We start from the raw sequence: 111,610 nt of genomic DNA on the forward strand, positions 1-111,610 counted from the left end.
ACACCTGGAGTATTGTGCTGCAGTTTTGGTCCCCTAATCTGAGGAAAGACATCCTTGCCATAGAGGGAGTACAAAGAAGGTTCACCAGACTGATTCCTGGGATGGCAGGACTTTCATATGTAGAAAGACTGGATGAACTGGGCTTGTACTGGTTGGAATTTAGAAGATTGAGGGGGGATCTTATTGAAACGGAGAAAATCCTAAAGGGATTGGACAGGCTAGATGCAGGAAGATTGTTCCCGATGTTGGGGAAGTCCAGAACAAGGGGTCACAGTTTGAGGATAAAGGGGAAGCCTTTTAGGACCGAGATGAGGGAAAACTTCTTCACACAGAGAGTGGTGAATCTGTGGAATTCTCTGCCACAGGAAACCAGTTGAGGCCAGTTCATTGGCTATATTTAAGAGGGGGTTAGATATGGCCCTTGTGGCTAAAGGGATCGGGGGTGTGGAGAGAAGGCAGGTACAGGGTTCTGAGTTGGATGATCAGCCATGATCATACTGAAAGGCAGTGCTGGCTCGAAGGGCTGAATGGCCTACTCCTGCACCTATTTTCTATGTTCCTATAAGACTACCAAACGATGCAGCAGGTAGTAGATCATTTGTAGAAACGGCAGATGGGGTCATTAATCCGGCCAAGTTTGTGGTTGCATTTTGGTAGGTGAATAGTGAAAGGATAGTGCCCTCTTAACAGTGTTGATGTACAGGGGAAACTCGCTGGTCCCTGTCTACAGGTCCCTGGAGGAGGCTGCATGAGGTGATATGGTGGCACTGAAGGCTTATTCACATTTGGATGTAATTATCACATGTATATTGAAACCTAAAGTGAAATGCGTTATTTGCATTCACAACCATGTCAGCCAAGAGCGTGCTGGGGAGAGCCCGCAAGTAGAACATAGAAAACCCACACCACAATACAGGCCCTTCGGCCCGCAAAGCTGTGCTGCACATGTCCTTACCTTAGAACTACGGGCGTCACCACATGTTCTGGTGCTGCCGTGACTGTCGAGGAAGTCAGCAGAGGGACGCAGCTGGTAGACAGCTGTTGGAGTCACTAGAGAGAAAGAGAGACTCCCCGATCCAACATTACTGTATATTTTTTATATGTTAATTAATTAAGGTAACAGGACAATTTCTATAGTTCCAACACCCTCGTAATGCTTCTTTCGAGTTACATAATTTTTTTAAATGCCCACCAACTCACCCAAAATGAGTGTTGATTACAGTGCTCTTTGAGTCGTATTTGCAATGGTGTGTTGATTGCATTCATATCTATGCAGACATCTGAAGTCTTTTAGGTGTCTCAATAGACAATAGGTGCAGGAGTAGGCCATTTGGCCCTTCGAGCCAGCACCGCCATTCACTGTGACCATGGCTGATCATCCACGATCAGTATCCCGTTCTTGCCATCTCCCCATATCCCTTGACTCCGCTATCTTTAAGAGCTCCATCTAACTCTTTCTTGAAAGCATCCAGAGAATTGACCCCCACTGCCTTCTGAGACAGAGCGTTCCATGGATCCACAACTCTCTGGGTGAAAAAGTTTTTCCTCAACTCCGTTCTAAATGGCCTACCCCTTATTCTCAAACTGTGACCTCTGGTTCTGGACTCCCCCAATATCAGGAACATGTTTCCTGGCCTACAATTTACTGTAACATGCTGCTTCAGGAAGAACATTGTTCCAAGCTGCATTTTAAACCTAACCTACAATCCATATTCAGATCTGAAGCTGGTTGCTGTTGAAATTAATATATGCTATATTGCATCTCAAAAATACGCCCTACTAGTGCCAACATAGCATGCCCACAGTGCTCTACACAACACAGCAAACACAACATGCAGCAAAACAAGCCCTGTTCCCACCTTCATCCTACCCACTCCCACAATCAGTTTTCCAACTCCAAGACTGGCTTCCACTTTCAGCTTCAACTTCTGGATTGCTGATTGACCTTCAGGCTCCGGTTTTCAGTATCAGCACCTGGAGCAGCTGATGACGGGAGCCCAAACTCCGAAAGCTCGCAAGCCTTTATTGGTCAAAGCTTTTGACTTCAAGAATCAGGAAGCTATGTTGCAGATTTTCTAAAGCTGGTGACACTGCATCTGGAGTATTGCATTGAGTTTGGATCACCTTGTTATAGGAAGGATGTGGAGGTTTTGGAGAGGGCGGAGAAGAGGTTCATAGAACATAGAATAGTACAGCACAGTACAGGCCCTTCGGCCCACAATGTTGTGCCGACCCTCAAACCCTGCCTCCCATACAAGCCCCCACCTTAGATTCCTCCATATACCTGTCTAGTAGTCTGTTAAACTTCACTAGTGTATCTGCCTCCACCACTGACTCAGGCAGTGTATTCCACGCACCAACCACTCTCTGAGTAAAAAACCTTCCTCTAATATCCCCCTTGAACTTCCCACCCCTTACCTTAAAGCCATGTCCTCTTGTATTGAGCAGTGGTGCCCTGGGGAAGAGGCGCTGGCTATCCACTCTATCTATTCCTCTTATTATCTTATTATCACAACATATGGCGGTGAAATTAACCCTGATTCTGAATTCCCACCGCTTTCTGTAGGGGAGTCTGTACATTCTCCCCATGACAGTACTAATCCTAACCTGTAGTGCAGAATTCCACCAGATGTCTCTGGTTTCCCCCCACTTTCCAAAGACGTGCAGGATAGGATTAGTACGATGCCCTTCTCTGTATTTGACAATGTGCATTTGACAAATAAACGTTTCGCTAGGAACACAAATATGCAGAGAGGGGCGTGACATAGACACGGGGTTCAGTTAGGCATTTATTTAATATTTTAATTAGTTAGACACAACATCGAAGAGCCTGTTCCTGTGCTGTAGCATTCGATGGAACTTCAACAGGTCGGGCAGCGTCTGTGGAGAGAGAAAAACAGTTGGTGTTTCGGGTCAGAGGAACCCTTCCTCGGGGGCAGCCCTTCCCCTCTTTGAAGCAGGACCGTGTGATCGTCGACATTCGGGAACAGAAGGACTTCCAGAAGCCGCTGGATAGATTACCTCACAACAGCTTGTTGGCAAAATTAAAGCCCGTGAGATTTAAGAGGCATTGGGTACAAAGTGCAGTGCAGGGGAGGAAGCACGGTGCCAGTGAGGTTGTTTGTAGGAAAGTGAACACTGGCTGTCCCTGGAGGCAGGTATTGGCACCTCTCGCCTTCTTTTTCCAGATATTTATGATCTAATCCTCGTGGAATACTCCTTCCAGTCTGAGTAATGCCCTTTAACCCCACACTTGCAGCTCCCTTTCATGCAACTTGCTATCTTTAACTCAATCTTGCCGTAAGGTTAATCTTTCTCGCTGTGACAGCCTGTGCTGTCTGCCAGTAAATCAGCCACTTCTTCCTTCCTCTCCTCCCACCGGGCAGAAGATACAAGTGATTAAGAACATGTACTAATAGTCACTGAAAAGTACAGCACAGAAACAGGCCCTTTGGCCCTTCTAGTCTGTGCTGAAACCGTTTAAACTGCCTACTCCCGTCGACCAGGTCCATATCCTTCCATACCCCTCCCATCCACGTACCTATCCAAATTTTCCTTTAGCATTGAAATCGAGCTCACATCCACTGCTTTCACTGCAGCTCGTTCCACACTCTCACCACCCTCTGAGTGAAGAAGTTTCCCCTCGTGCTCCCCTTAAACTTTCACCTTTCACCCTTAACCCATGACCTCTGGTTGTCATCTCACCCAACCTCAGTGGAAAAAGCCTGCTTGCATTTACCCTATCTATACCCCTCATAATTTTGTATACCTCTATCAAATCTCCTCTCAATCGTCTATGTTCCAAGGAATAAAGTCCTAACCTAGTCAATCTTTCCTTATAACTCAGGTCCTCCAGACCCAGCAACATCCTTGTAAATTCTCTCTGTATTCTTTCAACCTTATTTACGTCTTTCCTGCAGGTAGGTGACCAAAAATGCACACAATACTCCAAATTAGGCCTCACCAATGTCTTATATGGTGGAAATTGAGTGCAATCAAGTTGGACTTCACCCGAACGCTAAAAAGACAGAGTACATGGCGTTTAACTGCGACGAAGGTACTCTCAAGACTGTAGAGAATGATACCATTAAGAAAGTCTTTGACTACAAGTACCTCGGGTCAAGAATGATGAGTTCGGAGAAGGACATAAAGATACGGAAGGCGCTGGCGTGGAGGGCTATGAACGACATGAAGGAAATCTGGAAGTCGAACCTGACTGGGGGGCTTAAAAAGAGGATCTTCATAGCAGTCATAGAGTCCATTCTCATGTACGGATGCGAGACGTGGACACTCACCAAGACTATGCGAAAGTTTCTAGATGGTTGCTATACACGAATGCTCCGGATGGCTCTTGACGTGAGTTGGCAACAGCACATGACGAACGTCGAGCTCTATAACAGCCTACCGACGCTCACCACTAAAATCGGGGCGAGAAGACTGCAACTAGCAGGGCACTGTCTACACCACCCCGAGCTACCTGCCAGCCTAGTCATCATGTGGGAGCCCAAGCACGGGAGGATGGACCCTGGGCGCCCTCCCAACGCTATGGTCAACACGCTCCTAGAAGACAGCGGCGCGGCTAATGTAGATGAACTGAACACACTGGTGAGGGAGAGGGAGAAGTGGGGAGTCTGTCATCGTGCCTGACACCAGCCCCCTAGGCCTGAGTCGATGTTGTAGTAATGTCTCATACAACTTCAAGATAATGTCCCCTCTCCTGTATTTAATACACCGATTTATAAAGGCCGATGTGTCAAAAGCTTTCATTACGACCCTACCTTCCTCTGATATCACTTTCAATGAATTATGGATCTGCATTCCCAGATACCTCCGTTCTACCGCACTCCTCAGTGCCCTACCGTTCACTGAGGAAGACCTGCCTCAAAGACAAATACCATCCTGCTGCTTTAAGACGATTATGCGGACCTCTAGTACAACCAGCTGGATTCTTGCCCTCGGAATCTTCCTCATCAGGGCCTTGGACCACGTTCTCTGACTGCACTGCCTCAGGGGATGGGACGCTCTTCACCCAGAGGGTCGTGAGAGTGTGGAACGAGCGGCCAGTGCAAGCGGTGCATGCGAGCTCCATTTCAAAGTTTAGGAGAAGTTTGGACAGGTACATGGATGGGAAGGGTATGGAGGGGGCTGTGGTCCCGGTGCAGGTCGACGGGAGTCGGCAGTTTAAATGCTTTAGCACGGATTAGATGGGCCGAAGGGCCTGTTCCTGTGCTGGACTTTTCCACGGCTCATCCGGGAGAAGCCTGTACAGTAACAGGGAGAACATCCATGCTGACGGACAGGGGACGGCACCGTAGCGCAGCTGTGGGGGTCTGCGTGACTCTATTACGGCGCCCGTGACCCGGGTCTGATTCCTCCGGTGCCCGTAAGAAGTTGGGCACGCTCTCCCCCCGCGGCCGCGCGGGCGTCCCTCGGGTGCTCGGGTTTCGCCTCCCGCATCCCGTCCCAGAAGACAGGCGGACCCGAAGGTCAGCCAGCCACACGGGGAGTAATCGGGCAGCGCGGGCTGGTTGGGACGGAAGTGCCTGTCACCGCGCTGTCTCTCAAAATGAATAAAAAGACAGCACCCGAGGCTGGGATCGAACCAGCTTCACTTGGGCTGTAGTTAATACCACCAACAAGCTGCAGGGCAATATCAGCAGAGGCCTACTGTACTCAGATCCATCCTAACAAGCAGCGTCACTGCATGGTACAAAACCTGCACTAACACAGACAGCAAAACACATCAAAGTTGCTGGTGAACGCAGCAGGCCAGGCAGCATCTCTAGGAAGAGGTACAGTCGACGTTTCGGGCCGAGCCCCTTCGTCAGGACTAACTGAAGGAAGAGCTAGTAAGAGATTTGAAAGTGGGAGTGGGAGGGGGAGATCCGAAATGATAGGAGAAGACAGGAGGGGGAGGGATGGAGCCAAGAGCTGGACAGGTGATTGGCAAAAGGGATATGAGAGGATCATGGGACAGGAGGCCTAGGGCGAAAGAAAGGGGGGAGGAGGGAAGCCCAGAGGATGGGCAAGGGGTATAGTGAGAGGGACAGAGGAAGAAAAAGGAGAGAGAGAAAAAGAATGTGTGTATATAAATAAATAACGGATGGGGTACGAGGGGGAGGTGGAAGTTGGAGAAGTCGATGTTCATACCATCAGGTTGGAGGCAGACAGGACAGCTCTACAATGGGTGGTCAAGACTGCCCCAGCACATCACCGGCAGCAGCCTACCCACCATCAAAGACATATCTTCAGAAAAGGGCCAGGAACATCATGAGGGATCCCACCCACCCTGCTCACGGGCTCTTTGTCCCACTCCCGTCAGGGAGGAGGCTACCTAGCACCCACACCAGGATCCACCAGACTCAAAAACAACACACATCAAAGTTGCTGGTGAACGCAGCAGGCCAGGCAGCATCTCTAGGAAGAGATGCAGTCGACGTTTCAGGCCGAGACCCTTCGTCAGGACTAACTGAAGGAAGAGTGAGTAAGGGATTTGAAAGTTGGAGGGGGAGGGGGAGATCCAAAATGATAGGAGAAGACAGGAGGGGGAGGGATGGAGCCAAGAGCTGGACGGGTGATTGGCAAAGGGGATACGAGAGGATCATGGGACAGGAGGTCCGGGGAGAAGGACAAGGGGGGGAGGGGACCCAGAGGATGGGCAGGGGGTATATTCAGAGGGACAGAGGGAGAAAAAGGAGAGTGAGAGAAAGAATGTGTACATAAAAATAAATAACAGATGGGGTACGAGGGGGAGGTGGGGCCTTAGCAGAAGTTAGAGAAGTCGATGTTCATGCCATCAGGTTGGAGGCTACCCAGACGGAATATAAGGTGTTGTTCCTCCAACCTGAGTGTGGCTTCATCTTAACTCAAAAACAGTGACTTTCCCCAAGCAGTGAGGCTGATCGACACCTCCATCCGCCAACCCACCCCTCCACACCCCCCAACCACCACTACTTTATCATTTCCTGTCAGAGTCACCTTGTGTGCGGACGCTCCTGTGCCCAGCGTCACTTTATGGACATACAATCAAACCATCTGTTTCACGTGTCATGGTTTTAATACTGTGTTCATTATCTCACCGAGTTTTTCTTTGTGCCAAACGTCGGATGTTGAGTAACAGTTTCCTCAGTTCCCCTTTACACTTCCCTGAGCGGTGTCACAACAGCAACCTCTCACTCAATGTCGGCAAGACCAAGGAACCGATAGTAGACTTCAGGAGCAGGGGAACCAGAGGGCCACTCATCGGCGGGCGGGGTGGAGTCAGAGATGGAGAGGGTCAGTAACTTTAAATTCCTGCGTGTCCACTATATCAGAGGACCCATCATATACACGTAGCTGCACAGAAGTGGTTTGCCATTGCACTCTTCTGGGCGGTGTCTTTACAAGACAGGTGATCCCCAGCCATTATCAAAACTCTTCAGAGATTGTCTGCCTGGCCTCAGTGACTTGTGACGTACATCGGCTGCTGATATGACAACCTGCCCCCATAGCTTCCCACAACCCTGCTCTGATCAGGTTGGTGGGGGGTGGTGGTGCTAACCTTGCCCAAGGGGGACCTGCAGGCTAGCGGAGGGAAGGAGCGCCTTACACCTCCTTTGGTGGAGACGTATCTCCACCCTGTCTCCCTATTTTGAAAATACCTGAAGTAAAAATTTAAGCTAACTCCTCTATATCGACAGTGGTGCCAACCTATGCCAAAGAGATCAGCTTTATTCGGTCACACGTGCACCGAACGTACAGAGAAATGCATTGTTTGTGCCAACAATCAACGCGGGCCAAATATGTGCTGGGGGCCACGCTTCTGGCACCAACGTAGCACGCCCACAGCTTACTAACCTTAATCTGTATATATTTTTGGACTGTGGGAGGAAACCAGAGCACCCGGAGGAAACCCACACGGTCACGGGGAGAATGTACAGACCTCTTACAGACAGCGATGGGAATTGAACCCTGATCGCTGCTAATCCCATTTCCCTACATTAGGCACGTACTTCCCCCCCCCCACACACCACCCTTTTCCTGTTCATCAGTAGCTTGTCAAAATCTTAATGATGATTACCTCGTCTATTATTTCACTCCAGGTAGTCACCACACTCTGTGCAGAAAATAGTTCCTCCCCTCCCATCTTAAATCCAAAGACACTGGCAAGTTTCTACAGATGTACAGTGGAGAGCATTCTGACTGGCTGCATCACCGTCTGGCATGGGGAGAGGGGGCCACTGCGCAGGATCGAAATAAGCTGCAGAGAGTTGTAAACTCAGTCAGCTCCATCATGGGCACCGGCCTCCGTAGTATCCAGGACAAAGCCCTGGTGAGACCCCACCTGGAGTACTGTGCGCAATTTTGGGCTCCAAATTTGAGGAAGGACATTCTTGCTATTGAGGGAGTGCAGCGTAGGTTCACGAGGTTAATTCCCAGGATGGCGGGACTGTCATATGTCGAAAGATTGGAGCGACTGGGCTTGTATACACTGGAATTTAGAAGGATGAGAGGGGATCTGATTGAAACATATAAGATTATTAAGGGATTGGACATGCTAGAGGCAGGAAACATGTCCCCGATGTTGGGGGAGTCCAGAACCAGAGGCCACAGTTTAAGAATAAGGGGTAGACAATTTAGAACGGAGTTGAGGAAAAACTTTTTCACACAGAGGATTGTGGTTCTGTGGAACGCTCTGCCTCAGAAGGCTGTGGAGGCCAATTCTCTGGATCCTTTCAAGAAAGAGTTAGATAGAGCTCTTAAAGATAGCGGAGTCAAGGGATATGGGGAGAAGGCAGGAAAAGGGTACTGATTGAGGATGATCAGCCACGATCACAGTGAGTGGCGGTGCTGGCTCGAAGGGCCGAATGGCCTACTCCTGCACCTATTGTCTATTGACATCTTCAAGGAGCGATGCCTCAGAAAGGCAGCGTCCATCATTACGGACCCCCATCACCCAGGACATGCCCCCTTCTCATTGCTACCATCAGGGAGGAGGTACAGGAGCCTGAAGACACACACTCAACGATTCAGGAACAGCTTCTTCCCCTCTGCCGTCCGATTTCTGAATGGACATTGGTCTACTTTTTTAGCTCCATGTATATATATAAAAAATGTGAAATAGTAAGTACAAAGAGGGTACTTGTTATAGTTCACAGGTTTTATTATTCTGTATTGCAATGTACTGCTGCCACATAACAACAAATTTCATGACATATGCTGGCGATATTAAACCTGATTCTCACCTCTCAGTTTAATAATGATCCTGCAGCTGACCTAAGGACACTATTGGAGGTGTGACAGAGAAATGCCAAGCAGGGAACGATGTCTTCCTGTAAATCTCATTCCGACTCCTCCACTTGAGGGAAAAAAAGCACTGTTCTATCTATACCCCTCATGATTCTATAAACGTCTATAAAGTCGGCCCCCACCCAGCCTCCCACGTCCCAGTGAGAATAACCTCCTTCAGAACCATTAAGGCATTAGTGTGGGAGTAGTCATCCAGTCCTTTGAGCTTAATTTGCCACTCAGAAAGATCATGACTTAAAAAGTTCTCTCTCAGTACCACACACACACAAGACGCTGGAGGAACTCAGCAGGTCAGACAGCATCTACGGAAGTGGATAAGCAGTTGACATTTCGGACTGAGAAGGAAGGGAGGGGGTGGGAGACGCCAGAGTAAAAAAGGTGGGGGCGTGGGGGGGGGGGAAGGAAGATAGATGGAAGGTATCAGGTGAAGCCAGGTGGGTGGGAAAGGTCAAGGGCTGGAGAGGAAGGAATTGGGCTCGAGTGGACCAGAGGAGAAAGAGAAGGAGGAGGGGACCCAGGGGGGAGGTAGAAGGCCAGAGTGGGGAAGAGAAGAAGAGGGGATGGGGAGGGAAAAGGTTTATTTACTGTAAGATAAAATCAATATTCATCCCACGGGGTTGGAAGCCATAAGAGGAGGCCATGGACCCACATTTTGGAACAGTATTGGGAATGGATTCCGACTGGATAGCCTCCAACCTGATGGCATGAGTATCAACTTCTCCCAGTAAAACAAATCTTGCCCCCCCCCACCCTTCCTCTGTTCCCATCTCCGACCTTTTGCCTGCCTATTACTTCCCCTCTTACTAGCTCTTCCTTCAGTTAGTCCTGACGAAGGGTCCCGGCCCGAAACGTCGACTGAACCTCTTCCTACAGATGCTGCCCGGCCTGCTGTGTTCACCAGCGACTTTGACGTGTGTTGCTTGAATTTCCAGCATCTGCAGAATTCCTCGTGTTTACGTTCCTCGGAGTTTTCTTTTGTTGATGATAGACGGCTTGAAGCCGAACAGAAGTATAGTTTCAGGCCACAGGAATTTGGAGAAACAAGAAATGCAACTTTTATTGAATACAATGCAATGTGCTGACACTTCGCAATAGTTCAACCAAGGAAACGCCAATACCTTTGAGTGGAAAATCCGACAAAGGGTAGTGGTTTGGGCCCAGGACATCACGGGTAAAGTCCTCCCGGCCATTGAGCACATCTACATGAAACACTGTTGTAGGAAAACATCATTCACTCACCACCCAGGCCATGCTCTCTTCTCGCTGCTGCCATCAGGTAGAAGGTACAAGAGCCTCAGGACTCACACCACCAGGTTCAGGAATAGTTACTACCCCTCAATTATCAGGCTCTAAAAATCTAATGGAAGAAAGCAAATTCTATAGAATATAAGTCCTTAGATAAAAAAGTTAAAAGCTTATGTCAAAAAGCCAAAGAAGAATGGTTAAACCAGGAATGTGAGCAAATAGAAAGAATCCCTATAACTGATCCAAAAAGGATACATCAACAAATCAAGAATATCGCTGGTAAAAAGCTCTTCTGTTCTTCAGGTGGATGTTTGAAAGCAAAGGACGGTACCATTATCATGAAAAAAAGATGAGTTTATGAAAAGATGGACTGAGTATATTCAGGAATTATTTGAAGACAATCAAGACGTAAAACCAGAAATTAAGAAAAACATTTAAGGTCCAAGTATTTTAAAATCTGAAGTTCGTAATGCAATAAATAAGATGAAGAAAGGAAAGGCAGCAGGTCCTGATGAATTAGCAATAGAACAAATTATTGTCCTTGAAGATTATGGAATTGAAAAACTTACTGATCTAATCAGTGACATTTATGAGACTGGAATAATACCAGAAGAGATGAAAACAACAGTATTTATCACTCTTCCTAAGAAAGCTGGAGCAATAGAATGTGAATTACAGTTTAATGAGTCATATCAGCAAGATACTTCTAAGAATTTTGATGACAAGAGCTAAAAATAAGATACAAGCTGAAATAGGCAAAGAACAATGTGGTTTTGTGAAAGACAAAGGTACAAGAAACGCAATATTGATGTTAAGGATACTATCAGAATGAGCTATTCAAATGCAAAAAGATTTGTTTGTTTGTTTTATCGACGACACAAAAGCATTTGATAAAGTGAACCACAATAAGTTATTTGAAATATTACAGAAAACTCTAGATCTACTGTTTGTAGATTGGAAAGACCTCCGCCTAATCAGAAATCTGTACTGGGAACAAACTGCCGCTGTAAGAATAGATGGAGAATTGAGTCAGTTTATGAAAATCAAGAGAGACGTTAGACAAGGATGTGTTTTCTCCCCTGATTTATTTAATGTGTACAGTGAAACAATAAAACAAAAAATAAGAGACCTCTTGGGAATCAAAGTTGGCGGTGAAAACATTAATAATTTCAGATATGCAGATGACACTGTGTTAATTGCAAGTACGGAGGAAGAACTACAAAACTTAATTGATATAATTGTTGAAGAAAGTGCAAAAATGGGCCTATCTATCAATTGCAAAAAGACAGAACGTATGGTGATATCCAAAAAGAAGGAGAATCCTATCTGCAGGCTGAGAATAAACAGGGAAGACATAAAACAAGTAAAGAACTTTTGCTACTTAGGAAGCTGGCAGATGGCAGATGCGATTTGGACATCAAAAGAAGAATAGGGATGACAAAAGACACCTTTACGAGAATGAAGCGTATACTGAGCAATACTAAACTAGGCATGGCAACCCGCCTCAAAGTACTGAAATGTTACGTTTATCCAGTTATGTTACTTGGCTCAGAATGTTGGTCGTTAACATGAGGAAATGAATTGTAGCAGCAGAGATGTGTTTTTTGAGGAGGATGCAAAGAATATCATGGACAAAACGAATATCTAACGAGGATGTCATGAACAGAGCAAACACAAATAGAGAAATAATGTATGAGATCGTGAAAAGGCAACGTATCTTCATTGGACATGTGATTAGGAAAGAGGAGTTTGAATGCACAGTAATTATGGGAAAGATTGAAGGGAAGAAAGCAAGAGGAAGACAAAGACAAATGATGATGGGGACAGCAGCCAGAGAACTGGAAATGAATACCAATGAACTGATCCACTTGACCCGAAACAGGAGTGAGTGGGCCATGGTGGTCAAAGCTCAAACTGGGCACAGCACCCGATGATGATGATGATGATAAGGCTCCTGAACGAAAGGGGTTAACGACACTCACTTGCCCATCCATTGAGATGATCTCACTTTAAGGACTCTTTATCTCGTTATTTATTTATATTTGCATTTGCCACATTTGTTTTTCTTCTGCACTCTGGTTGACCCTTCACTGATCCTGTTTACAGTTACTATTCTATAGATTTGCTGAGTCTGCCCACAGGAAAGTGAATCTCAGGGTTGTACGTGGTGACATGTGCAATAAAGTATATAAGGTTCCTAATGTTGTTATGGCTGGGGGGTGGTAGTGGAGATAAGCTCCAAATGGCTTACAACTTCAACAAGCCTCTGACAACCAAGTCCAACTCTTGGCCTTCACGTGAGGCTTAGTTACTAGGCCCGGCGGAACCATTCCTACTGACAAGACAAGGGGCAAAGGTGGACCACTGGGGCCTCAAAACCAGTTGCTTCAGGCAGTTGGGGCTCGTCAGCCTTCCCAGCCTGCCTAGGAGAAGGAAGACTCTGATTTTAAACTTCCGCTGCCTTGCAGCCATACCCACCCATGGGAAAGGCTTCAAGAAAGGCTCAGAAAGGGAGATGGGGCTGAGTACAGGGCTACGGTAGGAAACTTTGTCACATGGTGTGAGCAGAATTACCTGCAGCTTAATGTGAAAAAGACTAAGGAGCTGGTGGTAGACCTGAGGAGAGCTAAGGTACCGGTGACCCCTGTTTCCATCCAGGGGGTCAGGGTGGACATGGTGGAGGATTACAAATACCTGGGGATACGAATTGACAATACACTGGACTGGTCAAAGAACACTGAGGCTGTCTACAAGAAGGGTCAGAGCCATCTCTATTTCCTGAGGAGACTGAGGTCCTTTAACATCTGCCGGACGATGCTGAGGATGTTCTACGAGTCTGTGGTGGCCAGTGCTATCATGTTTGCTGTTGTGTGCTGGGGCAGCGGGCTGAGGGTAGCAGACACCAACAGAACCAACAAACTCATTCGTAAGGCCAGTGATGCTGTGGGGATGGAACTGGACTCTCTGACGGTGGTATCTGAAAAGAGGATGCTGTCCAAGTTGCATGCCATCTTGGACAATGTCTCCCATCCACTACATAATGTACTGGGTGGGCACAGGAGTACATTCAGCCAGAGACTCATTTCCCCGAGATGCAACACAGAGCGTCATAGGAAGTCATTCCTGCCTGTGGCCATCAAACTTTACAACTCCTCCCTTGGAGTGTCAGACACCCTGAGCCAATAGGCTGGTCCTGGGCTTATTTCATAATTTCCTGGCATAATTTACATATTACTATTTAACTATTTATGGTTCTATTACTATTTATTATTTATGGTGCAACTGTAACGAAAACCAATTTTCCCCTGGGATCAATAAAATAAGACTATGACTATTATGACTAAGAATAAACTCCGAGGAAGAAATCTGGAGCCGGGGTCCCTAAGGCAGTTTGATCTTGTTTACAACTTCACTCTGGCAACCTCTGTGATGACACTGGTGCCAAGCTGTATCGTCGCTTGCCCATCCCTCAGATACGTCAGTGACGTGGAGAGGGGGAAACCACTGCATGGGCAAGAGCCAGTTCTTCAAATCTTCCCGCCCTGGCTTGCATCCTGGAGAGGACACAGCCCACCAGAGGCACAAACCCACGATCCCTTGGGATTGACGGCTGCCTACTGTACAGTATGTGCTCTGATAATGAACTTTACCCTCAGCTTTGAAGCAAAAAGTGTCCTGTTGATAATTTTCCTTTGTACTCAGTGTCTGAGGCTTCTCACTCTACGGTCGAACAATAATCAGCCAGCGTCGATGGATTCCAGTTGCCCTGATACCACTCCTCCGTGACCGCAACGTCCTGGTGAAATCTTTCACCGTGCTCGTCGCTGACAGCGCCAAGATTTGCAGGGAAGAATTCCAAATGGGAATTCAGGAAATGAATCTTTAGTGACATGATGCACTTCAAAGTTTTGTCTGCTTGAAGCATGTTGTCAACCAGCTGCATATAATTTGGTGCTCTGAAGTTGCCAAGGAAACTTTCAACGTCTTTGAATGCCTTCCATGCGATTTTTTTTCTGGTCCCACTAGAATGTTTCAAATTGCCTGTCATCCATGATCTTTTTCATTTGTGGACCAACAAAAATGCCTTCCTTAATCTTATCATCAATTATTCTGACTTGAAAAATAACGAATATAAGCAATTTCCAAAACATGGTGTGTGAGAGGGAAATTTCATGGTGATTTTCATCATCAGCAGCCCAAAATCCATAAGATATACCCAGAGGTATTCAGGAAGTAAAATCTTTGTTGTCCAGTGTTACCAATTAAATTCTGTTAGAATATTAGAGACATTTATCTACTGACAAATGTAACATCCCGAAAAACAATCTGGCAAAGTTCTGCTGGACGCCCTCCATGGTTGCTAACATATTGCAAGATGGCGCCGAGCCAGGACCTCCCTTGAGTTTCAGTCATTTTTTTCAGATTCATAAGGATGGTTTTGGGAGTTAGGTCAGGATTTAGGGACAGGGACGTGGGGGAATTAGAGTCAAAGTTTCTGTTTGATGTTCGACGCAGTCGTGGGACGTCTGCGGTTAGGTATTGGACGGGTAGAGAGTGGACAAGGGCCTTCCTAGGTCAGCAAGCTGTTGGTGGTTTCTGGTCTTGTAGTTCCTTGTGGGCAGGAAGAATGCCTTCCCACAAGCCTCCTGAGTTTGCAGGTTGGCGAGACCGGAGTTCGAGGGTCCTGTCATCCGCGAGCCCGGACTTCCAGGCCTGGCGTCGGGTGATTGGCACGTCCTGCGATCGATGCCGAGGGTGGAATCAGAAGGCTGGATGTCGAGGCCGGTTGTCTATAGCTGAGTCTGTTAGACCGTTGCGGTGGTCAGAGCCCAGTGTCTACAGGCCTAAGCCTGGGTCCGCTGGAAGCCTGTCCTGGGGTTAGAGGAGTGGGTATGTGGGTGGGGGTGGGAGGGAGGAACGGGGCTTGTTTTGCTCTTGTTGTTTTGTTACTTGTTGTGAGCACGATGGGCATCATGTGTTGACGCTGGAAATGTCTGGTGACTGCCTGCCAGCACACACTCGGGTGTGTTGCTCGTTGGCACAAACAACACATCCCACCGTACGTTTCGATCTGCCATTCGTTACGTGCCATGCTGTATGACGTGGTCTCGTGACCATGATTGTTCTTGGCAAATTTTTCCACAGAAGTGATTTGCCATCGCCTTCTTCTGGGCAGTGTCTTCACAAGATGGGTGACCCCCAGCAACTATCAATACTCTGAAGAGATTGTAAGCCTGGCGTCAGTGGTCGCACAACCAGGACTTGTGATCTGCACCGGCTGCTCATACGACCATCCACCACCTGCCCCCCTGGCTTCACGTGATCCTGATCGGGGGGGGGCTAAGTAGGTGCTACACCTCATCCAAGGGTGACCTGCAGGCTAGCGGAGGGAAGGAGTGCCTCACACCTCCCTTTGGTAGAGATCCTCGACACGCCGTGACAAATAAACTTGAATCTCAAGTCCTTCCCTAAATAATGACACCAAAACTGCATTGAGTATTTAGGTTCACAGCTGCAATTGGACTTCCTAACTCAAATCATCTCTGAATAAAAACTGATTTTCTCTGAAAATCAAGAACCCCAAACTCTGAGCAGGCCAAAGTAGCATCTCAAAGTTCAAAGTTCAAAGAAAAATTTATGATCAAAATACGTTCATGTCACCACATACAAGCCTGAGATTCTTTTTCCTGCGGGCATACTCAGCAAACCTATAGAACAGTCACTGTAAACAGGATCAACAAACTGCAAATGCAGATATAAATAAATAGCAATAAATAACGAATAAGAAATAACAAGATAAAGAATCCTTAAAGTGAGATCATTGGTTGTGGGAACATCTCAATGGATGAGTGTAGTTCTCCCCTTTTGTTCAAGAGCCTGATGGTTGAGGGTAATAACTGCTCTTGAACCTGGTGGTGCGAGTCCTGAAGCTCTTGTACCTTCTACCTGATGGCAGCAGCAAGAAGAGAGCATGTCCTTGGTGGTGGGGGTCCCGAACAATGGATGCTGCTTTCCTGTGACAACGTTTCATGTAGATGTGCTCAACAGGTGGGACTTTACCTGTGATGGAGGCCGAACCCCCTAACTTTTGTGGGATTTTCCATTCAAAGGCGTTGGTGTTTCCACCAGGCCAAATAGACAGGTTTTTTTTTAAGGCGTATGGTGTGTCGGCCTTCATTAGTCAGGGGGTTGAACTTGAGAGCTGCGAGATAATGATGCAGCTCTATAAAACCCTGGTCAGACCACACATGGAGTATTGTGTTCGGTTCTGGTCGCCTCATTATAGGAAGGATGTGGAAGCTTTAGAGAGGGTGCAGAGGAGATTTACCGGGGTTGCTGCCTGGATTAGAGAGCATGTCTTATCAGGATCCTCCAAAAGGACCACAACCTTGTGGTAGGGTTTGGAGGCTTGCGTGCCTCAGTGACCCGGGGAGCCGTGTTGGCTGGAGGCAGGGCTTTATGCTTTGACCCATGCCAAATAGGTCAAAGGTTAGAGGCCAAAAAGTGGTCTGCTGGGGTGCAGCTCAGGGCCAACAATCTTAACTGGTTAAAAAAAATTGTTACGGAAACAGCGATGAAGAATCCTTCTACATCCGAGTGCGACAGTATTCCTGAGTCTCCACCCGGGGCTTGCATGACTGACAGTCGTGAAAACCGAGAGGAAGCTATTGACGCGATGAAGCCCTGAACACCCCTCTCCCAGAGATGGAGGACCTTCGTTGCTGCCCCGAACGCCAGCGGCGTAACAGGGAGTAACACGCAAGATGAGGCACAGATCAGGTGGAGAGCCAGGGACTTTCTCCCAGGGCGGAAATGGCTAATACAAGGGGGCATAACTTTAAGGTGATTGGAGGAAAGGATAGGGAGGGGGTAGGTTCTTTACACAGAGACTGGTGGGTGTGTGTGGAACACCCTGCCAGGGGTTGGCGGTAGAGGCAGATACATTTAATAGCATTTAGTATTAATACTTTATTGTCACCAAACAATTGATACTAGAACATACAATCATCACAGCGATATTTGATTCTGCGCTTCCTGCTCCCTGGATTACAAATCGATAGTAAATATTAAAAATTTAAATTATAAATCATAAATAGAAAATAGGAAAATGGAAAGTAAAGTAGTGCAAAAAAAACCGAGAGGCAGGTCTGGATATTTGGAGGGTACGGCCCAGATCTGGGTCAGGATCCGTTCAGCAGTCTTATCACAGTTGGAAAGAAGCTGTTCCCAGATCTGGCCATACGAGTCTTCAAGTTCCTGAGCCTTCTCCCGGAGGGAAGAGGGACGAAAAGTGTGTTGGCTGGGTGGGTCGTGTCCTTGATTATCCTGGCAGCACTGCTCCGACAGCGTGCGGCGTAAAGTGAGTCCACGGACGGAAGACTGGTTTGTGTGAGGTGCTGGGCTGTGTTCACGATCTTCTGCAGCTTCTTCCGGTCTTGGACAGGACAACTTCCATACCAGGTTGTGATGCACCCTAGAAGAATACTTTCTATGGTGTATCTATAAAAATTAGTGAGGGTTTTAGGGGACAGGCTCCTAGGAAGGCACTTGGATGACAGGAAAATGGAGGGCTCTGTGAGGAGGAAGGGCTAGATTGATCTTAGAGTAGATTAAAAGATTGGCACAACATTGTGGGCGGAAAGGCCCGTACTGTGCCGTACTAAATCACTCAGGGACCCTTCGTCAGAATGGGGAAAGAGTGGGAAAAAAATTATCTTATCGCCAGAAGCCCAGTGCCCTGGTGGGGCAGAGCAATTTGACTGGCCAGAGGGGACAAGGTTACAGGGGTTCCCCGCTGTGCGAGGGAGTAGGACTTGAGGGAATGCAGCCGACGGGACAGAGGAGACGCCAGACTGTGTGTGCGAGCCGGCCCGATTTACTGCCCTGTGCCGGACCTGGTGCTCTGACTTCCAAAGTCAATCTCCATCATATGACCCAGCGTCCCAGAGGCAAGGGTATTGCCCGAGGAACAACGTCCCCTCTAACTTGTGCACAAAAATCTTGTGCCGTGCAATTCTTTTGCCTAGTGACAGCAACGTGTGCGCACTGAATTTTTCGGTGGGAGTAAACCTGAAGCTGTTCTAAGGATAAAAAACTACCAGGTCCAGTTTGTTCTTCATCGTTTCAAAAAAACAAAATAATGCTCCGTAAGAACTTTGATCTCCTCTGGCTTTGATTGTTTTCGCTCTCGTTCACCTGCACTCTCACGAAACATACGCAGCAGGCCTGTAGCGGGTAATGAAGGATTTTTTTTTCCCACCAGAGCCTTTGCACACCGTCCACATATGATTTACTTGCTACGTTACGCTTTAAAAAGCCAAGTTTCCAAATATCACTCCACTTCTCCCTGCTTGCAAATTCTCCAGCAACTTTGGCATTGTGACAGTACACGCAGGGAACACCAGTTTCTGTATTGTACATAAATATTTCTCGTAGCTGCACGTTCCTGACCTCATGAGCTTTCAGTGTGGCAGTTTCTACTGTTTCGTTAAGCCACTCCTCTTTAAATTAACTAGCAGTCCTTTTGCGCTTCACGCCCTTTGCTCCTTTGGAATTCGATGTAGTGAATCAGTAATTTCCTCAATAAAAACAGTATAAATAAGCCAGTTCTAAAATCTGCAGATGAATAATCGCAAACTCCACGTTCTTGGTACCCTCCGCATCAAAAACTGGAAAAGGAAACGCGACTGTGTACGGTCGTGAAATATACTGAGCAGGCCGACGAGGGAGAGGGTGACAACCTTGTGCGTGCAGCTTAAATTCCTTTGGGTACCAGTAGAAAAAGATAACTGTGCATACCTTAGAGGGAACTTGCTCCATCCAACATTGAGTTAAGCTCACGAGTTAAGTGCTGTGACTAAGAAGTAACACATTAACTGACGTCGTAGTTGTCGGATCTGATATGGCACAAGCCTGTGTTTGTGCCAAATTAGCTCCACTGAAAGGGCAGTGTGGATTCAGAGAGGGCTGTAAATAGAGGTGATAAATAAATTCCGTCGCTTCCTCGCCTGCCTATTTTAGAATAAACAATAGCAGAGGCTGAATGGAGTGATCCATTTTTGGGTTCTGTGACTCACAGTCCCACCTCTGCTCTTTGAACAGTCATAATAAAGATTAATGCATTTTACTCCACCTACTGAGGTGAAAACCTACACAGAAGGAAGGCTACTTAGCCCACTGTACCTCTTCAAAGGACCCTCCGATTAGTTCCCACTCTCCCTGTCCCTCCGCTGAAGCTGTTTATCCAATTCCCAAGGCCCTTCCTAAATTCCAAGGCGAGCAAGATAATTGCAGAGGAGATGAAAAATCAGCTCCCCTTTATCGGCTTCTGGTTCAAGATGGCGCTGGTTAACCCCGGCGTCCAGTCAATTTAAAGGCCGGCCCAGGTATACTGCAAGGACAGGGCGTCGGGATCCCGGGCGGGAGCCGGTTTCGCTCGATGGTCACTCCTCTCTCCCTGGTGCGCAGGCTAGGAAGACAGCCCCGGCTGCTGCGCTCTGTGCCTGCTAATGCGATGAACTGATAAGCCAGGCTTTGGGCCTACTCCGGGCTGCTCCAGGGTCCGGATCCAGTTAGAATGTTGTCGTTCGCTTTAGTTGTTTGCATGATTAGTTTTTTTTCTTTCTTGTGCTTGTCAGGTGTTGGTCCTCTAATTTTTATTCTTTTGTTTCCTGTAATTGGGTTCTGTCAGGTTTCTTACTTCATGGCTAGCTCCAAACAAGCACATCTCAAGGCTGTATAATTTATACATTCTTTAATAATAAATTAATCTTAAATACTTCGCTAATCACTCTTTATCTGCAAACAATCATCACAATAGTCTGTGACACCCCCCCCCCCCCCCGGACGTATCTGTACTGGTGGTGCACAGGGCGAGAGGTGCTGGGTTCGAATCTGGCCGGCACCTTGCACGAGTCCCACCCGTGCTGGGGTAGAGAGCGCCAAGTGAGCAGCTCGTCCTCGTAAAGCAGAGGCCGTAGAGAAGGGGACAGCTTGCCGCCCGACGCGCCTGCCTGAAGGCGCGGGGAGGAAACTCGGAGGCGATTCGATGCGGCAGACCGGGGCGAGGCAGCGGGGCTTGGCCGAGAGCGAGCGGCCGATCAATTTACGTGCTGGGCCGGATCAGAGAAGTCGGCGCTGGCAGAATCGTGGCGGCCAGGGGTCCGGGGGAGCGTAGCGTAGCAACTGAACCAGATGTTTGGACGGTGGGAGCATCCAGTGTGATCGAAAAGGTCAGGGTGCTACTGCTCCGCTCTGCACTGAAGTAAACGTATGTCAGTTCAGAACGCTGTTTGCTCGCAGTAATTGTTTGCATGATTTGTTTTTTTTTCCCCTCTCTCTGCACGTTGGGTCTTTTTTCAAAAATGTTTTTTTTTAAGGGTTTCCCTGTTTCTTGGCTGCCTGTCAGGAGACGAGTCTCCAGGCGGTATAATGTATACGTGCTTCGAACTTTGCAACGAGCGGTGGAACGCGTCATTTGCAGCCAAGGCCAACGCAGTCCGAGGGTCAAGCTGGGGGCAGCCCGCGAGGGTCGCCGTGATTCCGGCGCCAGCGTAGCGCACCTGCAACTCATTATCCCTTACCCCAGCACTTTTGGACTGTGGGAGGAAACCAGAGCACCAGGAGGAAACCCACAGGGTCACGGGGAGAGCGTACAAACCCCTCACGGGCAGCGACGGGAACTGAACGTGGATTGCTGGCGCTCTGTCGAAGGCAGGCAAAACCGTAGAAAGGTTAGATTATGAAGGCACGCAGTTCTCTTTTATTGTCATTTAGTAATGCATGCATTAAGAAATGATACAATATTCCTCCAGTGTGATATCACAAAACACAGGACAGACCAAGACTGAAAAAACTGACAAAACCACATAATTATAACGTATAGTTACAACAGTGCAACAATACCATAACTTGATGAAGAACAGTCCATGAGCACAGTAAAAAGTTCAAAGTCTCTAGAATGTCCCACATTATCACACAGAGGGAGAAGGAAGAAAAACTCTCCCTGCCATGCCCGACCACAGTCCGACTCTGAGTTGTCCAAAAACTTCGTGCCTCCGACCAGCCCTCCAACACCGAGTACCAAGCACCATCTCTGCCGAATGCTTCAACCTCAGCCTCGGTCACCAGCAGCAGGCAAAGCCGGGGATTTTGAGGCCTTCCCTCCAGAAGATTCTGGATCGCGCAGTAACAACCGCAGCCAACCGGGCCTTTCAGAAATTTCTCCAGATGTTCCTCTGTGCTTTCACACCCGTCTCCACCAAATCAGAATTGTCCACGGCCCCTATTTAATGGATACGTTATCATTTTCACTGGAGGGCTGCTCTCTCTCCTCCCGCCACCTCAGTATTATAGCTTATACAGTATTAATGTTCAATTAGTCTCAGAAAGTATCCAAAGACAAATAAGAAATGTTGTTTTAGCTGAGGACAAGGACATTAGAACCACATCCTATAATTGAATTGAATTGACTTTGTTACTTACATCCTTCATATACATGAGGAGTAAAAATCTCTTTCTAACCGTACAATGTGCAATTTATGGTCATTTATAATAAATAGTTTGTTCAACAGGACAGTCAATATAACACAGAAATACAGTTGTGTCAGTGTGAATTAATCAGTCTGATGGCCTGGTGGAAGAAGCTGTCCCGGAGCCTGTTGGTCCTGGCTGTTATGCTGAGGTACCGTTTCCCAGATGGAACAGTTTGTGGTTGGGGTGACTCGGGTCCCCAATGATCCTTCGGGCCCTTTTTACACGCCTGTCATTGTAAACGTCCTGAGTAGTGGGAAGTTCACACCTACAGATGCGCCGGGCTGTCCGCACCACTCTCTGCAGAGTCCTGCGATTGAGGGAAGTACAGTTCCCGTACCAGGCCGTGATGCAGCCAGTCAGGATGCTCTCAATGCCCCCGTAGGAAGTCTGAGGTGAAAGAGGCGCTGTGGTGCTTTGTTCACCACACAGCCAGTGAGATCCTCGGTGATGTATATAAGTGGTTCACCCTCTCAACCCCACATCCATCAACAGGGGTTAACCTACCAACCAGTGGGCCTTTGGACTGCTGGTGGAAACCCACGCAGTCACAAAGGGGACGCACAAACACCTCACAGGCAGCGGTGGGAATCGAACCCGGGCCGCCTGCACTTCAAACCGTTGTGCTGACCACTGCACCACCGTCACCGTGCCTCATTGATTCCCCCTGTGCTTCTTTGTACGTACTGTGAATGCCCGCGAGAAAAACGAATCTCAGGGCCGTGACGGCTCTGCACTTCGATAATAAATTTCCTTTTGAAGAGTGACCTTTGAAACACTCCTGCAGCTGGCATCACTTCTGTCCGTGCAGTTGGTAAGCACACACAAGCTGATGTTACATGTGTATGGCCGGACTTAACACTTACTTCTACGTCATGCCTTCTAGGATTGTTTTTATATTGAGACCACCCTCAGGAGCAGCAACATCTTATGTTCCATCTGGGCAGCCTCCAACCTGACGGCGCGAATGTCCCTTCCTCCACCATCAACTCTGCTCTCAAACACATCTCCCCCATTTCACGTACATCTGCTCTCACTCCATCCTCCCGCCACTCCACTAGGAATAGGGTTCCCCTGGTCCTCACCTACCACCCCACCAGCCTCCGGGTCCAACATATAATTCTCCGTAACTTCCGCCACCTCCAACGGGATCCCACCACTAAGCACATCTTTCCCTCCCCCCCCCCCGCTTTCCGCAGGGATCGCTCCCTACGCGACTCCCTTGTCCATTCGTCCCCCCCATCCCTCCCCACTGATCTCTCTCCTGGCACTTATCCGTGTAAGCAGAACAAGTGCTACACATGCCCTTACACTTCCTCCCTTACCACCATTCAGGGCCCCAGACAGTCCTTCCAGGTGAGGCAACACTTCACCTGTGTCAAATTTGGACCAAGTTTGGAGTATTGTGTACAGTTCTGGTCACCGAATTATAGGAAAGATGTCAACAAAATAGAGAGCGTACCTGGGTTTCATCTCCTAAGTTACAGAGAAAGGTTGAACAAGTTAGGTCATTATTCTTTGGAGCGTAGAAGGTTGAGGGGGGACTTGATAGAGGTGTTTAAAACTATGAGGGAGATAGATAGAGTTGATGTGCATAGGCTTTTTCCATTGAGAGTGGGGGAGATTCGAACAAGAGGACATGAGTTGAGAGTTAAAGGGCAAAAGTTTAGGGGTAACATGAGGGGGAACTTCTTTACTCAGAGAGTGGTAGCTGTGTGGAACGAGCTTCCAGCAGAAGTGGTTGAGGCAGGTTCGATGTTGTCATTTAAAGTTAAATTGGATCGATATATGGACAGGAAAGGAATGGAGGGTTATGGGCTGAGTGCAGGTCAGTGCGACTAGGTGAGAGTAAGCGATCAGCAATGACTAGAAGGGCTGAGATGGCCTGTTTCCATGCTGTAATTGTTATATGGTTATAAGAAGCTGTTCCTGAATCATTGAATGTGTGTCTTCAGGCTCCTGTACCTCCTCCCTGATGGTAGCAGTAAGAAGAGGGCACGTCCTGGGTGGTGGGGGTCCTGAATGATGGAAGTCATTTTTCTGAGGTGTTGCTTCTTGAAGATGTCCTGGATACCCCAAAGGCCAGTGCCCATGATGGAGCTGACTGAGTTTACAATCTTTGCAGCTTATTTCGATCCTGTGCAGTAGCCTCACTCCCCCCCCCCCCATACTAGATGGTGATGCAGCCAGTCAGAACCCTAGAGTGTAGTAATCAGTGCACTGGCTGTCAGACCGGGGTTCGATTCCTGCCGTGCCTACGAGGAGTTTGTAGGTTCTCCCCGTGACCGCGTGGGTTTCCTCCGGGTGCTCCGGTTTCCCCCCACAGTCCAAAGGCGTACGATTGGGGCCCGTAAGCTGCGGGCGTGCCAAACTGGCATCGGAAAGGGCGGCCACACTTGTGGGCTGCCCCCAGCACCTCCCGGCCTGTGTTGCTCGTTGACGCCAAACGCCGCCTTTCGCTGTGGTGTTGCGGCGTTGGCCCGTTCACTGCGACGCGGGCGATCGTGGCCTTTTCGTGACCATGGTTGTTCTTGGCACATTTTGCTACGCAAGTAGCTTGCCATCGCCTCTTTCCGGGCAGTGTCCTCACAAGACGGGTGACCCCAGCCACGATCAATACTCTCCGGAGATTGTCCGCCTGGCGTCGGCGGTTGCATAACCAGGACTTGTGATGCGCCCCTGCTTCCATGGCTCTACGTGACCCTGATTGGGGGCTAAGCAGGTGCTACACCTTGCCCGAGGGTGACCTGCGGGCTAGCGGAGGGAAGGAGCGCTTCACACCTCTTTTGGTAGACGCGTATCTCCGCCCCGCCATTTGGCTTGGGTGTATATGTGACAAACAAAGCTCATCTTTATCGAGGTGGACGAGAGAAAAGGAATTATAGAATGCAGAATAAAGCGTTTCAACGACAGGACAGGCAGACAATAAGATGCAAGGACCACGATGAAGCCGATCATGAGGCCTTTAACGTAGGATAAATCCATCCAGGAGTCTTTTTACAGCGGGATAGAAGCTGCTCTTGAATCTAGCGGGACATTCCTTCAGGCTTTCGTACCTTCTGCCCGATGGGAGAGGGAGGAAGAGAGAGTGCCCGGGACGAGTGGGGGGTCTTTGATTACGATCTACCGAGGCTGCGAGAAGTGCAGACGGAGACCACGTTGGGGAGGCCGAGTCGCGCGTGGGTTACGGCCGAAAGGGAAAAAACGGCTGGATTTGCTTAACGCTGTCAGGCAAGGGCGTTCGCTAGGAGCGACAAAAAAATCAAAGTTATAATAATCGGTGAAAATAGTGAAAAGAAAACTGCCAGTGTTTACAAAAACCTATTTATTGATCGATTGAGATACAGTGCGAAGCAGGCCCTGCCAGCTCCTTCGAGCCACGCCGCCCACAAGCTTCGATTTAATCCAGGCCTAATCACAGGACAATTTACAATGACCAGTTAACCTGCCAACGTATAAGTCTTTGGAGTGTGGGAGGAAACCCGGCCGCCAGTTGCTCTAAAGTGCTGTGTTAACCCACTACGCTACTGTGCTGCCCTCTACCAGAAAACACCATAACAGCTCCAACTTCGTCCTGTGTGAACTTATGGCAGCCCCGCTCTCTCTCCCCCTACCGAGAGCGACGAGTCCCGTTTATTAAGCACCAGGACGCACCATCTTTAATTACCAACAGAGTTAACTTCAGACCACACGCGAATCAGAATCTGATGCACCCCACAGTTAGTTACTATCATATTACAAAACAAACAGAACTATCTATTTTAAATACAGTGTGCAATCAGGATATACTCATTTACACATTCCCGTCACTAAGTTAAATTAAAGGCCTCCGTTAGTCTTGCGAGGCCATGGATCTGCGCCTGGAAAGTCTTCACTCTCCAGGGCGCAGGCCTGGGCAAGGTTGTATGGAAGACCGGCAGTTGCCCATGCTGCAAGTCTCCCCTCTCCACGACACCGATGTTGTCCAAGGGAAGGGCATTAGGACCCATACAGCTTGGCACCGGTGTCGTCGCAGAGCAATGTGTGGTTAAGTGCCTTGCTCAAGGACACAACACGCTGCCTCGGCTGGGGCTCGAACTCACGACCTTCAGGTCGCTAGTCCAATGCCTTAACCACTTGGCCATGTGCCCTCAAAAGAAATGCAATATTCTGCCGCGTGTGGCGGGAAAGGCGACATACAGCCAACACAAACGCGTCAGCTCAGTTCAGGGCCCATTATGAGAATATGCCGGGGGGAAGACATTCAAGTGCGCACACGACGGCAGCAGAGTGACAGGGCGATGTGTGTGCGCGTGTGTGTGTAAGGGGAGCGTTTACCGAGCACAATCTCTCGCACACTCCCACGGAGGGGAGGCTGGTTTCCGTGCTGTGCTGAGCCGTTTCTGCTACTCCCCGCGGTTTCCTGCGGCCCAGGCGTATCCGGGCAGAATGCACCTGTAAAAACTGGCGAGGGTCAATAAGGACGTACTGAATTTGCGTAACACATTCAAAATGGTGGGAGAATCCGGCAGGTCAGGCAGCGTCTGTGGAGGAGAATAGACAGTCGAACGTTACAGACCAGGGCCCTTCCCGAAATATCAATTGTTTACTTCCCTGCTGCTGGACTTTGGATCATCAAAGCATGGATAAATTATACAAACTTGAGATTTGGCTGCTGACAGGCGGCCACAAAGCAAGAAACCTGAAAGAACCCAACCTCCAATGCGCAGAGAGAGAATAAAAACACGAGTCCTGACCCGTAAATCATTCAAACAATAGAAACAGCAACAGCATTCTGAGCCAAATTGAGCCCCCGGACTCGGATCCCCGCAGTAGCCTGAGTAGGCCCAAAGCCTGGGCCTCAGTTCTTCATATAGCGGGTCAAATTGCCGCCAAGCTGGCTGACAGGAAGCATGTAGCAGCCCTGTCTCACGGCCCCAGCACCGCAGAGAGAGGAGTGCGCGTCGCGGGACAGCGCGCAGAACTCAGCCCGACCCTCGCCTCCGGCCCCGACACCCCGCCCTCCCGGCCTATCTGGGCCGGCGTTCAAATCGTCCGAACCCCGGGTCGCGGCCGCACTGGGAGTCGGGGCCCCACCGCTGAGCCGCGCTCTGGGCCTCGACCTCCCCGAATCGGCTCGGCGCCTGGGGCGATCCCACACCGCTCCCGCGTTCTGTGTGTGCTGCTCCACCGTTTCCAACACCTGCGGAATCTCTTGAGTCGTTCGGTAGTCGGCAACCGCAGTCAGCACTCGAGCTTCAGACTGTTTTTGGACATGGCCTTCTTCAGAATGACTTGCATTTTTCTCCCCTTCAGTAACCATACACTCAACCCCACCCACACTCCAATCAATAAAAACAATGATTGTAAATACTGTTTATTCCCGTCTCCTACCTTGCCTCATGATATGACCGCACCCAAACTCAAATTGGCCCAGTAGCGGTAACCTCACAGGGGCACCAAATTCCCCAGTGTTGCTCTTGGAGCCGAGCTGGCCACAGGGTTCCAGCTGGAACCCAACCCGGTGATTCAAGAAAGGTTGGCCTTGAGGAAATGGCCTGGGAAATGAGCAAGCTCTCTCCAGCAACAAAACAATCTTAAACACAAGGGATTCTGCAGATGCTGGAAATCCAGAGCAACAGACACACAAATACAAAACACTGGAGGGACTCAAACACAAGGAATTCTGCAGATGCTGGAAATTCAAGCAGCACACATCAAAGTCGCTGGTGAACGCAGCAGGCCAGGCAGCATCTCTGGGAAGAGGTACAGTCGACGTTTCAGGCCGAGACCCTTCGTCCGGACTAACTGAAAGAAGAGATAGTAAGAGATTTGAAAGTTGGTCCTGACAAAGGGTCTCGGCCCGAAATATCGACTGTACCTCTTCCTAGAGATGCTGCCTGGCCTGCTGCGTTCACCAGCAACTTTGATGGGTGTTACTGGAGGGACGCAACAGGTCCAGCAGCACCTGCGGAGGGGAATATAACGGCCGATGTTTCGGGCTGGGACCCTTCATCGGGACCGGAGAGGAAGGGGGAAGAGGCCAGAGTAAGAAGGTGGGGAAGAGGGGGGGAGCAGTACGAGATAGAAGGTGATAGATGTGGGGGAGGGAAATGAAGTAAGAAGCTGGGAGGTGATAGGTGGAAAAGGCAAAGGGCTGAAGAAGGAGGAATCTGATTGGAGGGCAGAAAGGACTCAGGATCAGCTTTAGTATCACCGACATGTGACGTGAAATTTGTTTAATTTAGCAGCAGCAGCTCAATGCAATACATAATCTAGCAGAGAAAAAAATAATAAATAAAATAAAACATAATAAATAAATAAACAAGTAAATCAATTACATATATTGAATAGATTTGAAAAAAATGAGCAAAAACAGAAATACTATGTATTAGAAAAGTGAGGTAGTGTCCAAAGCTTCAATGTCCATTCAGGAATCGAACGGCAGAGGGGAAGAAGCTGTTCCTGAATCGCTGAGTGTGTGCCTTCCGACTTCTGTACCTCCTCAAACACGAGGAAATCTGCAGATGCAGGAATTTTCAAGCAACACACATAAAAATTGCTGGCGAACGCAGTCCGGACGAAGGGTCTCGGCCCGAAACGTCGACTGTACCTCTTCCTAGAGATGCTGCCTGGTCTGCTGCGTTCTACCAGCAACTTTTATGCATGTTTCTGTACCTCCTGCCTGATGGTAACAGTGAGAAAAGGGCATGCCCTGGGTGCTGGAGATCCTTAATAATAGACACTGAAGGAAGGGCACCAGAGGGAGTTGATGGACAGGAGAGGAGAGGAGGGGAGCCAGAGTGGGGAATGGAAGAGGATGGAATTGGGAGAGGGAGAAGAAGACGGGAAGTTATAGAGATCAATGTTTTCCCATCACTTCCTGGTTCTCCATAATCCTGCCCTATTGTTGATGCAACAACTCCACCAACTGGCCTTGTTATATGCTTTGCCATTCCTGTATCTCTGATGCTGACGTATCGTGAAATGTGTGGCTTCGTGGCAGCGGTGCAGTGCGTTACATCAAACGGACTTTTAATTACGATGAGACGCCCGTACCCCTAACCCGGGATCGCCCGGAGCTCCGAGCTGCTTTGGAGAGGTCGAGAACGGCTTCGGGCTGGGCGGCGAGGTCTGGGCCCGGAGCGTAGCACTGCGGCCTAGAGCGAGGCATCCCCAGTGTTTGGAGAGTTTGAACTGAAAAGGCAGGGCGCCGGGACTGGGGGCGAGGGTGGGGCCGATTCAACTCGCCCTCCCGCGATGTTCACACTCTCTCCGCGGCGCCGAGGCTGAGAAACTGCCCCCCACCCCCACCCCGGCTGCTGTGCTTAGTGGCGATCTGCCCCACTGTATGATGAAATGACACCGAGGCTCTGGGCCTACTAAGGGGCCTGTGGTGTTTTGTGTCTGCGAGTTTTGAGGTGATTTGTCCTGCTGTATGATGAAACGAGACCAAGGTTTTGGGCTTACTCCAAGGCCTGTTCTGCTTTGTGTCTGCAAGCTTTGAGGCGATTTGCCCTGCTGTACGATGAAACGAGACCAAGGCTCTGGGCCTACTCCGGGGCCTGCTGTGCTTTGTGTCTGTGAGCTTTGAGGCGATTTGCCCTGCTGTTTGATGAAACGAGACCAAGGCTCTGGGCCTTACCAGGCTGCTCCCACTCTCAAGGATTAGGGTCAATGGAGTCAATTTGGTTCAGAATTTGCTTCTATTATTCCCATGATTTGTGTTTGTCCCAGGATCCGGATGATTTTTCCTCTTTCTCTGTGTATTGGGATCTTTTGGGTTTCTTGCTCTGCGACTGCCCGTAAGCAGACTAATCTCAAAGTTGTATAATTCACACATTCTTTTATAATAAATGCACTTTGAATCGTTGAATCCTTGAAGAAACCTTCTCAAACCCATGTTCTCATGAGACTAATGGATGCCTATATATAAATAAATTACTTGTTGCAAACAAGAGAAAATCTGCAGATGATGAAAATCCAAGCAACACACGCAAAATGCTGGAGGAACTCAGCAGGCCAGGTAGTGCCTATGGAAAAGAGTCAACAGTCGACGTTTTGGGCCAAGACCCTTCGTCAGGACATTATTCCTTAATTTATTTGTGGTAGTATTACTTTATGTGTTGTGTGCGACTTGGACTATAGACATTTTTTCCCGGTCTTATAGTTTTTTTTTCATATTCTGCATTTTTTGCCCAATCTCGCTTGCTTTTTGTGGGGGTGGGGGCGGGGAGGAGATTTGAGAATGGATGTTCCTGTTCTGTTTTTGTTTTTATTTTGAGTGGGGAGGGGGGATTTGGGGGGGTGGATGATCGTGCTGCCAGTCTTCTCTTTCTTGGTTTCGCAGCTATCTGGAGAAGAAAAGTTTCAGAGTTGTATACTTTGATAATAAATGAGACTTTGATTTGGACTGTCCGGAAAAACTTTCTCTTATTTGAACTTGAGCATGCCCCACCATCTGAACACTGGTGCGGTATGAGGGGGGGAGGGGTGTGTCCCCCAGTCCTATTTTCTCCCTCCTCAGAGAATCGTCGCCTTGTCGTGGTTGACAGGCTTGTGGGTTCCTGAGATCCCCAGGGCAATGCTGCCTGGAGTTTCGCCCCTGGTGGGGCAACCCATGGTGGTAGGGTCAAGGGGAAAGTTCCCGACAAGGAGCGATCCAGCCAAGACCTCATTGGTGGAGCCAGTGGCAGACGACGGCACATCGCAGCGGTAGTGAAAGCTCCACCCAGTCATCTTGTGCTCCAGGCCACTGGGCCCTAACCCCAATCCGTCAAGGACCATGCAGCGACTGCCCCTCCATCAGCCTCCCCACGTTAAGCAAAGTCATGCACAGGTGTTCGCCATTGCGGGAATCCACACCCTAACGCACCAGAGTACGTGGAGGGGGACGTTTCCTCCGGTGGGAGAGTCCAGGACCAGAGGACACAGTCTCAGAATAGAGTGACGTCCTTTGAAAACGGAGATAGGGAGGAATTTCTTAAGCTAGAGGGTTGTGAATCTGTGGAATTCTTTGCCACAGGTGGCTGATTAACCAGCAAAACCACGCCACCCCCTCTGCCTACCTCCCTATCCCTCCGATATAGTGCATGACCTTGGACATTCAGCTCCCAACTACAACCATCCTTCAGCCACGATTCAGTGATGGCCACAACGTCATACCTGACAATCTGTAACAAGATCACCCATCTTATTTCTTAAACTCTGTGCATTGAGATATCACACTTTGAGTACTGTATTTGCGACCCTTTTTGATTCTGCATCCGTAGTGCAAAAAACTTGGGCGGGAGGAGAAGATGGCGGTGCGCCTGCGTGTGCACAGCCCTCCGGTGAAAAATGATGTCGTATCTGTTAAATAGAGGCCGTGGACAATTCTGATTTGATGGAGAATGGACGTGAAAGCACAGAGGAACATCTGGAGAAATTTCTGAAACGCCCGTTCGCTGCTGTCGTTACTGTATGGTCAGGAATCTCTCGGAGGGTAGGCCTCAAAATCCCCGGCCTTGCCTGCTGTTGGTGACCGAGATTGAGGTCGAATCATTCGGACAGAGATGGCGCTCAGTACTCAGTGTCAGAGGGCTGATCAGAGCTTGAAGTTTTCGGATGACTCAGAGTCGGTTTGTGGTCGGCGTGGCAGGGAGAGTTTTTCTTCCTTCTCCCGTCTGCGTGAGATGTGGGACATTTGAGAAACTTTGAACTTTACTGTGCTCACGAACTTCTTCATCAAGTTATGGTATTGTTGAACTGTTGTAACTATATGTTATAATTATGTGGTTTTGTCAGTTTTTTTCAGTCTTGGTCTGTCCTGTGTTTTGTGATATCACACCGGAGGAAATATTGTATCATTTCTTAATGCATGCATTACTAAATAACAATAAAAGAGGACTGTGCATCTTTATAATCTAATGCAGTGATACTCACCCTGCTGGCTGCAATTTTGTCCTGTCATCTGCCTGTCCATCCTGAAAGTCTGACTGTATGATATCTTTGCTTTTTTACCATCCGTCCTATCCTGAGTCCCTTCACTCCGGTTCCCACCCCCCCCGCCAAATTAGTTTAAACCTTCCCCCATAGCCTCTAGCAAACCTGCCCGCGAGAATATTGGTCCCCCTCGGGTTCAGGTGCAACCCGTCACTTTTGAACAGGTCAGACCTCCCCCCAGAAGAGATCCCAGTGATCCAGGAACCTGAAGCCCTGCCCCCTGCACCAGCTACTCAGCCACACATTCATCTGCCAAATCATCCTGTTTCTACCCTCACTGGCGCGTGGCACAGGCACCAATCCAGAAATTACCACCTGGGAGGTGCTGCTTCTCAGCTTTCTGCCTCGGTCTGTAAATTCTGTCTTCAGGACCTCATTGCTTTTCCTTCCTATGTCATTGGTACCAATATGTACCAAGACACCTGGCTGCTCTCCCTCCTGCTCCAGAATATTGCGGATGACATCCAGATGTGATCTGGGAGGTAACGTACCATTCACATCCCATGGGATCTCCTGCCTGGTCCCCCTGACCGTTGAGTCCCCTACCACTACCGCTCCCCTCCCCTCCCTCTTCCCCTTCCACACTATGGACCCGCGCTCAGTGGCAGTGACGCGGTCCGTGGCCTTCTCCCGGGAGGTCACCCCCACCCCCCACAACAGTATCCAAAACAAATAGGAGGGTTTTGGGCAGCACGGCTCAACGGGTTGGAAGGGCCTGTTCTGTGTGGCTGGACGGACAGATAGAATTTGAAATGAATTTACTACTCGTCTAAATGGGTAGTCAATAGTTGCTAGATCAATGTACCCGTTTCCTGCTGTACTTACTGATTATTCTACAAAAATTGCAGGAAAAAACTTGAATCTGTTTCAAATTGTTGAGAAACGGGGGGGGGAGGGGAGGAACATACATCGATCTGATTGAATATCTGACTGTACATTAATCATTGAAGGTAGTGGATAGAGGCTCCATATATCACTACTACAGGGCGTGACGACCCTGCCTTACTCAAGTCCCAGGTTCAGCTGGCTCCGGCTGACCGTACCCGGTACGGGCCCCTATCTAGGGTTACGGACCCCACTGCCTTGTGGGCATCTTCCGGAGAAAAGAAGACTGAGGAGTAATCCCTACACAAATCCGGAGTGGAGCCCCTGAAGCGGTTGGATGACGTATCACGTCACCTCCCGGCAGCTCCTGCGGCCGAGCTGATGCCAACTGTACTGCTCCGCATTCCTTTGGACCACATCCGCCAGGCCGAGAGGGGCATCAGCCCAGGATCTCCATATTCATCGCCCAGGTCTGCGTCCCGAGTGGGTGCATCTATTGTCTACTCAGACAGACGGAGGCATGAAGACATTGATCTAATTGTGTTTCTGACTGTACAATTATGTTTACTTTAGCGTTGTAAGCCCTTCCCCTCTTCATTGCTTGTAAATAGCGATGGAGGCCGCAACATAAAGATTTTTGCTCCCTTGGATGTAAGAACTGAAATAAATGCAAATGCAAATAACAAGCAAACAAGGAACGATATGTAAGACAAGTTTTTCCCTGTTTCCCAGTACATATAAAGCTGTATTTATGGCGGGAGCAAAGGTGCTGGGAATGGTGAGGGTGGAGCGCTGCGGGGGGTGTTGGGATTGGTGACAGGGAGGAGTACCAGGGATCGGTGGGGGGGGGGGGATGAGGTGCAGGCACCCCCAGCCCTGAGACACCAGGCAAGGTCATTTGATTCCAAACAATTGGTTTATTGATCATTACAGAATGTCTCTCTGGTGCTTCCCTCACCCTTCCCCTTTTCCCAACCACGATTCCCCTCTCCCTGCCCCCTTCCCACTCTCAACCAACAATAGATTTCCATAAAAGCACGTAGCGCACTGTTCTACTCTCTATGTACCCATGACTGTGCAGCTAGGCATAGCTCAAATGCCATCTACAAGTTTGTTGATGATACAACCATTGTTGGTAGAATCTTAGATGGAGGTGAGAGGGCGTACAGGAGTGAGATATGCCAACTAGTGGAGTGGTATTGCACCAGCAAACTGGCACTCAACGTCAGTAAGACGAAAGAGCTGATTGTGGACTTCAGGAAGGGTGAGATGAGGGAACACATACCAAACCTCATAGAGGGATCAGAAGTGGAGAGAGTGAGCAGTTTGAAGTTCCTGGGTGTCAAGATCTCTGAGGATCTAACCTGGACCCAACATACAAAGAAGGCAAGACAGCTGGCTATATTTCATCTAGAGTTTGATGAGATTTGGTTTGTCAACTAAACCACACTTCAAAACTTCTACCAATGTACCCAGGAGAGCATTCTGATTGGCTGGTATGGTGGGGGGGGGGGTTGCACTACTCATTTTAACTATTTAAGACACATATATAATTACTGTAATAATGTTTCCTTTCTATATTTATCATGTATTGCATTTTACTGCTGCCGCACATAAGCCGGTGATAATAAAACCAAAATCGGATTCCTAACGGATAAGGCTCTGCGTTGCGCGCCAAAAAAAAAACAAGTAACCGGAAGTGATAAATTTTAAAATCGCCTGCAGAAATTTTTTCAGGGTGAAGAAGTATTTTTCATTGCCATCACTGCCGGTGGTTGACAAAAAGATGTTCTAAAGGTGCGATATTTAAAAAAAAATAAAATATATCCCCCCCCCAGCGCGGGAAGGGCGGTTACCCGGAATGCACAGCGGCGGGGTATAAAAGGCCTGACGGGCGGCCCGTCGCCCATTTTGTTGCGGTCGATGGAGGTGAGTGGAGCTGGCGGCCGGAGCGGGGCCTGCGGGCCATCCGCCGCCATCCGCCCCTCTCCCCGTCCCGTTTCTGGCCATCCGTCCCTAAACAGCGTGGCCTACCTTCTAACTCCCATCCGGTGGGTTTAATTTCTCCCCCTCCTCCCCGATGCGCGCGTTTTCTCTCTCCATGATGAGCACCATTTCACAGACCTGTACTGAAGGCCGTGATTACGATCATTATGTTTCTGAGACGAGAGTTTGAAAAGTTCGCTGCGGGCTCCTGCGTGCGGGGTCGTGGTGGTGGGGGGGGGGTTGGAATGCTATTTAAAGTTGGGTCTTGCAGCCTCTCCGGCGGTTAGAGGCAAAGCAGACTGAATTGGGCGGCTTGCCTTGTTTCGATGTGCACCCACGCAGGAGCAAGTTTTATTTTTGCAAAGGTACACGGATGGTACTTAAATAGTCCCAAGTTGAGAAATTGGAGCTCAGCCACGTGACCAAAACTTCTGCTCTGACAACTTGCTGGAAAAGACTTGGCAGATCATTTGGACTCTTGTTTTCTTCATTATATATAACGTGTACCTGTGCATTTTTGTTTGGGGATAGGATATGATCTCTGCAGTATGATTTGCATGAACTGACTTCTGGTTTATTTTCAGTTTTAGGCGCAGCCAGTAAGGAGAATGTTGCAGCAGGTGAGATCTCCAGTGCACAGTCTCTTTGTTCTTATGTATCTTGTACTTGGTCATTTAATCGATGAATTAAAATTCCAGTGAGAGGTTATTGGGTTGAGCCTTTAATATGGGCGTCCCCACCCTTTGTTATGCTATGGAAAAATGCTATTAAATAAGGAATCTTTGAGACCATGCTTCAGACCACAGCTCTTAATGTACTCAAATGATAACTAAGTTTAGTTGTGAGGATATTTGGTCTTATCAATTGAGATGGGGGTGGGCAAACTCTTCTCCCAGCATTTATTAGGAGGTTCTCATCTTTTGTTCTGCCATGGACCAATGCTGTTACAGTGAGTGATCCCTGCACCCCAGGGTGGGCTGTCCCTGCTCCTGTTCATCTGCATGTCAAAGTGGTGATTAGGTTTAGTGTGGTACAGGGCACTGAGAATTACTAGTTCATAAATCATCAACTATTGATGACAGGAGTTGGGGTGTTATGTTGGGATGCTGTGGGTGCAGTGCTGATCATCCATTGGAAAAGTATACCGCAGAATTGTTTGGACCGTGTGGATGGGGAAAGGGTTTAGAGAACTATGGTGAAAGGGACCGGCCCCTTGGTTAATGGTAGAGGTCTGTGGCATTAAAAAAAGGAACTCCGGGACTAGGCAGTAGTCCAGCACAGATGAGATTGAAGATTGATATTTTCAGTACACAAGGGGATGTGATTGCTACTCCAGATTTGATGGCAGCACAAAAATGCACAAGAGGATAAAGAATGAATTTATAAACAGTAATTACAAATAAAATCATATCTTCTATGTATTAATACTTACAGAGAATCCTGTCACCTTGTTGAAGTACTAATACATAGAAGATATCTGATTTATTTGTAATTACTGTTTTTATAAATTCATTCTTCATCCTTTCGTGCTGGTCAAGGATCAAGGTGCAGAGCCAGGCCCATTGGCCCATCCAGTCTGTGCTGAACCATTTAGCCTGCCTGCTCACATTGACCTTCGTCTGGACCATAGCCCTCCATACCATCAAAATTACCGTCGAAATGGAGCTTGCACTGGTGTCATGTTCCCCTTAAGCTTCACCTTTCACCCTTAACCCATGACCTCTGGTTGTTGTCCCACCCAACCTTGCATTTACCCTATCTATATCCCTCATTAGTCTGTATACCTCTCAAACCTCCCTTCAATCTTCTACATACCAAGGAATAAAGTCCTAACCTAATCAATCTTTCCTTATAACTCGGGTCCTCCAGACCTATCAACATTCTTGAAAATTTTCTCTAAACCCTTTCAGCTTAACTTGCATCTTTCCTGTAGGTAGGTGACCAAAACTGCACACAATTCTCCAAATTAGGCCTCTCATGTCTTTTACAATTTTAACATTTCTCAGGAAAGGCTAAGGTTCCAGAATGCTCACAGTACAACAGTTTGTAATGCAGTATTACTAAGGGAATGGGGACTGTACTCAGCTGACCAGTGCTACAAAGATGACCAGCATGAATTCTCTCTTGCTGCAACTCTTGCAGAAACCTTCTTACTGAGTAGCACTAAATGAGGGAAGTGATGTCCTAACAAAAGAAAAATGGTGCTTGCTCTTTTTTTTACCAGTTGTGTTAAGTATGATTTTATTTTTTTTACAGGTCTCCTTGCTCCATTCCTGTTTTCCAGAGGTGAGTACCGCCTAGTAAATACCAATACAGTGTATAATTTGTTTGAATAAATTCTCTGCCTTGTGAATCTCTTTAATTGGGCCACAGAATCATGCTCCAAAGTACTGCAGTTTGTTGTCAATGCCTGCTGAATTTGGCTCAACCCTGCCCTTGTGAGGAAAAGGGGACATGTGGGTTCCTTGGGTTCTCTCTCCCCCCACCCCAAAAGGAATGTACTTCACTGCACCCATTTCCCTGCTCGCTGTTCACATGATGATCGATCATAGACAAGCATAAGTCTGAATAGATTTGATTGATAACTGGTGCTGAGAACAGCAGTGGGCACTGGGTTTTGCAGTTCGCTGATTGCTGGCCACCTCGCGATTTAACGCTTCCATTTCTCCCCCCGTCAGGTTCTGTACCCAGATGTGGCCTCTGTGCTCCGATTCTTACAAGGTAGGATATTGTCAAAGATGGGTAGGGGTAGGGTTAAATGTTATTTTGAGGTACTACACAGGTACTATATCTTTGCTAGAAATCCGTGTAGGAATTGAGAGCATCAGGGAGCATCCACAACAAGACCACAGGTTTGAAAGACCAGAAGGGCTGTTCTGTGTTGCACCTCAAAAGTAGATAACCACATTGCACAACGGCAAATGGGATGGCCCTACAAAGCAGCCCAGCACATCACTGGCAAGAACATGTATGCAGTAAGGTAACACCAGGAAGGATCCCGCCCACCGTTGATAGACTGTTTGTCCTACTCCCATGAGGGAGAAGACTGTAGCAACCACCAGACTCTCAACAACACAAGCAGCAACACCTTCACCTACTGACTAGCCCCTCCATAACCACCACCACCACATGCATTCAATCAGTGTATATAATTGTCAGTAACAAATGAAGATTTTAGACTTGCATGAATTGTCTTCCCTTGCTTGAATCAACCAGATGTCTCTCTCCTCCCCCCCCATTCTAATAACTGCAACCACTTGAATACACACTGAGCAATTAAGCGTAGTTATACAAGGACACAAACAAGCATTTGGACAATTAGACTAGCCCACAGCTATATTAAGTATGTCCTGGTGCTCAGTACTGAAGTGCTTTTTATTGCTTCAGATGATCCCAAAATAGTCTAGTCTGACTGTCAGTGCTGAACAAATCACGATATGTTATGGATCTACTAATTGACCTTCAAAGCCTCTTGTGGTCAGTCACTTGGTACTAAGTGTCCCGTCTTTTGTAGGGTGCCTTGCCTGCAAGAGCTTGTGATGAAGCTGGAAATACCAGTGAGTAAAGACTACATTTACCACCTGTTCTCAGAATCCTGGAGTAACTATTTTGGAGATGGGGTGGGGGGGGGAAGCACAGTAAAATTGATTTGAGATTTTTAGTGAATGTAAAATGTCCATTTGGTACCTCGCTCTCCATGCCATTTGTTTCAAGGGTCGTCGTATTTTGAGATGAGGGAGTGGGTCAGAACAAACCCCATTGTTTTATTGTCAAATGAGTGCTGGATCAGAGCCAGCAAAGTAACTACTGCTATGATGGGGCCACTCTCAGGCTGAAGGAACACCTCACATTCCATCTGGCTAGCCTCCCAACTGGATGGCATGAACTTCACAAATTTTCACCTTCCCTCCCTTTGCTCTTCCAATACCTCACGTTGCCCTCTACCTTATTCTCATGCCTGTCAACTCCCACCCTTCTCATCTCTACTGTCACATCCCTTTACCTTTTCCACCCAACACCTCCCGGCTTCTTACTTCACCCCCCCTCCCCACCTTGCAGTGGTTTGTGTGTCTGATGCAACTACTCCAGTGGACCAGAACTCGTTCCCTTTCAATACGATCATGCCTGATCCATGCTGGTCTCAGTCCTGAACCACCCAGCTCCTCATGCCCTTTGATTCCTTGATCTTGCTTCTCCCCGTTGTAAATCCAATTTTCTAGCCTCTGGCATTCTCTGACATGATTAGACACATTACTAATTAGAAGAAATTTCTAATTGGCTTGGTTTGAAATGCCTGGCCTCCCTTGTCCTCAAGTTACCTGGGCAGAAAGCCATTAATGCAAGTCCACAGAGCCATCCCAATGCACAAGATGGAGGACATCAGTGCCCCTTCATGTCTTGGCCAAAAAACGTCAAGTCTTTATTCCCCTCCATAGACGCTGCCTGACCCGAGTTCCTCCAGGATTTTGTGCACTGCTCTGGATTTCCAGCATCAGCACAACCGTTAGGGATTCTTTCCTTCCTTGATCAGGAATTTCTTGCTATTTTTGTGGCCAAATTTGGAGATCTATTACTCGCGCTGCTGCCTGTAAGAAGTTTGCAGGTTTTCCATGTGACTGCAAGGCTTTCCTCCAGTCTTCTCCCACTGTCCAAAGACGTGGCTGCTTGCTGGGTTAATTGGACGTGGTAAACTGTCCCAGGCTTGGGTTAACTCGGGGGTTTACTGGGCAGAGTAGCTCGGGGTCCATTGTGTGCCTGATAAATAATCTGCCCCCGAAGGTGACACTTGCTAACTTGGCCACTCTGCCTCTGGTTTGAAAGGATGACGATTAATCAGAGCAGACGACAGCTCTGTCGGGTGAAGCTGTTTGTTACCAAAGCCCTGATCAAACCAGCTGCCCAAAGCACCTAGTTTTCTTGACGCTGCCTTTCTAGAACTCAACGCAATATCTCCTCTTTTCAGATCCTGTTTGATATGCAGGACAGTTGCCTTGATGGTGAGTAGACCTACTCTCTGACCACCAAAAATGAAAGGCCCATTCATTCTCCTTTGGCTTTTTTGACGGGTGGTAGGCTGCCTGAGGGTCTAGCCTCGGTATCGTAGGCAGTGCCTCAAGAGGGTAGCATCCATGTTGAAAGGCCCCACCACCGCCTCCCCCTCATTACTACGGTTAAGGAGGAGGTACGGGAGCCTGAAATCTCACTCAAATGTTTTGGGTACATCTGATCTATCAGGTTTCTGAGCAGTCCATGAACAGTGCCCTTTTTGTGCTCTCAGTAATTTTTATACTGTACTGCCCAAAACACATTTCACCACATATGTCAGTGATAATATTTTGGATTCTGGCACGTTTGCACGACTTGGTTTAATCCGAGTTGCGTGGTACTTTTGAAAGAAACTGCTCTTCGTCTGATGCTGTTGCCCCATTTCCCAACCACTCTGGCGATTGTTTTTCCTCTAATTTTGGAAGGCCATGGCCGATCACAGCAGATTCGCAAGTCCATGGTAAAAAAAAAGACTAATCCATGGGTATAACCTGTTTCACTTACCTGCTGGCTGTGTAACTTTGAGGACCGTCTGGTTTGGACGGCAGAGATGATAATTAACCAAGTCTCTTGTGTTATTGTCCTTAGGTAATTAAACTGATGCATTCCTGACATTGGAGATTGGGTAAGTACCTTTTAAAACTCGGGGGCTGCATTGTTTGCTGGAAGCGTATTACCTTTTTTCCTCTCCTCCCTGGTTTCAATCCTCTCACCTTTGAGGAGCACTACACCAGAGTGTTAAGCGTAAGGGTGTGATTGTTCAAACTGAAGGGTGCTTCCAGAATTAATCCTTAAATGAAGGGTTAGCTTCACAGCCGAGCCGGAGGATTTGTGCTGGCGGGCGGCAGCTCACCTGGTGCCAGTACAGCGTGCCCACAAATCGGTAACCCTAACCCGTATGTCCTTGGAATATGGGAGGGGATGTCACCAGTGGAAAGTACATACTCATTGCCAACTAAAACCCTCAATCAGTGATCGTCACTGCTGTAAAGCCACTGCCTAACGCTCCACTGCGCCACTTCCACCTGCCCTTCAGCGTGACAAAGTACCGGGCAGGTTGGACCTGAATTGAGGGGTTACTTCAAGCTCGATGCTTCATTACTATTCAGTCGTCCTTAGTAATGACTCTGCTCTAGACAGTTGAGCTGCCATTAATGTGCTGTTGGGGGCGGTCGGTATGACCCCTGTGCGGATTCTTGTTAGCGGCTGGTGTTGACGGGTCTGGTCTCCATAGTGACGCTGCTCCTTTCCAAATGCTGGAGTCTTGGTGATGATCAACCTTAGCTCACTTTGACCCCGTGTGAAAAGATTGAACACCCTGAACGACTCTCGGCTTTGCTGTGGGTTTTCACAACCCCCTGTAGTTCAAGTTGATGATCTTTTCTTTTCTTCCTCCTTTTCATTTGAGAGGATGCCCAGGAGTCCGGAAGCTGCAATGGACTTCCCATGGATGTGGTGAGTGGAACATTATCTGTCTTTGCCTTTGCCGTAGACCGGGTGTGGGAGTGGAGTGAGTTCATTGTGGAAGCCTACCTGGGATCGTGAGGGGCAACCGTTAACATTGCCTGCTTCACTTATGATCACCTCTTATAAAAACGTTAACGTTAACATTGAACATTGCAGCAGTATGGGCCCTTCAGTGTTCTGCTGACGAGACAAATCTCACCCTTGCTTTGCACATAGCCCTCAATTTTTCTACCATCCATGTGTTTCTCAAATGCTTCTACAGCCATCCTGGTAATGTTAGATAAACACATCATTCTCTGGAAAACTAAAGTTCACTACTATCCTTCATCCACTGTACAAATTGTGCCTACTGGTATTGGCCTGGGGAGAGTGTCTGGCTTGCCCATCACAAGGAAATCTGCAGATGCTGGAAATTCAAGCAACACACACACACACAAAATGCTGGTGGAACGCAGCAGGCCAGGCAGCTCTATAGGAAAGGGTACAGTCGATGTTTCAGGGTCCTGACCCAAAACGTCCACTGTACCCCTTCCTAGAGATGCTGCCTGGCCTGCTGCATTCACCAGCATTTTTTGTGTGTGTGTGTGTTGCTTGAATTTCCAGCATCTGCAGATTTCCTTGTGATGGGCAAGCCAGACACTCTCCCCAGGCCAATATTCACCAGCATGTGTGTGGCGCTTACCCATCGCTGCTTTTGAACCCAATCTGCCAGCTAATGAAGGCTAACACCATATGCCACCTTACCCACCCTGCCAACCTGATCTATAGAAGCTGTAGAGCAGGGGTCTATGATTCCTTGGTTAATGGCATAAAAAGGGTTGGAAGCCCCCTGCTGTAGACATTTGGTACAGACAGATTTCCAAGTTTAGAGTAGAATTAGATATTTCAAAGTTAGAGTGGAATTACATCTAGGATTGATGTCGCTGCCTTAGCCAGGGGAAGTGAGCTGTTAAAGGTGGTAAATAGTTATCCATCCTGGCTGCTCTAACGTGATGATTTCTACTAATGGGATCTCGTTCGGCTGAATATCCTGATGTCCAATAAAAATCTGATGCAGCACAAACTTGAGTGCTTCTCCAGGGGGGTTTAAAGCCGCCTGCTGACTGCTTACTGTCTATTGACAGGTGTGACTAATGCCTGGGTCTTCGGGTCGATTGGGTAAGTGGGTGTACGCAGTACCTGTTGATTATGTGGGAGGTTGGGTAAGAATTGATCCAGTGTTTTGCTTCAGTTATTTCTTCCACATTTTTACCTTGCTACCAATCCCAGTGGCTGTCAGAATAAAGACTTAAGGCTAAAATGATGACGAGCTTATGTTTTCATGTATTTTTATACCATGAAAAAACACTTCATAGAAATTCGTAGATAAAGTTGACCGAAGATCAGCCAGCCATTGGTATCACTGAACAACTGCATATACAGACTGTGACCACTAGGGGACACTGAACAACTGCATATACACACTGTGGCCACTAGGGGACACACTGAACTACTGTCTATACAGACTGAATACCTGAAAGCTAACTTTAAAAGTTGCGTGTATATAGATAACTATATAAAACAAAAGCAGGCTTTTAAGCTAGAAGGGAAGTAACAATTAATACAAAATTCAACACGCTGAAGGAATGATCCATGTACCCTATGATGTTTTGAAACAATGTTTTGGTGTTTAAAAGACTTCAGGAAATTTGGGTGTAAATAAATGATAGCTTTGGTATATAAACCTCACATGATCTTGTACCTTAATCAAATCTGTGTAATGCTAGGTGTCTTGTTTAGGTAATGTTTAATTTTATTCAGAGATGCAGTGCAGAAACACGCCTCAAAGAGCCTTTGAGATGGTGTTCAGTCATCTTAATAGCTGGTTTCAGCAGGTGGTGTGTGTTATCTGTGTGGCAGTTCACCATAGGTGTTGTTTTGCTTTTAAGACTACTTTGTTGCTGGGTAAAGCAGTGTAAACTGACTATGTTTTTGCAGGGAGAGATGGATGGCCAATGAAAGGACTTGATCTGCAAAGCTGATAATGCTGTGCCAGGTAAACAATGTGTTCATTATACATTGGTTGGAAATTTAAATCTGGGTGTGGTGAAAGCTGGATTCTAAGCACGGAATTGAAAAGCAGTGATGAGCTGTCTCGTTAGTAAGGGAAGGGAGGGAGAAGCAGAGTGGTCAGCTCTTTAAAACATTACATTCAAGTTTGCAGTTTATCACCCAATCAGGTAACCCCTATTCAAGTTAGGATTGTGTACCCCTTATCCAAAATCAAAATCCAAAATATTTTTTAAGCGCTGACCTGACATCGCAAATGGGAAATTACACAAGGTTGTCAGGCGATAAAGACACTGGCATAAACTGAAAAATTAATCTCAATCGTCAATTGGAAGAATGGATAGAGAAAACAGTTTACTTGATGCAGAGCAGTTTCCAGAGCTGCACCTTGTATAAACCACTAGAGGCACTATAATTTGTAGTTAGCAGTTGCTTGTGTTAGAAGTATTTGTATAAGATACAAGCAAATAACTGTTGAGCTGCAAAAGTGAGAAAGTTAAAACTAAACAGTCGGATGCAACAGCACTATAAAATTGCATTCCATGAAATCAGTGAGGATGTGCTGGGGGGTATTGCAAGGCTTCAGACTCAGCATGTTGGGGGGGGGTGGAATACTGGAGGAAACCTCCATGGTCACGGGGAGATTAAAGGCTCCGTTACAATTATATAAGGAAGACACAATCAAATGCAGAGCGACGTAGCAAGCAGCGGAGGATTCAAGGGTCTTGGCACGAAGTTGTGCCCACAAGATTCCTCTAACCCCTTCGTACCGGGGGCCCCTACTGCTGGTCAGGGTTTCTGTGAGCAGGAGTCTTTAGGCCTTTCCTTCGAATCCCCCTTGCTCTTGAGTTGAGCAATAGTGAGGATCTGTGAGCAGCTCAGTCCCGATGATGAAATGCTGTCTCCGACGTACTGCACGGAGCCAGAACCTGCAAAGGTGAACCCACTGGTGCCTGCCGCACGGCAAGACGAGAGAGAGTTTGTGTCAAACTGTCTGATGGGACCGAGGCAGGTGAGGTAGTGTGGACACTCCCAGTTGTTTTCATGTGGTGACCTGCTTTTGATTTCTAATTCACAGGGATGTGTTTGCTGGGATGGCAAATTGGAGAAGGTGAGTTGGTTCTAAAGTTGCCTTTAACATCATGTGTGTCGTAGCCTCGTGTCCCCACGCTTCCAGAACAGCACAGTGTGCCCACAGCTCACTGGCCCAAACCTGGATGTCTTTGGAAAGTGAGGGGGAACTGGAGCAAATCAGGATAATGTACGGTCTGCGGCAGGAATTGAGCCTGGATCCCTGGCTCTGGAGCATTAGCCGATGTCTGAAGACTGCCTTTTTATCTGTAGCTTCCTTGCAGGCAGAGACAGGAATTGGACCCTGGTTACTTATGCCGTCTGGTATGCTCTGTGCCCCATCCCATGCACATAGATCCTATTTCCTTTAACTTCCACTGCTCAGTACGTTTCTCTGGTGTTGCTTGACAGTTGCCTCTGTAACAGGACGAGGGGAGCTGGCTCCCCTCTCGATGCAGACTGCGATACCAGCGGCGGCGCAGGAGTTGACGGTCACCATTGAATGCAACCTGGGACCCCAGCTGGCGCTATTTCCCCTCAGCATTTACTCCCGATGTCTTCCCAATGAAGGCAGAGGCTGGAGATGAGCTGCTACCAGCCCCATCTGCCAACAGTGACTGGTTTTAGGTGCCAGTAACCTGCAACCTGCCTTTCTCTCTTCAGTCAGTAGAAATGGTTCCGCCAGGTGTAGTAGCTAAGCCACACATGAAGGCCAGGAGCTGGACTTGGCTGTCAGAGGTGATTTGAGGCACATGCTATAGGCAATGGGAGCTTCTCCACATTCCCACCCTTGGTTGTAACAACCTTGAAATTTGTAATGTGGTGATGAGAGCTGGTATTGCAAATCAGCACCTCCGGTCAAATAGCTTCAGGTCAAAAGTGCCTCGAGTTACACCGAGCTCGGTGGAATTGTTTCCGTAGAATCTGCCCAACCCTGCTGTGAGTTTTTAGCGCTGTAGATTTTACTTCCTGGAGCTCTGCCTTGCAATGTTTTATTTCTACATCCTGCCCCCTCGAGAGGCTTTGGCACTGACGTTCGATAGCATGGAAGTGTGTGTTAAAGTGGTGAACGAGGTGTCTGCATGTGATGACGTACATACCGCCCCAGTCTGATTACTGATGGATTGGTATTTCTGATGCACTTCCTCCATCACCCACTGTTCCCAGAGCCAGTTTGGATCCTGCTTCCGTCCGGTTCACGCCAATGCAAACTACTGAGCTGGCTGATTAAACATGTGTCGTCCAACCTCAAACATTACAGCTCAGTACAGGCCCTTCACCTCAACTCTGACCTTTTAACCTGCTCCAAGGTCAATGTCACCCCCCCCCCCCAGGTCTGCCTCTACCACCGTTTGCCACACATTCTCCCAAAACTTCACAGTTCCGTCAGATCCCACCCCACCCCACCCAGTCTTGTGTATTACATTGTGTTCGCTCGTGAAGAGCTGTGTGTCAAGCTATTGGTCCTCCAGATCCTTGTTTCTCATCTGTCTGTGACTCAAATCTTCCCTCAGCGAAAACCAGCTCACCTTAACCTTCATTTTTCTATCCCATGTTTCCAACACATACAGGCGTGGTTTAGAGGGTTATGGGACACTGGTTTGGTTGGCATGGCCCAGATGGGTAAACGGCCTATTCCATCTTGCATTTTACGTTACTGAGGTGAGGTGGGGTCCTTCTGGCCCCACAAGCCCATGCCACCCAATTACCACGTGATCAATTAACCTAGTATGACTGAAAGCTTGAGGTTTATCTGTTACCAAGACACGGGAGGAAGTTCAGGCTCTTTGTCATTGCCTCTCGCTTCTCTCTGTGTTGTAGGATCCTTGGCCATGAGTGATGGGGCTTGGAGTTCCTACCTGAAAAACCGGGTGCTGTGGCAGGTGAGTGACGCCGTTCGATCCCCATTTGAAATGTACCCAGTGTTTGTGACATTAAAGTAACATTAATCAGGCTGGGGCACAATTCCTGCTGGCCCGGGCAAACTACAGCCCAGATCCTAAAAGGTGAGCGTTTATTGTGAGTGGCCCAAGTCGGTAACATACTGAAGGTAGCTGTTGGGGAGCAGAGGATGTTGATACAAAGGTGTGGGGTGGGGGAGATATCAGTTGATTCGTAATAGTTTATTTGACTTCTACAGATGTTGTAACACCTGAAATGCTGCATAGACTCCAGTCAGGCGGCACCCACAGAGAGGAATAATGAACGTCCCGGGGCCTGACAAGGGATTTTGTCTTGGAACATTGACTGATTATTACCTTGTGAATATCCCCCCCCATATTATGGAGTAGCGGCAGTGAAAACTGCTGCCGCCTTGGGTGTGACTGATGTCATTGGCGTATGGACTGGTGAAAGGCCTGATGAGAAGTGATGAGCCTACCGCCCCAGACTGACTTAGTGCTGATCGGTATATCTGATTCTCAACCTTCACCTCCACTGCAAAAGAAAACACCCAGTACAATGTACTAGATACAAGTGGTACAGGTCCTTTGGCTCTCAGTGTTGGGCTGGCCTCACCTAATGCCAGGATCACTCTGACCCTTGTCTACACTCATGCGTTTTCAATCCTCGTTTCTTTTCAGTCATCAGGAAAGAGGGACAACACATTAAGTTAGGAAAATGAAATTGGAAATGGACAGTAAGGGAAACAGAATGGAAAAAGCTTAAGATGGCACCAATATGGAGCAGCTCCTATACTATATAGATAATCTGCAGATCTCAGCCAGTGAGAAAGCCCCTGTTCAAATAATGCAGCACAAAGGAAAACTAACTGTGCTTTCTGGACTCGTGCATTCTGAGGCCTCGGACTAGGAGGAAACCAGAGCACCTGGTGGAAACCTGCTTGTGTCACATACAGACTTCCTCACAGCGGGCACTGGAATCGAGCTCTGAACTCGTGTCCCAAGTCAGTTTTTACCCTGTAGTGCCAGAAAGCGCCTTAAGCATTGAACTGAACAGCGGAATTAGTGTTTTTAGTTCAAACCTCTTCTGACTTTTTAACTATTCACGTTTCTAACGTTAATGTCCCAGGCAAGCAGCCCTTTTAGTGCAGAGATTTACTTCTGAACAACTGCCTATGCCTCTGACCTTCTTGCAGTTGCTGAATGATTAAATAGTACTTTTCTTACTCCCACAGGCACAAATTTCAATTCACCATCCTTGCTCACCGTCTGGACTCTTGTTTCAAACTACCCTGGTTCTGCAGATTGTTCCTGCAGTGGAGTGTATTTGGCTTTTGTGAAGGTGCAGTTTAAACTGAAATAAACTGACTTGATTTTCAAAGCATTGGGTCCTGTATTGTCTTGATTGAAACTGAGTAACTGGGCAGTAGATTTTGGTCATGGCCTGAGCTAAGATTTGAGGGGAAAGAGGCTGAAGTTTCAGCAACGCCTTTGGGTTTGGGTGAACACAGCCTTCAGCCCATGATAAATGCTGCCCTTTGGATCTCAAGATCAACCCAACCCTTCTGTTCTGTATTGACTCCATTTTGTTTAATTGGTGTATCTGAAAGTTTTATGTACCTAATGTATCAGCCAAGTCACAGACAGTGGAGCGGAACAGGCCAGTGGGGAGGGAGTCCCCTCTATCACCTGCTCCTGGAATCCAGTAGCACAACTCACAATTAATTACCTAATGCATTATGCAATATTGTGTTATTCCTGTTGACCGTCATGCCTGTGAACCACTAATGACAGGGAATGCATTATGCAATATCGTGTTATTCCTGTTGACCGTCATACCTGCAAACCACTAAGTTTGTTGACAGAGAATGAATTATGCAATATCATGTTATTCCTGTTGACCGTCATGCCTGCAAACCACTAAGTTTGTTGACAGGGAAGATGATACAGCACTCATTTGTTGTTCGAGGGTGGGTGAAAATGAGGGATAGATCTTCCCATTACAGTACAGGCCCATGAGCACATTGTGGCAATCTAACCTTTCCCTCTGACAAAACCCTCCCACTTTCCTATCCTGTCAGTGGTAAGGGTCTTGGTTCAAAATATCTGCTACTCTGCCATAGCTTCCTGGCCTGCTGTGTTCCTCCTGCATTTTTTGTGTTATCCGATATATTGGTGTGAATGGTTGCTTTGCTGTGATCTTTATCGGCAACTGACTTGATATCTGAGCGAGTCGAGAGGCGTGTGGGGAAATGGGAATTTGCGTGCTGACGGTCAGTACAGCCGCTGAAGGGCCTGAGCTGTGTGGCCAACTGGGGAAAGGTTTGGTCCATTGACTTGGATCATAGCTCCTTTGCTAGCCAGTTGCAGACTGACTCAGCTGCAGTAGGCGGGATGCATGACGGAGAGTGGGCTAGTTCGAAGGAGACATTATCGGCGAGTTTGGAGCTTGTGGTCTTGGGGTCAATAGCAGTGAATGAAGCCTGAAGAACTCAGAAATTGAGGCCAGATGGCTGTGCCTAAAGCTGTGTATCTGCTGGGAATGTCAGGACCAATGTATGCAAGTCCATTGGAGGCTGGAGCTGTGTGTGTTTTGAACATGGTTTGCGTGCTAATGTTGGTTCTAGATTGATTCAGGAATAGTGCCTTTCCAGCCTTGAAACCACAACCCCGATTAACTCTAACCTAATCACAGGGCAATTTACAATGAGCAGTTAACCTCCCCGGTACGGCTTTGAACTGTGGGAGGAAACCCATGAATTTCACCGGGAGGATGTGCAGTTATTATCAAAATTACGTATATGGAACACAATCTTGAGATTAGTCTTGCAGGCAAGCTGCAAAACAAGATACAGCCTAGAACCCTCCAAAGGAGAAATCCCACACAAGACCGTGAAATGTGCAATAAATAAACACTGCCTAAATAAAATAGGGCTGGAATTGAACTTCTAATGACTGGAGATGCAACAGCGTCTCACTGACCATTTCCACACAAAGTTAGTGACACTTGCAGGCTGCCCCCAGCATATCCTTGGCCATTAATTCATATGACGCATTTCACCACAACACGGAAGACTCGGCATCTATGGGGCACAGTAAATGGTCAATGCTTTGGGCTGAGACCCTTCTTCAGGGCTGGGAAGATGCCAGAATGAAAAAGAGTGGTGGGAGGAGGAGGAGGAGGGTTGAGTGAACCAGTAAACGATGTTAATTTAATCCTGGGGAGCCCCACTCACTCAGATACAAAAAAAATCAAGTGTAAACTAAAAGTAAAGGATCTTACTTTGAGATGAAGCCTAAAAACTAGGCTTCAAAGCAATCTACTCCCCAGATGGTCAAAATGAAATGGTTGGTATCCGTCTGTCTTGAAAGATGGGTGACAACGATTATCATCACAAGCCTGGGCAGAAGGTATAGAGATCTTGAGGTGCCCAGTCCTCAAGGTCCCCCTCTCGGCCTCACCGGTGTAGTCCAAAGGAAAGCTTATGAAGCAATACGTCTGTCACCAGCTCGGCTGCAGGAGCTGCTCGGAGGATGTTCAATGATACCCAACCACTCCGGATTTACTGTCTGGGTTTTACTTCCGTAGCCTTCGTCTCTCCCGAGGCTGCTCATGAATCAGTGGGGCTATTTACCCATCGCTGGAGGTTGGTTCACGAGCACCAGGGCACGTCCACACACCGGTGGGCCTGCGGGCTACATATGCAGGGGACAGCCCTCCCCATTCTCCATTTTCCGGCCTGATTCTGAGAGGGGTCCAGTTTCCGTGTGTCACCAGCGAGGAGGCATGACACGAGGCTTGCTGTTACTACTGGCAGGGAGGGTCTGACACATTCAGCCCTCCTTCTCGCAAGACTGCTAGCCAGCAGTGGGAGCGGAAGGCGAGAGCGACAAGCACGACCCACTACACGACCACACTAGACATGTCACAACAGCCATTTTTGCACAAGGAAATAACAAGGTTTAAAATACCCTAAACCCTGAAGTGACAAGCCTGCCATTATCTTGGTCCACGGGGAGAAACACAAGCCAGGTCTGATCGACCCTGGCTGGGTTGCCTGGGCGAGGATGTCTGTCCGGCACACAGACAGAAATAGTTTGGAAAAGGGGTTCCTGACCTGGGGTCCATGGCACCGGTCTGTGGCATTAAAAAGATTTGGGACCCCTGGTTTACAGGGCAAATAGATAGTCATCTTGGCCCAGATGGGCCTAAAGGCCGATTTCCCTGCTGTGTGATTCCATGACTGTGGAAATTGAGGCCAATGTACAAATACAAGAAATAATAATAATAAATAACCAATAAATATCAAGAACATGAGATGAAGAGTACTTGAAAGTGAGTCTATAGGTTGTGGGAACGGTTGAGTGAAGTTATCCCCTTTGGTTCAGGAGCCTGACGGTTGAGGGGTAGTAACTGTCCCCTGGTGGTGTGAATCCTGAGGCTCCCGCACTTTCTGCCTGGGTGGTGGGCGTCCCTGATGATGGATACTACCTTCCTGCCACAGCACCCTGGTGTCGATGTGCTCAGTGGCAGTGGAGAGCTTTACCTGTGATGGGCCGTGAAGAATCCAGCAGTTCCCTCAAACGGTTTCCTCCCGCGGGCCAAAGCCACACCGGTTAGGAGGTTAATTGGTCGTGAATTGTCCTGTGAGTAGGCTAGTGCTGGGCAGTGTGGCCCTTTGGGTTAGAAAGAACCTGTTCTGCCCTCCATCTCCAAACAAACAAATGTCAGGCTCTGACCCCATGGGCCCGGTTCCCGAGAGCTGCCCAGTCAGGCAGCAGCTTATCAGAAGCACAAGAGATTCTGCAAATACTGTAACCTGCACCACAGGCCAAAACCAGCAGGATCTTCACATCCCAATCCTACACTTTGCACCATGGCCTGCTCTGCGACCACAAGGTTAACGCTTCATACTCCATCTGATGGAATGAACACTGATTTCTCTTTCCGCCCTGCCCTTTACAGAGATCTGTTTCAAATCCTGTCGATAGCTTACTAAGTTTTTATTGAAAAAAATATTGATTCACTATGTCGAATTCAACAGAAGTGAAAGGTGTGAAATGCAAAAGAACTGCAAATTTGTTTAAAGTTGAAGGGCTTAACAAAATAGTAGAAGTTGCTAAAGTCATTTGGATATGTTAATGAGAATCAAAAGCTATCAATTGGATGGAAATTCCATTAGTCTCGATAGAGTTTACAAAGAATGGGTAAATGGCAAAGACAGGACAGAGAAAAAAAAATAACTGAGTGGCTTAAATATGTATGTTATTTTGTTATTCTGTGCAGTTTTATGTCAAATATTTTGTAAACCTACATAAACTGTGCCACGTGCATTCAGTGCGCACAAACTTTTGTCATAGGAAAATAATTGCACAATATAAGATTTTTGCGCACAACTGACTACTAAAAATTAGAGGGATCATTGTGCCCTAGCATGGGGGGGGGGGTCAGCTCTGGCAGACTGGGTGGAGGAGATCTACATTGCCCAACAGAAAAGTCTCTTTCATGCCAAAGTGAAAACAGGCCTCCACAAAGTGATTTGAATTAATTACAAATATAAAACACAAAATAATTGATTGCATAAGTATTCGCCCCTTTCTATATGCACCTTTAGCAGCAATTACAGCTTTGAGTCTCTGTGGATAGGTCTCCATCAGCTTTGCACATCTGGACACTGTAATTTTTCCCCCATTCTTCTTTACAAAACTGCTCAAGCTCTGTCAGATTGCATGGGGATTGAGTGACAGCTCCGGCCACAAATTCTCAATTGGATTGAGGTCTGGACTTTGACTTGGTCATTCCGGGAGATTGACTTTATTGTTTTTCAGCCATTCCTGTGTAGCTTTGGCTTTATGCTTCGGGTCATTGTGTTGCTGGAAAACTAATCTTCTCCCAAGTCGCAGTTCTCTTGCAGAGTGCATCAGGTTTTCCTCCAGGATTTCCCTGTATTTTGTTGCATTAATTTTACCCTCTACCTTCACAAGCCTTCCAGGGCCTGCTGCAGTGAAGCATCCCCACAGCATGATGCAGCCACCGCCATGCTTCACGGTAGGGATGGTGTGTTTTTGATGATGTGTGGAGTTCGGTTTACGGCAAAGTGTTTAGTCTGATGGCCAAAAAGCTCAATTATAGTTTCTTCAGACCATAGAACCTTTTAGTCTCCCACATGCGTTCTGGCAAACTCTAGCTAAGATTTCATGTGAGATTTTTTTTCAACAGTGGCTTTCTCTTTGCCACTCTCCCATAAAGCTGCGTCTGGTGAAGCACCCGGGCAACGGTTGTTGTATGCACAGTCTCTCCCATCTCAGTTACTGAAACTTGTAACTCCTCCAGAGTTGTCACAGGTCTCTTGGTGGCCTCCCTCACTAGACCCCTTGATCACTCAGTTTTTGAGGACGGCCTGCACCAGGCAGATTTACAGCTGAGCCATATTCTTTCCATTTCTTGATGATTGACTTAACTGTACTCCAAGGGATATTCAGTGATGTGGAAATTTTCTTGTATCCATCTCCCGACTTGTGCTTTTCAATAAGCTTTTTGTGGAGTTGCTTGGAGCGTTATTTTCTCTTCATGGTGTAGTTTTTGCCAGGATACTGACTCACCAGCAGTTGGACCTTCCAGATACAGGTGTATTTTTACTACAATCAATTGAAACACCTTGACTGCACACAGGTCCCCCAAAACAGATCTCCATTTAACTGATTATGTGACTCTAAAATCACTTGGTTACACCAGTGATGATTTGGTGTGTCATATTCGGGGGGCGGGGGGTGAATACTTATGCAATCAATTATTTTGTGTTTTATATTTGAAGTTAATTTAGATCACTTTGTAGAGATCTGCTTTCACTTTGACACTAAAGAGTAATTTCTGTTGATCACTGCCAAGAAAAATTAAATCCACTGTGATTCAACATTGTAAGACAATAAAATATGAAAACTTTCAAGAGGGATGAGTACTTTTTATATGTATACACAGAACTGTTTAGCATGTTTCTAGCGTTATTTGAATACTGGCGATCCGATTGGTTGACTCTTGTCCACGCGACAGTGAGAGTAGGAATGCGATGAGGTGGAGGATAAATGCGTGGCTGAGGGATTGGAGCAGGGGGCAGGGATTCAAGTTTTTGGATCATTGGGACCTCTTTTGGCGCGGGCGTGACCTGTACAAAAAAGGACGGGTTACACTTGAATCCTAGGGGGGACCAACATCCTGGCAGGGAGATTAGCGAGGGCTACTGAGGTGACTTTAAACTAGAATGGTTGGGGGGTGGGAACAAATTAAAGAGGCTAGGCGAGAGGAGGTTAGTTCACGACAGGGGGATGGGAACCAGTGCAGAGAGACAGAGGGGTGTAAAGTGAGGGTAGAAGCAAAAAGTAGTAAGGAGAAAAGTAAAAGTGGCAGGCCGACAAATCCAGGGCAAGCATTAAAAAGGGCCACTTTTCAACATAATTGTATAAGGGCTAAGAGAGTTGTAAAAGAGCGCCTGAAGGCTTTGTGTGTCAATGCAAGGAGCATTCGTAATAAGGTGGATGAATTGAAAGTGCAGATTGTTATTAATGATTATGATATAGTTGGGATCACAGAGACATGGTCCAGGGTGACCAAGGATGGGAGCTCAACATTCAGGGATATTCAATATTCAGGAGGGATAGACATGAAGGAAGGGGAGGTGGGGTGGCATTGCTGGTTAAAGAAAAGATTAACGCAACAGAAAGGAAGGACATAAGCCGGGAAGATGTGGAATCGATATGGGTAGAGCTGCGTAACACTAAGGGGCAGAAGATGCTGGTGGGAGTTGTGTGCAGGCCACCTAGCTGTAGTAGTGAGGTCGGAGATGGTACTAAACAGGAAATTAGAAATGTGTGCAATAAAGGAACAGCAGTTATAATGGGTGACTTCAATCTACATGTAGATTGGGTGAACCAAATTGGTAAAGGTGCTGAGGAAGAGGATTTCTTGGAATGTATGCGGGATGGTTTTTTGAACCAACATGTCGAGGAACCAACTAGAGAGCAGGCTATTCTGGACTGGGTTTTGAGCAATGAGGAAGGGTTAATTAGCAATCTTGTCGTGAGAGGCCCCTTGGGTAAGAGTGACCATAATATGGTGGAATTCTTCATTAAGGTGGAGAGTGACATAGTTAATTCAGAAACAAAGGTTCTGAACTTAGAGGGGTAACTTTGAAGGTATGAGACGTGAATTAGCTAAGATAGACTGGCAAATGACACTTAAAGGACTGATGGTGGATATGCAATGGCAAGCATTTAAAGGTTGCATGGATGAACTACAACAATTGTTCATCCCAGTTTGGCAAAAGAATAAATCAAGGAAGGTAGTGCACCCATGGCTGATGGGAAATTAGGGATAGTATCAATTCCAAAGAAGAAGCATACAAATTAGCCAGAGAAAGTGGCTCACCTGAGGACTGGGAGAAATTCAGAGTTCAGGAGAGGAGGACAAAGGGCTTAATTAGGAAGGGGAAAAAAGATTATGAGAGAAAACTGGCATGGAACATAAAAACTGACTGTAAAAGCTTTTATAGATATGTAAAAAGGAAAAGACTGGTAAAGACAAATGTAGGTCCCCTACAGACAGAAACAGGTGAATTGATTATGGGAAGCAAGGACATGGCAGACCAATTGAATAATTACTTTGGTTCTGTCTTCACTAAGGAGGACATAAATAATCTTCCAGAAATAGTAGGGGACAGAGGGTCCAGTGAGATGGAGGAACTGAGCGAAATACATATTAGTAGGGAAGTGGTGTTAGGTAAATTGAAGGCAGATAAATCCCCAGGGCCAGATGGTCTGCATCCTAGAGTGCTTAAGGAAGTAGCCCAAGAAATAGTGGATGCATTAGTGATAATTTTTCAAAACTCGTTAGATCCTGGACTAGTTCCTGAGGATTGGAGGGTGGCTAATGTAACCTCACTTTTTAAAAAAGGAGGGAGAGAGAAACCGGGGAATTATAGACCGGTTAGCCTAACGTCGGTGGTGGGGAAACTGCTGGAGTCAGTTATCAAAGATGTGATAACAGCACATTTGGAAAGCGGTGAAATCATCGGACAAAGCATGGATTTGTGAAAGTAAAATTGTGACGAATCTCATAGAATTTTTTGAGGATGTAACTATTAGAGTGGATAGGGGAGAACCGGTGGATATGGTATATTTGGATTTTCAGAAGGCTTTTGACAAGGTCCCACACAGGAGATTAGTGTGCAAACTTAAAGCACACGGTATTGGGGGTAAGGTATTGATGTGGATGGAGAATTGGTTAGCAGACAGGAAGCAAAGAGTGAGAATAAACGGGACCTTTTCAGAATGGCAGGCAGTGACTAGTGGGGTACAGCAAGGCTCGGTGCTGGGACCCCATTTGTTTACAATATATATTAATGACTTGGATGAGGGAATTAAATGCAGCATCTCCAAGTTTGCGGATGACACGAAGCTGGGTGGCAGTGTTAGCTGTGAGGAGGATGCTAAGAGGATGCAGAGTGACTTGGATAGGTTGGATGAGTGGGCAAATTCATGGAAGATGCAATTTAATGTGGATAAATGTGAAGTTATCCACTTTGGTGGCAAAAATAGGAAAACAGGTTATTATCTGAATGGTGGCCGATTAGGAAAAAGGGAGGTGCAACGAGACCTGGCTGTCATTATACACCAGTCATTGAAAGTGGGCATGCAGGTACAGCAGGCGGTGAAGAAGGCGAATGGTATGCTGGCATTTATAGCAAGAGGATTCGAGTACAGGAGCAGGGAGGTACTACTGCAGTTGTACGAGGCCTTGGTGAGACCACACCTGGAGTATTGTGTGCAGTTTTGGTCCCCTAATCTGAGGAAAGACATCCTTGCCATAGAGGGAGTACAAAGGAGGTTCACCAGACTGATTCCTGGGATGGCAGGACTTTCATATGTAGAAAGACTGGATGAACTGGGCTTGTACTGGTTGGAATTTAGAAGATTGAGGGGGGATCTGATTGAAACATATAAAATCCTAAAGGGATTGGACAGGCTAGATGCAGGAAGATTGTTTCCGATGTTGGGGAAGTCCAGAACGAGGGGTCACAGTTTGAGGATAAAGGGGAAGCCTTTTAGGACCGAGATGAGGAAAAACTTCTTCACACAGAGAGTGGTGAATCTGTGGAATTCTCTGCCACAGGAAACAGTTGAGGCCAGTTCATTGGCTATATTTAAGAGGGAGTTAGATATGGCCCTTGTGGCTATGGGGATCAGGGGGTATGGAGGGAAGGCTGGGGCAGGGTTCTGAGTTGGATGATCAGCCATGATCATAATAAATGGCGGTGCAGGCTCGAAAGGCCGAATGGCCTACTCCTGCACCTATTTTCTATGTTTCTATGTAAATTGGTCTGCCATCTTTAGTTGCTTCTTTCCCTACTAGTCCTCCGCTTCTCCCCGTTTCCAATTCTCTTTGTTCTATTAGTACTTAATAAAAATAGTCCTAACACAAGCTTTATGTTTCTTGACTTCCGAAACAATCTGGAATTAAAAACATCAGAATCCAACCTGCGTCACGTGCTAGTTCTGATGAATGGTCCATGTTAGCATTTCTGTACGGTTGCTACTCAACCTGAGATATTGGAACTTGGACTTCCGACATCCGCAGTTCGTTTCCATCCCATCTTAATTACACGGCTGATCCCGTAATTGAGGATGAATTCAGCGTTGGCGCAGTTAGCGTAACGATTTACAGTACCAGCAACCCGGGTTCAATTCCTGCCGCTGCCTGGAAGGAGTTTGTATGCTCTTCCCGTGACCGCAGGGGGTTTCCTCCGGGTGCTCTGGTTTCCTCAGATCGTGTTGGTCGTAGATGCAATCAACACATTGCACGTTACTTGCGACCAGTTGTTTGAGCCCAGACACCATCTCACGTCTCCTCTAAGATAGTCACAAACTCACCAGATACAAGTTCGCCGAATCAACGGGGGTGATAAGTCAGCAAACAGGAGGGAGATTGAAAATCTGGCTGAGCAGTGTCGTAACAACCACCCCTCACTCGACGTCAGCAAGACCAAGGATCTGGCTTTAGACTTTAGGAGAGGAAAACCAGAGGTCCATGAGTCAGTAATCATAGGAGGATCGGAGGCAGAGAGGGTCAGTAACTTCAAATTCCTGGGTGTCACTAGCTCAGAGGACCTGTGGTGGACCCAGCAGCACCTCTACTTCCTTAGGAGTTTGTGGAGATTTGGCATGACATCAAACACTTTGACAAACCCCTACAGGTGGGTAATGGAGAGTGTATTCACTGGCTGCATCATGGCCTGGTATGGCAACACCAATGGCTTTGAACGGAAAATCCTACACAAGGTGGTGGATTTGGCCCAGTACATCACGGGTAAAGCCCTCCCAAACATGGAGCACATCTACATGAAACACTGTCGCGGGAAAGCAGCATCCATCGTTTAGGACCCACACCACCCAGGCCGTGCTCTCTTCTCACTGCTGCTGTCAGGTAGAAGGTACAAGAGCCTCAGGACTCGCACCACCAGGTTCAGGAACAGTTATGACCTCTCTGAAAATAAAATTTACTTTGGATTTTGATCACCTGGGACAATATATCAGCCAGCGCACAGCAAAAGACCACAGTGTACTTGGAAGAGAGCTCAAATTTACTTGTAAACAAGCCTTGACCCCAGGTTAATCCATAAATTAATTTATTGCATCAAAGTCTGACACACTACAAAATAAGATCAGATACATAATACAGATGAATTCCCGTTCAACAACAGGATTAGTGTCAACGAAATGTGTTTGCCCAATTTCGTAATTCCAGTGTTCCACAGGGTTCGTAACCAAAACAGTACTGACAAGCCAGAGAGAATTTCTACAGAACAAACACTGACAGCTTGAAATTCAGAGAGCTAGAATCACATGTTGAGACGGATAGAATCTGGATTTTCCCCTTGGCAGCAGTTTGCAAGTTTGGTGTAGTGTTAGGCAGCGTGATGTTTAAACCAGGAGCACTGTGCTCACTTTGACTTGTCCCACAGCAAGTTAGTTCTCAATGGAAATGCAGACCAGTCCCCAGATTTACAGTGACGGACCCATATCCCGGTGTTACACAGTGATGGACCTGTCCCCACCGGTACCGCACCCCGGTGTTACACAGTGACGGACCCATCCCCACCGGTACCGTACCCCAGTGTGACACAGCGACGGACCCGTCCCCACCGGTACCGTACCCCGGTGTGACACAGCGACAGACCCATCTCCACCGGTACCGTACCCCAGTGTGACACAGCGACGGACCCGTCTCCACCGGTACCGTACCCCAGTGTGACACAGCGACGGACCCGTCCCCTCCGGTACCATATCCCAGTGTTACACAGTGACAGACCCGTCCCCACCAGTACCATATCCCAGTGTTACACAGTGACAGACCCGTCCCCACTGGTACCATATCCCAGTGTTACACAGTGACAGACCCGTCCCCACTGGTACCGTACCCCGGTGTTACACAGTGACAGACCCGTCCCCACCGGTACCATATCCTATGGACACAAGTTCCCTGGGACAGGAAGCTCGGTGCCCTGCTGATACAAGTTGTACGCCCCCACAAAGCCTCAAGGTCTCTTTCCCCTACGGCCCACTCTCAACTGCGCCGGTCGATACCCGTCCTGCGCCCCGAGCCTCGGGAGTGAGCCGCCGGGGGACTGCGCGGTGGGCGTGGGTCGGCGCTGCGCCGGATCAGCACCGGCGTGGCGACTCGGGGTACTTCTGCCTCAGCTCCTGCTTGAACTGGCGGAAGAGGATGCGGTTGTGGCGATTCTCGTTGTCCTTCTGAGGGTGGAACTCGCCGGTCACCTTGAAGCCTTTGTGGATGAGGAAGGCGTTGTCGAGGACGGCGAAGGAATAACCGGCCACGTGCAGCTCACAGGCCTGCGCAGGAGAACAAAGGTTCAGAAATGTTAAAAAACTCAAAAGTACATTATCAATGTACACGTACACTTGGTGGCCACTTTATTAGGTACACCTGCTTGTTAAGGCAAATATCCAATCAGCAACTCAATGCATAAAAGCATGCCGACATGGCCAAGAGGCTCAGGTGTTGTTCAAATCAGACATCGGAATGGGGAAGAAATTCATTCTAAGTGACTCCAATTTGGAAGAATGAAAGGATGATCTAACTGAAACCTATTGAATGGTGAAAGGCCTCGATAGAGTGGATGTGGAGAGGATGTTTCCTGTAGTGGGGGAGTCTAGGACCAGAGGACACAGATAGACTGGATGTGGAGAGGATGTTTCCTATAGTGGGGGAGTCTAGGACCAGAGGACACAGATAGACTGGATGTGGAGAGGATGTTTCCTGTAGTGGGGGAGTCTAGGACCAGAGGACACAGATAGAGTGGATGTGGAGAGGATATTTCCTATAGTGGGGGAGTCTAGGACCAGAGGACACAGATAGAGTGGATGTGGAGAGGATGTTTCCTATAGTGGGGGGAGTCTAGGACCAGAGGACACAGGTAGAGTGGATGTGGAGAGGATGTTTCCTATAGTGGGGGGAGTCTAGGACCAGAGAACACAGATAGAGTGGATGTGGAGAGGATGTTTCCTACAGTGGGGGAGTCTAGGACCAGAGGACACAGCCTCAGAATAGAAGGATGTCCATTTAGGACGGAGCTGAGAAGGAACTCGTTGCCACAGGCAGCTGTGGAGGTCAAGTCTTTATGAATATTTTGACCATAAAACATAGGAGCAGAATTAGGCCATTTGGCCCATCAAGTCTGCTATACCATTCAATCATGACTGAGCTTTTTTCCCCTCCTCAGCCCCACCTCCCGGCCTTCTCCCCGTAACCTTTGATGCCGTGTCAATCAAGAACCTATCAATCTCTGCCTTAAATACACCCAACGACCTGGCCTCCACAGCTGCCTGTAGTAACAAATCCCTCAAATTCACCACCCTCTGGCTGAAGAAATGTCTCTGCATCTTTCTTTTAAATGAACGCCTCTCTAACCTGAGGCTGTGCCCTCTTGTCCTAGACTCCCCCACCATGGGAAACATCCTTTCCACATCTACTCCATCTAGGCCTTTCAACATTTGAAAGATTTCAATGAGATCCCCCTTCATCCTTCTAAATTCCAGCAAGTACAGACCCAGAGTCATCAAACGTTCCTCATATGATAACCTTTTCATTCCCAGAATCATCCTTGTGAATCTCCTCTGAACCATCTCCAATGCCAGTGCATCTTCTCTACGATAAGGAGCCCAAAACTGTTCATAATAATCAAGGTGAGTCTCCACCGGTGCCTTGTAAAACCTCAGCATCACATCCCTGCTCTTGTTGTATTAGCCTCCTCACCACCGACTCTTCCTGCAAGTTAACCTTCAGGACGTTCTGCACAAGGACTCCCAAGTCAGAGGATGATAAGATTCTTGATTAGTCAGGGCATGAAGGGATAGGGGGAGAAGGCGGGAGATGGAGGCAGGATGGAAAAATAGATCAGCAATGGAGTAGACTTGATGGGTCTAATTCTGCTCCTATATCTTATGGTTTAGGTCTAAGTGACTTTGACCATGGAATGATTGCTGGTGTTAGATGGGGTGGTTTATCAGAGAAACTTCCGATCTCCTGGGATTTTCACACACAAGTCTCCAGAGTGTTACACACACACCAACAAAATGCTGGAGGATCTCGGCAGGTTAGGCAGCATCTATGGAAATGAATAAAGCCAGGTGGGTGGGAAAGGTCAAGGGCTGGAGAAGAAGGAACCTGATAGGAGAGGAGAGTGGACCATAGGAGAAAGGGGAGGAGGGGACCCAGGGGGAGGTGAGAAGAGGCAAGAGGGCGGAGTGGGGAATAGAAGACGAGAGCGGGAGGGAGGGGATTTTTTTTCTAACCAGAAGGAGAAATTGATGTTCATGCCATCAGGTTGGAGGCTACCCAGACGGAATACAAGGTATTCCTAAACCCTGAGATCCTCTAGAGTTTACCAAGTCCCTGCAGAAGAGCCTGAAGACACACACTCGATGTTTGAGGAACTGTTTCTTCCCTCCAACACACTCCCCCCTCAATGAACCCATGAACAACTACCCCCGCGGTTTCTTTGTGGCACAATTCATCTACTTTTAAATTGATGGTAATTCTTTTTTCATATCTTGGCATTGTACTGGTGCCACAGAACAACAAATTCAAGTCAGTGACATAAACCCTCTGGGCCTGAACCGTTGACCGACTCTTCCCCCCACCCCACCCCGAGATTTTTGAGTGTTTCCAACATCCTGCACTTGTCGAGGGGACACAGTTCATCCATCCTGACCAGGTTGCCTACTTGAGCTATGGAGCCACAAGGGGTCCAGAATAGACAATAGACAATAGGTGCAGGAGTAGGCCATTCGGCCCTTCACTGTGATCCTGGCTGATCATCCACTATCAGTATCCAGTTCCTGCCTCATCCCCATAACCTTTGATTCCGCTATCTTTAAGAGCTCTATCCATCTCTTTCTTGAAAGCATCCAGAGACTTGGCCTCCACAGGCTTCTGGGGCAGAGCATTCCATATATCCACCACTCTCTGGGTGAAAAAGTTTTTCTTCAACTCCGTTCTAAATGGCCTACCCCTTATTCTTAAACTGTGGCCTCTGGTTCTGGACTCACCCATCAGCGGGAACATGCTTCCTGCCTCCAGTGTGTCCAATCCCTTAATAATCTTATATGTTTCAATCAGATCCACTCTCATTCTTCCAGAGTATACAAGCCCAGTCGCTCCAATCTTTCGACATATGACAGTCCCGCCATCCCGGGAATTAACCTCGTGAACCTACGCTGCACTCCCTCAATAGCAAGAATGTCCTTCCCCAAATTTGGAGGCCAATACTCCAGGTGTGGTCTCCAAATTTCCATAGATGTGACCTGGCCCACCAGTTATCTACCCCAGTGGCTCCCATCTCCCTGTTCTTGTGCTCTACGCGCTAGATTAATTAAGGCAAACACCCCATAAGATATAAGAGCAGAATTGGGCCGTTTGGCCCATCGAGTCTGCTGCAACATTTAACTCATAGCTGATCCTTTTCCCTCTCAGTCCCAGTCTCCTGCCACCCCCCCCCCACCCCTGTAACCTTGGGGCGTTGAAGTTCAGGGTTCAGAGTTCAATTCCAGTGTCCAGAAAACAGGTTTGTATGCTCCTTCCCACATGCGAGCTTGGGATTCCTCTGGGTGTCCTGGCTCCCTCCCACGGTCAGCAGGTTAACTGGTCGTTGTGAATTGTCCTGTGATTAGGTCAGGGTTGGAGGCTGTGCAAGGCGTGTTGTACCTCTAAATGTATAACGTACTCCAAGACCAGTTTAACCAGGGTCATCAGAGCTCTTGGACTCAATCCCCCGACTGACAAAGGCCAACACACCATGCATCATCTTCAAAACCCAATTCTATAAGGTGACCACGTAGAATTGTCACCCATGCCCCAGTGGAAATAGTCAGGGTCACACAGAACAGAAAAAGGCCCTTCGGCCCAACTCAGCAATGCCAGTCATCCAAGCCAGTCCCACCTGCCCTTATTTGATACATGTTTCCCATCCTTGTAACAGTCCAAGTGTTTTTTTTAAAGAAGTTACATTCCCTGAGGTTTCATCTCATACTGACCACCCTGAGGGCAAAGAATTTGACCCCAGGTCCCTTTTAAAACTCTTTTGTTGACTGCAGAGGTAATCGGTCCAGCGTGGGCCCGGAGTGTTTACATCTGCCAGCCCTACAGCTTACCCAGAACCTCCAGGCACTGTCCACACACCCCAACGTGGCCCAGACCCTTTCCCTGTACCGCGCACTCCCTCCCCTTACACCCACCCAACTCCGCAATCCGTTTACACTCCCCGCTCCCGCAACGAGACCCTCCCCATTCCTCTCCCACACTGACGTCCGATCCCGTCCCCGCACCGCGCCTGCCACCAACACACGCAACAGTCAGGGCTGTCACCCACCTCCCCAATCCGCCTCACCCACCCCACCCGCAGACCCAACCTCTAGACACCCCTCTCCCCACCCCAATCTCCTTCACACACATCACCGTCCCACACTTCCTCCCAGACAAGAGCCCAAATCCTTCTCACCCCCACACACGTCTAACTCCCCTCCAGCTCTCCCTCCTTCACACCCTCCTACCCTCAGGGGCACCCTCACCTCCTGACCATGGGGGTACCCTCACCTCCCTCCTCCCTCCCACAGGCGCACCCTCTCCTCCTTCCTTCCTTCCCTCAGGAGCACCCTCTCCTCCTTCCCTCCCTCCCACAGAGGCAACCTCTCCTCCTTCCCTCCCTCCCACAGAGGCAACCTCTCCTCCTTCCCTCCCTCCCTCAGGAGCACCCTCTCCTCCTTCCCTCCCTCCCACAGGGGCACCCTCTCCTCCTGACCACGGGGGCACCCTCACCTCCCTCCCCCTTCCCTCAGGGGCACCCTCACCTCCTTACCATGGGGGCAACCTCTCCTCCTTCCCTCCCTCCCTCAGGAGCACCCTCTCCTCCTTCCCTCCCTCCCTCAGGGGCACCCTCACCTCCTTACCATGGGGGCACCCTCTCCTCCTTCCCTCCCTCCCTCAGGGGCACCCTCTCCTCCTTCCCTCCCTCCCTCAGGGGCACCCTCACCTCCTTACCTCCCTCCCTCAGGGGCACCCTCTCCTCCTTCCCTCCCTCCCTCAGGGGCACCCTCACCTCCTTACCATGGGGGCAACCTCTCCTCCTTCCCTCCCTCCCTCAGGGGCACCCTCACCTCCTTCTCTCCCTCCCACAGGGGCACCCTCACCTCCTTCCTTCCCTCCCTCCCTCAGGGGCACCCTCACCTCCTCCCCCCCCCCTCCGGGGCACCCTCTCCTCCTTCCCTCCCTCCCACAGAGGCACCCTCACCTCCTTCCCTCCCTCCCTCCGGGGCACCCTCACCTCCTTCCCTCCCTCCCTCAGGGCCACCCTCTCCTCCTGACCACGGGGGCACCCTCACCTCCCTCCCCCCTCCCTCAGGGGCACCCTCACCTCCTTCCCTCCCTCCCTCAGGGGCACCCTCTCCTCCTTCCCTCCCTCCCTCAGGGGCACCCTCACCTCCTTACCTCCCTCCCTCAGGGGCACCCTCTCCTCCTTCCCTCCCTCCCTCAGGGGCACCCTCACCTCCTTACCACGGGGGCACTCTCTCCTCCTTCCCTCCCTCCCTCAGGGGCACCCTCACCTCCTTCCCTCCCTCCCACAGGGGCACCCTCACCTCCTTCCCTCCCTCCCTCAGGAGCACCCTCACCTCCTCCCCCCCCTCCTCCGGGGCACCCTCACCTCCTTCCCTCCTCCCTCAGGGCCACCCTCTCCTCCGGGCCAGGCTCCCTCCCTCACCTGGCTGATGCGGTTGAAGCCGTACTGCTCGAACCGCTCGTCGTAGGGCGGCACCGAGCGCGGCCCCACGTAGAAGGGCTCCCACGGGTCGCTCCAGGCCAGCGTGTAGGCGACGCCGAGGCCGGGCCCGGCCGCCAGGTTGATCCAGCGGCTGTAGTTGGTCGGGGCGTGGCAGCGGGGGCAGAGCTCGCCGTAGAAGGGCCGCACCTCGCCCACCTGGTACAGGCGCTGCAGCTCGGCCTTGTCGGCCGGGACCCGGCGGCTGCGGCGCATCTCCAGGGCGGGCAGCACGTAGACGGCGGGCCCGGGCTGCGGGCCGGGGCCTGGGGCCGACAGCAGCTCCAGCAGCCGGCGGTGGAGGCCGCCGCTCGGCAGCATGTCGACGTCGATCACGGCCACGTAGCGGGAGGGCAGGGCCCGGCGGGCGGCGTTGCGCAGCAGGTTGCCCGGGTACGAGGCGTTCGCCAGCCCGTAGTTGGCGTAGCGGTGCCGCAGCCGCAGCACCGGGCGCAGGGCTCGCCGGCACGGCGGCGGCAGCTCGGGCTCCAGGTCCAAATCGAGGTCGGGGTCCGAGGCCTGCTCCTCCTCCAGCCCCGGGGGGAAGGCGGCCGGCACCCGGGCTGGCGTGACCAGGGTGAAGGCCACCAGCTCCCGCACCCCCGGGCAGTGCAGGCCGAGGAGGTAGAGGGCCCGCAGGGCCTCGGGCAGGTCGGCGGCGGTGGCGAACAGGGCCAGCGACAGCGGGGCCCGCCAACGGCGCACCAGGCCGGGCAGGTGGTGCAGGTTGTTGGCCGAGCAGTGGGTGGCGAGCCCGAGGAGGTGGCCGGGCCTGGGCCGCCGGCTCAGCACCGGCGCCCGGGTCACGTCCGGGTACAGGCGGTAGCGGCCCGACTGGTCGGGCTGGCCGCCGCCCTCCAGGGCCCGGCTCAGCTCCCGGCGCCGCCGCTCCGGCTCGGGGTCGGGGTCGGGGTCGGGCAGGCCGTGCGAGGGAGAGCCGCCGCCGCCGCCGCCGCCGCGCCGCCTGCCCCGGCCCCGGCCCTGCAGCCCCGGCAGCAGCGACAGGTAGAGCAGCTGCAGCCCGGCCACCAGCAGCAGGCCGCCCAGCACGGCCCGGAACGGCGAGCAGCGCAGCGGGCGAGCGGGCCGCATCCCTCCCCCGCCGGCTCCTTCAACCGAGGCTCCGTCTGCTCACGGGACCGGGACGGGGCTCCACCGTCAGCGGCTGCGGCCACGATGCAGCACAAAGCAAAACCCAACTCAAACAACACGACAATAATCCTGTCAAAAATATAAATACCAAAGGATCAAAGTCAGCTGCCGAAGAGTTGTGAACTTACTCAGCTCCCGGTATCCAGGGCATCTTCAAAGGAAGATCAAGCACTCTTCATCTGACCCAAGCCTTTCAATCCTGGAATCATTTCCCCAAACCCTCCTAAAGATTAGGGATCCCCCAAAACTGCTCGCAATACTCCCAAAGTAAAGCCCCACCGCAGCTTCGTGTAAAGTCTCAGGAGTCCTCTCCCAGTCTTCAATAAGACTAGAGTATATAGTCATAGTCAGACTTTATTGATCCCGGGGGAAATTGGTTTTCGTTACAGTTGCACCATAAATAATAAATAGTAATAAAACCATAAATAGTTAAATAGTAATATCTAAATTATGCCAGGAAGTAAGTCCAGGACCAGCCTATTGGCTCAGGGTGTCTGACCCTCCAAGGGAGGAGTTGTAAAGTTTGATGGCCACAGGCAGGAATGACTTCCTATGACGCTCAGTGCTGCATCTCGGTGGCTGAATGTACTCCTGTGCCCACCCAGTACATTATGTAGTGGATGGGAGACATTGTCCAAGATGGCATGCAACTTGGACAGCACCCTCTTTTCAGACACCACCAGTTCCATCCCCACAACATCACTGGCCTTGCTGTTATAATTCTAGTCCTCTTGAAATGAACGCAGGTTAAGGATCACCCAGGACTTGGCTATCTGGGATCCTTTTCTCGCCTAACTGGACGAGGCCGGGGGCGGATGAGCAACTTCCCCCCCAGCTGATTTCTCACAGCCCTCATTTGAGTTTCAATGTCTAGTATTTTTGAGCACTTTGTACAGTAGGCATCCCTCTAATGTTATGTCTTTTTTCATTTGCTTATTTCTTTTTTATACATATCTTAAGCTGGTATGTCTTTGTTGATCTCATTGTTTTATTTTGAAAATAAAGTATTTCTTTTTAAAAAAGAAAGGCTCACCCAGGACATGCCCTCTTCTCATTGCGAACATCAGGTACAGGAGCCTGAAGGCACACACTCAGCGATTCAGGAACAGTTTCTTCCCCTCTGTCATCCGATTTCTGAATGGACACTGCCTCACTACTTTTTTTGTCTATTTTTTTGCGCTACCTATTTAAGTACTTATTCAAAGTTTCACCTGCATTACGATGTATTGCATTGTGCTGCTGTCATAAAGAGAGCCCATTTCACAACGTACGCCAGTGATATTAATTCTGATTCAGGTAGCTCACGTACACGGATTGTCCATAGAGTGTCTGTACATAAGGTGGCCCTGTCAGGGATTGATAGGGTAGTGGTGGCTGGGGGCGTGGTGCGGTGGTTAGTGGGTACAGGTGTTGATCAGCCTCACTGCTTGGGGAAAATAACTCCTTGTGTCTGGTGGTCCTGGTGTGGAGGCCACGTGGCGTCCTCCCCGACGGGAGCAGGGGATGACTTTGAAATAGGAGCAGAATTAGGCCATTTGGCCCATTGAGTCTGCTCCGCCATTTCACCATGGCTGGTCCATTTTCTGCCCTGACCGATCCAGAATCTATCAACCTCCGCTTTAAATATACCCACTGACTCGGCCTCCACAGCCGCCTGTGGCAACAAGTTCCACAGATTCACCACCCTCTGGCTAAAGAAAATTACCCTTCATCACCGTTCTAAAAGGACATCCCTATAAGAACATAAGAAATAGGAGCAGGAGTCGGCCATCCAGCCCATCGAGCCTGCCCCGCCATTCAATAAGATCATGGCTGATCTGTCCGTAAACTCAGCTCCATCTACCTGCCTTTTCCCCATAACCCTTAATTCCCTTACTATGTAAAAACCCATCTAACTGTATCTTAAATATATTTAGTGAGGAAGCCTCAACTGCTTCCCTGGGCAGAGAATTCCACAGATTCACCACTCTCTGGGAAAGACGGTTTCTCCTCATCTCCGTCCTAAATCTTCTCCCCCGAATCTTGAGGCTGTGTCCCCTAGTTCTAGTCTCATCTACCAATGGAAACAACTTTCCTACTTCTATCTTATCTATCCCTTTCAAAATTTTGTATATTTCTATAAGATCCCCTCTCATTCTTCTGAATTCCAGAGAGTACAGTCCCAGGCGACTCGATCTCTCCTCATAGGTTAACCCCTTCATCCCTTGAATCAGCCTGGTGAACCTCCTCTGCACTGCCTCCAAAGCCAGTATACCCATCCTGAAGTACGGAGACCAGAACTGCACACAGTACTCCAGGTGCGGCCTCACCAGTACCCTGTATAGTTGCAGCGTGACTTTCCTGCTCTGCATTCAATCCTTCTAGCAATGAAGGCCAACTTCATTGTCTTCTTAATAACCTGTTGTACCTGCAAGCCAACTTTTTGCAATTCATGAACAAACACTCCCTAGTCCCTCTGCACGATAGCATGCTGCAATCTTTCACCATTTAAATAATAATCTGCTCTTCTATTATTCCTTCCAAAGTGGATGATCTCACATTTACCAACATTGTATTCTATTGCCAGACCTTGGCCCACTCACTTAACCTATCTATACCCCTCTGCAGACTCTCCACATCCTCTGTACAATTTGCTTTTCCACTTAGTTTAGTGTCATCAGCAAATTTTGCTACGCTACACTCAGCCCCCTCTTCCAAATCATCAGTGTAAATGGCAAACAGCTGCGGGTCCAGCACCGACCCCTGCGGCACCCCACTCACCACTGACTTCCAACCGGAGAAACACCCATTTATACCAACTCTCTGCCTTCTATTGGTTAACTAATCCACTATCCATGCCAATACACTTCCTCTGACTCCATGCATCCGTATCTTATTTATAAGTCTCTTGTGCGGCACCTTATCGAACGCCTTCTGGAAATCCAAGTATACGACATCCACCTGTTCCTCTCTATCCTCTGCACTCATTATGTCCTCAAAGAACTCCAGTAACTTCGTCAAACAGGACCTGCTCTTTCTGAATTCATGCTGCATCTGTCTAATGGAACCATTCCTTTCTAAATATTTCGCTATTTCTTCCTTAATGACAGCTTCAAGCATTTTCCCGACTACAGATGTTAAGCTAACTGGCCGATAGATGCCCGTCTTTTGCCTACATCCTTTTTTAAAAAGTGACGTGACATTTGCTGTCTTCCAGTCCGCCGAGACCTGCCCAGAGTCTAGAGAATTTTGGTAAATGATTACCAATGCGTCTACTGTAACCTCTGCCAATTCCCTCAGCACACTGGGATGCATCCCATATATTCTCAGGCTGTGTCCTCTGGTCTTAGACTCTCCCACCGTAGAGAATATCCTCTCCACATCCACTATATCGAGGCCTTCCACCATTCGAGAAATTTCAATGTCACCCCTCGTTCTTCTGAATTCTAGTGAGTACAGGCCCTGTTTCTGCCTGCAGGGGACCTACATTTGTCTTTACCAGTCTTTTCCTTTTTACATATCTATAAAAGCTTTTACAGTCCGTTTTTATGTTGCCTGCCAGTTTTCTCTCATAATCTTTTTTCCCCTTCCTAATTAAGCCCTTTGTCCTCCTCTGCTGAACTCTGAATTTCTCCCAGTCCTCAGGTGAGCCACTTTCTCTGGCTAATTTATATGCTTCTTCTTTGGAATTGATACTATCCATAATTTCTCTTGTCAGCCACGGGTGCACTACCTTCCTTGATTTATTCTTTTGCCAAACTGGGATGAACAATTGTTGTAGTTCATCCATGCAACCTTTAAATGCTTGCCATTGCATATATACCGTCAACCCTTTAAGTGTCATTTGCCAGTCTATCTTAGCTAATTCACGTCTCATACCTTCAAAGTTACCCCTCTTTAAGTTCAGAACCTTTGTTTCTGAATTAACTATGTCACTCTCCATCTTAATGAAGAATTCCACCATATTATGGTCACTCTTACCCAAGGGGCCTCTCACGACAAGATTGCTAATTAACCCTTCCTCATTGCTCAAAACCCAGTCCAGAATAGCCTGCTCTCTAGTCGGTTCCTCGACATGTTGGTTCAAAAAACCATCCCGCATACATTCCAAGAAAGCCTCTTCCTCAGCACCTTTACCAATTTGGTTCACCCAATCAACATGTAGATTGAAGTCACCCATTATAACTGCTGTTCCTTTATTGCACACATTTCTAATTTCCTGTTTAATACCATCTCCGACCTCACTACTACTGTTAGGTGGCCTGTACACAACTCCCACCAGCGTTTTCTGCCCCTTAGTGTTACGCAGCTCTACCCATATCGATTTCACATCTTCCCGGCTTATGTCCTTCCTTTTTATTGTATTAATCTCTTCTTTAACCAGCAACGCCACTCCACCTCCCCTTCCTTCATGTCTATCCCTCCTGAATATTGAATATCCCTGAACGTTGAGCTCCCATCCCTGGTCACCCTGGAGCCATGTCTCTGTGATCCCAACTATATCATAATCATTAATAACAATCTGCACTTTCAATTCATCCACCTTATTACGAATGCTCCTTGCATTGACACACAAAGCCTTCAGGCGCTCTTCTACAACTCTCTTAGCCCTTATACAATTATGCTGAAAAGTGGCCCTTTTTAATGCTTGCCCTGGATTTGCCGGCCTGCCACTTTTACTTTTCTCCTTAGTACTTTTTGCTTCTACCCTCACTTTACACCCCTCTGTCTCTCTGCACTGGTTCCCATCCCCCTGTCGTGAACTAACCTCCTCACGCCTAGCCTCTTTAATTTGATTCCCACCCCACAACCATTCTAGTTTAAAGTCACCTCAGTAGCCCCTGCTAATTAGTGACGTGCATTGTGGTATTTGAAAAACCGACTAACTAGTTAATAGAAACATTTACCTAAAAGATTATTTTCAATAAGTATAATTATTAATTACTACATTATTTTAGGTAACTAACCTTTTGTGCACACATTAATTTCCTTTGTGCGCTGTGAAAAATGTGTGTGCGTGCGCACACGCACAACTTAGAGGGAACATAGGTCTCGACCCAAAATATTGATGGTTTATTCCCCTCCAGAGATGCTGCCTGATCTGCTGTGTTCTCCCGGCGTTTCGTGTGCCTTGGAACAACAAAGTCCAAGTTGAGATGAAAGTGGTCACTGCGTTGCTAAACTGTGGTGATTTGAGTTGTGCTGATTGGATCAAGATCTAAATCAGAGAACCCCACCACCCAGGACATGCTCTCTTCTCGCTGCTGCCATCAGGAAGGAGGTACAGGAGCCTCAGGACTCGCACCACCAGGTTCAGGACCAGTTATTACCCCTCAACCATCAGGCTCCTGAACCTGAGGGGATAACTTCACTCACTGAACTATGAACTCACTTTCGAGGACTTTTCATCTCATATCCTTGATATATATATATATATTTATTTGTTTGTTTGTTTGTTTGCAGAGTTTGGTGTCTTTTGCACCCTGGTTGAACGCCCAAGTTGGCGTGGTCTTTTGCTAATTCTATTATGGTTATTATTCTATTATGAATTTATTGAGTATGCCTACAAGAGAATTAATCTCAGGATTGTATATGGTGACATATATGTACTTTGATAATAAATTTGCTTTGAGCTTTGAGTAGTTGAAGGAAGGAGGTTGTTCCTGAACTGGGTGGTGTGGGGTCTTCAGGCTTCTGTCTCTCCTGCCCGACGGGACTGTGAGAAGATGGCATGGGCCGGGTGGTGGGCATCTTTGATGAAGAAGCTGCCTCCTTGAGGGAACGCCACCTGTAGATATGACTGATGGTGGGGAGGGACGTGCCCGTGACGTACTGGGCTGTCCGATGCTTCTTATGTCCTGGGGAATGAGTGAAGACAAGGGAATCTAAAGAAAGATGGTTCATTCTCGTTCTCCCTCTCCCTATCTCTCTCTCTCTCTCTCTCTCTCTCTCTCACACATTCTCTTTCTCCTCTCTCTCTCTCCCTCTGAACCTCCCTGTCCTCTGCCCTCTCTCTTTCTCCTCTCTATCTCCCTCCTTTCTCCCTCTGTCTTCTTTGCCCCCACACCCCATGCTGTGGTACCGTTTCCCAGGTGGTAGCAGCTGGAACAGTTTGTGACTGGGGTGTCTCAGGTCCCCAATGATCCTTCGGGCCCTTTTTACACACCTGTCTCTTTAAATGACCTGAATAGTGGGAAGTTCACATCTACAGATGTGCTGGGCTGTCCGCACCACTCTCTGCGGAGTCCTGCGATTAAGGGAAGTACAGTTCCCATACCAGGCAGTGGTGCAGCCAGTCAGGATGCTCTCAATTGTGCCCCTGTAGAAGGTCCTTCGGATTTGGGGGCCCACACCAAACTTCTTCAACCGTCTGAGGTGAAAGAGGCACTATTGTGCCTTTTTCACCACACAGCTGGTGTGTACAGACCACGTGAGATCCTCAGTGATGTGGATGCCGAGGAACTTAGAGCTGTTCACCCTCTCAACCCCAGATCCATTGATGTCCATAGGGGTTAGCCCATCTCCATTCCTCCTGTAATCCACAACCAGCTCCTTTGCTTTTGCGACATTGAGGGAGAGGTTGTTTTCTTGACACCACTGTGTCAGAGAGATGACTTCTTCCCTGTAGGCCATCTTGTTATCCTTTGAGATAAGGCCAATCAATGTAGTGTAGCAAATGACACAGCATCGACACAAACAGGGGTTTTGCGTGGGAGTGCACCTCACAGCCATAGGTTTGGCGGGGCCGGAGGTTGTCGTCCCTAGACTTAGGCAACTGAGGAAACCAGGGGTTTTGTCAATAAATTGTCATTATAGAATTGCCCTGTAGTTACCCTTGTGGTGGAAAGTATATAGACTGGCTGCATTACATTCTGGTGTCAGAGCACCTTTGAATGGAAAGTCCTGAAAAAAGTAGAGGATTCGGCCCAGTCCATCACCGTAAAACCCTCCTGACCATTGAGCACATCTGCATGAAACGCCATCTTTAAAAATGAACCCTTTAGTGAAAGGTTTTATTGGGAAAATTTATAATTTACTATTACAGCAGGATAATTATCCTCTGTTTAAGATTAAGCAAGATTGGGAAAGAGAGCGTAACATGACCTTGATTACAGAGGATTGGTTGCGAATTTTGAAGTTGGTTAACCCTTCTTCGTTTTGCGCCAGCCATTCTTTAACTCAGTTTAAAATTGTACATCGTTATTATTTGACAAAGGAGAGATTGTCTAAAATATTTCCTAATGTTAATAGTCAGTGTGATAGATGTAAACCTGAGACCGCTACATTGACACATATGTTTTGGTCGTGTTCTGTATTGAAACAGTTTTGGAAATCTGTTTTTTCTACAATTCCTAAAGCTTTAAAAATTAATTGACAACCTAATAAATTGACAGTTTTGTTTGGTATAATCCCTCAATATATTCACGGCATTTCTATATCAGACCAACATGTAATTGCATTTGTCACACTATTGGCTAGAAGGGCTATTTTATTAAAGTGGAAAGATGTCTCTGCTCCCACTTTGATACAATTGTTCTCTCAGGTGATGTTATGTCTTAGTTTGGAAAAAATCAGGTCGAACTTTTGATCCTCGATTTGACTTTGAGAAAAGGTGGGGCTCTTTTGCCCGCTACTATCATTTGACTTGATTTAATTAAGATGGTTCCCTTCTGATTCTTGGGTAAGTGGATTTGGTTGGCGGATTGATGTCTTTTTTTATAGAAGTTTGTATGGCGTATAACACCGGGTTTGTGCTCCAAATGGGTTTTTTTTTTTCTTCTTTTTTTTTGTTAGCTGGGGTTTTTTTTCTTGTTTTTTTTTTTGTTAGCTGGGTTTTTTTTTCTTGTTTTTTTTTTGTTAGCTGGGTTTTTTTTTCTGTTTTAGTTAGTAGGGGTTCTTTTTCCCAAAAAAAAGGTTTAACATTTTGTTTTTTAAAAAATTATTATTATTGATATATTGTTTAGCTTGGTTAATAGTTTGACTCTTATTATACATATTGATATATTGACTTGATTTTTTAATGTACTTTTTTGTTGCCGATTTTCAATAATAATTAATAAAAAGATTTAAAAATGAAAATGAAATTAAAAATGCCATCGTGGGAAAGCAGCATCCGTCATCAGAAATGGATCTATTTCTCATCTTCCTTTCTCCAGTCCTGCTGGAAGGTCTCGGCCTGAAATGTCAACTGTTCACTCTTTTCTGTCGACGCTGCCCGGCCTGCTGAGCTCCCCCCTGGCATTTTGTGTGTGTTGCTTTGGATTTCCAGCATCTGCGGATCTTCTTTGGTTTGTGATCCATCATCAGAGACCCCCACCACCCAGGCCGCGCTCTCTTCTCACCACTGCCATCAGGTAGAAGGTACAGGAGTCTCAGGTTCAAGAACAGTTACCATCGACCATCAGGCTCCTGAACAAGAGGGGATAACTACACTCACTTGCCCATCCATTAAGATGTTCCCACAACCAATGATCTCACTTTAAGGACTCTTTATCTCCTGTTCTCGTTATTTGTTTATATTTGCATTGGCACAGTTTCTGGCTGATCTTTCATCGATCCTGTTTACAGTTACTGTTCTACAGGTTTGCTGAGTACGCCCGCTGGAAAACGAATCTCAGGGTTGTACACGGTGAACTTTGAGCTGTGATCTTTTGGGGCATGAAAAATGTCGTGTAATATTGGGTGGAGCAGGCCTCCTCTTCCAAGAGTGTCTCGAGTATGATTCCTGCTTGAGGGGCTGAGGGAAGTGTCACCATAATCAGAGTCAGTCACAACAGTCTCCAGCTACAATGAGTCAGAACACAGGAAGGCGGCAGAGAGCTGAGTAACATGGAATCGAGTGAGCAGTTTTTTCCTCCAGGAAACGGGGGGGGGGGTGGGGTGGGGGTGGTGGGGAAGTGAACACATTCCTGTCTACATCAGTGGTGTTCAGGCCGAGAGAGTCACGTCCCTAGGAATGAACGTCACCAACAGCCGAGCCTGGTCCAAGAGCGTGGACGCTGCAGCCGAAATATCTCACCAATGCCTCCACATCCCCCAGAGGCTAAAGGAGTCCAGCATGTCCCCTGTCGCCCCTTGCCAATTTTTATCCACCACCACGGTCACTGGGGGTCGATAGATTCATGGTTGGTCAGGGAATGAAGGGATACAGGGAGAAGGTAGGAGACTGGGGGCTGAGAGGCAAATTGGATCAGCCACAACGAAATGGCGGAACAGACTCGATGGGTCAAATGGCCTAATCCTGCTCTAACATCTTATGGTCTTAAAAGCATTTTGTCTGGATGCGTCCCGGCTCAGTACAGTAATAAATAACGAGCATGAAATAACAAGATAAAAAAGTCCCTAAGTGAGTGTAGTTATCCCCTTTTGTTCAAGAGCCTGAAGGTCGATGGTAACTGTTCCTGAACCTGGTGGTGTGAGTCCTGAGGCTCTTGTACCTTCTACCTGATGGCAGCAGTGAGAAAGGAGCATGGCCTGGGTGGTGGGGGTCTCTGATGATGGATGCTGTTTTCCTACGACAGCGTTTCATGTAGATGTGCTCAATGGTTGGGACAGCTTTACCCGTGATGTCCTGGGTCCAATCCACTACTTTCTGTGGGATTTTCCGTTCAAGGGCATTGGTGTTCCCATACCAGGCTGTGATGCAGCCAGTCAACACACTTTCCACTACACATCTATAGAAGTTTGCCAGGATCCTAGCCTACTCAACCTTTCCCTATAGACATACATTAATAGAAATGCATACATACATACATAAATAGATAGATACACAGATAAATAGATAGATCAAGAGATAGAAGATAGATAAATAGAAGTTAGATACATAGATAAACAGATGCATACATAGATAGAAGTTAGATACACAGATAAATAGATACATACATAGAGAGAAGTTAGATACATAGATAAATAGATACATACATAGATAGAAGTTAGATACACAGATAAATAGATACAGACATAGATAGGAGTTAGATACATAGATACATAGAAGATAGATACACAGATAGGTAGAACATACATAGAAAGAAGTTAGATACACAGATAAGTAGATAGAGAGAGAGATAAATATGCCTGCACAGATAGAAATAAAAGCCATTTCCCCTCAGGTCCCATTTACATTTTTCTCTTTCACTTTAAATCCATGTTCTCTAGTTTCAGATTCCTTTTCCGGGGGAGCGGGTGGCAGGGTGGGCGGAGGGATGATAACATTCACCCTGTCTGTGCGAGTATCCCTCATATTGGATACACCCCCCACCCCCAGCTCCTACACTCCAGAGGGGAGAAGCCTATCTAGGTATAGTGGGAGAAGGCACCGAAGAGGGGGACTTACGGACTAGGTCCCACTAGTATAAGAGTCTATTTTTTTTTCTTAAATAAAATCGGGTTTAGTATCACTGGCATATGTCGTAAAACTTGTTATTTTGCGGCTGTGGATATAGGAGTGGAATTAGGCCATTTGGCCCATCGAGTCTGCTCCGCCATTTCATCGTGGCTGATCCAATCTCCCTCTCAGCCCCAATTTCCCGTTATCCCTTCGTGCCCTGACCAAAGAAGAATCTATCAACCTCTACCTATAAAGACTTGTCCTTCACAGCCGCCTATGACAAAGAATTTCACAGAAATTCCTCTATTTCTATTCTATTCTGTGTATATATCTTATCATAATTTATACCAATTTATGTAAATTAATTTATATGTAGACCAAATAACATGGGTAATGAGACCGTTAGTAGAAGCAACTGTTTCATTTGACACTGTTTTGAGCACTTTGTTCTCGCAAGAGAATTTTTAATCCTTGTTTGAAGAATCGATAAAATTCTAGTCTTCTCCCCATCCCACTGTGCAATATCTTGAAAAGGTTTGGAAGCAGGGGAAAAGGTTGACTAGGTCAGGACTTTAATCCCTGAAGTTTAGGAGAGCAGAGGCATACAAAACTTTGAGGGGGTATGGACAGGGTTAATGCGAGCACTGGGGTTGGGTGAGACAACAACCAGAGGTCATGGGTTAAGGGGAGATGTGATAGAGGTATACAGAATTATGAGGGGCAACTCAGATTGGGTAAAACTGGTATTAAGGGTGAAAGGTGAAATATTTAGGGGGAGTACAGTATCTTCACTCAGAGGCTGGTGAGAGTGTGGTTTGAGTGGTGGATTGCAACATTTAAGGGGGTTTGCAAAAGTACAGTGACAGGAGGTCCATGGAGTGCTAGAGTCTGGGTGCGGGTCGATGGGATCAGGCGGGATAACAGTCCGAAGATAGATAGATAGATAGACATACTTTATTGATCCTAGTCATAATCATAGTCATACTTTATTGATCCCGGGGGAAATTGGTTTTCGTTACAGTTGCACCATAAATAATAAATAGTAATAGAACCATAAATAGTTAAATAGTAATATGTAAATTATGCCAGGAAATAAGTCCAGGACCAGCCTATTGGCTCAGGGTGTCTGACCCTCCGAGGGAGGAGTTGTAAAGTTTGATGGCCACAGGCAGGATTGACTTCCTATGACGCTCTGTGCTGCATCTCGGTGGAATGAGTCTCTGGCTGAATATACTCCTGTGCCCACCCAGTACACTATGTAGTGGATGGGAGACATTGTCCAAGATGGCATGCAACTTGGACAGCATCCTCTTTTCAGACACCACCGTCAGAGAGTCCAGTTCCATCCCCACAACATCACTGGCCTTACGAATGAGTTTGTTGATTCTGTTGGTGTCTGCTACCCTCAGCCTGCTGCCCCAGCACACAACAGCAAACATGATTGCACTGGCCACCACAGACTCGTAGAACATCCTCAGCATCGTCCGGCAGATGTTAAAGGACCTCAGTCTCCTCAGGAACTTTATTGATCCCGAGGGAAACTGGGTTTCGTTACAGTTGCACCAACCAAGAATGGAGTATAAATATAGCAATATAAAGCCATAAATAATTAAAGAATAATATGTGAATTATGCCAGATGGAAATAAGTCCAGGACCAGCCTATTGGCTCAGGGTGTCTGACCCTCCCCCCACCCCCGCAAGGGAGGAGAAGCGGACTAGACGGGCCGAAAGGCCTGTTTCTGCGCTGTATCGAAGTAGATTCATTAGGACGGAGACGGCCGCAAAAGCGCGGGTGCTTCAAAGGGTGGAATGTTGCGACGGGGCAACAATGTATCGAGCTGCCGCTGTGACGTCGGCGGGTGACGGCGCGCACGTTCATGGAACGCGGAGCCGCGAGTTGGTGCGTGTGTGACGAGGTGGCCGAGTGGTTAAGGCGATGGACTGCTAATCCATTGTGCTCTGCACGCGTGGGTTCGAATCCCATCCTCGTCGGCATCTTTATTACCACTGCCCGACACATCCCTAAACTTTTGTTTGCTGGGGGAGAAAACTTAAAATAACGCTTAAATTAAATTAAATCATAATTTAATAAATCCAACTCTAAATTAATCGGGAGAGCATATAAAGTTCCACGGGGTAACAGGGGAAAGTTCTGAAACTCTTTACTTTTAAAACAGCAACGTTTCACCGGCGACTTCTGAAGAATAATACCAACGCCCGCAAGACCGAGCAGCGGGTTGCTGACTTCATGGGCCAGTCCTCAGCGGAGGATTGGGGTGGGGAGAGAGTCGGCAACTTTTAATTTCCTCAGTCTGAGCATTCCGCGGAATTTGCCGTAGGCCCGGTACGTAATTGCCATTATCAACGAGGCACAGGGGGCAGCGCCCTAACTTTCTCAGAAGTCTCCTCGATCCGGCGTGTCGTCTAAGACTTTGACAAGCAGGAGGAGCGAGTACCGCCTGGTATGCAAACAACAACGGCCTTTGTATCCGGTTAAGCATTTCATAAGCTACCCTATGCAAGGCTTATTGAGAAAGTAAGGAGGCATGGGATCCAAGGGAACATTGATTTGTGGATCCAGAACTGGCTTGCCCACAGAAGGCAAAGAGTGGTTGTAGATGGGTCATGTTCTGCATGGAGGTCGGCGACCAGTGGTGTGCCTCAGGGATCTGTTCTGGGACCCCTTCTCTCTGTGACTTCTATAAATGACCTGGATGAGCAAGTGGAGGGATGGGTTAGTAAATTTGCTGACGACACAAAGGTTGGGGATGTTGTGGATAGTCTGGAGGGCTGTCAGAGGTTACAGCGGGACATTGATAGGATGCAAAACTGGGCTGAGAAGTGGCAGATGGAGTTCAACCCAAATAAGTGTGAGGTGGTTCATTTTGGTAGGTCAAATATGATGGCAGAATATAATATTAATGGTAAGACTCTTGGCAGTGTGGAGGATCAGAGGGATCTTGGGGTCTGAGTCCATAGGACACTCAATGCTGCTACGCAGTTCGACAGTGTTGTTAAGAATGCATATGGTGCATTGGCCTTCATCAATCATGGGATTGAGTAAGAGCCGAGAGGTAATTTTGGAGCTGTATAGGACCCTGGTCAGACCCCACTTGGAGTACCGTGCTCAATTCTGGTCATCTCACTACAGGAAGGATGTGGAAACTATAGAAAGGGTGCAGGGGAGATTTACAAGGATGTTGCCTGGATTGGAGAACATGCCTTATGAGAATAGGTTGAGTGAACTCGGCCTTTTCTCCTTGGAGCGATGGAGGATGAGAGGTGACCTGATGGAGGTGTATAAGATGATGAGAGGCGTTGATCGTGTGGATAGTCAGAGGCTTTTTCCCAGGGCTGAAATGGCTAACACGAGAGGACACAGGTTTAAGGTGCTGGGGAGTAGGTACAGAGGAGATGTCAGGGGTAAGTTTTTCACACAGAGAGAGGTGAGTGCGTGGAATGGGCTGCCGGCAATGGTGGTGGAGGCGGATACAATAGGGTCTTTTAAGAGACTTTTGGATAGGTACACGGAGCGTAGAAAAATAGAGGGCTATGTGATAAGGAAATTCTAAGCAGTCTATAGAGTAGTTTAGAGAAGCATCAGATATTTAGGCTGCCGTGTGTTGTTAATGGCCCAAGAGCTAATGGAAAACCAAGGTGTGATTGTTGATTTAGTGAAGTTTGCTTTCAAACTCGATCATTAACACTTCTCGGCTGGCTGCACGTAGATTATCTGCGATGTTTAGTCACTGGTATGGATTTATCAGTGTTTCCGCCGCAAGAACAATTGCCTGTTTCAACAACAGGGCAGGGAGACCTCAGGCGCAGTGAGGTTAACCCTTTCGGGGTCAAGCCATACAGACTCGGGAATCTCACAGTCGACGTCCGTATGCGTCGCCCGGGGATGCATTTCCCCGCAGGCGTTCACAGGAAAGCATCGTATTTCTGGAAAATACCCCACGCACAGACAAAGTCTGACAACCATTGTGCAAAAGAAGATGATCTGTGCACGTACACATTGACAAACTCGCTCTCTGCTCCACATTGACAAGTAGAGCACTATGCAAAAGGTATAGGAGCAGAAGTAGGCCGTTCGGCCCATCGAGCCTGCTCTGCCATTCAATCATGGCTGATCCAATTCTTCCAGTCGTCCCCACTCCCCTGCCTTCTCCCCATACCCTTTGATGCCCTGGCTAATCAAGAACTTATCTATCTCTGCCTTAAATGCTCCCAGTGACTTGGCCTCCACAGCCACTCGTGGCAACAAATTCCACAGATTTACCACCCTCTGACTAAAGTAATTTCTCCACGTCCCTGTTCTAAAAGGACGTCCTTCAATCCTGAAGTCGTGCCCTCTTGTCCTAGACTCCCCCACCATGGGAAATAACTTTGCCATATCTAATCTGTTCAGGCCTTTTAACATTCGGAATACATATAGCTAGGGTGCCTAAGACTTCTGCGCGGTACTGTGGTAATTTTATATATTGCACTGTACTGCTGCTACAAAAAAAATTTCATGACATATGTGAGCGTTGATAAACCTGATTCTGATATGGTCTACTGTGTCTATTGTGGACTGAGAGTGGGAAGGGGACAGGGAGAGGGGAATCACAGTCGGGAAAATGGGAAGGGAGAGGGGAGGGAGTGGGAAACACCAGAGAGGCATTCTGTAATGATCAATAAACCAATTGTTTGGAATCAAATGACCTTGCCTGGTGACTCAGGGCTGGGTGTGTCTGCACCCGCGCCATCCCCTGCCTCTGGCACCTGTCCCCACACCCCTCCCACCGGCACTCTGCCCTCACCATTCCCAACGTCCTTTGCTCCCGTCGGATTTACAAACTCACTTGTTGCTCCCTGTTATCTATATAAGTTGTGGAATTAGTTCAGAGTTGAGGTGAGTGAAGTTACCCACACTGGTTCAGGAGCCTGATGGTCGAGGGGTGATGACTGTTCCTGAAGCTGGTCGTGTGGGGCCCAAGGCTCCTGTACCTCCTGCCCCATGGTAATATATCTCTTAAAAACAACAGCAAATCGTGCACCGGGCTGCTGTTTATCGATGACAGCTCAGCATTCAGCACCATCATTTCCTCAGTGGAGTCAGAGAACAGCACAGCACAGAAAAGGCCCTTTGGCCCATCTAGTCTGTGTCAAACTGTTAGTTTTCTTTGTCCCATGGCAGGGAGAGGGAGAGAGAGGAGAGAGTTTTTAGGCTTCGTTTAGACCATTTGAGGAGCAGAGTATTTTTCGGCCTAGTCTTAGGCTTCCTTTAGACTGTTTGGGGAAAAGGAATTTTTTTTGGCCTAGTTCTTAGGCTTCATTTAGACTGTTTGGGGAGTAGTTATTTTTTGGCCTAGTTCTTAGGCTTTGTTTAGACTGGGGAGTAGGGTTTTTCTTGGCCTAGTTCTTAGGCTTCATTTAGATTGGGGAGTAGGGTTTTTCTTGGCCTAGTTCTTAGGCTTCAATTAGACCATTTGGGGAGTAGTTATTTTTTGGCCTAGTTCTTAGGCTTAATTTAGACCTTTCGAGGCAAAGGTCTGTAATGCTTTAATCCCTTTCCTCTCTGCTCTTTTCCTTTGAAGGCTTACCTGTTCAAGTTCCAAAGCCTGGATTCCCCGCCACTGGGAATGTTTGCTAACGGGTCTGCTCTTGCAAACTTACCAAGGGGCCCTGTGAGCCTGACTCGTAGGCTGTTGCCCGTCCCCCCCTGGTCCCCGTCCAGGCAAACCTGGAGTGGCTGGGGCTCGTGATTTTGCCCAGTCACTGGTGGTCCGTCTTGGAGCACAATGCGGTCGTGCCCTGCTGGGGATGAGATTTTCATCAGAAACTAACTTAGCAAACTCATCAACAGACAACAACACCTGCTTCCCCGTCCGCTGACCGTTTTTCACCACACTCAAAACCAAAATGTTAGGCCACGTCATTGCTTGCAACACTGAAATCACACCGTAATCCAGACCTAATTCTTCACCAGATAATCCCGCCTGTTCCTTCACCATCTCTCCTGACAGTTCCGCACCTTCACTGACGCGGAGTTTAAACTCCTGTACGATAACTTTATATCTGGTTGTCAACATTTGCCATCTTGCGCTGTTCTCCTGCTACATACCTGTGCATGTGTGTGTGTGTGTGTGTGTGTGTTTTTGATTCGCTGTCAGCAAAGTTCGCTTTTTCAAGCAATGCACACAAAATGCTGGTGAACGCAGCAGGCCAGGCAGCATCTCTAGGAAGAGGTACAGTCGACGTTTCGGGCCGAGACCCTTCGTCAGGACTAACTGAAGGAAGAGCTAGTAAGAGATTTGAAAGTGGGAGGGGGAGGGGGAGATCCGAAATGATAGGAGAAGACAGGAGGGGGAGGGATGGAGCCAAGAGCTGGACAGGTGATTGGCAAAAGGGATACGAGAGGATCATAGGACAGGAGGCCTAGGGAGAAGGATAAGGGGGAGGGAGGGAAAACCCAGAGGATGGGCAAGGGATATAGTGAGAGGGACAGAGGGAGAAAAAGCAGAGAGAGAAAAAGAATGTGTGTATAAAAATAAATAACGGAGGGGGTACGAGGGGGAGGTGGGGCATTAGCGGAAGTTTGAGAAGTCGATGTTCATGCCATCAGATTGGAGGCTACCCAGACGGAATATAAGGTGTTGTTCCTCCAACCTGAGTGTGGCTTCATCTTTACAGTAGAGGAGGCCGTGGATAGACATGTCAGAATGGGAATGGGATGTGGAATCAAAATGTGTGGCCACTGGGAGATCCTGCTTTCTCTGGCGGACAGAGCGTAGGTGTTCAGCAAAACGGTCTCCCAGTCAGCATCGGGTCTCGCCAATATATAGAAGGCCGCATCGGGAGCACCGGACGCAGTATATCACCCCGGCCGACTCACAGGTGAAGTGTTGCCTCACCTGGAAGGACTGTCTGGGGCCCTGAATGGTGGTAAGGGAGGAAGTGTAAGGGCATGTGTAGCACTTGTTCCGCTTACACGGATAAGTGCCGGGAGGGAGATCAGTGGGGAGGGATGGGGGGGACGAATGGACAAGGGAGTCGTGTAGGGAGCGATCCCTGCGGAATGCAGAGAGAGGGGGGGAGGGAAAGATGCGCTTAGTGGTGGTTACAAGGATAAGTGCCAGGAGGGAGATTGATGGGGCGGTGGGGGGGTGGGGGGGTTCTCCTTTGGTTGGATCTCCAGCATCTGCAGGTTTCCTCGTGTTTGCAAGTTTTATTTTTGTCTTGTTACATTACAAGCTGAGGCAGAGCCGATGTTACGCAAGTCGCATATGCTGCCGAGTTAGTTTACAGCCTTCACCTTATCTTGCAGAGATAAATGCGCCATTTGTGCTGTAAAACATGGGAAGCACTTCCTTCCTTTAACGACAGGGCCAGATTAGCGTAGGTTGTAAAAATAAATTCAGAATAACACAGGGGAGGCTTGCTTCCGAAGACTGTGATTAATGGCACCTGCAAAACACTGGCGACGGGGGATATTTGAATTGAATTCACTTTATTTCTTACATCCTCCATATACATGAGAATAAAAATCTTGAAGTTTCGTCTCTGTCTAAATGTGCAATTTATAGTAATTTATAATAAATAGTATGTACAACAGGACAGTCAATATAACATAGAAATACTGTTGTGTCAGCATGAATTAATCAGTCTGACGGCCTGGTGGAAGAAGCTGTCCTGGCTTTTATGCTGTGGTACCGTTTCCCGGATGGCATGTCAACAAATACACTCAAAAACGTCTATGGTTGTACCGTGGAGAGCATTCTGACAGGCTGCGTCACTGTCTGGTATGGAGGGGCTACTGCACAGAACCGAAAGAAGCTGCAGAGGGTTGTAAATCTAGTCAGCTCCATCCTGGGCTCTAGTCTACAAAGTACCCAGGACATCTTCAGGGAGCGGTGTCTCAGAAAGGCAGCGTCCATTATTAAGGACGTCCAGCACCCAGGACATACCCGCTTCTCATTGCTACCATCAGGTAGGAGATACAGAAGCCTGAAGGCACACACTCAGCGATTCAGGAACAGCTTCTTCCCCTCTGCCATCCGATTCCTAAATGGACATTGGACACTACCTCGCTTTTTAAAATATATATTACTTCAACTTTTTGCATAATTTAAAATCTATTCAGTACACATAAACTGTAATTAATTTACTTATTTATTATTATTTATATTTATATTATGTAGTACATTAACCATATAACAAAATTACAGCACAGAAAAAGGCCATCTCAGCCCTTCTAGTCCGTGCTGAACTCTTACTCTCACCTAGTCCCACCGACCTGCACTCAAGCCCATAACCCTCCATTCCTTTCCTGTCCATATATCTATCCAATTTAACTTTAAACAACAACATCGAACCTGCCTCAACCACTTCTGCTGGAAGCTCGTTCCACACAGCTACCACTCTCTGAGTAAAGAAGTTCCCCCTCATGTTACCCCTAAACTTTTGCCCTTTAACTCTCAACTCATGTCCTCTTGTTTGAATCTCCCCCATTCTCAATGGAAAAAGCCTATCCACGTCAACTCTTTCTATCCCCCTCATAATTTTAAATACCTCTATCAAGTCTCCCCTCAACCTTCTACACTCCAAAGAATAAAGACCCAACTTGTTCAACCTTTCTCTGTGACTTAGGAGATGAAACCCAGGCAACATTTTAGTGAATCTTCTCTGTACTCTCTCAATTTTGTTGACATCTTTCCGATAATTCGGTGACCAGAACTGTACACAATACTCCAAATTTGGCCTTGTACAATTTCAACATTACATCCCAACTCCTATACTCAATTGCATTGAAGAGCTGATGCTAAGGTAACAAATTTCACAACACATGCCGGTGATAATAAACCGGATTCTGACTCTGTATGCCCTGTCTCTGAGAATACCTAACCCACTGGTTCACCTGGCCTATAACTTCCAGCCTTTCTTGAAGAATGGCCAATCTCCGGCCTCTGACACCTCAGGCTATGCCCCTGTTGTTTCAGGCAGCAATGGCAGTCCACCATCTCTGGCGGCATTCAGGGCTACCTTCATACCTTCATCGTGCCTGTAGCGCCCGCACCGGTGACCCCCAACCTTGCTGGAGGGGTTGGGGGGCTCGCGTGCCTCAGCGACCCAGGGAGCCACGATGGCTGGGGTCGTGGTTTTATGCTTCAGCTCTTGGTAGGGTCACCCATGCCAAACAGGGTCAAAGGGTAGAGGCCAGACTAGGAGTGGTCCACCGGTCCTCCTGGCTCGGGGCTGACAACCCTGACTGGTTACGGAAACAGCAATGAGGAATCCTTTGACATCTCTGCGAGACAGCACATGGGCCAGGGACTTCGTTGCAGCCGTAAACGCCAGCAGCGTTATCCACTGTAACTAACCTCCCGACGATAAATTGAGCCAGTGAGGGCTTTCATCTTGGGATCGAAGGAAGGTGAGACGTGACTTGATAGGTTTGTCCAAGATCAGAGGCAGAGATCAGCCGGGGGGGGGGGGGGGTGGGACATGGATTCAAGGAGATTGGAGGAACTTGACCTCCTGGGTGCACGCCCAGAGACCCCTCAAAGTTAGACCACAAGATATAGGAGCCCAAGCTGGCCCTTCGTCCCATTGAGTCTGCTCTGCCACTCAATCATGGGCTGATCCAATTCTTCCAGTCGCCGCACAAGGTGGCTGGGATCATGAGATATAGGAGCAGAATTAGGCCATTCAGCCCATCGAACCTGCCCCATTTCATCATGGCTGATCCATTTTCCCTCTCAACGCCCCCCCCCCAATCTCCTGCCTTCTCCCCGTATCCCTTCACGCCCTGACCAATCAAGAATCTGCCAACCTCTGACTTAAATATACCCAGTGTCTTGGCCTCCACAGATTTCACCACTCTGGCTAAAGAAATTCCTTCTCATCTCCGTTCTGAGGCTGTGTCCTCTGGTCTTAGACTCCCCCACCATGGGGAACATCCTCTCCATTGAGGCCTTTCAGCATTCAACAGATTTCAATGGGGTGCACCCCTCATTCCTCTGAATTCAGTGGGCCGAAAGGCTGAATTCTGCTCCTATATCTGTCGGCGGGTGGGAGGAAAAGGGGCTAGTTTTGTTGCTGTGTGTTGTTCTGCTGAGCGTCCTGGGTAAGCTAATGTTGGCAGCAGAACGTGTGGCCATTCTCGCAGGCTGCCCCCTCCCACCCCCACCGGTTGTTGGCTCAAAATGATGCATTTCACTTGGGAGTGCTGTGCTCAGTTCTGGTCGCCTCACTACAGGAAGGACGTGGAAACCATAGTGAGGGTGCAGGGGAGATTTACAAGGATCTTCTACTGCCATGATGAGGTTAAACTCAGGTTGGAGGAGCAACACCTCATATACCGTCTAGGTAGTCTCCAGCCCCTTGGTATGAACATAGGATTCTCCAACTTCCAGTAATTCCTTCCCCTATCCCTATGTCACTCTGCCCCCTCCCCTAGCTGCCTATCACCTCCCTCATGGTTCCGCCTCCTTCTACTACCCATTGTGTTTTCCCCTATTCCTTCTTCACCTTTCCTGCCTCCCCTCCATCTTTCCCCTGACTGGTTTTTCACCTGGAACCTACCAACCTTCTCCTTCCCACCCTCCGTATAGGGCCTCTGCCCCTTCCCTCTTCAGTCCTGATGAAGGGTTCTGGCCCGAAACGTGGACTGATTGTTTCCACGGATGCTGCCCGACCTGCCGAGTTCCTCCAGCGTGTTGTGAGTGTTGCTTTACAAGGATGCTGCCAGGATTGGGGAGCATGCCTTATGAGAATAGGTTGAGTGAACTTGGCCTTTTCTCCTTGGAGCAACGGAGGATGAGAGGTGACCTGATAGAGGTGTATAAGATGATGAGAGGCATTGATCGAGTGGACAGTCAGAGGCTTTTTCCCAGGGCTGAAATGGCTAACAGAAGGGAGCACAGTTTTAAAGCGTTTGGAATTAGGTACCGAGGCGACGTCAGGGGTAAGTTTTCTCACACAGTGATTGGTGGGGGGGTGTGGAATGAACTGCCAGTGACGGTGGTGGAGGCAGATACGATAGGGTCTTTTAAGAGACTCTTAGATAGGTACATGGAGCTTAGAAAACTAGAGGGCTATGCGGTGGGGAAACTCTAGGCAGCTTCTAGAGTAGGTTACATGGTTGGCACAATATTGTGGGCCGAAGGGCCTGTAATGAGGTGTAGATTTCTATGTTCACTGTATGTTTTAATAGATAAATCAGAATCTGAATAATTCAGTTACAAAGGCACACAATCCAATAATTCTCTTTTATTAATTTAGAATATATATATATTAAAAAAAAGACAAGTACAGTATTCTGATCCTCTGAGCAATGCAGCCAGAAGGTACTGAACTTCGTGTGGTTCCCTTCATGTCTAACCCTGCCAGCAGGAGCAACAGAGAGGATGTTTGCATCAAGCTAGAGCCGACAGTCTCTCCTCACCCCAACGACCAGTGTGGGAGGCTGGGATCGGACTCGCGCTTCCCGTGGCTAACTGTCCGACTCCCCTCCCGAGAAAATACTGAGCCGCCGGACAGGCTGGAGGGAGGTCAAGTGAACAGTCGGCCACCCCCCCCCCCCACCAATCCCCACGGATGCCGCCCGATCCGCGCTCCGAGATTCCAGCACCTGCAGTCTCGTGAGTGTCCCGCGTCACCCCCTTTCCTCCTGGGGGGGGGGAGACTCCTTCAAGGGGGTCAGTTTGACCCGAGACACGTAACCGGACTGCTAGAGACGAGACGGCGGGCAGAGAGAAGCGGTCTGCGACCTCCGAACTGTAGCCGTGGGTTGTAATTTGCATAAATCCTCGCACTGCAGGCCAACAACGGGCCGGGTGGGGCGTTGAGAACTCTTCCCCCTCCCCACCCACCTGGGACGGGCGACATCTCTCAAACGGGCCGCGAGGAAGAGCGCGCCTCTGTTAGGGCTGTTGGGGGGGGGGGTCAGTCCCTGTGCGCGACTCGGTGGCAAGGGGGTGGGGGCTCGTCAAGAACGGATGCTTGCATGGGAGTCAGGGTGCAGGTGAGATTGGGGAGGGGTGGGGGGGAGAGAATCCTGTAAAAACCTTAACACTCTGGCTGCTGGTCTGAGGGGGGTGGGTGAGACACCCCTCCCCACCCCCACAGGGTCACCGCGTCCGTTTAAATCATCATCCTGATGGCAAATGAGAGGGCGGCTCCCAGCGCGAGTCCCAGGGAGAGGAAAAAAGCCATGATTGCCCCAGCTGTCTCTGCGTCCCTGGTGGAGACTTGCCTGTGGAAAGGATGGGGGAAGAAAGGAAAATGTAGTTAGTGATACCAATACCAAAGACAACACTGCCCAAACAAACCAGCCCCTCCGCGACTCGGTGACTAGTCCTGGGAAGCAGTTTACTCTTTGTCTACTTTGCTGGCATGGACATAACCAAACGCAGATCTGTGTGACTGGCAAGGTTCACGACTATTCAAGATTTGCTTAACGTTGTTTCCAGTACTAAAGTGTAAGGGGGAATGAAGCAATGGTAACTCCGGATCAGATAATGCACCAAAATAGAAACAAACAAGATAAAGGATGCCACATTAAAAGCTCATTACTGCACAATGAGCAATGAGCATAAATGCACAAGATAGCTTATTGATCGCCCATAAAGTGACGCTGGGCACAGGAGTGTCTGTACACAAGGTGACTCTGACAGGAAATGATACAGTAGTGGTGGTTGGGGGGTGTGGAAGGGGTGGGTTAGTGGGTGGAGGTGTTGATCAGCCTCACTGCTTGGAGAAAGGAACTGTTTTGAGTCTGGTGGACCTGGTGTGGATGCTGTGTAGTCTCCTCCCAGATGGGAGTGGGACACACAGTCCGTGAGCAGGGTGGGTGGGATCCCTCAGGACATTCCTGGCCCTAGCCAGCAGCGCCATTTTGTTGAAGTGGAAGGATACATCAGCTCCCAATTGGTCACAATATTCCTGGATTTCAGTGCTTTAAAAGGGATAGAGAGGGAGGAAAAAGGGGAGGAGGGGTGGCATTACTGGTCAGGGATACTATTACAGCTACAGAAAGGGTGGGTAATGTAGCAGGATCCTCTTTTGAGTCAATATGGGTGGAAGTCAGGAACAGGAGGGGAGCAGTTACTCTATTGGGGGTATTCTATAGGCCCCCTGGTAGCAGCAGAGATACAGAGGAGCAGATTGGGAGGCAGATTTTGGAAAGGTGCAGAAATAACAGGGTTGTATCATGGGTGACTTTAACTTCCCTAATATTGATTGGCACCTGATTAGTTCCAAGGGTTTAGATGGGGCAGAATTTGTTAAGTGTGTCCAGGATGGATTCCTGTCACAGTATGTGGACAGGCCGACCAGGGGGAATGCCATACCAGATGTAGTACTAGGTAATGAACCGGGTCAGGTCACAGATCTCTCAGTGGGTGAGCATCTGGGGGACAGTGACCACCGCTCCCTGGCCTTTATAATTATCATGGAAAAGGATAGAATCAGGGAGGACAGGAAAATTTTTAATTGGGGAAAGGCAAATTATGAGGCTATAAGGCTAGAACTTGCGGGTGTGAATTGGGATGATGTTTTTGCGGGGAAATGTACTATGGACATGTGGTCCATGTTTAGAGATCTCTTGCGGGATGTAAGGGATAAATTTGTCCCGGTGAGGAAGATAAAGAATGGTAGGGGGTGAAGGAACCATGGGTGACAAGTGAGGTGGAAAATCTAGTCAGGTGGAAGAAGGCAGCATACATGAGGTTTAGGAAGCACGGATCAGATGGGTCTATTGAGGAATATAGGGAAGCAAGAAAGGAGCTTAAGAAGGGGCTGAGAAGAGCAAGAAGGGGGCATGAGAAGGCCTTGGCGAGTAGGGTAAAGGAAAACCCCAGGGCATTCTTCAATTATGTGAAGAAAAAAAGGATGACAGGAGTGAAGGTAGGACCGATTAGAGATAAAGGTGGGAAGATGTGCCTGGAGGCTGTGGAAGTGAGCGAGGTCCTCAATGACTACTTCTCTTCAGTATTCACCAATGAGAGGGAACTTGATGGTGAGGACAATATGAGTGAGGTTGATGTTCTGGAGCATGTTGATATTAAGGGAGAGGTGGTGTTGGAGTTGTTAAAATACATTAGGACAGATAAGTCCCGGGGGCCTGACGGAATATTCCCCAGGCTGCTCCACGAGGCGAGAGAAGAGATTACTGAGCCTCTGGCTAGGATCTTTATGTCCTCGTCGTCCACGGGAATGGTACCGGAGGATTGGAGGGAGGCGAATGTTGTTCCCTTGTTCAAAAAAGGTAGTAGGGATAGTCCGGGTAATTATAGACCAGTGAGCCTTACGTCTGTGGTGGGAAAGCTGTTGGAAAAGATTCTTAGAGATAGGATCTATAGGCATTTAGAGAATCATGGTCTGATCAGGGACAGTCAGCATGGCTTTGTGAAGGGCAGATCGTGTCTAACAAGCCTGATAGAGTTCTTTGAGGAGGTGACCAGGCATATAGATGAGGGTAGTGCAGTGGATGTGATCTATATGGATTTTAGTAAGGCATTTGACAAGGTTCCACACGGTAGGCTTATTCAGAAAGTTAGAAGGCATGGGATCCAGGGAAGTTTGGCCAGATGGATTCAGAATTGGCTTGTCTGCAGAAGGCAGAGGGTCGTGGTGGGGGGAGTACATTCAGATTGGAGGATTGTGACTAGTGGTGTCCCACAAGGATCTGTTCTGGGACCTCTACTTTTCGTGATTTTTATTAACAACCTGGATGTGGGGGTAGAAGGGTGGGTTGGCAAGTTCGCAGACGACACAAAGGTTGGTGGTGTTGTAGATAGTGTAGAGGATTGTCAAAGATTGCAGAGAGACATTGATAGGATGCAGAAGTGGGCTGAGAAGTGGCAGATGGAGTTCAACCTGGAGAACTGTGAGGTGGTACACTTTGGAAGGACAAACTCCAAGGCAGGGTACAAAGTAAATGGCAGGATACTTGGTAGTGTGGAGGAGCAGAGGGATCTCGGGGTACATGTCTACAGATCCCTGAAAGTTGCCTCACAGGTGGATAGGGTAGTTAAGAAAGCTTATGGGGTGTTAGCTTTCATAAATCGAGGGATAGAGTTTAAGAGTTGCGATGTAATGATGCAGCTCTAAAAAACTCTGGTTAGGCCACACTTGGAGTACTGTGTCCAGTTCTGGTCACCTCACTATAGGAAGGATGTGGAAGCATTGGAAAGGGTACAGAGGAGATTTACCAGGATGCTGCCTGGTTTAGAGAGTATGCATTATGATCAGAGATTAAGGGAGCTAGGGCTTTACTCTTTGGAGAGAAGGAGGATGAGAGGAGACACGATAGAGGTATACAAGATAATAAGAGGAATAGATAGAGTGGACAGCCAGCACCTCTTCCCCAGGGCACCACTGCTCAATACAAGAGGACATGGCTTTAAGGTAAGGGGTGGGAAGTTCAAGGGGTATATTAGAGGAAGGTTTTTTACTCAGAGAGTGGTTGGTGCGTGGAATGCACTGCCTGAGTCAGTGGTGGAGGCAGATACACTAGTGAAGTTTAAGAGACGACTAGACAGGTAAATGGAGGAATCTAAGGTGGGGGCTTGTATGGGAGGCAGGGTTTGAGGGTTGGCACAACACAGTGGGCCGAAGGGCCTGTACTGTGCTGTACTATTCTATGTCTATGAAACCCCAAGTGATGCTATGTCTTAGTTTGGAGAAAATTAGAAGTCGAACCTTTGAACCTTCATTTGATTTTGAGAAAAGGTGGGGCTCATTTGCTCGTTATTATCATTTGAGCTAATTGATAGAATTTTTCCATGATCTAATCGTAAAATTTTTAGTATATTTTCTTTTCTTGCTGGTGGTTTGATGTTTATTTTTAGAGGCTTTTTGTATGACGCGTGGCTCCGGGGTTGTACACCTAATGGGTTCTTTTTTCCCCCTCACTTTTCTGCTTTTGTTTTTGTTATCACAAAATTTTTTTCAACCTTTAAGATAATGTCTTTTTTGAGACATTGTAAGTGTTGTTACTTCAATGTACTCATGTTATAAGAATAAAAAGATGTTCCTGTTCTACCCTGCACCCTGTCACTCAGTTCTCTCAACATCCACATCCATCGCCGCTCTGAATGCACTGAGCCAGCAGTGTCCACCAGGGCAGGGAAAATAAAAAATCCTCCCCTCCACCAAAAAAAAATACTCCTGCCGCATTTCCGCCTGGAACAGCCGATCTTTTATCCTGAATCTGTGGGCCCTGGTCCAATGTGGTGGGGGAGAAACACCCAGAACGTCTACCCGACAGAGTACACACTGCCCTGAACACCCCAGGTAAATCCACCTTGGTTTCACCTCACCTGAGATATTTCCCCTGCTTTCCCCACATCCCTCACCCCTTTCCCCGACGCTGAGAACCAACCCCGGTGTCCGCTGGGGCTGCCCTCTGGCACTCGCTCGGTCCGAAGTCCCTTTGCGGCTCAGATTTTTCTTTCCCTCCATTTAGAAGATAGTCACCCCTTCCATTTCTTCTACCAAAGTGCGTGACCATACACTTCCCGACACTGTATTCCATTTGCAACTCGGTTGCTAATCTCAGTCCTGTAGCCCAGCGGTCCCCAACCACCGGGCCGCAAAGCGTGTGCTACCAGGCCGCGAGGAAACGATATGAGTCAGCTGCACCTTTCCTCCTTCCCCGTCACTCACTGTTGAACTTGAACACAGGGTTGCCAACTGTCCCGTATCCGCCGGGACATCCCGTATATTGGGCTAAATTGGTTTGTCCCATACGGGACCGCCCCTGTCCCGTATTTCCCCTGCTAAGGTAGAGCGTTCGCATGAAACCTCTCGAGCCGAAATGGCGTGAAGCGAAGAAGCAATTACCATTAATTTATATGGGAAAATTTTTGAGCATTCCCAGACCCAAAAAAACACCCTAACAAATCATACCAAATAACACATAAAACCGAAAATAACTAACACTAACATATAGTAAAAGCAGGAATGATATGATAAATACACAGCCTATATAAAGTAGAAATTATGTATGTACAATATAGTCGGGAAGATGAAGGCAAAACCGATTTGTGGGGGGAAAAAAATCAGCACGTACGCGCATGCGCACACAGGTGCCCACGCAAGGCTTCATGGTCATTGTAGTCTTTCCTGGGGTAAAGTGTCTTGGGATTTGACTGCTACTTTTGTCCCTAATTTGGGAGTGCAAATGTTGGCAACCCTAACTGTAAAAGACATGTTGAGGTGAGTTTAACCCTCCCCCCCCCCCACCCCCAGTCGGCCGGTCCGCAAGAATAGTGTCAATATTAAACCGGTCCGCGGTGCCAAAACGGGTGGGGACCCCTGCTGTAGCCAGTATCTGCCCCTCCCGCTATCTTCGTATTGACTCAGACTTTGCAACAAAGCCACAATTCTGTCACCCACATCACTGACATCTGATCTACTGCAGTGCAGTAAACCTTTCCCTCCATTTCGCACCACACCGCCACCTCAGGCAGCATAACGCCAGTGCCGCACCCCCCCCCACCCCGATTCCGGCCGCCAATCAGGAACTTACTTGGGCGCGTAGCACATGCATAGCGTGACCAGGTACCCGTTGGAGAAGGCGAAGAGGATCATGAAGAGGATGTACCAGCCGTCATGCTGGAAGACGGCAAACCCGTGTAACTGTTCCTTCACGTTGCAGAACACGAAGAGGGGAATGAAAGCCACACGTAGCAGGACCATCACCAACAGAGGGACCCGTCTGCGGGGCTAGGAGACACCAGAACATAAATCACCAACAGAGGGACCCGTCTGCGGGGCTAGGAGACACCAGAACATAAATCACCAACAGAGGGACCCGTCTGCGGGGCTAGGAGACACGAGAACATAAATCACCAACAGAGGGACTCGTCTAAGGGGCTAGGAGACACGAGAACATAAATCACCAACAGAGGGACTCGTCTAAGGGGCTAGGAGACACAAGAACATTAGAAATAGGAGGAGTCGGCCATCCAGCCCATCGAGCCTACCCCACCATTCAATAATATCATGGCTGATCTGTCCGTAAACTCAGCTCCATCTACCCGCCTCTTCCCCATAACCCTTAATTCCCCTACTATGTAAAAACCTATCTAACTGTTTCTTAAATATATTTAGTGACGAAGCCTCAACTGCTTCCCTGGGCAGAGAATTGCACAGATTCACCACTCTCTGGGAAAAGCAGTTTCTCCTCATCTCCGTCCTAAATCTTCTCCCCTGAATCTTGAGGCTGTGTCCCCTAGTTCTAGTCTCATCTACTAGTGGAAACAACTTTCCTACTTCTATCTTATCTATCCCTTTCAAAATTTTGCATGTTTCTATAAGATCCCCTCTCATTCCTCTGAACTCCAGAGAGTATAGTCCCAGGCAACTCAATCTCTCCTCACAAGTCCCTGGAATCAACCTGTGAACCTCCTCTGCACTGCCTCCAAAGCCAGGATATCCTTCCTTGAGTAAGGAGACCAGAACTGCATGTAGTACTCCAGGTGCGGCCTCACCAGTACCCTGTACAGTTGCAGAATGATCTCCCTGCTCTTGAATTCAATCCCTTTAGCAATGAAGGCCAACATTTCCATTTGCCTTCTTAATAACCCGTTGCACCTGCAGGCCAACCTTTTTGCCACTCATGAACAAGCACTCCCAAGTCCCTCTGCACAACAGCATGCTGCAATCTTTCACCGTTTGAATAATAATCTGCTCTATTATTCCCTCCAAAGTGGATGATCTCGCATTTACCATCTGCCAGACCTTGGCCCACTCGCTTAACCTATCTGTATCCCTCCACAGACTCTCCGCATCCTCCAGCAGGAACCGGTCACAATCACGAGGGCACCCAACCGTTAGGCGACACCAGAGACGCAGGTCCGATCCTGGCCTTGGGTGCTGCCCGTTGTTATTGTTAATTCAACTCCCTGGGTGAAATGTGGGGCAGACTCGACGGGCCGGATGGCCCACTTCTGCTCCCATGTCCTATGGTCTCGGCAAATTCACAAAACAAGATACTGGAAGAGCATTAAGGCCACAAGACATAGGAGCAGAATGAGGCCGTTCGGGCCATCGAGGCTGCCCCACCATTCCATCATGGCTGATTTTCCCCCTCCCCAATCAAGAACCCATCAACCCCTGCCTCAAATATACCCAACGACTGGGTCTCCACAACTGTCCGTGGTAACAAATTCCACAGATTAACCAAGAAATTCCGCCCCATCTCTGTTCTAAAAGGGGGAGGGGGGAGGGAACGTCGACTCAGACCACGAGAAGCCTGCGTCGGGCATTTTCACAACTTACAAGGCGCAGATTGGAAGTCCGTGTGGGGCACCACTCCTCGCACAGACACTACAGCAATGTGTGGTTTAGTGCCTTGCTCAAGGGCACAAACACGCCCTAAAAGGACGCCCCTCTATTCTGAGGCTGTGCGCTCTAGTCTTAGATTCCCCCACCCGAGGGAACATCTTCACACCTTCCACCCATCACCTCCCAGCTTCGTACTTTGTCCCCTCTCACCTGGCCTCGCCTATTACCTGCCCCCCCCCCAACCCCCAAATCTTTCTCTGGCTTCTCCTCTCCCCACTTTTCTTTCTGGTCCCGCTGAAGGGTCTCTTGGCCCAGGACCGTCGGCTGTTTATACCCCTGACCTGCCGAGCTCCCCTCGGGGGATTTTTGGGTGGGTGTGTGCGAGTGAGCTCGGTGCGTGCGAGGAGAGGGAAGAGGGGCGAGGCTGAGAAGGGGTGTGCGTAGGCAGGAGCCTGCCTGCACTTGCCTACGAGTCACCGAGCAAGCAGGCAAGGCAAGCAGTAATTGCAAAGGAATTTACGTACAGTTCTGGCTTCCTAGAGGAAGGATGTGGAGGCTTTGGGAAGGGTGGGTGAATAGTTCTAGCTACAAGGTTGGACCAACTTGGATTCTATCTTCTGGAACGGAGCCTGAGGGACAAGCAAAATTGCCGTGAGAGGTAGACAGGGTTGATAAGGTCTTTTTTTTTTAACCAGAGGGAAAACGACCAATAGTAGAGACTAGAGGTCATGGGTTAAGGGTGAAAGGCGAAACGTTTAAAGGGAACCCGAGGGGGAAACGTCTTCTCTCAGGGTACTGCCAGTGGAAGTTCAGGGGTCGATGCAAATTTGATTTTTAACATTTAGACCATATTCTCTGTTAAACATCTCCCCTCTCCTACATCCAGACCATAGCCCTCTATGCCCCTCACATCCAGGTACTTGACTTCCCATTCTTTAGCCAGATGGTGGCGAATCTGTGGAATTCTTTGTCACAGGCCAAGTCAATGGGTATATTTAAGGCAGAGGTTGATAGATTCTTGATCGGTCAGGGCATGAAGGGATACAGCGGGGGGGGGGGGGAGGCAGGAGATTGGGGGCTGAGAGGGGGAAAATGGATCGGCCATGATGAAATGGGGTAGAATCAACGGGCCAAATGGCCCAATTCTCCGCTATCACAGCGAAGAGGGGGAAGGAGGTCTGTCGCAAGTACTCACCCACATATAGACAGCGGTAATACTGCGTCCCAACCAGTCCATGATGTTAAACAGGAGAAAGCAAGCTACTGGAGTGAAGTACTCTTCTGCAGAAGGGAAAATAAACCAGGTGAACAAATATTCTCCACACATAAACCCACTACCAATTCTCGCATTTGACCATAAGACATCACCATTCGGTGCCATGTGGTATGACATCACCATGTGCCGAGTTGTATTATGACAATAGACAATAGGTGCAGGAGTAGGCCATTGGGCCCTTCGAGCCAGCACCGCCATTCACTGTGATCATGGCTGATCATCCGCAATCAGTATCCAGTTCCTGCCTTCTCCCCATATCCCTTCACTCCGCTATCTTTAAGAGCTCTATCCAACTCTTCCTTGAAAGAATCCAGAGAATTGGCCTCCACTGCCTTCTGGGGCAGAGCATTCCACAGATCCACAACTCCCTGGGTGAGAAAGTTTTCCCTCAACTCCGTTCTAAATGGCCTACCCTAATTCTCAAACTGTGGCCTCTGGTTCTGGGCTCCCCCAACATCGGGAACATGTATCCTGTCTCTAGCGTGTCCAATCCCTTCATAATCTTACATGTTTCAATCAGATCCTCTCTCATCCTTCTAAATTCCTGTGTATACAAGCCCAGTCGCTCCAATCTTTCAACATATGACAGTCCCGCCATCCCGGGAATTAACCTTGTGAACCTACGCTGCACTCCCTCAATAGCAAGAATGTCCTTCCTCAAATTTGGAGACCAAAACTGCACACAATACTCCAGGTGTGGTCTCACCAGGGCCCTGTACAGCTGCAGAAGGACCTCTTTGCTCCTATACTCAGTTCCCCTTGTTATGAAGGCCAGCATGCCATTAGCTTTCTTCACTGCCTGCTGTACTTGCATGCTTGCTTTCAGTGACTGATGTACAAGAACACCCAGATCTCGTTGTACAATTGACATGGGCGATCCTGGTCACATGACCATGATTGTTCTGGCCAAAGTTTTCTACTGAAGTGGTCTTCTTCTGGGCGGAGTCTTTACAAGACAGGTGATACCCAGCCGTTGTCAATACTCTTCAGAGATTGTCTGCCTGGTGTCAGGACTTGCGATATGCACTGGCTGCTCATACAGCCATCCACCACCAGCAGCCATAGCTCCCCTGTGACTCTGCTACACCTTGCCCCAGGGTGACCTGCAGGCTAGCGGAGGGAAGGAGACCCTTACACCTCCTCTGGTATAGATGCATCTCTATCCTGCTACCCAAGACGTAAGGCATGGGAGCAGAATTCGGCCACTTCGCCTACAGTGTTAGCTCTGCCAGATCATGACTGATTCAATATCCCTCTCAGCCCTATTCTCCTGCCTTTTCCCCGGGGAGAGGAAACACACGATCCCCCCAGTGACCGCCTGGGTTCCCCACCCCCACCCCCGGGTGCCCCGGTTTCCTCCCCCATTCCGAGCGAGGGTAGCCACACGAGCGGGCTCCACCCGGCATAGTCCCCACTAGCTTCGGCGCACAGAGCTCGCCTTCGAATCTTTCGCCTGTACCGCCCCCGACGCGCTGAGGCGACAGAATGACACGCCGAGAGCTTTCTCCCCCCCATGACATGTCGGTACAAATGGCAACCAAACGATCGACTTCACCGGTTAATACTCACTCCACTGGCCCTCCATCTGTGAGCGGACCTTCGCTGTAATGGCGGGGAACACCGACAGGGTGACCGTGAAGACGAGGCAGGTGGAGATCGCAGTCATCCAGATCTGTGGGGGGGGGGGGGGGGGGCAGGGGGAGAGCAGAAGTCAGTCACTGGCAGCCTCACCACCGGTGTCTCTGGACAGAACGGTTCACGTCACCTCCACCCTCCCCTCTCACCTTGCTGAACACTTTCATTAGGCTGGAGGTCTTTTCCACTTTGTCCTGGCCGTCTTCGAGACTGATCAGCACCGCCTCACCTTTTATCTTCTCTTTGCTTTTGTCCTCGTCTAGAGAAGATAAACGCGGGGAAGGACGATTAAAAACAAATACGAGACTGTGTAGGAGCCAGGTATCTGATTTCGATCCACTTTGTATTCTGTGTTGTGCGTTTACTTGGGGGGGGGGGTGGCGTAGTAAAAGCGAAGGGAATAAGTCTCGTATTCATGTTTTCTTCATTGTACCGGGGACCGATGGCGGTTGCGTCTTTTTTTGCCCGCTCAACCAAAGCTTAGCTTACGCTTGCGTAGGCTTAAGCTTCATCGCTTCAAGATTGTACGTTTGCTAATTGAGGATCGAACGCATATCCTCGATTTTTGGAGCAATCATTAATGGAGCAGAGGGCGCATCACGTACGTGTAGCAAATCCGCCGGCAGCGGCCGTTGCTTTGGTTTTGGTCTGGTGGGGTTCACTGGAAAATGGGCCGCTATTGGGAAGATCCAAGGGGCAACGTAGAACAGTACAGGCCCTTCAAGCCCACGATGTTGTGCCAACCCCTTAACCTACTCCTAGATCAATCTAGCCCTTCCCTCCCACAGAGCCCTCCATTTTGCCTCTCATCCACGTGCCTAAGAGTCTCTTAAATGTCCCTAATGTATCTGCCTCGACCACCAATGTGTTCCACACATCCAACGTTCTGTGTAAAAAAAACTTCCGAAACCCCTCCATACATTCCTCCAAACATCTAAAAGTTATACCTCTTTCCCCCTTTTAAGCTATTCCCACCTTGGGGAAGAAGTCTCTGGCTATCCACTTGATCTGTGCCTATGATCATCTTGTACACCTCTCACCCTCCTTCACTCCAGAGATAAAAGCCCTCGCTTGCTCGACCTATCCTCATAAGATACGCTCTCTAATCCTGGCAGCATCCTGGTGAATCTCTTCTGCACCCTCCCCAAAGCCTCCACATCGTTCCTACGATGAGGTGACCAGAACTGAACACAATACTCCCAGTGCGGTCTGACCAGGGTTTTATAGAGAGGCAACATTACCTCGCATCTTAACCATCCTATCAACTCAATTGTAACCCCAGTGCCCTTACGGGATACACACGGGGGTACGGCAGACGCCACTCAGCTCAGCAGCGCCCCCTCAATTAGCCGGTGGGAACTACAAGTGCTCATCATAGAAAATCTCCTGACGATACACACACACATCTGTCAGATGCTGTGAGCACCCAGGTCTGGGTTTTAACTTAGAACATAGAATAGTACAGCACAGTGCAGGCCCTTCGGCCCACAATGTTGTGCCGACCCTCAAACCCTGCCTCCCATATAAGCCCCCACCTTAAATTCCTCCATATACCTGTCTAGTAGTCTCTTAAACTTCACGAGTGTATCTGCCTCCACCACTGACTCAGGCAGTGCATTCCACGCACCAACCACTCTCTGAGTAAAAAACCTTCCTCTAATATCCCCCTTGAACTTCCCACCCCTTACCTTAAAGCCATGTCCTCTTGTATTGAGCAGTGGTGCCCTGGGGAAGAGGCGCTGGCTATCCACTCTATCTATTCCTCTTATTATCTTGTACACCTCTATCATGTCTCCTCTCATCCTCCTTCCCTCCAAAGAGTAAAGCCCTAGCTCCCTTAATCTCTGATCATAAACTTCACGCCCAAACACACGAGAAGGACCCCTCTTTCCTTCCTCCCTTGACGGCCTAGCATGTGGCTTGTCTGGGGGGGCAGCCGCTTTGTGCAGAGCAAGATCCTGCCGAGAGGCAAAATTTCAACAGAAAAACTTAAAAGGGGGCGGATCCGATCCCAGTCTGTGAGTCACTGCTGGGATCGAATCTGTTGTTGGGTGTCAAGGACGCACACTGACCCTCATGGGGGGAACGGGTCGCACGTCTGTTAACAGGGAGGGGACACTCTCATACAGTGCAGTGCCCCTCCCCCAGGAAAATTATCCCGGATTTAAAAATCAGGATCAAGTTCGCCATCTTCCCACTGGAGACCGTAGTGGAAATGTGTTTTTGTCGGGGGGATGGGAAAAACAAGTCATAATTGAGGAGTTTAGTGAAGGAATGGTGGGGCTGATGGGGATATAAGGAGGGTCAGAGACCTCAGAGGGATCCACGAGGGGATGGGGGAGGTCAGGGACCCCACAGGGGTGCATGGGGAGGGGTCAAGATGAGGCACACTTACCACTGGACAGCAGCTCTGTGTTGCTTTCTTTTGTAGGGGGCATCTGCTGACTTTTGGTGAAGTGGTACTTTGCAAATTCCTGCAACAGGGAACCAGCGAACATTGGTGAGGCATGCGGGGAAAGCAAAATCCGGGATTCAGTTCCGCGCTGTCGCGGAGAGCCGAGCAGGGCCGAGAGGCCAGCTGGCCCATCCAGACTCTCGCCGGCCCCTCTCCCTTCTCAGGTTCCCCACCGCTTCTCCCAACTCGTAGCCCGGGGGGACCGGAAACCTCCGGGAAGCTCTTGTCGCACCGGTGTTCCCAGTCACCGACTGCCGTAGAGCAACATTAGCCCCTCTCCTCCTTCCGGTTTAAGCAGCCCACTTTCTTCCCCCCCCCACCCCTGTATCCGTGTCTGGGGCCACTCCAGTCAATGTACCAGAGGATTTACCCAACCGCAAAGAAGGCAAGTGGAGGAGACTTGGTACATCGCCAAAAACAAAAACTCCAGCGAATTTCTGCGGACGCACCGCGGGGAGCATTCTGATTGGTCACGCCGCTGTCTGGTGTGGAGGGGCCGCTGCAAGGGGGTTAAGCTTGGCCAGCACAGCCCTCACTATCATTGAGGACATTGCTACAAGACCACGGGGTTAGACGGATGGGGGACATCTTGGATCAAGAGGAGAGGGAAATACTGCTGGCGTTTCGGCCAGCGTCAGTAGCTTCCTCTCTGGTTTTCACTACGGTCGATCATACAAGTCCCGGGTGGGGACTCGGGAATACCGTCACACTCAACGTGGAAGTATTCTTCAGTGCTGTTTCCATAATAATCTTGTTTGACTAGTCAGGGTTGTCAGCCCCGAGCTGATTCCCTGAACCGGCCGGACCTCTCCTAGTCTGACCTCCACTCTCTGGCCCGAGCCGAACAGCGAGGGAAGACCGGGGCCGTTAAACTCACCAGTCGAGGCAAGATGAAGTAAAGTATGATGGTCAGGAAGATCACCAGGCAGGGAGTGATGAAGTAGCCGAGGGCCATGGCTTCCTTACTCACACCGCCTGCAGAGAAACCACAAGTCCATAAGACACGGGAGCAGAGCCAGGCTATTCAGCCCATCTAGTCTGTTCCTTTCCCACGCAACCCCATTCTCCAGCCTTCTCCCCGTGACCTCTGAGAAGTCCTGACTAATCACGAACCTGTCAATCTCCGCTTTACACATACCCAGCGACTTGGGTTCAAAGTGCTTTCATTACTAAAGTATGACACAACCTTGAGATTTGTCCCCTGATGGGCAGCCACCAAACAAAGACACCCAAAAGAACCCATTAAAAAAAAAACGATTAATGCCCAATACAGTGGGGGGGGGGGGGGGGGGGCGAGAGAGAGAGAGAGAGACAGACAGACAGACAAACTTGGCAAAGAGCATTCAGAACAAAAATGAGTCCATAGACATGGAGGAGGGCCACGGAGAGAGGTGAGTGGAACTGGGCCGACCCTCGCCCCCCAGTCCCGACACCCTGCCTTTTCAATCCCTCTCGCCCGACGTTTACATTGTCCAAACGCCGGGTCATCCTTCGCTCTAGGACCCAATCCCATCCATACGATTATTGATTAATAATAATAATAAATAATATTGGTAATTAATAACAATCAGTAATAATAATCTCTTAATTATTAGTCCCTTAATAATAATTATTATTAATAATGGTTATTAAGGGATTGGACACGCTGGAGGTAGGAAGCATGTTCCTGTTGATGGGTGAGTCCAGAACCAGAGGCCACAGTTTAAGAATAAAGGGTAGGCCATTTAGAACGGAGTTGAGAAAAAACTTTTTCACACAGAGGGTTGTGGTTCTGTGGAATGCTCTGCCCCAGAAGGCAGTGGAGGCCAATTCTCTGGATTCTTTCAAGAAAGAGATGGATAGAGCTCTTAAAGATAGCGGAATCAAAGGTTATGGGGAGAAGGCAGGAACTGGATGCTGATTGTGGATGATCAGCCATGATCACAGTGAATGGTGGTGTTGGCTCGAAGGGCCGAATGGTCTACTCCTGCACCTACTGTCTATTGTCTATTGATACGCTCTGGACTCTGAATCCCGCCGGCAACAGATTCCACAGACTCAGCACCCTCCGGCTAAAGAAACCCACCCCCCAATCTCTGCTGTAAAGGGACGCCTAAAGAGAGAGCCTGTGGTATGTTGAATACCGGGTGAAACGTGAAGTCTTTGGGGTAACTGCAGGTCCGTGTCTTTGCTGTTGTTTTGCTCACACTTGAGTGCTCGGTGGGGGTGCCGATGATTGTTTTTTGCCGGTGGGTGGGGGGGGGATCGTTGCTTGCTGCCACTTAAGCATGGGAGGGAGGGGAGCTGGGGGGGTGACTTTGGGGTTCTTACGTTTAACTGTTGTTCATTCTTTAGGGCACTCCTCTGTTTTCGTGGACGTTTGTAAAGAAAAAGCATGTCAAGGACGTATATTGTATACGTTTCTCTGACATTAAATTGACCTTTGAACCTTCTATTCTGAGGCTGTGCCCTCTGCCACCTCCCCGCAACCTTTGTCGCCCTTACTGATCATATGTGACGTGTACGTGAAGTGACTTGACAGACGTGTACAAGATGACAAGAGGCACAGATCGAGTGGCCAGGGACAGCCAGACATTTCCCCCCAGGATGGAAACGGGCTAAGACGAGAGGGACTGGAGTGAAGTTAAGGGAGGGAATGTCAATGTCAAAAACAAATTATTTTTTTCACATTCCCTTCTCTCACAGAGAGCGGTAGGTGAGTGGAAGGGGCAGGTACGTTAGGGGCAAATTAAGAGACTCTTAGAGACACACATGCATGGGAGGGAAGAGTCAGATTATTCTTAAGAGTAGGATAAAATGCCAGCACACTGTGGGCCAAAGGGCCCGTGTGACGAGGTGCCTGGGTGGTTAAGGTAACAGACTGCTAACCCACTGTGTCCTGTGGGCGTGGGTTCCAATCCCACCTTCGTTGGTTCCCTCCAGGGGTTGCAGTGGTCAGCGCCCCACCCTACGGACCAATTAGGGTTAGTAAGTTGTGGGGGGGGGGGGCACTATATTGGCGTTGGAAGTATGGCGGCACTTGTGGGCCCCCCAACCCTCCCAACAGCAACCCCCCGGACCGTGCTGGCCGTCGATACAAACGACCCATCTCACCGTGGTTTCGACGTACCCGCACCACCCTCTGAATGAAGAAGCTCCCCTTAAATATTTCACCTTTCACCCTTGACCTATGACCCTCAGCACCAGTCTCACTCAACCTAAGGCGGGGGCAAGGCCTGCTTGCAATTACCCCTCATGATTCTGTATACCTCTGTCACATCTCCCCTTCATCCGGGTGGGAGGGGAGAGGTTTCACAGGAACTTGAGGGGCAATTTTTACCCGTTGGCATACGGAACAAGCTGCCAGAGGAAGTGGGGGAGGCACAGAGCGTGGGGGGGGGGGGTGGCAAAAGCAGACTCCTGGAGACGGGCACCGCAGTTGGCAAAGCCCAGGTGTGCGATTTTATGATCCTGAAGCAAAAAAAAAATTCGAGATAACTTACTTATTTTGGCCAATATAGCCGCCAGCGCGGCAAATATCCCGGCTACTCCCTGGCCACTCATGAAGACGCTGCTGTACTTTGCGGGCAAGAGTCCGATCAGTCCAAACAAGCTCCCCTGTAAGACTGCGCCGAAGGCTGGAGGAATCAGGAAAGAGGGATTAGTCTTACCACCATTTTTTCTTGTGATCGCTAGACCCTACTGGGCAATGGGAATACCAAAACCGCCCAGTCTGGTTCATTGGAGGAGCTGCGTGGTTTGTTGCACAAACCAGACCCTCATGCCTCCCGGGGGGGAGAGAGTCGAGGCGCAGCATCCATGCTGGGTTGGGAGCAGGCCCGCTCTCCCATCGGCACTGCCCTCCAGTGCTCGCTTCCTGGAAGATAAGCTGGGTTGCCGTCGCCTGCGGCTGACTCGTCGCGAGATGAGGAACTGCTGCAGGTTTGTCCTTGCAGAAACATGGCTCCAGGACAACATCTCATGCACCGTCGATCTACAGTCGATGACGCTCCGGGATTTCTGACTGTTTCTGTTATGTGACCGCATGCACTGCATTTTGTACCTTGGCCCTCAACCATCCGGCCCCTGAACGTCACTCACCCCAACAATGAACTTTCTACAACCCATGGACTCACTTCCAAGGGCTCGTGTTCTCGATATTTATTACTTATTCATTATTAATAATATTATTTTATTTTTGTACTTGTACAATTTGTCCTCTGCATCCTGGTTGCCTGTTGCTCTTGTGTGTAGGCTTTACTGATCCTGTACTTTGTACTTACTGTGAATGCCCACAAGTAAATGAAACTCAGGCGACATACATGTCCTTTGAAAATAAATCTACTTTGAACTTTGAGGAACGATATTTCATTTAGCCATAGACATGTGTATGGTAGAATGGTAATTGAACTTTGAGGAATGGTATTTCATTTAGCTGTATACATAGTTATGGTTGAATGGTATTTGATCTTGAACTTGCGAATTCCAGAGTCTCTAGCTCTCAAGTCTGTACATTGACCCCATAAGTGCGTGCATTTCCTCCAGGTGCTCTGGTTTCCTCCCACAGTCCAAAGATGTACCGGTTCGTAGGTTAACTGGTCATTGTGAATTGTCCCGTCAGGAACAGCTATTACCCTACAACCATCGGGCTCCTGGACCGCCATGGGCAACTCCACTCATCTCAACACCGGGCCGATCCCACAACCAGCAGACTCACTTTCAGGGGGATGCTTTACAACTCCTGTTCTCTGTATGCTTTTCTCATTGGCACATGCTGATGGGCAGAGGGACTTGGGAGCGCTTGTGCATGAATCACAAAAAGGTGCCCTGCAGGTGCAACAGGTTATTAAGGCGGCAAACGGAAAGCTGGCCTTCATTGCTAGAGGGATGCACCTGGAGTACTGGGTGCAGTTCCGGTCTCCGTACTTGAGGAAGGGTATATGGCTTTGGAGGCCGTTCACCAGGTTGATTCCAGGGATAAAGGGGTTAACCTATGAGGAGAGATCGAGTCGCCTGGGACTGTACTCGCTGGAGTTCAGAAGAATAAGAGGAGATCTTATACAAACATGCAAAATTTTGAAAGGGGTAGATAAGATAGAAGTAGGAAAGTTGTTTCCATTGGTAGGTGAGACTAGAACTAGGGGACATTACCTCAAGACTCAGGGGAGAAGATTTAGGACGGTGATGAGGAAAAACTGTTTTTCCCAGAGAGTGGTAAATCTATGGAATTCTCTGCCCAGGGAAGCAGTTGAGGCTACCTCAGTAAATATATTTAGGATACAGTTAGATGGGTTTTTACATAGTAGGGGAATTAAGGGTTATGGGGAAAAGCTGAGTTTACGGACAGATCGGCCATGATTTTATTGAATGCCAGGGCAGGCTCGATGGGCCGGATGGCCTACTCCTGCTCCTATTTCTTATGCATGTTGGTCACTTGCCAGTTCTTATATACAGTTTTTGTTCTTTATAAACTCTATTTACTGTGAATGCTCACAAGAAAATGAATGGAGGCCCAATGACTTGGCCTCCTCAGCCCTTTGTGGCAACGAGTTCCACAGGCTCACCCCCTCGGGCTAAAGAAGTATCTGTTCTAAATGGACGACCCTTCACTCTGAAGCTGGTGCTAGACTCCCCCCCCACCCCCCCACTACAGGAAACATCCTCTCCACATCCACTTTATCTAGGCTTTTCAATATTCGCCAAGTCTCAATGAGATTCTGCCCCCGCCCCATTCTTCTAAACTCTAGCGAGTGCAGGCCCAGAACCTTCAAACCCACCCCATAGTTTAACCCTTTCATTCCCAGCAGAAACAAGCCACCACAACCTCTCCTCACAGCAGGGGGTTAATGGTAGGGGTCCACGGCATTTAAAAAAACAAAAGGTCAGTAAACCCCTTCCTCACAGTCACCATAACTAATAGAACAAGCCTTTTTTAAAAAAAAAACAACTCTGCCTTGCCAGGAATTGAACCCACTCCCCTCGTCCCACTGGGAGTCCAGCTGCTAACCCGGCAGCCTAACCACTGCGCCACCAGACCCACACGTCCTGGGTACTCACAGTTAATGAACCATATTGTGGCCATGGTAGTCATGAAGAAGGCGAGGGGTTCCATTGTTATCTTGACCAGTACCATGGTCAGTATGAAGAGGATCAAAATCCCAAACAAGCTGCCGGCAATCCGGGCATTCTGCGGGATCCTGTGAAAATGGAAACAACAATCTGAATCAGTTCACCGTCAAGGTCGGGAAAATCTGTTAACTTTGCGGAAGCAGTACAAAGCGATTTACGGTAATATACAAAAAGGAACCTGTGAATTACAGTATAGATATATTTAGGCATCTGTTAGTCTCGCGAGACCATGGATTTGCGCCTTGGAAGGTTTCCAGGGCAAGGTTGTATGGAAGACCGGCAGTTGCCCATGCTGCAAGTCTCCCCTCTCCATGACACCGATGTTGTCCAAGGGAAGGGCATTAGGACCCATACAGCTTGGCACCGGTGTCGTCGCAGAGCAATGTGTGGTTAAGTGCCTTGCTCAAGGACACAACACACTGCCTCAGCCAAGGCTCGAACCAGTGACCTTCAGATCACTAGACTGATGCCTTAACCACTTGGCCACGCGCCAAATATTTAACTATTTAAAAATAAGTCGTGCAAAAATACAAATAAAAATAAAGTAGTGAGGTAGTGTTTGTGGGTTCAATGTCCATTCAGAAATCGGATGGCAGAGGGGAAGGAGCTGTTCCTGAATCATCGATTGTGTGTCTTCAGGCTCCTGTGCCTCCCCACTGACGGTAACAACTGACGTGTGGCACGGTAGCGTAGTGGTCTGCACGACGCTTTACAGTACCGGCGATCCGGGTTCGATTCCCGCCGCTGCCTGTGGGGGGTTTGTACGTTCTCTCCCCCGCCCCCCCCCATGACCGCGTGGGTTTCCTCCGGGTGATCCGGTTTCCTCCCACAGTCCAAGGGTAGGCTAGCCGGTCATTGATTAGGCTGGGATTAAACTGGGGGATTGCTGGGTAGCCTGTTCTGTGCTGCATCTCAACAAGCAAAGAAAAATGCTAGAATTTATGAAAAACTACACACAAACAAAAGAAGACAAACTGAAAACAATCTTTTAAACACCGAGCCCATCAAAACCAATGCAGACGCAGAATCCCATTGGAAGTTCCCAGAAAATTTATCCTCCAAGAATGTGCACGTCACCGTATACAACCCGGAGATCCACTTTCTTGCAGGCATTCGCAAAGAAGTACAATAAAATCAACTACACACGAAGACTGACAAGTGACTGGCGTGCAAATAGAAAAACAGGCAAACAGCACAAAATAAACAGTTAATAACTAATCGTGACAACCATGACTTGAAAAGAGTCCTTGAAAGTGAATCTGAAGGTCAAAGAATGAGGTCAGTGTACAGGCGGGTGAAGTTATCCATGCTGGATTGGGAGCCTGACGGTTCAGGGCTACGACTTAGCCCTGCAACCTCACAGCCGGCTTCGTGCCTGGGCAGCGATTGCCTGATTATTGTGGGGCCGGGAGCCACGCGGAGGGCCTTTCCAGCGAGGAGTGTCGAAAGACTAGTCTCGTGGAGCGGTACAGGTACAAGAACACCCCTCTCAGCCCACAGTGCTGAAAACGACAACCAGCTGAAACTCAGTCTCGTCCCGTACGCGATCCCGACGGCTCATCACGGAAACCAGCTTCCCCTCTGTGGGCTCTATAGACGCCTCTCTCTGCCTCAGTAAAGCAGCCAGCCAGCGCAATCAAAGACCCCCCCCCAACTGTCCCGGGACAGTCTCCATTCTCCCCCCCTCCCATCAGGCAGAAAGGTGGGGGCTTCTGCACCGAATCAAAGTAAGTCATAAACTCAGTCAGCTGCATCACGGGCACTGGCTTCCATAGTATCCAGGACATTTCCGAGGAGCGATACCTCAGAAAGGCTTCGGGTTCCTGTAACCTCCTCCCTGATGGTAGCAATGAGAAGAGGGCAGGTCCTGGGTGGTGGGGGGTCCTTAATGATGGACGCTGCCTTTCTGAGGCATCGCTCCTTGATACTGAGGCTCATGACCATGAAGGAGGTGACTGATTTTACACCCCTCCTCACAAGACAAAGAACCCCAATATAACACATTGAAAACAATAGACCCTCCAGACAACCAGTATAGATAGATATATGGGGGCGGGGTGAGGGAGAGAGGGAGAGGGGGGGGAGGGAATGAAGGAGAGAGGCAAGGGCGAGTGGGAGGGGGAGGGGAAGGAAGGGAGGGGAGGGGAGGAAGGGGAGGGGAGGAAGGGGAGGGGAGGAAGGGGAGGGGAGGAAGGGGAGGGGAGGAAGGGGGAGGGGAGGAAGGGGAGGGGAGGAAGGGGAGGACGGGAGAGGGGAGGAGGGGAGGGAGGACGGGAGAGGGGAGGAGGGGAGGGAGGACGGGAGAGGGGAGGAGGGGAGGACGGAGGGGGAGGAGGGGAGGAGGGCGGGAGGTGAGGTGGGGAGAGAGGGAGTGTGGTGCAGGAGAGAGAGGAAGGTGAAGAGGGAAGTAGAGAAGCACAGAGAGAGACAGAGGTAACAAACAAATTGTGCCAACCATAAAAGCAAGCAGACAACATTCACACCTGAAGTTCACAACGCCGGGCATCACTGCAGCCGACGCAGAAGCCCACCCGTTGCAGGCCAGAGCCTCAGTGACTAGCCCGACCCTGGCCTCCGGCCCTGACCGCTTCGACCTCCAACCGTCAACTGCTGCGAGCATTGTTTCTTGCTCTGCCCGTGCATCCATGTACTTGTAAAGACGGGGCAGTGTACCGGGGGTGGGGGGGGTTAACATGTACCATACCTGGGGTACAGGATGGAGTTCAGGCAGGTGAAGAGTAGCAGAGGGAGCATAGAGAGCAGGGTCATCCAGTTTGCGAAGCGCCAGTGGTCAGCAATTGGTTCCGTCCCGTTCCTGGAAGCAGAGATGTTCCCAGACAGCCGGTCCTCAAAGTACTTCAGAGACGTACGAGGTAAAGAAATCGGAAACGTTGACATGAGTAAATAATTCACAATGCAATTCAAAGAAAACAATGCTGGCTGATCTTTTATCTCAAGACTACATTCCTGCTCTCGATTCTCCCCGATACCTTTTGGTGTCCCTCACTCTTTCAAGTATTAAGTTAGTTGTCCCTGCCTTTGGTGGAAGAGAAATTCACTGACTTGTGTGGGGATTTTAATTCTGAATGCCTCTCATCTTGAAACTACGACAGCCACCCCCTCCCAGCTCCCCGCCTTGTGTTACTCACGGGAATAGAGTTTATGAAGAAATTCCACGGAAGCAAAGCTCCCAAGCCGAGGACGAAGAAGATGATCTGGACGAAAAAGAACCTAAGATTTAAAACAAAACAAGAAAAAAATTGGGTTTCACAGGAGGCAGGGCATGTTAAATATCACGGCTCCCCCCGCCCCACCCCAAATAGCGGCATTGCGGTTCGCTCGGAGTGCCGGAGTGCCGGAGTTCGGAGTTCAGAGTTCGATCCCGGTGCGGCCCAAAAGGAGTTTGTATGTTCTCCCCGTGGCTGCGCGGGTCAGGAGGTTAATGGGTCACTGTAAATTGCCCTGCGATCCGGCGAGGGTTAAACAGGAGTGTTGCTGGCTCGTTGGCCCCGCTGACTCTCTAAAATGGGGACTTAGGAAAGAAAACCATCGGCGGATAAATCGACACCTTTCGGTGGGTAAAAGCACACACCCACACCTCACTCATTAAGGTATTTAGTTATCTCCAGCTGTCGAGGACAATTTCCCTGGCTTCTGGTAGGTATTTCAGTCCTGGGTGTCTTGCAGAGTGCAAGAGATCTGTTAAGGACGCAGACGCACAACGTGACCCGCCGTCTACAAGGAGTGGGCTCTCCCCCCCGCCCCCCGTGTGCTCCCGTTTCCTCCCGAGTTCCGTCAGGGTCGGCGCCGGGAACCGTGCAGGCGACACTCGGCCGACCCAGAGTCCAAGATCGGCAGCCTCCTTGCGCGAACCAGGCTGATACCCGCTCACCGTTCCGGGCAAGTCGCCAAGAGTCAGCAAACAAGGGCTTTACAGCAGGGGGTTTCAATGCCCCAGATGCCCCACAGTGAACCCAGGTGTCCGTAGACCCCAGGTCGGGAACCCCTGTTTGGTAGGGGGCGCAAGGGGCAATTATGTACCTGGGGGGGGGGGGGCGGCCCCTGGCATGGAACGAGCTGGTTGAGGCAGGTACGTTAACAACTTTGTCCGGGACATCTTTGAGGAGTGATACCTCAGAAAAAAGGGCCCCCACCACCCAGGACACGCCCTCGTGTCACCACTAACATCAGGTACACGCTGGAGGCAGGAAACATGTCCCTGATATTGGGGGAATCCAGAATCGGAGGCCACAGATTGAGAATAAGGGGTAGGCCATTTAGAACGGAGTTGAGGAAAAACTTTTTCACACAGAGGGTTGTGGTTCTGTGGAATGCTCTGCCTCAGAAGGCAGTGGAGACCAATTCTCTGGATTCTTTCAGGAAAGGGTTAGGTAGAGCTCTTAAAGATAGCGGAGTGAAGGGATATGGGGAGAAGGCAGGAACTGGATACTGATTGTGGATGATCAGCCATGATCACAGTGAATGGCAGTGCTGGCTCGAAGGGCTGAATGGCCTACTCCTGCACCTATTGTCTATTGTACAGGAGCCTGAAGGCACACACTCATGGATTCAGGAACAGCTTCTTCCCCTGACGTTGAACAGAGAAACACCACCTCCATACTTTAAAATTCTATTTTTGC

General features: G+C 48.8%; 2 protein-coding genes, 1 long non-coding RNA gene and 3 other non-coding genes across 10 annotated transcripts; 4 read left to right on the forward strand and 2 right to left on the reverse strand.

Annotated features, from left to right (window-relative positions):
* Positions 1-34,750: 34,750 nt before the first annotated feature.
* On the forward strand, positions 34,751-47,754 carry LOC140188837 (uncharacterized). Of its 5 annotated transcripts, XR_011883404.1 has the most exons (13): positions 34,751-34,904; positions 35,424-35,459; positions 37,096-37,125; positions 37,518-37,560; positions 38,354-38,396; positions 39,803-39,836; positions 40,474-40,510; positions 41,296-41,340; positions 42,477-42,510; positions 43,330-43,387; positions 44,480-44,512; positions 46,294-46,355; positions 47,609-47,754. It is a non-coding gene; the product is annotated as an uncharacterized lncRNA (long non-coding RNA). The 5 variants fall into 5 exon arrangements; XR_011883405.1 differs by lacking the exon at positions 39,803-39,836; XR_011883406.1 differs by lacking the exon at positions 38,354-38,396.
* LOC140189364 (small nucleolar RNA SNORD22) lies at positions 44,284-44,405 on the forward strand. Its single transcript, XR_011883506.1, has one exon. It is a non-coding gene; the product is annotated as a small nucleolar RNA SNORD22 (small nucleolar RNA).
* On the forward strand, positions 45,550-45,615 carry LOC140189368 (small nucleolar RNA SNORD31). Its single transcript, XR_011883507.1, has one exon. It is a non-coding gene; the product is annotated as a small nucleolar RNA SNORD31 (small nucleolar RNA).
* Positions 47,755-58,034: 10,280 nt separating the features above from the next.
* Positions 58,035-65,922, reverse strand: b4gat1 (beta-1,4-glucuronyltransferase 1). The gene is made up of 2 exons (XM_072245487.1): positions 64,700-65,922; positions 58,035-59,276 (listed from the first exon to the last, which is right to left on the reverse strand). The coding sequence occupies exons 1-2, from the start codon at positions 65,846-65,848 to the stop codon at positions 59,085-59,087; spliced, it is 1,341 nt and encodes a 446-aa protein (XP_072101588.1). The 5' UTR covers positions 65,849-65,922; the 3' UTR covers positions 58,035-59,084.
* Positions 65,923-78,125: 12,203 nt separating this feature from the next.
* On the forward strand, positions 78,126-78,207 carry trnas-gcu (transfer RNA serine (anticodon GCU)). The gene has a single exon. It is a non-coding gene; the product is annotated as a tRNA-Ser (tRNA).
* Positions 78,208-87,456: 9,249 nt separating this feature from the next.
* On the reverse strand, positions 87,457-109,823 carry LOC140188854 (equilibrative nucleoside transporter 1-like). Its single transcript, XM_072245509.1, has 10 exons — positions 109,675-109,823; positions 106,899-107,038; positions 104,345-104,479; positions 101,740-101,837; positions 100,803-100,881; positions 98,557-98,666; positions 98,342-98,444; positions 96,692-96,777; positions 93,737-93,933; positions 87,457-88,456 (listed from the first exon to the last, which is right to left on the reverse strand). Exons 1-10 carry the CDS (start codon positions 109,737-109,739, stop codon positions 88,345-88,347), a joined length of 1,125 nt encoding a protein of 374 aa, XP_072101610.1. The 5' UTR covers positions 109,740-109,823; the 3' UTR covers positions 87,457-88,344.
* Between the last annotated feature and the right edge of the window lie 1,787 nt (positions 109,824-111,610).

This window comes from Mobula birostris, chromosome 28 (genome assembly GCF_030028105.1).
Source record: "Mobula birostris isolate sMobBir1 chromosome 28, sMobBir1.hap1, whole genome shotgun sequence".
NCBI classification, from domain to species: Eukaryota; Metazoa; Chordata; class Chondrichthyes; order Myliobatiformes; family Myliobatidae; genus Mobula; species Mobula birostris.

Coding starts and splice junctions, on each gene's coding strand:
- LOC140188854 (XM_072245509.1), bottom strand. CDS start 109,739: ATGACCCTGCTCTCTATGCTCCCTCTGCTACTCTTCACCTGCCTGAAC. Junction 93,934..96,691: donor TTACCGCTGTCTATATGTGG/GTGAGTACTTGC, acceptor GGTGTCTCCTAG/CCCCGCAGACGGGTCCCTCT. Junction 88,457..93,736: donor TGCATGTGCTACGCGCCCAA/GTAAGTTCCTGA, acceptor TCCTTTCCACAG/GCAAGTCTCCACCAGGGACG.
- b4gat1 (XM_072245487.1), bottom strand. CDS start 65,848: ATGCGGCCCGCTCGCCCGCTGCGCTGCTCGCCGTTCCGGGCCGTGCTG. Junction 59,277..64,699: donor GCTTCAACCGCATCAGCCAG/GTGAGGGAGGGA, acceptor TCTCCTGCGCAG/GCCTGTGAGCTGCACGTGGC.